This window comes from Dryobates pubescens, chromosome 1, assembly GCF_014839835.1.
Source record: "Dryobates pubescens isolate bDryPub1 chromosome 1, bDryPub1.pri, whole genome shotgun sequence".
NCBI classification, from domain to species: Eukaryota; Metazoa; Chordata; class Aves; order Piciformes; family Picidae; genus Dryobates; species Dryobates pubescens.
This window is the reverse complement of record NC_071612.1, coordinates 37,256,646-37,390,589: the sequence shown is the minus strand read 5'-3', so window position 1 is coordinate 37,390,589 and position 133,944 is coordinate 37,256,646. Positions and strand designations below refer to the sequence as shown.

The 133,944-nt window shown below is 43.1% G+C and overlaps 3 protein-coding genes across 3 annotated transcripts; 2 read left to right on the top strand and 1 right to left on the bottom strand.

Moving 5' to 3' along the window:
* Positions 1-29,405: 29,405 nt before the first annotated feature.
* C1H4orf19 (chromosome 1 C4orf19 homolog) lies at positions 29,406-51,086 on the top strand. The gene is made up of 5 exons (XM_009896552.2): positions 29,406-29,418; positions 30,454-30,526; positions 32,672-32,725; positions 49,136-49,183; positions 50,049-51,086. The coding sequence occupies exons 1-5, from the start codon at positions 29,406-29,408 to the stop codon at positions 50,998-51,000; spliced, it is 1,140 nt and encodes a 379-aa protein (XP_009894854.2). The 3' UTR covers positions 51,001-51,086.
* Positions 51,087-64,795: 13,709 nt separating this feature from the next.
* Positions 64,796-88,440, bottom strand: RELL1 (RELT like 1). Its single transcript, XM_054164148.1, has 7 exons — positions 88,319-88,440; positions 77,487-77,720; positions 75,526-75,597; positions 74,301-74,358; positions 71,126-71,377; positions 69,584-69,766; positions 64,796-65,573 (listed from the first exon to the last, which is right to left on the bottom strand). The coding sequence occupies exons 1-6, from the start codon at positions 88,404-88,406 to the stop codon at positions 69,586-69,588; spliced, it is 885 nt and encodes a 294-aa protein (XP_054020123.1). The 5' UTR covers positions 88,407-88,440; the 3' UTR covers positions 64,796-65,573; positions 69,584-69,585.
* Positions 88,441-106,682: 18,242 nt separating this feature from the next.
* PGM2 (phosphoglucomutase 2) lies at positions 106,683-127,691 on the top strand. The gene is made up of 14 exons (XM_054164132.1): positions 106,683-106,792; positions 111,814-111,981; positions 113,489-113,595; positions 113,913-113,997; positions 115,508-115,591; positions 116,541-116,734; positions 118,097-118,286; positions 118,423-118,520; positions 122,851-123,031; positions 123,146-123,239; positions 124,097-124,226; positions 125,373-125,562; positions 126,129-126,262; positions 127,225-127,691. Exons 1-14 carry the CDS (start codon positions 106,721-106,723, stop codon positions 127,325-127,327), a joined length of 1,830 nt encoding a protein of 609 aa, XP_054020107.1. The 5' UTR covers positions 106,683-106,720; the 3' UTR covers positions 127,328-127,691.
* Positions 127,692-133,944: the final 6,253 nt, after the last annotated feature.

Genomic DNA, 133,944 nt, shown 5'->3' with positions numbered 1-133,944 from the left:
CCACTGTTCTACTTTGTTGGTAAAAATAGCTATTTTAGCATAGATTCATAGATTAATAGAACAGTTTGGGTTGGAAGGGACCTGAAGATTATCTAGCTCCAACCCCTCTGCCATGGGCAGGGACACCTTCCACTAGACCAGATTGGTCAAAGCCTCATCCAGCCCAGCCTTGAACACCTCCAGGGAGGGGGCATCCACAACCACCCCTGGGATGAAATCTATTTTCATTTCTTCTAATTATAAAACCAGAGACATCACGCATTGTTTTTTATGTAACCATAAAATGAACTGTGTGGTCATTCAAACATGGGCTAAAGCCTTCTGGGTAGTTTGTGTTAACAAAAGTTTGTTATTTAGAATCATTATCAAGCATTTCTGCTGTAGATGTGACCTACCACAAAGTTCTTGTACCATGTTAAGGGGTACAAGATACCTCAATAGCTCTTCCCAGAACACCACATCACTGCAAGGAGAGCAATGAGCAATACCTTTATTCCCATGGTTCATCATTCCAGCCTAGTCACTGAGCACAATTCCTTGCATTTTGGAGGAGGTCTCCTGACATTTGATAGTCATAGTCCCAATTCTTAGTTTCAACAGGAAGGTCAAATGCTGAAGGAATAGTCATCACAACCCTTCCCAGGGTGGGATGAAGTATTTTACCATGTGCTTCTCCAGAAGAGGAAGTTTGCACCAGCATCCTTCTGTGAAAAAGGAACTTTCACTATTGAGGACCAGCTATGCAGGTCTAAATTCCCTTGAAAACACAGGCAAATAACCACAGGGAACATGTGCCCAACACATCCAGTCCAGCAGCATGTGCTTTTCAAATCACCAATGGTTCCCAAAGTGACTGTTAAAATCTGCCCTTGGCAAGCTCTTCTGCCCCATTAACCTAGGCCCATGTTGCTCCTGCTTACCAGAGTGGCTGATGCTCCCAGCACAGCACAGCACAGCCATGGTACACCTGCAGCACCTGCCCTTTTGGCAGCATGGAGTCCTAGAATCATTTTGGTTGGAAAAGACCTCTAAGATCATCTAGTCCAACCACTGACCTAACACCACCACTGCCATTAAAACACACCCCAGAGTGCCATGTCCACTGGCTCCTCCTCCAGCCTCAGCAGGGAATACAGAAAAGCAGATTCAAGATGCCTTCACATGTTCCCACTGTCACAGCTTTCACCACACATCACACTTGCTACAGGTTGTACTTTTACATAGCATGAAACAAAGAGAAATAAAATCATCTCCCCTCATTGTTGGCTCTGATTCTACAAGCACTTCAGTGTATGTGAGAAAGCTTCTAGACCAAAATAGATCTATTGAGTGGATTTAAAGTGAAATACAGAAAGTTGCAAGGCAAAAGCGGAAGTTAAAATGCAGATGTATCACAGTACCAGTCAGGGTTGGAAGGGACCACAAGGATCATCTAGTTCCAACCCCCCTGCCATGGGCAGGGACACCCCACACTAGATCACACTGGCCAGAGCCTCATCCAGCCTGGTCTTAAACACCTCTAGGGACGGGGCATCAACCACCTCCCTGGACAACCCATTCCAGGGCTTCACCACTCTCATGGTGAAGAACTTCCTCCTCATGTCCAGCCTGAATCTCCCCACCTCCAGCTTAATTCCATTCCCCCTAGTCCTATCACTACCTGAGATCCTGAGAAGTCTCTCCCAAGCCTTCTCGTAGGCCCTCTTCAGATACTGGAAGGCCACAATTAGGTCATCTTGGAGCCTTCTCTTCTCCAGACCGAACAGCCCCCACTCTTTCAGTCTGTCCTCATAGGAGAGGCGCTCCAACCCTCTGTGCTGCAGCACAGATGAAAACAGAACATCCCAAAAGCAACAGGACAGTTTGCTGCCCTTTGTCTCCATTATCCCACTGCCTGCTAGTAAATTACCTGGCATTTGCCACTGTAATATCATATTGACAACTGTAGCTGAAGTTACAGATTTGACCTTTTGTGCTGTACTTTTTCTAGGCAGACTTCTGTCACATCAGGAATGTTCTCCAAAAAAACCTCAGCCAAAACAGTTGACTAAGGTACAGGAATGAGATTAGAGGAAAAAGAGGATTTCTGCAGGCTGAATGTCTTGACTACTTTTCCTTTGAAAAAAAAACATTTGTCATGCTCATGTTTCTGAGCAAGGACAGTGGATTGGTGAGAGAAATTATCATTTCCTGCAGGACACATCTATGAAAACCTGACCAAACCATCGGCCTCAAAAGGTCTCAGCAGGTTGTACATAGTTATAGGAAACATTACAGAACCATAGCATGGTAGGGGTTGGAAGGGAACTCTGGAGATCATTAAGTCTAACCCTTCTGCTAGAGCAGGGTCACCTAGGGCAGGTCACACAGGAATGCATCCAGGCAGCTTTTGAAAGTCTTCAGAGAAGACTCCACAACCTCTCTGGGCAGCCTGTGCCAGTGCTCCAGCATCCCCAAAGTAAAAAGGTTTTCCCTCATGTTTAAGTGAAACCTCCTGTGTTGTAGCTTGTGTCTTTTGCCCCTTGTCCTATCACTAGGCACCACTGAAAAGAGTCTGGCCTCATCCTCTTGACCCATACCTATTGATAAGCATCAAGAAGATCCCCTCTCAGTCTTCTTTCCTCCAGACTAAACAGCCCCAGGTGTTTCAGCCTCTCTTCATAAAAGAGATGCTCCAGTCCCATCAGCATCTTTGTGGCCTCCATTGGACTCTCTCCAGTAGTTCCCCATCTCTCTATCGGTTACTTATGGGACAGGTTTTAGAAAGAGCACTATAGGAGCAGTGCAAGAGCTGGGGCAGAAATACCAGCTGAGGGGCTAAGGAACTGCAAGGATGAATGGCCTGTGGAATGCCAAAAACACAGGAGCTCAGAAAAAGGTCTGAGGAGGAGGAGGACATCAGGTGTCAGGAGAAAGGGTGAAGCAGTCTCCCTGAGGTCACTTCCAGTGGCCTTCTCATTCACCACATAGTTTTTCAACTGGGACATTTCTCAGCCTGTTAGCCCAACCAGCATGCGGGTAATGGCCACACACCACTAGATACAGAGCTGGCCCACTGGGGCCAGCCCCAGCTTGGCAGGGCTGTAAACTGGGCACACAGCATGGGTCTGAGCACAGCATCATGCTCCACACTGCAGAGATGGCCCCCAGCTGTTGCATCTCCCACCTTCCTCTCTTCCTCCAACAACCTGGGGATCTGGTAGCCTGACAATTCTTCCTTCACTGACCAGAGAGCCTTTGGGAGAGCTTAGCAAAGGTTTTATGAAGGTTTAGTGAAGGGTTTTTTGAGACATTTCCTGGCTTTCAAAGTCTGTTTTCAGCTGGCACTAAAAGATTGCAGGAGAAAAAAAAATATTAAAATCAGCCAAAGAGCTGCTGCAGAGCTTTGCAGTTTGCTAGCTCACAGCCTGTAAATGATATTTGGCCTTCACATGATGACATTGCTTAAAATAACCATATCCAAAGCAGCTTTTATTAATTTCTTTGCTGGCATCTGATGTTTCAACCCCCAGTGCACAGTACCACCAAGGGAGCCCTGGGGCAGGTGGTGTGGTGCAGCTCAGCCTCTGCCCCCCAGCACAGGACCCATCTGCTTGCTCTCCTCAGCACACCACTGAGTTGGATAGTCTTACCTCCCCCTCACAAAACATAACAGGACAAACTTCTGCTACTGGAATGGGATTTGAGGAGTCTACTTTGCATGAGAAAGACAAGCAGGACTCCAGTAGAAACCCACCATTCTTTAAGGTGAGAACAGCACACCTACTCCTACAGGAGCTGAACCTGGTGTAGCTGCTTCCATGAGGCTTAACATCACAAGCAAACACAAGACTTAGCAGAGCATTTCCAAACTGCTATGGAGTAGGCTCTGCCAGTGCTGCTTTGGACACACACATTTAGATTATGCTGTGACACACACATTTAGATTATGCAGTGTTAGTGCAGGTTCTTTCTGGGAGGTGTGGGGTGGGTTTTGTGTTGGGTTGTTTGTTGTTTTTTTTTAGTTTCCAGGTATCTTGATACACATTAAAGATTACAGCTGGGAAACCCCTGACCCAGCTGCTTGCAGGTATTACCTAAGTTAAATCCCAGGGAGCACCCTCCTAACTGGATTGTGACAGCAGAACATCTTTCATCCCGCTTTTGGAAACACCGCACTCAAACCAAAATGATTCCAGGAAAGTCAGCAGCAACTTTCAGAGGTAACTGCAATGCCTGCAAATCCACCTTAGAGCAGAGTTGCTCCAGGGAACATCACCCAGAACAGTGGGGATCAAATGTCAGCGGTAGACAAAAGTACCTGATGTAACCAGAGCAACTTTCTGCAGCACTGTTTGTGACCTGGGGAGATTTAATTTTAAAAAGATGAAAACAGCATCATTCACAGACTGACAGGCTCAGACCTGTGGCTCTTGCAAGTGACTATCCTGGAGGAAAAGGAATTATTTGGCACATGTCCTTCCTCCTGTCTTTTCTCAACCCCTGACCAGAAAACAGTGAGCTCTGTCAGGTTTTCAGCCAGCTTGCAGGTAAAGGGTTACAGATTCTAGGAAGTATTAAATGCAAACTTTAAAGGATTTTATTTTCATCTACAGTCACATGATGCCTTAATACCCAATGACACTAACTACAGCGTCTCATTAAGAGGTCATGCAAACTCCCCAGCTCCACAAGGCATTCTTACATATTTAACATTCAAATGCAGAAGCCCAGCTAAGCCATGGAAGATTGTAATCAGAAACAAGCTACACTTCCTGAGCCGCACAAAAGCTACAGGTAGGAAAAGTTCTTTTGCCTTTAAACTTGCAACGCTGTGCTTTACAGAGAAACTGTTTGCAGGGTGCGTTTTGTGCCCTCTTTCTTTTTATAGCTGCCAGAACAGTCTAAAGAGTTTTATCCTGAGAATATCTGACCTCACTTGTTCCACCTGTTGTAGAGTCAGTATTGTTTTTATACTTGGAAGCAGGGCTGGCTCAGGAGAGATGTAAACAAAACTAATTTTAAAGCCAAATCTATGTACAAAAAGTAGTATTTTAAAAGATTTCTTAGTTGTTGAAGTGGTTGTGATAGAGTATGTGGGGTGCAGGGGGAGTTAATGTGTCTTTGATATCTGAAACGAAGGGATTTAGAACTCTTGGCTTTACTTACCCCATGAATTGCACATTGTTTCAGTCACTTCTGTCGAAGTGAATTTTAACAGATGGGGCTTCTTCACTGAACTTACAACATTTCTGATTTCCCCTCCAATAATCTGGTGCATTAAAAGAAAAAAATCTTACAGAAGCAAATGAAAGGCAGCTGGGGAGTATTACAGTGAGAAAAACATACAAAATGGGGACTAAGAGGGAAGTCAGTTAAAACCCAGTTAATCACAAATTCAAATTACACTAAAGAGTATCCATTTTCACATGGAGTGAGAAGGTTTTGGTGACAATTGCTGGTAATATTGCAGGAGTTGGAGTGTTTTCATTGTGCTAAAGGATTTTTTTCAGGGTACAGCATTAGCATTTGTATCACAAAGATCTTTTCCTCATCACAATTTGTCTTTAAATGGTGATTATTTTCAGACAATGCTCCAAATACTCAGCATTCTAATCCCTTTTATAGGACTGTAGTTGCAGACTACATTCTATAGAGCTACAGCATCTATATTTACTAAAAGACCTCCAGTGCATCAGAAGATTTCCACCCGCTGAGGATTCCAACTGCACAGAATCAGCAAGCAGTGATTACTGTTTTACTCCTACAGTGGTTAGGTGGTGATTGCAAGCAATGCATATTTCCCTTAGTTTATTCTATAAAACCCATCTCCTTTTCTTCTTCCCACACAAGCTCTCAATTTTCTTTGGGGTAAAAGAAAGCAAACAAACAAACAAACAAAAGAGTTTTATCAGCACCAGTACTGGTACCAGTACATTAGAGATTTGAAACTAGATGATCTTGAAGGTGCCTTCCAACCCAAACCAGTCTATGATACTAAAATTTTAGCCTCAACAAGTTTAGAATCCTAGAATGGGTTGGGTTGGAAAGCACCTTCAAGATAATTTAGTTCCAACCCCCCTGCCATGGGTAGGGACACCTCATGTTAAAGTTCACCAGTAAAGATTAAAAATTTGAATGCTGCCGTTCACTTTCAGTGTGCTAATGTCAAAATACAGCAGGTCTAACATTGAGAAGGACTAAGATCCTAGTATGGCCTAGTGTATGTTCAAGCTGAGACATCAAAACATTATACCTAATTGTACCTCTAACCTCCCAGCAGCGGAGATCAGAACTGCACTGGTGGGAGCATAACAAGAAGCTACTGCATTTCTCTTCAAAATTTACTACAACTGTCCTCTGAACTTCAACTATTTACAAAATCCACACAGAAACTCTTGGAGATAAGGGGCTTATTTGCTAAGCTAAATTTAAAGCTTAAGAGAGTGAGGGGAACTCACCAGCTCCCAGATAAACAGCCATTCTATTCCCCAGGCTTTCACTGAGGAATAACCTTGCACCTGACATGCTAGGAGCAGCCTGCCGTGGCCCGAAATGTTTGTACAAATGGGGTGTGCCACAGTAAACCAGCACTTAGCAGCTCAGCAGGTAACTTTGTTCAGTATTAATTACACAACTATGTTTGTGGAGTGAAGGGCAGGACAAACACTGAGGTTTCTTTACCAGAGAGACAGGCTAGCCATGGAATGAGAGGGACCAGTAGTTCCTTTCCTCAAGAAAGGAATACAAGTGGAGCACTGGAACAGGCTGCCCAGAGAGGTTGTGGAGTTTCCCTCTTTAGAGACTTTTAAGACCCATCTGGATTCATTCCTGTGTGACCTGCTCTAGGTGATCCTGCTTTGGCAGGGAGGTTGAACTTAATGATCTCTGGAGGTCCCTTCCAATCCCTACCATTCTATGATTCTATGATTTGCTGTCTGGCTCTCCAGCGGTTCAGGTGTTCCTTATACCCACAATTTTACACTCATTACAGGAATCTGCACTGCTTTCATTATTGCATTTTTTTTCCTAATGAAATAACCCATCCTTTGTCACAGCAATAGAGTCAAAAAGAGTGTTTCAGGGGGAGGACAGATAAAACAAGTAATTCCTGCTCATAAGCAAGAAAAGAGAAGTTCTTGGAAATAGAGATTTTTAGGGTTTTTTTCATTTGGACTTTCAAGGAAGTCAAACAACTATAAAAATCAAAACACTGCCAGAAGTCTGAAGTAGTTTCCTCTTTACCCTAAAACCACAAGACAAGCATTGGTCAAAAGACTTGAAAATCTCAGGAAGCTTGTACCAGGTTTAATGCCACCGACAGGTTGGACTCGATGATCTTTGAGGTCTCTTCCAACCTTAGTGATACTGAATACTGAATACTGAACCTGATGAGTTTTGTGCAACTCTAGGTAGGTGGGAAGGCAGAACAAAGGGAAGGGAATTGTGGCTTCCTTGGAAAGCCTGACTGAGTGTGGTCACCATGCAAGGTAAACATTGTGAGTGCTGAGGCCCTTCTCTAACCACAGGGTTGTTTGTACCTGATCTCAAGGAAACAATCTTACTTCAAGTGTTTGCTCTCAGGCTTTACTGAATGAAAGCCAAAGAAAGCCTTTCTTCAGGCCTTTCAGGAAGGGATGGTCTTTTGCTGTGTTTGCTCACTATCTGGTTAAACAAGGCTTGTCTACATCTTCCACTGATGCCATTTCACAAAAGACTTGGGGTATGGGAAGTCAACACAAACAAACAAATGAAAGATGACAACATTTAGTGAAGTGATAAATATTTGTTTCAAACTAATAAACCCTCCTTCAGACCCTGTTTATCTGAGGGTTATATATGGTTGTGTTTTACATACAACAAAGGTATCATGGGTGAGACACGGCTGACACAGAGCAGAAGCCAGATCCTCACTGCTCCTTGACCAGGAGCACCTCATTTAACATCTGCTCATGCAGGAGCAGTAATGTCAAAGCTTCATGCCCAAGCAATGATGCATGGCAAGCACTGGTTTTTGCTGGCAAGCAGGGTGTAATGCAAAGGAGAATAGTTATAAAACACGATGGAGTTTCACTTATTGAAAGCTTGATATCAAAATGGGCAAAATAAATGAGTTTTGCTAGAAAGGTCAAAAGGGATTATCAGGGGGGTGGGGGGGAAAGGAAAGCAAGCAGCAATTTTTCTGTGAGCTCTCCTCTGAGTCACTTTCACTCAGACATATGGAGGAACTTCAAAATTTTATTAAGAACTGAGTACATTGTTTAGAAACTAAACATTTAATCACTTACAGCAGGAAGCAAAGAAAAAAGACCCAAGTTTTCTTTTTCTCTGTGATTTTTTTTTCTGTCTGCAGTTTTTGTACAACTTTAGCTTCCATTTTTTCCACTTTAACCACAGATGTTTGCTGCAAAACCGCAGATGCTTTCTGGTTAGAGAAAATATTACTGGTTGAATGTTCTATTATTAATTCACATAAGTTACTTTTCTTTTTAGAATAGTAAAACATCTCCAGGCTTACATTTTTTTTAATGTTACCAACTGGGCCTGGATTAAGTTGGCATAATTTCCCAACTATTAAAGAACAGTTAGCTGTGATAGAAGAGGAGGAAATGGTCTCAAGTTGCATCAGGAGTGGTTTAGGTTGGATATTAGAAGAAAATTCCTGACTGCAAGTGTTCTCGAAGACTGGAAGAGGGAGGTGGTTGAATCCCCATCCCCAGAGGTATTTAAAAGCCACACAGATGTGGTGCTGAGGGACATGGCTTATCACTAGATTTGGTAGAGTTAGATAATGATTGCACTTGATAATCACAAAGGTCTTTTCTAATTGAAACAATTCTATGATTGTCTAATTTTATATAAACAAGGTCCAGTTGATTTCTGTAGCAGGCAATGTGCTTTTTTGAAAGAGCTGAGTAACAAGGGCATAGTATCCCATGTCAAGAAGAGTATCACAGTATCACCAAGGTTGGAAAAGACCTCAAAGATCATCAAGTCCAACCTGTCACCCAAGACCTCATGACTAGACCATGGGACCAAGTGCCATGTCCAATCCCCTCTTGAACACATCCAGGGATGGCAACTCCACCACCTCCCTGGGCAGCACATTCCAATGGTGAACGACTCTCTTGGTGAAGGACTTTCTTCTCACCTCAAGCCTAAACTTCCCCTGGCACAGCTTGAGACTGTGTCCTCTTGTTCTGGTGCTGGTTGCCTGGGAAAAGAGACCAACTCCCTCCTGGCTACAACCACCCTTCAGGTAGTTATAGAGAGCAACAACCAACAACTGACAACCCTTTCAATCTGAAGTCCACCCAGGGAAGTACTCATGCTGGCTCCAGTGGGAATAGCATCAAATCCTCATGATATCAAGAGAGGCCAGGAGACCAAGAAATAGCCTGGTGCAAACTGTGCCAGTGCTACCCAGCACACTGCTGCCAGCAGAATTGATGCCACAGCAGTACAGGTTTATCTGTGTTGAACAGAATTTCTGCAAATCATATGAGAACAGATACTTCACTTCTGCCCAGTGTCCCATGCTCAGGAAAAGTGCATCTGGATGTTAAGGCAATTTGGCCAGGCATACTGGCATTCATCCCAAGAGGTGTTCCAAAAATGTGTAGACACGGCAGTTGGGAGCATGGCTGTCAGGGCAGTTGCAGGGCATGGTTGTTGGGGCAGTTGGGTGCATGGTGGTATTGGATTTATGGTATCTCTAGATGAGCTTAAAGGTCTTTTCCAACCTTAATGATTCTGTGATTCTATAATATCCATTTATGGTGAAGAGTCTCTGAAGGCAGCTTTTGGGCAGGAAGGAGAGGGAATGTCCCAGATGAACCCTATGGAGCCCCATTCCTGAGGATCTGTCTGGCTGCTCCCCCTCTGACTTCCTGTCCTCCCCACTGCATTATTGCAGTAACTGTATTTATTGACTGGGCTGTGTTTATTACGCTGCCTTCTCCTTCATCCCACTGCCATTTTGCAATAGTTTAATCAGCAGCATATTTGGGAGTGCCCAGCTTTATCTACCTTATTAAGCACCTGAGCTTTGTGCAGGAGTCTAGGATGCATAAAGCACCACCTATGTTCTGACAAAGCCACTCAGCAATTTCCTTCTCTCCATTCTGGGTGGTATGCTCACTCCTACAACACCTCCCAGCTCTGGGACTGCAGCCAGCCCCTGGGCTCCTGCACCTGCTGCTCCTCTTGCCCAGCTAGCAAACGCAAACTGCTCCACAGCACAGGCAGTTTCTTTGCCCCAAAAATAAGAATAAGTCTTGTGAGGAACAGCTGAGGAAGCTGGGATTGTTTATTCTGGAGAAAGGAGGCTGAGGGGACACTTTCTCACTGTACAACTCCTTGAAAGTGGGTTGCAGAGAGGTGAGTGTTGGCCTCTTCTCACAAGTTGCAAGGACAAGCAGAAGTGACATCAAGTTGCACCAGGTGAGGTTTAGGTTAGACATTAGGAAAAACTTCTGTACCAAAAGGATTCTCAAGCACTGGAACAGGCTGCTCAGGGAAGTGGTTGAATCCCCATCCCTGGATGTATTTAAAAGCCATCCTGATGTGATACTCGAGGATATGGTGTAGTAGCAGCCCTGGCAGAGTTAGATAAGGGTTGGCCTTGATGATCTTGGAGGCCTTTTTCAACTGTGGTGATTTTGCAATTCCATGAAAAATAATGTTAGCTGTTATTCCTCTTATGGCATGCAAGCTTGGCAGTGATTGCATTCACATTATCTTTGAACAGTATCAGCTTCCACAGAGCTTTCTTCTCATCTCTTTCTGATCTAGTCACAGTAAAAGAAGTGTCTCATGCAAATCCATGTTTCTTAAAGTAAGCTGTCAGTCTTGTTCTCTCACAGCTCAGTGGAAAACAAACAGTTACTGTAAGCCCTCGAGAACCTGAATAAGGCTTTGTTAAGGGGCCCTCTGTCTCTATTTTTGGTTTGGGTGTGGCATGGAAAGAACAATATTTACCATCTCAGTGGCTGTGCCCTTTGTGTATTTGTTTTCATATTCTCTTTCCCCACGTGAATTTAGCAGATGTTGCGCGGCATGATATCAGCTCTGCATTTCTGCCGTCAGAGAACGTGTGTGGTAGTAGCGAGCAGGCAACGGCTGTGCAGCAAAGATACAGAGGCAACTGCCAGGCACCCTTTCCCTACGTGACTAAAGACCAAAAGCACCACAAAGATTTCATTTGCAATGTAAATGAAACAAAGTTACAGTCATGAGCCCGGAACTGAAGGCCTCCAGGGGCCTGAGAATCTACAGCCATGTGCAAAGTCCAATTTCTTTCCTTAACATCTCTTTTGAAATTAGATTCCCTTGGGAATATTTTCCATTGCTGTGGATGAGTGCACACAGATTGCTAAAAGGTTAGTCCATATTTACCAATACACATTAAAAACCAATGCTCAGTGCAATTATCCAAGAGCAATTATCCAATTAATCACCTTCTATAAAAACATTTCTATTCACTTTGTGTTTATACAGAGCACAAACAGACGGCTTTGCTAATGTACAGATAATCAAAAAGCCCCAGAGACAGCTTAAGAAAACAGAGCAAAGTCAAGGACCAAGAGCTAGATGATAGAGGAAGGCCAGCTCTGTGCTTTCTCAGGTGACACCAGCAACCAGGATTCACCAAAGTTTTCTTTCATGTCTTTGCCATCCTTCCATGATGAAGCCTTATGGTGGCACCACTGAAATCAATGCAGCTGGACTTTTCTCATGGAGAGAGTGAAAGAACAGCTGTCTTACCCCTTGACTAATGTGTCCAGTTCTGGGCCCCTCAATTTACAGAAGATGTTGAGATGTTCAAACATGTCCAGAGAAGGTCAGCAAGGGTGGTGAGGGTTCTGGAGTCTAAGCCCTATGAGGAGATGCTGAGGGATCTGGGGTTGTTTAGCCTGGAGAAGAGGAGGCTCACGGGAAACCTTATTGCTCTCTACAACTACCTCAGAGGAGCTTGTAGCCAGGTGGGGGTCAGTCTCTTCTCTCTTGCACCCAGTGACAGAACAAGACGACACAGTCTCAGGCTATGACAGGGGAGGTTTAGGCTGGATGTTAGGAAGAAATTCTTCACAGAAAGAGTGAATAGCCATTGGAATGGGCTGCCCACAGAGATAGTGGAGTCACCGTCCCTGGAAGTGTTTAAAAAAAATTGGATGAGGTACTTGGTGCCATGGTTTAGTTGATTAGATGGTGTTGGGTGACAGGTTGGACTTGTTGATCTTGAAGGTCTTTTCCCACCTGGTTAACTCTGATTCAGTGATCTAGCTCAGAGCACATAGTTACCTATATTTGCTTGTGGGTTTGAGAAGCAAGACACCAAATCAATCTGATGACTCTGGGCAAGAAGCAGAATTTGAAGCTGAGTCTCGTAAACATTCTAAGAGCCAAACATAAACACCTTTTCAAAACTGCCTTGAGAGACAAACACCCTTTCAAAATCTAGCTCAGTATCAGTAACTTTCTTGTCATAGTGCAGGGTGTCAGACAGGCAAGTAGATAAAGTTCTAGCACACAGTGCTTTATGATAGAGCAACCAGGCACACCGTTTAAAGCCACAACAGAAACACTTTGCAACAAGGAGTTCTGTTTGCAATATCAGCCTGCTGTTAGCATAGAGCAAACATAGTCATCACAGAACCATAGAATAGTTTGGGTTGGAAGGGGCCTTAAAGTTCATCTAGTGCCACCCCCCCTTGCCATGGGCAGGGATGCCTTCCACTAGACCAGGTTGCTCAAGGCCTTGCCCAACCTAGCCTTTAACACTCCATCCAGCAAATCAGATGTCATAGTGCAATTATTATTGACAATTTCCATGAATAAAGGCCATTCTTTTGCACAGGATTAAAAGAAGAAGATAGATAAACATTCTCAAGCTGGCTCAATGCCAGACAACACTAAGTCTTTCAAGACAATGTAGACTTCTATAGCTTTCAATTCTTGCCCTACTGAGGTGCTGGGAAAGGTTGGGAATACAATCAAGATGAGCAATTCAATCACACAGCAGAAATGCAGCTGTATTTCAGTGCTATCTCGTCGCTACCAGATCTGAGCCACATTTGGACCTTCTTAATGTGCCTCGTTCTGAGAAATAATTACTGTACTTATAAAAACTCTTTGCTCCTGCTCACAAAAATCATTGACTAATCATTCCCTTAGCCACCCATCATCACTCAATGTCTGTGCAGGAAATTGATTTAAAATAAGCAATTGGAAGAGTTCACCTGCACTCTCAACAGCCCTAGATTGAATTATCTCCATGATTTACACATTAATTAAGTGATGTGTTCAAAAGCAAAGAAAACCCCTTTGAATCAAGAACTTGTGAAAAAGTTACACCACATGAAAGGGTCTCTATTAAGGTATTTTAGCAGAGGCTTCTCTTGAAGTCTTCTGAGTGTGACTTTTAGAGTTTTGTGTATTTTTTTCTCTTTTAAAAGGTTTGTGATCCATTTTCCCAGTACTTTTTAACTATGGCTCAAATAATTCTCTCTTTTCCTACTCTCTGCTGACCTTTTTTTATGTGAAATGTTCAGAAACAATGGAGTTAAAAAACAAAATGCATCTTAATATGTTTCCCACACTTGTTAGGTAGAAGTAGTACTGTGTACAGAGAGCATCTTGAACAATGGAACCAGGGGAAAAGCTACCCACCAACATCCCACCTCACCTCCAACCCACCCTCCCCCCCAATAAAGGGTGAAGGAAAAGAAACGCATCAGTTATGTCATCTCATTCAGGCTATGTCTGATATAACCATTAGTGTTCTGCTCACAAAATAGACAAACTCTCCTCCCACAATACAGCAAATCTTTCTGCTGAGGAAAGGATCTTCTTCATGTGTCCCAACCCAAGATATATTAGTTATCAGGACTTTGTGTTGTGATGCAATAAAAAAACTACAAGGATAAGGATCAACAGTGAAAGTGATACAATCACTTTTACCACTATTTCCATACAGGAGAACTGGGTGAGGAAAATGTGAGTTTGAAGTTTGTTTATAGAATTGGTTTAGTTGGAAAAGATCTTTAAGATCTCTGAGTTCATCTAGCATCTAACTCTACCAGGTCTGTTGCTGAACCATGTGCCTCAGCACCACATCTCTGCCGCTCTTAAACACCTCCAGGGATCAGGATTCAACCACCTCCCTGGGAAGCCTGTTCCAGTGTTTGAAAACCTTTTCATCCAAGAAGTATCTTTCAATGTCCAGCCTAAGCCTCCCCTGGTGCAACTTGGTGCCATTTCCTCTTATCCTATCACTTGTTACTAGGGAGAAGAGACCAACACCCACCTTGTTCCAACCTCTTTTCAGGAAGTTGTAGAGAGCAGTGAGGTCTCCCCTCAGCCTCCTCTTCTCCAGACTAAACAATCCCAGTTCTCTCAGCTGCTCCTCACCAGACCTGTTCTCCAGACCCTTCACCAGTTTTGTTGCCCTTGTCTGGACCTGCTCCAGCACCTCAATGTCTTTCTTGTAGCGAAGGCCCCAAAACTGAACACAAGAAATATGACTTGACAGCAGCATATTCATGGCAGGTACCCTTATGAGCAAGGCAACCAATGTCCAAAGCCATTTTTTAAGATAAGCAAAGCCAAGCTTTTCCTTCAAGCCCACCACCTCATCTGCACCCAATATATTGCTCTCTAGGCTTTACATTTACTTTTCCTACTCCATTCTCCTGGGTGTGCCTTAGCCCAAACACCATGCCCTGTGCACAGCCTTCCGATTCTCAGACCTGCTAGCAGCCATGGATTTGGGGAGGAGGCTGAGTTGTTAATTCATGCTGTTCTCTTTCAGTCTTGCCAGAAAAATACACATTTGGGCTGTGGGTCATACCTACTCCTCTGTGTAGGGTTCACTTTGGGTAGCAGTAACAAACCAAATATGTAACTCTCACAAATTCAAGCTATTTATAAACAGGTTCCAGTGTCTTTTCCTTCTGCTTACATTCCAATTTGAAGATCCAGTTATAACTTCCCAAAAGATTTTCCATTCTGACAGCCACCCAATAATCCTTTTTTTCCCCCTCCTGTATCTACCTAAATTTTCTTTGAAATAGTGAAAACAATATCAACTCTTTTCTCTGTGAGTTTTGTTTGCCCTTCAAGGATCTAGTTTCACGCTTTTCCCCAAAACCTGTTCAGTTGCTTTAGCCTGTTAAGTTGCCACTCATGTTCTAACACAAACCATTCTATGATTCCATGATTCTATGTTAAATTGCCTTTGTCACACTCAACCATTGATTCTCCTATCTTATGAAATGATTTTCCATTCTCTGTATCATTCCAGCTTGATGTAAAAAGACAAACCTGAAAAAAAACCCAAACCCAAGTTTCCCGAGGCCAGTATTTGAGCTGACCCCCAGCAATGTGACTTACTGAAATTCTGTGGCTTGCACTGCTCTAACAGCTGCAATAAATGAGTATTTGTCAGGATAAAGCCAACCTCACTGAATTTTTCTGAAACACCTTGAGGACAGGTAATCCAGCAGTGGGATGCTCTTTGTGCTACAGGGCTCGCATTGTTCAGCATCATGCCATGAAAGAGCCTAGATTTATACATTTTTTGACATGAAATAAAGTTAAGCATAGATTGAGATTCCTTTGTTCAGTAAAACAGATTTTTTTTTTCCTCATCTGTTCAATTTTATTTTACCCTCCACTCCTCCAGCCTGCAATATTCTACTGTCCACAGAGCTCACTGCACAGTGCAGTGCTGGCACAGCTGAGCAGCTCATCTAGATACTGGCACAAATTCTCTGACACAAAGACAGAGTCCACCTATTTTTCAGGCTTGGCCTTCTGTTTCCTAATCTACACAAATTTCTATGATTACCATGCAGGGTTTGCACTTTATTCAGGTTGGTTTGGTTTTCCTCATCTCCATGGCATCCCCAGTAAGGAGCATAGTATGGAAAGATACAATTAAAAAGCCTTTTGAGCTCTAGAAGATATTCAGGGTTTCTTGAGAATGAGGTTCTGGAAATTTTGCAAAAGGAATTACATATGCAAATGTACTACAGCTCAGGAAAAGCCATGCTCCCTCTCCCAAGCAAATGGAAGTTAATTCCATCAAGCCCTGCAGATTCGAGGGTCATTCATAGAACCATAGAATTGTTTGGGCTGGAAAAGGTCTCTGAGATTATCGACTCCAACCTTCAACCTAAGACCACCATGGCCATGAAACCATGTCCCAAAGTGCCATGTCTACACATTTCTTGAACACCTCCAGGGACTATGACTTCTTCACCTCCCTGGGCAGCCTGTTCCAATGCCTGACAATTCTTTTACTAAAGAAATTTCTCCTAATATCCAACCTAAAGCTTCCCTGGCACAATTTCAGGCCCTTTCCTCTTGTTCTATCACCTGATACTAGGTAGCAGAGACCAACCTCCACCTTCAAAACTTCTTCCTCACCCAGCTCTCACAGCTCATTTGACAGAAGAAAAATTGAAGCTGAAGTTGGCAGAGACCCCATTCATTTATGCCAAGAAAATCCCACACAATTTGGAATTAATCAATAGCACAGAAATCCCCTCCCACCTACCACATGGAGCCCGGTCTCCAAAAATCTGCAGTCTCTCTCTAGGCTGGTATTTGAAACAAGCCTGTTTGCAGAACTTGCTTCACCCTCCTCCCATGCCACCTTCTTACACGGAGAGATCTTTTGCTGCTTCCCTCCCATGGAAAAAAAAATAACACAACTCTGTGGAGGGGAAAAAAAAAAAAGAAAAGAAGCCTAGAGCATCATAAAGCCTGGAAAAGCCTGATGTGGGAAAATCTTCTCACTGAGCCAATACTCTTTTCTCCTGCTAAGAAGCACTGCAAAAAAGGCAACACATACAAAAAAAAGAAAAAAAGCCTTAGCACCGGTGTCAATGAGTCCCTTTGAAAGGCTTGGTAACAAAGAGAAACAGAAACAGGGCCTGGGCTTCACCTTCCTTCTTTCTCCAGGCATTTCTTTGGCTTTCCAGGAGGCCTGAAGTTCTCTTTGTGGCAGCAGAGATTGCAATCGATTGCCACAAAGCTTTCAGTGAATGATCTTTTGGAAGCACCCAGGTGAGATGCCTGGAAGACTCTCAGGTGTTTGTTATTCACAGGGAGCAATTACCCAACTTCCATTATAATTCAGGGCTTTTGTTCCCTCCTTTCCTGCAGGATTTCCTCATCTGCAGAGGCTCTGAGAGCTTTGCCTCTGAGTTTTCTTCAGGGCTTTTTTGCAGTATTCCCCTGTTTGTGTTACAGCAGCATCTACAGGTTTGTGTTACAGCAGCATCTACAGGTACCAGAAGTGGTAAAAGCCTCATTGCTCAGGCTGTAAGGCAGATGCCTACTAAAATAAAGCCTATTTATATGCTCGTCAATTACCTAGACACTTCCAGAGTGGATCCACACTTCTGCCGCCTGCTTGCTTTAGGGAGAACAAGGAAGCATAACCCAATCCCATCTTGCTTTTCAGTAAAGAATTCCTGAGCAATGGATTCTGGTGTCAGCACTATGTATGAAGAAATGGCTTCAGGTTGTGCCAGGGGAAGTTTAGATTGGATATTAGGATAAAATTCTTGTTTGAAAGGGGTGGTCAGGCATTGGAACAGGCTGCCCAGGGAGGTGGTGGAATCACTATCCCTGAAAGTGTTAAAAGATGTGTAGACATGGTATTTGGGGGCGTGGTTTAGAGGGTATGCTGGGTGAGAGTTTATGATCTGAGAGGGTTTTTTCCAATCTTAATGATTCTTTGATTCTATGAGGTGGACTCAGAGCTCACCCAGAGCATCAGGGACTCTCCAAGGTCAAGGAAACACCAGGTTTTATGAACCTTAAATTTGTTTGAACAATGTAGCTGTCAAGATGCCTTGCTCAGAAAGGGACCTGTCATGACTACTCTGCTATCAGTTCTAGTAACCTGACTTTAGACAGCTACACAGATTATGGAGGACAAAATCTTACACATAAAAGGCACTAATATCCCTCACATCTAGATGGGAACTTTGGGAACTGTTCTGCTGTGATGTGGCACTTAACCACTGCCAGAGTTGGGCTGGAGCTGTGTCCCATGGACTGTTCCTGCACTCCACCCACTGCTGGGGCAACAGGGAGCACAGGCTGGCAGTGCCATCAGGAAAGCCACAAACAGTCTGCTGGGTGTGAGCTAGGCCTCTTAATCACAGAGCTGCCCTCCCTCAATCATTGCTCCACCCAAATATTAATGGTTGCCACCTGTTTCCTCCCCTTTGCCTATGGTGACATCCTTTCCATGCTCCTTCCACACCTGTAAAACTTTCTACTATCTAAAAAAGTAACAAATAGGGGAAAAAATAAAATACAGCAAGATCTTTCCAAATAGCATAAGGTAGGCAAACTAAGTTTCTTTTTTAGATTGTGCGCCATATATTTCAGAATCACAGAATGGTAGAGGTTGGAAGGGAGCTCTGGAGATCATCTGGTCCAACACCCTTGCTGAAGCAGGATCACCTAGAGCAGGTTGCACAGGAATGCGTCCAGACAGGTTTTTAATAATTCCAGAGAAGGAAACTCCACTGCCTCTCTGGGCAGCCTGGTCCGAGCTCCAGCAACTTCAAAGTGATGAATTTTCTCCTTAAGTTCAAGTGAAACCTGCTGTGCTCTAGTTCATGCCAGTTGCTCCTTGTCCTATCACTAGCCACCACTCAAAAGAGCCCAGCGCCATCCTCATGACCTCCACCCTTTAGCTATTGATCAACACTGAGAAGATCCCCTCTCAGTCTGCTCTTTTCCAGGCTGCAGGTCCTTTCCAGAGTCAACAACAGTGAAGAGTTTCCTTATCCCTGTCCCAGCACAGGCTGCGGCAGGGCTAGTGTGTTTCAAGACCATGTCACAACAGCCCAGCCTCTGCAAATTAAACAGCAGGCTCATTTCGCAAACTCCCTGGTTGCTTTCTGACTTTTAAATGCCACCTGAATAAAGAGACTCCTTTGTTAAAGGAAGAAAGGAGAAGATCGGCAGACAGCTGCCTCTCTGTCCTCTCAGCCCTGGGGAAAATTCCTCCCTTCCATTACTGGGGGGCACCAGCTGCTGCACTCAGAGCCAATGCCCAAGGGGACACCCTCAGCTAGAGATGTGATAGGACAATGCAATGGTTTCAGCAGGTTCAGATGGTTCAGATAAAGCTCTAGCCATAGAAGACTGGGTGTTTTTTAGGACTTTTGCTCATTCTGAATCTTCAAATTCACTTCTTTTTCCCCTTGGAATACACACAGCACAGCACAAAGAATAGTTCTGGAAAGGGCCATCTCTCAGCAGCAGTTCAGCATCACAGAAATTTAGTTGTGACAGAAGTGTACACCACAAGTCACTCACATGTCACTGTTCCTGGCAGAAAGGTCTGCTACAGAGAAAATAAAAATTTAAAGGACTTCCAAGAGGTAATATGGCAGAAAGCACAGTGTGAAAAAGCCTTCTTTTCTGCAAAGGACCAAAATATCTCATTCCCTTAGAGCCCATCCTCACCTGTCACAATGAGCCCTGGAGACTGAAAGGTGATCAGGGAGCAGAAGGGTCAGGAAAGCACCAACTACATTTTTATGCAGATTTGGCAGTCCATCCTGGCTGAAATGAATCCTGGTGTCTTTTTTACTTGAACAAGGTAGGACTGGATAGAATCTAGTAGCTATTTGGGTCTCCATCAGCAGTTCAACCATTTTCACTTCACCATCCCATTTTACCAGCACTGTCATTCAAACTGGGAAAGAAGCTCTGTTCTTTGGATGTCAAACTGGCAGCCTGACAAAGAACACAAAAACTAAGCCCTGATATTTTTTTCCAAGGCTACAAGAACCTCAAAGCTCCCAGAACCAGGGAAAGGTCACCTCAAAGATCATCCTATGAAGTTAGGGGGGAAATGGTATTTTCACAGAGAATTTTAAGAAGAAACCTCAAAGAAAAATGTGTGTTTTGTGAGCCAGAACAAGGCAGCTTTTTTGACCTCTGTAAACCAGGATTACTATTCCCCACTCAATCTTATTAGTACATGTCATTTGAAAAAGAAAATATACAATAAATATGACTATGTCCAGACATCAAAATGCTGAGAAGTGTTTACAGTGAATCACCACAGCAGAAGACCTGCAACACTGCAGTGCAAGGGACAGCACAGACATTTCTGGGCTGAGGTGTCCCCCGATCCGTACAGACAGCCCTGCCTCTATAGAGGTCAGAAGAAACAAACCACTGAGGTGAAATAAGTCCTTATTATTGAGGGTAATACTCATTTTTAGATCCTCTAGATCACTTAGACCCTCAGTTAAAGGTGATTTGTAAATGAAAACCACTACAACAATATTGCCTTTGAGGGGGAATGGAACAAAACCAGAAAGGGGTAGATTCAGATTGGATGTTAGGAAGAAATTCTTCACCAGTGCTGAGACACTGGAACAGGTTGCCCAGGGAGGTGGTAGAAGCCTCATCCCTGGAAGTTTTCAAGGCCAGGCTGGATGTGGCTCTTAACAACCTGACCTAGTGTGAGGTATCCCTGCCCATGGCAGGGGGGCTAGAACCAGATGATCCTTGAGGTCCCTTCCAACCCTAACAATTCTATGATTCTATGTGTAACCAAGGCCCAAGATTTTAATTTTAACTTTTAAAAAATGGGTTTTTGTCAAAGCTGGGCTCCAACCTCCTTTCAGGGAGTTGTAGAGAGCAATGAGATCTCCCCTCAGCCTTCTTTTCTCCAGACTAAACAGCTCCAGTTCCCTCAGCTGCTCCTCTGAAGCCCTGCTTCTGCAGACATTTCAGCAGCTTTGCTGCCCTTCTCTGGACTTGCTCCAGTACTTCAATGTCATTTTTGTAGTGAAGGCCCCAAAATTGAAGCCAGTACTCAAGGAATGTCCCCACCAGTGCTGAGTCCAGGGGGACAATCACTTCCCTCGTCCTGTTGGTTATGCTATTCCTGATGCAGGCTGGAATACTGTCAACCTTTTTGATGCTTAGACTGTCAGTCTCATAGCATTAGAAATTTTAAATTGAGGAATAGGTTGCAAGAAAAAAAAAATATTATACTTGAAAAAGAACTTTTGTTCCAGAGGCCATCACGCCATAATCTTATCCAAATGTTGATGTCGTCAATGCATTTTAAAGCAGCTTAGCAGTTTTTAATTGAGTTAAATAAAGAAAACAGATGCTGCTGAAGACATGCCCAGTAAGAGTTTCTATTTTGAGATAAAAGTGCTTTAACTGCAAACCCACTTCTGCTAACTGTGGGATGTGATGCACACGAGTGAGTTTATAGGTGTTTGGTGAGAGTTTTCTGCCATTTAATATGTGACTGTGAGCAGTCAGCACAGAGATAATGATATAAATATAGAGGAGTGGGCCTATAACCTCCACTTCTGCTACTTAAAGAAGAAGCATCTGTTCTGGGCTGCAACACTGCTTCTTTTCCTTCCAAAAAGTTTCATTTGCCCAAATAAATTAAAAAAAAGTCCTTTTTCAGTTTTCCTAACTCAGGTGAGCACATGGCACAAACAAGGCAACCTTTCCAGGAACATTTCCTGTATTTAAACTCTGCCAGAGCTGAAACCCAAGTGCCACTCAGACCACAACATAATGCATCAGTGTGGAAATATGTAGCAGAAAAAGAAGCAGTAAAAATTAGGTCAGTCCAGGTAAGTCGCAGTAGCTTGTCTGAAAATGACCTTGAAGGGGTGTAGGAGACTACACTAGGGAAATGTTTCAATTTTCAAAATCTTAGAATCACAGAATCATAGAATCATTTCTGTTGGAAAAGACTTTAAAGATCTTTGAGTTCAACCAGTATCTAACTCTACCAAGTCTGGAGCTAGACCACGCCTGTCAGTACAACATCTATGCAGCTTTTAAATACCTCCAGGGATGGAGATTCAACCACTTCCCTGGGCAGCCTGTTCCAGTGTCCCCTTTCAGTCAAAAAGTTTCTTCTAATCTCAATCCTAAACCTCCCTTGGCACAACCTGAGGCCATTTTCTCTCATTCCATCACTTGTTACTAGGGAGAAGAGACCAACACTCATCCCTCTCCAACCTTTCAGAGAGTTGTAGAGAGTGAGAAGGTCTCCCTTCATTCTCCTCTAGACTAAATAGCCCCAGTTCATTCAGACACTCATTGTAAGACTCATTCTCAGACCCTGGAATTTCTTCACTGAAAATGCGGTGAAGGATTGGAACAGGCTGCCCAAGTGGGTGGTGGAGTCACAATCCCTGGAAGTATTTAAAAATCACGTGGACATGGTACTTTGGGACATGGTTTAATGACTGTGGCCATGTTGGCTTGACAGTTGAAGATGATGATCTTAGAGATCTTGTCCAACTGAGGTGATTCACAGAATGGTAGCATTCTGTGAAACCGCAGAACAAATATACGTGTCATCTTGAGCATATACTGGTGACATTGACTAGTGATGCAAGCTGAGGTGCACAAATGTATGCTAACTATAAAGTAAGGGTCCATCCATTAGTTCCACTCAATTTTGTACTTCCTAAGGAAGTAGAAACCTGGCTTCAGTCTCTCGGCAAAACCCCATTTTTCAGAAGGAGATCTGATCTACCAAAAGCAGGAGAGAGGTGCAGCAGCCACTGTGACTCACTTATCATTCCAGCTGGAGCACATCCAGAGGTCCTTGGAGGTGTTCAAGAAATGTGTGGACATGACACTTCCAGACACAGTTTAGTGGTCATGGTGGTGTTAGGTCAATAGTTGGACTCGATGATCTTAGAGGTCCTTTCCAACCAAAACAATTCAGTGATTCTGTGTGATTGAAAACTAAATGTGATAGCTTGGGGCTTTGCACACACTAACCACAGCAAGCAGGACTATGTACACACACACACACACACACATATGTATATATATATATATGGTGATGGGGAAAAGCTGATCCCAGGCCTGTGCTTTCTACCTCTGAATGTTCAAAATGTCATCTCAAGCACTTTTACTCCACATTGGCTCATTCTTTAGTTTTGTCAGTGCAATATTCATACAATTATGAACCATAACAAAGAAATCTCACTCCAAACTTGGGGCCTTAAAGGCTGCATATGTTATCCAAATCCATAAGCGAATGCTAAGCACATTGTGATTCTTTCAACCACAAATGTATGTAATGACAGTTATTTCAAACCTTGCAATACAAGAATCATGTTCAACTAATTATAGCTCAGTACATTTTGCTACTACATCTACTCAAAAATAAAAGAAATACCCTTTCTCAAAGCTCCCCAGTTTTTGTAGCCTTTAGCACAACACAATTCTTACCTCTGTGGGTACAATCTTTGCTATTAAGCCATTTATAAAAGTTAGGTTTTGACTGAATCTCTACTCTTCTGACAGGATTGTAGATATCATGTGTCTCCTAAAGAGCTTTTTCTCCTCACAGAATCACTCTGTCATGTCCTCACTCTCTAAAATTATAGTTCATAATTTAAAGTCATCCATTTCCACGTCCTCAAAAACATGACTGGAGGAAAATCCCATTTCTACGGGTCACCCCCCATGGCTCTTTGCCAACTGAAGAGCTTATGACAGTGAGTTACACTCTTCAAAAACCTTCAGAATTTTTGGAGCTAACGTAGATGTAGCTTTGTCACCACTGTCTGAAAATAGTCAGACTGGGAGGTGTATGGGTGTCTGGGAATACCACTTGCAGAGTCAGGTCCTAAGCATGATAGTTACAATCCAGATAAAGCTGGCAAAACTTGCTAATCATATGGATACATTTGCATCAGCCAGTGCATGCCACATCAGACAATTTTGAAGAAACAGGTAGTGGAAAGAGGAGACACGTCCACAGCGCACACATCTCCTCACCCCCTCCACCACTAAATACATGAGTTGTTGCAAGAATATAGACAACAGAAGCTCCCCACAAAGTGCAAGCAAGAGAAAGCAGGTCTGCAGGGAGCAGAGCATCAGGGAGGCAGTGTGAGCTCAGGCTTACAGCATGTCCTTGGCTCTGCCCAGCTCTAAGACACCTCTTTCTGTTAGGTGACACCATGGCAATGTAGCCTCGGCGTTCTCCAACAGAGCATGACAAAAAGCTGAAAAAGAGACTTTCCACCATCACCTGCCCAAGAAGCTTCTGGCACAATACAGAGACAGGACAAATAGCTAAAAGCATGATATGACTTGACCTTTAATTTGTCAGGAGCTTCAGCAATCAGAGAATAGGCGAGTTGCAAAAGATCTTTAAGATCATTGAGTCCAACCAGTATCTAACTCTACCAAGTCTGCTGCTAAACCATATCCCTCAGTACCACATCTCTGCAGCTTTTAAACACCTCCAGGGGTGGGGATTCAGCCACCTCCCTGGAAAGCCTGATCCAGACTTTGAGAACACTTTCAGTCAAGCAGTTTCTTCTGATATCCAACCTCAGCCATCCCTGGTGTTTCTTCTCATCCTATCGCTTGTTACTAGGGAGAAGAGACCAACTGGCACCTCACTCCAACCTCCTTTCAGGGAGTTGTAGAGAACAGTGAGGTCTCCCCTCAGCCTCCTTTTCTCCAGACTAAACAGCTCCAGTTCCCCCAGCCATTCCAGAATCATGCAACAAAGCAACACAGCTAAATCACAAGTGACTGACAATCCAACATTTACCAAGCTTAAAGACCACACAAGTTCCTGCCCTTCGGAGGAAGGTCCAGTGCCATGGAGAAGACAGGGTGGAACATGCACAGGAATGCACTGCCTTGGGAGGTGGTTAAATCCCCATCATTGGGACAGGTTTAAAAGCCAGCTCTGGTGCCTGGGGACATGGTGTAGTGACAGACTTGGTGGAGTGTGCAAAGTGGCTGGACTTGATGATCTCAGAGGTCCTACCTAGCCTGGATGATTCTATGCAGGAATCAAAGCTAATTGGAACAGATTTCAGTTCATATTGATATGTGCTGTGAATCTTGGTAAAAAGGAACAAAGAAATTCACCCTCTTCTACCTTCCCTACATTGAAAATGGCCTTGTCCAGTAATGAGGTGAAGACAACAGCTGGGAATGATGATTTACTTTTTCAGCCATGTCTACCTGAGACCCCAAAGTGTACAAGACAATCCTTTCATGAAGATGTGCTGGTGAAATGAGGATGATGAAGAATTTTGCATGATAAAATGCTGCCAGGCATAGCTTTAATAATAATTCAGGAAATTCTTAAAATATATTTTTAATTAAAGCACATATATGTATGTATATGTGTATATATATATATATATGAGAAAGTGAAAATATTTATTCTACAGTTCAAGGAAAAAATGTCCTCTTGTTACAAACACAAAAACCCAGCCAGTGTCTGGCATTCTTTGTGAACATCTTGCAGTGTCAGTGTCTGGCCAGCATAGGTCTGTTTAAATATTTACACTTAGAAAAGAAGGAGGCATTTGGGGGATAAAATTTATTATGAAAGTTCTTGTTTTGGCATAAGGTTTTTAAAGAACAAGTGTGGAGCTTGTCAGGATATGAGCATGACAGGGAAAGGAGGAGAGGCCTGAGGATGTCTCCTGATTAAAATGGGCAATGGTTTGCACTCTTAGCAATCACTCTTAATCATAAGTCCCAGATAAATATTCATAAAGACATTCACCACTCTGATGATGCTGTTCTGAGATTTAAAGGCCTGTTACTCCTTGAATTACCAGATAGGTCCTGCTGAAAACCTCTCTCTAAGCAACAAATAAAACAAAACCAGACTAGAACTGTCAGTACAACATCACAGGGTTAAAGCAACCATAGGAGAATGGATGCCATCTTGCACCTAATGTTTCCAGAACACTGTCACACCTGTAAGCAACACAGGGAATATGAGGCAATATTCAACCATTTTATTGATATCTTCAAGCCTGTTTTTCAGTATTTTATTAAAACATCACTGCTTTCCAACTGACTTAGAGATTAATTCTATATCTTGGAGAAATCTGTGGTAACCAAAAAGGCTTATCATAGAATCATAGAATGGTTTGTATTGGAAAGGACCTGCAAGATCCTTCCAACCCTCATCTGCCATGAAGCAGGGACACCGCCTACTAGACCAGCTTGCTCAAGGCCCCATCCAGCCCAGTTTGGACCAATTCCAGGCTTGGGGCCCCCACAACCTCTCTGGAAAACCTGTTCCAGTTCCTCACCAGCCTCATAGGGATGAATTTCTTCCTCATGTCTCATCTAAAGCCAGCTTCTTCCATTACCCCCTCAACCTGTCACTCCATGGCTTTGTCAAAAGTCCCTCCCCCTTAATGAGTCTATGATTCTCTGACAATAAGGTAGAATAAAATAAAAATAAATCAAACTGTGCAGAAATATCCCTGATGATCCACTGCAGTGACAGGAGAAAGCTATTTTTTATGTTTATTTTTTCATATTATAATTAAATTCCCAAAGGTGGAAAACAGGCAAACCCCACCCTTTTTGTCTTCCCCTAGAGTTTTCTCTAGCAGCCATTATTAATGCCTTTGTTGTGCAGCACTGGGGTGGAACCAAGAAAACAGGAGCTGACCTGCTGCTCCTTTGTGGCTCTGATCTGGGTGTCCACAGAACAAGGATTTGTTGCAGTCACCGGCTTGCCACCTGCCTGAGGCATTCGACTGTATCTAGCACAGTGTTGCTGGAAAGCCTCCATGGGTAGATAGACAATAACATTTGTGTGTTTACAGCATCTGCAAAAGGTGTGGGCAGGGCAATTTTGCTGCTTTGTGTTTCCAGAGCAAGTCAAATCCATCAATTAAATTCATGCTCTCGTCCTGCTACAAAAGGAAAACCAGAGCTGATTTATGGGTGCTGACAGCCACAGGAACCAGGAGCTAGTCCTGCTCACTCCCTCTCCTTAATTAATTCCTAAGCATCTGTGCAGGTTGATTTCTCAAATTCTGATCACAGGACAGGATGCATGTTCTCATTTTCCACAAAGAAAGAACCATAGAACTGTTGAGGTTGAAGGAGACTTTTGATACCGTCAAGTCCAACAGCTTGCCCAGAGCTCACAGTCCCACCACTGCTGCCAAGCCACTGCCACTAAACCATGTCCCTCAGCACCACATCCACACATCTTTTAAACACCTCCAAGGTGTTTCACCCTTTTTATGAAGAAATTTTTCCTAATATCCAACCTGAATCTCCCCTGGCACAACTTGAGGCTGTTTTCTCTTGTCCTGTCACTTGCTGCATGTGAGAAGACACTGACTTCCACCTTGCTCCGACTTTCTTTCAGGGAAGTGTAGAGGGCAATGAGGCCTCCCCTCAGCCTTCTCTTCTGAAGACTAAAAAATTCCAGTTCCCTCAGGTGTTACTCATAAGATTTGTGTTCAAGACCCTTCATCAGCTTCATTACCCTTCTCTGGAGATGCTGCAGCACCTCAATGAGAGGCCCAAAACTGCCCCATATACTGAGTACAGGGAAACAATCACTCCATGAAGAGGCCTGTCTGCCAGATTGTCATGGTCTTTCAGATCTGACTGAATAGTGTCTACAGCAATAGAGTCTACATCTCTGTGCCCAAGCATCTTTCAGGATAAGCTATAATAGGTCCCACTCATATGATATTTCTTGTCCAGTCATTATTTTACTTGTCCTGACAAAAAAAAAATTAAAATTATAAAGCAGTACCTGAGGTACAACATCATCTGCTGCAACCAAAATGCTCTTTTTGACAAAAAGCTCAGGGAAATTGCCACAAATCTCTTCTTCTAGAGGGAATATGAGTATCTCTGTATCTCCATAGCACACAGGGATACATGCACCTAGCACCATGCAGCATGACACCAATATGTCTTTTTCTTCTAGGTTGCTTAAACAGGAGACAGACTGCTAGCATTTTGGCTGAAGTCTGGAGGAAAGCAATGAGAACACATTTAATATCCAAGCTAAGAACAGGAAACATAGAGTGGAAAATTTTGGGTGCGGAACTTTCACCCAGGGATTCTGGGAGATTTTTACTAATAAACAACTACACAAACACAGACGGAGTATTGACACTGCATCACCTGCCCAGCAGAGCCATATGCTGCTGCTGCAGACACTGCCAACAAAGATCAAAGCTTCCTACATGTTCATGAGCTAAACGTGGGTGTTACATGTTTCATACTATGTTGTCAACCTCTACAAAGTAGAAGGTTGGACCAGATGAACTCTGGAGCTCCCTTTCAAACAATTATTTTATGATTCTGTGCAACACCTCATATAACATAAGACAAATTTATTTTGCTGTGATTCATAGTCCAGGCAGCAGAGAGCCTGATAGGAACAAGGATACTGCCATCTAAAAACACCTCATGATCACTAGCTGCCAGGAAGAAAATAAAGCAGCCAGCATGGTCTACTATAAAAGTGGTGGAACAAATAGAACATAAAAATATCTCTATCTGCTAGTGACTCAAAGGGGCTTCACTAAAAGATGTCTATAGGTAACTCATCATGGGCACATGAGGATGGCAAGATGAACTCAATGCACAACACCATCCTAAGCTGCCTTAACTAATGGAAGGGTGGCAGTACTCCAGGGATTCCTTGTACATATTTGAAAGTACCACTTCTTACAGTCCAGCACACCACCAGTTTATAAATTTACGGAGTACAGCAGCTCAGCTCACAGAGGTGGCAACTGGAAGTTCAACCCATGTTCCCAGGAACTGACAAGACCACAGGGCTGTTCCAGATGATTACTGCCTGTTTTCAGCTGTTTATCAAGTTCTCTCACAAAATCACAGAATAATAGGTGTCCAATTCCCCCGTCAGAGTGTATTTCCTAGGTACTTCTCATAAAAAGAGCTAACTGTTAACTTCTCTTCCTTCTCAATTTCCCCAGCAAACCAAGAGAGATACAGAATCATAGAATTGTTTTGGTTGGAAAAGACCTTTAAGATCATTGAATCCAACCATTCTCCAACTCTACCAAGTCTGGTGCTAAACCATGTCCCTCAGCACCACATCTCTGCAGTATTAAATACCTTCAGGGATGGGGATTCAACCATCTCCCTGTGAAGCCTGTTCCAGTGCTTAAGAAACCTTTCAGTCAATAAATTCTTTGCTTATATCCAAACTAAACCTTCCCTGGCACAACTTGAGGCAATTTCCTCTTGCCTTATCACTTGTTCCTAGGGAGAAGAGTCCAACACCTGCCTCACTCCAATCTCCTTTCAGGAAGCTGTAGAAAGTCAGAAGGTCTCCCCTCAGCCTCCTTTTCTCTAGGCTAGACAACCTCCTAGCAGTGTCAATCACAGTTTTACCATCATGTGGTGGGTTGAGATTTCTGACCCCACCCCCCAACATTAACTTTGCCAGACCAGCTCAGTTGGAAGCGAGAGGCCTGCATTTTGTACAGTAACCCTTGTCCAAAACATAACTCAGCTTGCCTTGAGCAAAGAGGACATTCATACAAACAGATGTAAACAGTTACCATGAAACACATGGACAGAAACACAAAGAATGCATGGAAATCAGAGGTTTGTTCCACTGAATTTTTAATTGAGATGAAGAGTTGGACTGATCAAAAAGACCCCAAAAAAACTATTGGACAACAGAGTTTGCAGCAGAGAAAGTATTTGAACAATACTATGCAGGCACACAAGGGGCCAGAACCAAGGCTGTTAGAGAAGGGAAGGAAACTGTGAGAGGAATGCAAACCTCAGGGCATGAATTCAAACCACTGCTGACAGTTGAACATTTTCTGCTGGGGATGGCATGGAGTTCTAATACTTTTGACCAACAAAGCAAAACATGTAAAGTCTGCTAGCACCTGATCTTTAGATCAGCTTGGAAGAACAAGTTATGTATTCTGGAAAGACAGAGTTAAACCCTGTATTGTTTGAGTAAAACAATTTTCTTTGATCCTTATGGTGAGGGAGACACTTTTCTGAAAATATGAGAAGTACTGGTTGACTTCACAGCATCACACAGAGAAACTGTGAATGGAGCTTGAACATTTCAGGGTGGGAGCTCCTAATGGAGCTGGACAGTGGGTGGATTGAATCATGGAATCATAGAATTGTTTCAGTTGGAAAAGACTTCTAAGACATCAAGTCCAACCATAAATCTAAGACCACAATGGCCATTAAACCACGTCCATGCCATGTCTACAGATTTCTTGAACACTACCACCACCTCCCAGGACAGCCTGTTCAAATGCCTGACCACTCCTTCAGTCCAGCTTGTGCAGTGCAAGCAGCACCCAAATATACTTCAAGCAGAGGACAAATAGAATTTTAAAACCACAAAAACTTAGAAAAGAGATTCAACCACAGCACCATAAAGTAAAACCAGAAATAACTGCTTGGTATCCAAAAGTTAATTTAGTCCAGCACAAAACACACCCAAGGGTCTGAAGTGTACCCACAGCCCATGCCAAATCAGGTTTAGGACACTCCACTTAAATTTTGACTATATGACTTTTTCGCAGCTAAATTAAATGAAAAATGCAAATAGGAGTTTCTGAGAGCCTAATGACTGTGTTTAAATTCCAGGTTATTTTGGAACGTGAGAACTGCTTCCTGCTTGGATCCATGACAACCACGTAGATGCTGTTCCCTCACTTGAAAGATCTACACTAACATGGTAAGCTATAATCCAAGGACTGGGTCTCAGGTCACTTGCAGTTTTGTCACACAATAAATTGGAGTGACTGGGTGTGTCAGTTTTCCTGTTTCTGTCTCAAAAAGAGTAATATAAAAAGTATTAAACGATGTAAGCGAGCAGGATGTGGCAACGTTCCTTGATTTACAAACATTGATTTACACACCAGACAAGTATTCGGTTTCCCAGAATATCTCAGAAGGAATGTTGCTAAGCAAAGATGATGGGGGGAAAAAAGACTATTTAATTAAGATGTCTAAGTGTAATTTGCAGGACTAGCAGCCATGTTCCAAACTACAACCATGCAGAAGAGGGAAAAGCTCCAAATATAATGAAAAGGGGATATTTTTAGCTCAGGTTTTACAAATATAGAATGGTTTATGCCTGATCCTGTCTGACACAGAGAAAATGAGTTGAGTTGAAATCCAGCTTCCACACATATTCTTCTGTTAAATAGCCAGCATTAGCATCTTTCAGCACTCATTTTAACATTATAGACAAACAGTTGCACTAATTAATTGCTTTTCCTTTTCATTAAAGAAGAATCACACTCTACTTTGGGGTCAAAAGCCAGTCACATGCATCAGACAGAAGTTCACAGTGATATCAGTCATCACTTGATGTGATATAATGGGTGAGCTTACAACTTACCAACAGCTATGACTCTCATCAGCTCTTCTTTTGATCATTTTCAGTTTCAGTCTCCAGGGAATTAAAGTAACACATTTCCTAGAAGATTTAAAAACAAACAAACAAAACCCAGTTATAAATGAAAATGAAACCCTGTAGCTAACCTGCTTCAAAATTTATTAAACAGATAAAAGCAATTCCAGGAGAGAAGAAAGAACTGCATTTGGTAAATAAAATCAGCAAAAGACCATGGATTTTATTTTTCATTTTACTTTCATTGTTCGCAGCAATGTTCAGGCCACGGCTTACACCAAACAAATAAGGACATCAAGACAGAATTGCACTATAAGGAAGATTAATTAGAGTTTGGAACAAAAATTAAATGGAAGAATCTATTTGGTAATTAATAATGACAGCTGTATCAAGTAGGAATAGAATTAAGGTACAAAGAGGCACAAGATGACCGCAGTAAAAGGTTGCATAAAAATAGGAACACACAATGACTCACTCTTCATAAGCTTTATCACTTATTCCATCTAAATTACTGACAGCACCTCTAACAGATGCAGAGAAATCCACCTAAATTACTGACAGCACCTCTAACAGATGCACAGAAACACTCTCAACCCTTTGCAACAATATAAAAAGATTGAAGAGGGAAATAAATCTCCAGTGTGCTGCACAAACACTGAGTTCTGAAAAGAATATGAAATGGTAGCCTACAAGACAAGTGAAGTGACTTGCTGTAGGGCAACAGAACAGCACAACTAATCAAGGTTGTGCTCAGCAGCGAGTCACATATATCTGGGCCATCTCAGTTTGCATTTAGTTTTCAGTCCTATTTCAGACTTCTAATAGAAAATCTTCTAAATATCACCTATGATGCAGACACCATGAATTGTTGGCTTCTTGACTTGGTAGGCTGACAGAAACCATGAAATCACCTGTACGGTCAAGCATACCTTCAAACCTGAAAGCTAGCAATGATATAATACCTGACAGAGCAATAGCTTTAGTGATATCTAGAATGTTACCACAATGCCAGAGGCATTTATTAAGTTTCAAAGTTTGTGAAAATCTGAAGGAGAAAGTTCTGACAAGCATACAGTAAAGGTAGAGGTTTCCTTATTACAATAAATATCCTGGCTCCCAGCAAAGAAGAAAAGGAAATCCCATAATACTGCATATTTGAAAGTTTTCTAACTTTATTGTTGTTATTTAAAGTACAAGCACTTCACATGAGTCCTAATCCATTGTAGCAGGCAAACTCATGCTCAGTTTAAGCAGGTTAGCATTCCAGTTCAGCTCAAGGGGATGAGCACACAACTCAAGTGAGCTGTTTGATCGTTGTCTAAATTAATAACTCACAATGGTGCGAAGAGGAGGTTGTTACATTGCACATTGTCTGCAGCAGACTGCCTACACCTCAGAGTATCCTCCTTACTTGTGTGAGCACACGAGAAAACCACTCATAAAGTGTTACTTTTGCTGTTGCAGGACCAAGATATTTAAAGCAAACCTTTCAAGAGTCGATGGAGTGCAATTTAAAAGGTAGGATTGTGGGGGGTTTTATTCTCCTGGCCACTCACTCTTGTAACTTCAGCACTCCGCAACAGAAAACACGATTAGATTCTTTTTCTCTCTGCAGTACTCCACTACATTTTTCAGTGATGGTGCTTTGCAGTGGTGACAGAACAGGCTCTAAATCATGTTCCTTTCCAACCCCCAATAGTTCTGGTGTAACAAAAAAAACCCTTGTCAGTTTGCACTCTGAAGTTTACAAATAGATTCTGTAAAGAAGAATCATAGAATTACTTCATTTGGAAAAGACCACTAAGATCACAGGTCTAACCATCAACCCAACAATACCATGGCCACTAAACTATGTCACCAAGTGCCATGTCTACATGTTCCTTGAACACCTCCAGGGATAGTGACTCCACCACCTCCCTGGATGGCCTGTTCCAATGCCTGACCACTCTTTCAGGAAAGAATTTTTTTCCTAATATCAAACCTAAACCTCCCCTGGCACTATTTCAGGCCATTTCCTCTTGTCCTATCATTTGTTACTAGGGAGAAGAGACTGACTCCCACCTGGCTCCAAGCTCCTTTCAGGGAATTGTAGAGAGCAGTGAGGTCTCCCCTTAGCCTCCTCTTCTCCAGTCTAAACTGTCCCAGTTCCCTCACCAGACCTGTTCTCCAGACCCTTCACCAGCTTTGTTACCTTTAAGAAATACAGGAATACAAAGTTGACTCATTGTAAATCACTTAACAGAGATGAAAAATGACAGGAGAAAATGTGGAAATGCAGGCAAATGGACAGAATAAGAACAAGCTAAGGCAAGCGGGGTAAGAAGGAGGAGGGCTGGGGAAGGACAAGAAATTGGAAGACAGAAGGATTGATTTGGCTAGAGAGGGAGAGCCCACTGATTTGCAACAGCTTCCTGCCAAAAGGCTGCAGGTTATTCCATAAAATGGCCAAATGCAATATCCTGACAATTTTAAGAAAGCTCCCTGATCCATTTGTTATTTGGTTTTGGGGTTTTGATACTGGGTTTTTTGTTTGGTTTGGGTTTTTTTAATAAAAGAAAATCATTGGCTCTTACTGCCTGCTTATGGCTTGATCCACTTTTCTCTGTATGAAGAGAGGCTGATGTAACCCCCACCACCACCACCATAACTGCCATGAGCAATATTTCAGATGATATAAACAAATCAGAAGCATTTAAAATATTCAGAGTAAGATGATTTGGGGGGACACAAAGCTACAGTTACAAATACCGCAGCTGGGATCACATATCCTACCCTGGCCTCAATCCTGCCTTAAGGGATATGCAAAAGCCTCGAGTACCTGTGTGAAGCAATCTCCATGGACATCCAAGCCTACTTGCAGAATATTGCTGCCCTAAGTAAAAATGTGAGGCATACTGAGAGGCTGAAGGCCTGCTTAACTCTAGCAGTGTCTCTTCATGCCCACTTCCAACAATTCCAACTTCTCTCTCATCTTCCTCTGCTCACAAAATGTTTCCCAAATCACCTAAATATTTCAACAGCATTCTTTTTTCCAAAGGTCTTGCTATCTAGAGCCCCCAGATTACTGCAGAATGCCAAGAAATTGCTTCCGGGGTTTTGATGCTGATCAGAACTCACAGGCAAATATAAGTGGAAACAACTTCCAGCAGATGAAAAATCAGCAAAGAGCTTGATTTCATAGACTCACAGAACCATTTCAGTCGGAAAATACCATTAAGGTCATCTAGTCCAAACATTGTCTAACTCTACCAAAGCTGGTGCTAAACCATGTCCCTCAGCACCAGATCTTGATAGGATGGGGATTTAACCACCTCCCTGGGGAGCCTGTTCTAGTCTTTGAGAACTCTTTCAGTCCAGGAGTTTCTTCTAATATCCAACATAAACCACTTCTGGTGCAACTTGAGGCCATTTCCTCTCATCATGAGACGTCTCCAGTTCCTAGCAAGAAGAGATTGACAACTGCCTCATTCCAACCTGTTCTTCAGACTCTTCACCAGCTTCACTGACCTTTTCTAGACCTGCTCCAGCACATCAATATCTTTCTTGTAGTGAGGGTCCCACAACTGAACCCAGTACTCAGGGTGTTGCCTCAACAGTACAGGGGCACAACCACTTCCCTGGTCCTGCTGGCCACACTATTGCTGATCCAGGCCAGGATACTGTTAGCCTTCTTGGCCACCTGGGCACACACTGGCTCATGTTCAGCTGGCTGTCAGTCAGCACCTCCAAGTCTTTCTCTGCTGGGCAGTTTTCAACCACTCTGCCCCAAGCCTGGAGGGTTGATGGGGTTGTTGTGAACCAAGTGTAAGACCCAGCACCTGGCCTTGCTGAATCTCATATAGCTGGCCTCAGCCCATCACGTCCAAGCCACAGAATTTTAGAATTGTTTCCTACTGTAGAGTCTTCCTTCTCTCAAGGAGAACAGCACTCCCATCTGCAGCTTACTGAGGCTGCATCAATCCCCTCATCCAAGTCATTAATAAAGACATTAAAGAGAATTGGCCTCAGTACTGAGCCCTGAGGAACACTACTTGTGACCAGCTGCCAACTGGATGTCATAGAAGTGTACACTGTGCTGCAGGCTAGTGGCAGCTGTATGAGATGGCATAATCACATAAGAGAGCTGGGAACCAGTCTGGCTCACCAAATCTTTCTCATGGACTAAGTCCTGTGGCAGTAGCCTTCATGCTCATCATCTGGTGTTTTCCATTTTCCTAATATCCCAAAGTAGAATTTCTCAATGGAATCAGCATCCATAAAACTGATACAATAAAAATGAACTTATTCCAGAAGGCTACAGAAATAGCCTTTCAATATACTCATATTATCTATATATATATAGGTATATATTAAGTCAAGAAACAATCATATCTAGAAAATACCTCTATATTTAAGAAGCCTTATAGTCTTCAGCTGACTCTGCAAATGGAAGTCTAAGAAAAAGTGACTTCTGAGACAACAGACAGAAAAATAATAGCAGTTTCATGGGCAGTTGTGCTGACATACACAATTCAAGCCAAAGGATTTCTTTGCTTTCTTGTCAGTCCTGCACAGAAAATCAAACTGTGCAGTTTCTGGCATGTTCAGCCCCAGAGTAATAAATATTCTGAAAAGCAGATTCTGTCCTTATTTGCATTCTCCCCATATCTTCTGGTGAGGGTGCAGCACACTAAGGCCACATCATGGCCAGGAGAGAATCTGCTTTGTACTCACGGTGCTGTGTGGATCCTGCGGCTTTACAGGATCTTAGAGACCAACACACTGGTGACCTGAGTGATCAGCATTGGTCCACTTTCAGCTCAATACCCAGGCTCAGTGATACTTCGTCTTTAAGTCAGACAGAAGTATTGAATCCCCCAGCTATGCCTCATTAGGTCCTCTAATTAATCACTTTGCTCAGCTCCATCTCACACACAGCCAAAAAGGGACATAGCCAAAAGTTAATCTGTCAGGGCTGGATGCAACTGCAGACCCTGGCATACTGCTGTACCTCTCAGACCTCAGCATCTGCCCTTCTTCCAATTCAGCTAAAGATTCAATCTGATTTTTCACCAGGGACAGGGACATCTTTCAACCACTGCTAACTTTAACAGATGTCTTTAACCTCTCAATTCTCAAAATTCACCAAAACCTTTAATATGTCAATGGGCCAAACAGCATGATTATGTCCTCTCTCTCTCTGTCTCTTTGAGACCTAAATGTATTGAATCCTGTAAAGTCCTTCTTCATTATCTCTTCATTCATCCAAAGGTTAAAATCTCACTTCTTCAGCTAGCCCTGTAGACAGAACTAGAAGTACCCACACAAAAGCTACCACAAGAACTTGAGTTTCTCTCATTACCTTGACATTTTAAAGATAATAATAATAATAAACCAGGTTGGAAAAGACCTTCAAGATCATCACGTCCAACCTATCATCCAACACCATCTAATCAACTAACCCATGGCACCAAGCACCCCATCAAGTCTCCTCCTGAACACCTCCAATGATGATGACTCCACCACCTCCCCAGGCAGCTCATTCCAATGGGCAATCACTCTCTCTGTATAGAACTTCTTCCTAACATCCAACCTAAACCTCCCCTGGCGCAGCCTGAGACTGCATCCTCTTGTTCTGGTACTGGCTGCCTGGGAGAAGAGACCAACATCCGTCTGTCTACAACCTCCCTTCAGGTAGTTGTAGAGAGCAATGAGGTCACCCCTGAGTCTCCTCCTCTCCAGGCTAAGCAACCCCAGCTCCCTCAGTCTCTCCTCATAGGGCTTGTGTTCCAAACCCCTCACCAACTTTGTTGCCCTTCTCTGGACTCGTTCCAGCAAGTCAACATCCTTCCTAAACTGAGGGGCCCAGAACTGGACACAGCACTCGAGGTGCGGCCTAACCAGTGCAGTGTACAGGGGCAGAATGACCTCCCTGCTCCTGCTGGCCACACTGTTCCTGATGCAGGCCAGGATGCCATTGGCCCTCTTAGCTCCCTGGGCACACAGCAAGCTCATGTTCAGCCTACCATCGACCAGTACCCCCAGGTCCCTCTCCACCTGGCTGCTCTCAGCCACTCTGACCCCAGCCTGTAGCACTGCCTGGGGTTGCTGTGGCCAATGTGCAGAACCTGGCACTTGGATGTGTTCAGTCTCATGCCGTTGGACTCTGCCCATCTGCCCAGCCTGTCGAGATCCCTCTGCAGAGCCTCTCTACCCTCCAGCAGATCAACTCCTGCCCCTGGCTTGGTGTTGTCAGCAAATTTACTGATGATGGACTCAATGCCCTCATCCAGATCATCAATAAAGATATTAAAGAGCACAGGGCCCAGTATTGATCCCTGGGGCACACCACTAGTGACTGGCTGCCAGCTGGATGTGGCACCATTCACCACCACTCTCTGGGCTCCGTCCTCCAGCCAGTTCCTAACCCAATGAAGTGTGCTCCCATCCAAGCCATGGGCTGACAGCTTGGCCAGGTGTTTGCTGTGGGGAACGGTGTCAAAGGCCTTGCTGAGGTCCAGGTAGACTACATCCACAGGCCTCCCCACACCCACCAGGCAGTCACCTGATCATAGAAGGAGATCAGGTTGGTCAGGCAGGACCTGCCCTTCCTGAATCCATGCTGGCTGGGCCTGCCTGATCCCTTGGCCATCCTCTAAGTGCTGTGTGACTGCACTCAAGATGACCTGTTCCATAATCTTGCCTGGCACTGAGGTCAGGCTGACAGGCCTATAATTCCCTGGTTCATCCAACTGACCCTTCTTGTGGATGGGTACCACGTTGGCCAGCTTCCAGTCTTCTGGGACCTCTCCAGTGAGCCAGGACTGCTGGAAAATGATGGAGAGTGGCTTGGCCAGCTCATCTGCCAGCTCCCTCAGCACCCTAGGATGGATCCCATCTGGTCCCATGGATTTGTGGGGATCCAAGTGGTTGAGGAGAGCTCCACCACCTGCTCATGGAACACAGGGAAACTATGCAGATTCCTGGCTCCTTCTGCCAGCTCTGCAGGCCAGCTGTCTGGAAGACATTCTGTCCTGCTAGTAAAAATTGGGGCAAAGAAGATGTTAAGTACCTCTGCCTTTTCCTCATCCTTTGATACAATGTTTCCCTCCATGTCAAGCAAGGAGTGGAGGTTGTCCTTGCCCTTCCTCTTGATATTAATATATTTACAGAAGGACTTTTTGTTGTCCTTCACAGCAGAGGCCAATCTAAGCTCCAAATGTGCTTTTGCCTCCCTAATTTTCTTCCTGCATGATTTGGCAACATCCTTAAACATCCCATGGGTTGCCTCACCTTTCTTCCAAAGATGATACACCCTCTTTTTTTCCCTTAGTTCTATTAAAAGTTCATTACCCATCCAGGATGGCCGTCTGCCCCGGCGGCTCATCTTCCGGCACATTGGCACAGTCTGTTCCTGCACCTTCAAGAGTTCTTCCTTGAAGCAGGTCCAGCTCTCTTGGACCCCTTTATTTTTAAGGGCTTTATCCCAAGGAACCCTCTGAGTTAGTTCCTTGAGTAACCTGAAGTCTGCTGTCCGGAAGTCCAGAGCTGAGGTCTTCTTGCTGCCCCTCTTAGCTTGACCAAACACTGAAAATTCAATTATCTCGTGGTCACTGGCCCCTAAACACCCTCTGACCACCACATCACCCACCAGCCCTTCCCTGTTGGTGAAGAGGAGGTCAAGCATAGCCTTACCCCTGGTAGGCTTGCGCAGCACCTGGGATAAGAAGCTGTCCTCCATGCACTCTAAGAACCTCCTAGACTGTCTCCTCTGCTGTGTTGAGATCCCAGCAGATGTCAGGCAGGTTGAAGTCACCCATGAGAACAAGGTCAGGCGATCTTGAGACAGCCTTACGCTGCCTATAGAATGTTTCATCAACATCTTCTTCCTGGTTGGGTGGTCTATAACAGACTCCAACCAGGATGTCTGCCCTGCCAGTCTTCCCTCTAATTCTTACCCACAAGCACTCAACCCAATCGTCCCTTGTCTCCATCTCAATGGCATCTAGTGCCTCCCTGATGTACATGGCCACCCCTCCACCCCTTCTTCCTTGCCTGTCTTCCCTGAAGAGCCTGCAGCCATCAATTGCAGTGCTCCAGTCATGTGAGTCGTCCCACCACATCTCTGTGATGGCAACTATATCATGACTTTCCTGCTGCAACAAGGCTTCCAGCTCCTCTTGTTTGTTACCCACGCTTCGTGCATTAGTGTACATGCACTGCAGCTGAGCTGCTGGTTTCACCTCTGACTCTAGCTTATCTCCCCCAGACTCTTGCCTGAGGGGACTAGTTTCAGCCCCTTCCCCCTTCGAAACTAGTTTAAAGCCCTGTCAATGAGACCTGCCAATTCCCTTCCCAGAATCTTTTTACCTTTGGGGGACAGGCCATTCTCATATACTGTGACCTTTGCCCTTCTCTGGGACAGAGGACAGATGTACTCCATCTGTTGCCAGCTGGCCTGGTGCAGTAGAAATTTTACCAAGATCAAAAAACCCAAAATTCTTATGACTGCACCAGTCAAGACTGATTTTTTAAAGGAGTTATTGCGGCGCGTTACCACCATGGCCAGCCCTGCCCACGGCACCTGCTGGACAAAGGTTTAGAAAAAGTGGGGCGGCGCGCGCGTCTGAGCGAGAAGCCGGGCTGAAACGGAAGCACCCGCCAGTACCGCCAGCTTTTAAGAGTGCTGCGGCCGGTAATGTAGCGAGCACGAGCGGTCCCGAGCAGCAGCCATGTGGAGAAACAGCAGCGCTGAATCTCACCAAGTGCCGAGGTGCTGCTCGCGGGTCACAGTATCACAGTAACTAAGGTTGGAAGAGACCCCAAGGATCATCAAGTCCAACTTGTTCCAACAGACCTCACAACTAGACCATGGCACCAAGTGCCACATCCAATCTCCCCTTGAACACCTCCAGGGACGGCGACTCCACCACCTCCCTGGGCAGCACATTCCAATGACGAATGACTCGCTCAGTGAAGAACTTTTTCCTCACCTCGAGTCTAAGCCTCCCCTGGCACAGCTTGAGACTGTGTCCCCTTGTTCTGGTGCTGGTTGCCTGGGTCCCGCTGCCCCGTAGATTGAAAAAGAGAGCAGTTAGTCCTTCTCCGAGGCTCCGGTCATGGTGTGTTCCCGAGAGAGCACCCGGGCTGAGAGACCTATTGGGGGAAATAAAATATCATCTGAATTTGAATGGTTCATAATTTTTATGCCAGGAGAAAGGGTTTAACCATTACCACAAAAAAAAGGAGTGTAAAGCACACCACCACACACAAAACCTGCAGTGAAATAGTCAGAAATCAATCAGTGGAGGGACTCCACTTCACACCCTGAATACTGGGTTGAGTTTGGGGGCCCTCACTCCAATAAAGACACTGAGGTGCTGGAGTGTGTCCTGAGGAGGGTAACAAAGCTGGTGAAGGGTCTGGAGAACAGGGCTGGTGAGGAGCAGCTGAGAGAACTGGGGTTGTTTAGTCTGCAGAAAAGGAGGCTGAGGGGAGACCTCGCTCTACAACTCCCTGAAAGGAAGTTGGAGCCAGATGGGTGTTGGTCTCTTCTCCCTAGTAACAAACGGCAAGAGGAGGGGAACTGGCCTCAAGTCTCACCAGGGAAGGTTTAGGTTGGATATCAGAAGAAATTTCTTGACTGAAGTGTTCACAAAAACTGGAACAGGCTCCCTGGGGAGCATCTGTTGCATAGATGTGGTGTTGAGGCACATGGTTTAGAACCAAACTTGGTGCAGTTAGTCCTTTCCAACCCAACCCATTCTATAAATCTATGAAACCAAAGAATCCATCCCCCAAAGTGCAAAGTCACACAATACTGCAAAGAGACACTGCTTGGAGAGATGTCAGATACAGTACTTCTTTGTTGCATCAAAATTGGCTACAACTGTTTTGAAGCTCCAGCTGTGTTCCCAAACACAGGCTGGGCCCAAGTGGGGTTCTAACACATATCCTGGATCAACTGTAGTCTCTCTGCTGATTGCTGCTTTCACACATACATGACCATCTGCTTACCATATCCATTTTTTGCCTTGTCACATGTACAGACTTCTCAGAAAGGAGCACATTTTTGTGTTTGCCTCAGCACAATATGGCCCTAAACATGAGTTAGGATTTTAGGTCCCACCTAGAGTACAAGCTATTATATTTTACAGGAATAACACGTTTAAAAGACAGGAAATATAAACTTCAGTAACTTAAACACCAGTGATGTAGGTCTGCAAAGACCAGATGTAAGGAATAAGTTGTGCTGAAGAGGAAATGAGTGATTTTTATGCTACTAGCTCTATTTGTTTTTCCTTTGTGCAAACTGGCTAATGATTGTGAGAGTTTTACCCTTTGCCCCACTCTTCCCTTTAATCACCAAAACCAAAACAAACATTTTGTATGGTAAATAATAGGAGGAGGGAAATGTTCTGCGACCTCATGCTGTGAGTGATGAGGAACTAGGCAGGGAGAATGCATTTCCTTTGAAGTAGCTTATAAATATTTAAAATCAATTGCAAGAGTGTAGCAGGGGGAAAGGGACACGTTTGGGTCACCTCTGAGTTGTAGCCAATGTGCCATCTAGGGCATCCTGCTGCAGTAAGAAGAGCCTCACAAGAAGGTCCACCTTCCCTGTGAACTGCTCTTACTTTGTCAGAGGTGTTTGCATAAACAGGCTACAGCTATCAGAGGGATTAGTCACTCAAAGAGCTCTGGTCAATGGCTTGATGAGTAAGTGGAGACCAGTGACCTCAGGGGTCTGTACTGGCACTGGTGTTGTTTAACATTTTTGACAGAGACATGAACAAGGGGAACTGAGGCGCCCTCAGCAGGTTTGCTGATGACACTAAGCTGTGTGGAGCAGACAACAACTGGAGAGAAGGGATGTCATCCAGAGAGACCATAATAAGCTTGAGAGCTGATAAAATGCCAATCCAACAAACTTCAATAAAGCCAAGTCCTGCACATGGGTTGGGGCAATCCCAAGCACAAATAGAGGCTGAGCAGAGAATGGACAGAGAGCAGCCCTCATGAGAAAGACTTGGGTGTGCAAGGTGTTGAGAAGCTCAACATGACCCAGCAATGTGCTCTTGCACCCTAGAAACCAACCATGTCCCAGGCTGTATCAAGAGCAATGTGGGCAGTAGGTCAAGGGACAAAATTCTCCCCCTCTTCTCCACTCTCATAAAATCCCACCTGGAGTCCTGTTGCCCTGCTCTGGAGCCCCAAACACAAGATCATGGACCTGTTACAGTGGGTTCAAAGGAGGACAGTTAAAAGACAATCAGAAGGCTGGAACTCCTCTGCTATGAAGACAGTCTGAGGCAGTTGCATTTATTCAGCCTGGAGAAGACAAGGTTCTGGGGCACCTTCTAGGATTTGGAGGGAGCTACAGCAGAACTGGAGAGGGACTTTTGACAAAGGCATGGAGATGGGGGGCAGTGTCTTCAAACTGGAATATCAATTTAGATTAGATATAAGGAAGAAATTCTTGTCTATAAGGGTGGTGAGGCACTGGAACGGGTTGCCCAGAGAAGGTGTGGAGGCTCCAAGCATGGAAGTTTTCCATCTTGGGGTTGGGATGAGGCCCTGAGCAACCAGGTCTTGTAGGAGGTACCCTTGCCCAAGGCAGGGGAGTTGGAACTAGATAATTTTGAAGATCTCTTCCAATCCAAACCATTCTATGATTCTATGAATTAAATACCACAAGAAGCACTTAGAAAAAAAATACATTGGCAGAGTGAAAATAGGAGTCTCTGACAAGAATAAAACATGAGAGTTCAGATACTGTCAGGAAGCTACGTGGGGTATGTGGAAGATCTGGTTGGCTTTACTGGTTTGGAAAGAATATTTTAAGGAGGAGCTAGAAGGACTTAACATAGCTATACATATTATTACATTTTTTGGAAGATCAGTCTTGGGCACTAACCAGCAGATATGACACCAAACAAAACGCTTTTTGTAAGCCTGATAGCATCTACCTTGCATTACCTTCCCCTTACACCAGCACACCTGCAAACAGCAAGTGCAGGAAACAGCCATAAAGTGAAGGAACAAGGTGGGGGAAGAAATATCATCTGATAAAAACCATGGTGAGATGCCTGAGGGCATGGGAGAGAGTGGCTGTAAAGAAGTGGAGCAGTTTCTCATGTTGCATTTGCATCAATTCAGATGCTCCTTATTCCAGCTACAGCTGGAACTACAGCTGGTACTACAGCTACAGAGAAGAGAAGACTGAGAAGGGATGTTATTGATGTTTACAAATATCTCAAGGGTGGATGTCAAGAAGAAGGGGCCAGTCTCTTTTCAGTGGTGCCCTGTGATAGGAAAAGGCAGACAGAGACAAACTGGAACACAGGAAGTTCCACCTCAACATGAGGAAATACTTTTTTACTGTGAGGGTGCCAGAGCACTGAAACATGCTGCCCAAAGAGGCTGTGGAGTCATCTTCTCCGCAGACTTTCAAAACCTGCCTGTGTAGCCTGCCCTAGGTGATTCTGCTCTGGCAGGAGAGTTGGACTAAATGATGTCCAGAGGTCCCTTCCAACCCCTATCATTCTACTATTATATGATAAAGAAGATAATTTAGCAGGCTAAACCTGACTTTTTCCTAGCTTTGTGAGTGAGAGTATGAATGCAAGCAGCTATTTCCACTACTCCAAACATCTTTCCTGCCGGAGTCCCTTCTCATCAGAGTGCAGGCAGACATCATGCTGGCAGGTTACTTTTCTACAGCACTCCCCCACAATTAGAGGACATAATTGACTCCTGCACAGTAGACACACCTCTCAGCTAGGAGTCTACACTCTCCTTTGGATGCTGTTATGACTAATCCAGAGACACAAAACACATGTTGTACTATTTCATGTACAGAGTAATTAATGTTGACTGTTAATGTTGTGATCCTGGGACAAAGAGCACAGTCTCTGCAAATTTTTGTCAATTATTACTATTGCAAATTTCTTGGATAAACCCTTCATACATGCAGACATTTTCAGATGACACTGTACACAAGTTAAAATCATGACAACACAATTTCAGTAATGTCTCACAATGTTAGTAATGGGGCAGTCAGGCTTAATTTTAATGGGTGAAGGTTTCTGACCACTGCAAAGAGACAGGTAGCTCAGGCTGGTACCCTGAGCACAAATTTCACCAAGGGATGCACAGCAGACTGATGGGAAAGATATCAGCAGGGTCTGGTCCAAAAGGTGCCTCTGCTGGCAAAAGTCGTGAGAAAGAGATGCCCCAAGCCCTTGGGTGAGGCATCATTCAGGCTCAGCAGCTCAGAAAATACACACACAACAATAGCTTCCTCACTTTGTAATCTAAAGTGGGAAAGGATGGAGGAGAGAAAAGCCAAAGACACAGCAAAATCTCATAAAGCATCAGGGTGTGGGGAAGGAAAAACTCAACCAAAAACAACCAAAAAATCCCAACTGGCTTGAAAAGAATGACCCAGATCCAAAGTCACCAAGCCAGAGTTTATCAATTTGAGACCTACTGGAAAAGCTATTTAAATATGCTGTCCCCTTAGCTTTTAACCTATGCTCTTGAGGGGTTTATTAAGACAGAAGAAAACAAAACTACCATGAACTTTATGGAAACTTCCAGGAATATTGATAAATGTTGTCAAACCATTTTTATTTCTCCTTCCCTTTTCGTGACATTATCTTTCTCTTGCCTTCTTTATAACCATAGCACAGCTGAAATTTAAACAGACAACAGAAGCTAGGCTGTGTTTCTCAAATCTCATAAATGCAAAGCAGGCTCCTCTTGAAGCACATTGCAGCTTCAAATGCAAGGTAGAATTCTTAAAGTCAGGAACTATCCTTGTTATCCTCAGCAACTAAAGGCTTGCTGAGGTGGTTGGAGAAGCACACACAGAGCTGGGCCTCTTCCATCTCTTCCACTGAATAAAAGTTACCGTAACTTTAACTGAGGGAAGCACTGACACTGAATATACAAAGCACAAGGCTATCTGACTCTCTCATACTGCAATTTTGTGGAAACTGGCAAAAACTCAACCTCTGAGACACACTGTAGAAGGTTCAGCAGCTACTCAAAGATGGAAAGTCAAAGTCCAAAATTTAGCAGAGTAAACAAAAAAATTAATTCTAGGTTCCCTTCATTCCTCTCAGCTGAAATAGCTCCATCTCTTCTTGTAAATACTTCAAGTGTTCCATTGCATGTTTAAAATCAAAGTATATATCTTTATCTGTACTTAATGTTTTAGAGGAGCTTTAACACTAGGTGATGTGTTTGTATTCGGGACTAACTGACTGCATAATAACCAGTGGCAAAAATATACAGGCTTCAGGAACGTCATGTTTGAAAGAGAATGTCTAGAATGAATGGCAGCTTGATCTGAATTCTGAGTATCTCAATGTGAAGGCCAAAGCATTTTCCTGTCACTTTCGACAGGCAGCCCTTCTGGAAGCCCCCGCTGAGTGTTCTGCAATGAAGCATCACGTACCCTACATCTGAAATGATCTAATCAATTTAACAGCACAATGTAACAGAATAAAAAGCCAAAGAAATTTGAATATAAAAGGATGCAATGCCTCTGAGCTCAGTATCAGATAACATATTATCCACTGCATAAGCTCTCTAACCTTTTTTTTCTTGCCAGGCTGTAGCATGTGCTTGATTCCAACTGCTCCAGACAGAAGCTTATTAATGCTACTTATCCATGAATGGAACTATGAACATCACACAATACACTAGTCTTTAGAGCAAGGTAGCTAAAACAAGATCAGTAGGATTAAAGCATGCCTTTCCATGCTATCAAAGCAATTTGTTCCCTAGAATTATTTTCCAGCCTGACTTGAAAGATCATTATAAAGATGGAAGAAAAGGGCAAGGGGAAAAGAAAAAAATAAAGCTGTGTTTAGACAATGATGTCATAAAACCATATTCCTATTTTAGGGACGTGAAATAATTCATAAGGTGAAACAACATAAAGTGTTTTCCATATGGAATAATTTATTCATGCCAGAGGACAGATACAGTTGTAAGTAATCAGTGGAAAAGCTTAGTGCAGTAGCTGTAGAGATAACACAAACAGCAGTTGCAATTACAAAAAAACAACCAGGAAAGTGCTTCCTCTGGAAACAGCAACAGTAATTTCCATTTCTAACTGCCTTCTATGATCATCACAAGCATCTTTACAACAGAATAAAAGACATCTAGTAGCACGTCCCAAAGGTTAAAGCCTAAGAGGAAGATTCTGTGCTCTAAAAATCACAAAAAAGTTATAAATAAAAACACTGAAGAGGAAATTTGTCAGATATAAGCTTAAACAAACACAGTCTGACCTGGAGTGTCCACACACAGCTAGAACTGGTTCTCAGAACTGGTCTACACACAAACTGGGACTGGTTTTACCAAACCCATGACCTTTAAAGCCAAGCCAAAGGCTGTCTGGGTTTTACCAAACCTCATCAACTTCAAAGTCCAGCCAAAGCCTATCTGATCCTTTGAGTGGGTTCTCACGACAAATGACACCAATTGAAGTCATCATGACTTAGCAGAGCTGAAATAATATTTGCATACTCCTAGCCCATGACAAGCATAAGGGATGGTAAAAGCCTGTCATAGAAAGAAGCTTAACACAAGCCAAGTTTTGTTGCCTTTCCCATGAACAGCGATCACATTGTGACTTACCTAACAAGTGAGAACCTGCCAACCAATGAGACTTAAAGGTTGAGTCTATCAACAGCTGGGAAACTTTCTGCAGTTGTTCAGTTCATAAGCAAGTCTAAGCTAAAAATAAAGATGTCAGTCAAACCAAAACAAGTGTCCACATAGGGCTTAGCTCAACTGAATTAATTAGCTTCAAATCAGTCTTAACCTAAAGAAGGGCTACAGTTAATCCAGTTTGGGGATGATCAAAGCAAATTGTATGAATCATTCTTCTTGTCTTGAAAAGATGGCTTTGCCATGCAGTTCAGATAAGCTTCATATCTAGCCAAACCTGCCCAAAAGCCTTCATACTGTACAACTGCACATAGGAGGGTCACTATACATGGCCACCTCACCAGTTGGTGCATCCTTTTCAGAGGAAAAACCTTGTATTGGAATTCCTGCTCTGACATTGTTGGAGCATGGGGGATGACAACACAGCACCAAATCAGCAGAGATGCAGGACAGAGAGTGCAGTTAAGGCAGAGAGAAGCAGCACCAAGACAGGGGAAACAAAGCACCTGCCTTACAAGCCATCCCAACAGGCACCAAGCTGCAGCAAGCTCCTGATAGAAGTTTCTGTTCCAGAACAGTTCACATGCAAACACAAAAAGCATAGGTAGGAGCAGCAATACCCTAGCTAAAACTAGCTGATGAGTGATTGTAGGCCCTCAGAGGCTCCAGGAATGATGGTCTTGACAATGGCCATTTTACTAGTGCTGGTACCAGAGGAAGTGAGATTTTAGAGGAAAACAGTGAAAAAATAAACCCATACAGCAGAGAGTTTTGATTATATTTTTTGCTAGCATAAATAAACTGATGTGCAGTTCTCACTCTGACTGATAAGGATAAATCAATACTACTTTGCTTTGGTGTTTTGTTAATAAACCACTCTGGAAAATACCCTGACCTTGCATCATCAGTTTCTCTTTTATGTGAAGTGAACTGCTGTCCTTAGGCAACAGCAAAAGTATGTGAGGTTGTTGAGATATATATCTGAAGAAATAGTATCTTAAAAGATAATGTCTTAAGATAAAAAGGAAGAGCCTGAACAGCAAAACATACTAACAACCTGTCCTGACTGGATGAACTTGGAAGAAGATAGCTCCAACCCATTAAGAATAATGGGGGCTTGTTTTTTTCTAGGACTTTGGGATGTTCAGATCTGTGTCTGCACTTCAGGTTCAGAACATCAAAGCTCTCAAGGGTTCAAATTAGCAAACTATTTCTTCCCATTAAAAAAAAGGAAAAGACTTTGGGTGCTCTCCCTGGGTGAGGCAATGGCACACCAACAGAGAACAAGCCTGCAACATAAGGTGTAGCAAAAGAAACTCTGCTCACTCTAGTCAAACTCAGAAGAATTTACCACAGTAAAAGACAGGTGGAACAGGGCTGTGAAAGGATGCTGTAGATGCAGTTTGCTGGGGTGCAGAAAACAAACTGTGGAAGAGAAGTCTGTAAATAGCTGCCAAATATATATATAAATACCCCCACCCACCCAAAACATAAAACCCCTACAACTCTGACTTAAGAGTCTCCAAGCTGAAAAATTGATTAGGAACAGATTCATTAGCCAGTAAACCTGGTGAAGGGTCTAGAGCATATGTCTTGTGAGGAGAAGCTGAAGGAACTGGGGTTGTTCAGTCTGGAGAAAAGGAGGCTGAGGGGAGACCTTCTGGCTCTCTGCAATCCCCTGAAAGGAGGTTGGAGTAAGATGGGGGTTGGTCTCTTCTCCCTAGCAACAAGTGATAGGATGAGACAAAATGTTCTCAGACTGTACCAGTGGAGGTTTATGTTGGATATTAGCAAAGAATTTCCTCACTGCGAGGGGTCGTCAAGCCCTGGAAGAGATTGCCCAGGAAAGTGGAGGAGTAGCCACCCCTGCAGCCATTTAAATGCCATGGAGATGTTGTGCTTATGGAAATGGTTAGTGGTGGCTTGCCTGGGTTAACAGTTGGACTTGATGATCTTAAAGGTCTATTCCAACCAAAATGATTCTATGATTCTACAATATTTTTTGAGAACACTGCTATGTGTTAAGAACTGTTAACTTGTTCCCTGGATTTTCCCCTCAACTCAAAGGCCAAGGTGAATGCAAGATAGCAACCAGAAAGACCTTGAACTGTACTGCATCCATTCTTCTGCAAACATCTTTCTTTTGAGCTAATAAACCCCTTCTAAACACGAGCATCATTTTCAGTGCAATTGCCCATGCCTTAATTTCATAATGCTTCACTCACTTCCCCTCTCCCTTGCCTTCTCTCTCTCTCTTTTCAGATTAAAGAAAATCCAGATGGGGTGCAGGTGCTGCAAAATGATACAAAGGTACAACAGAACAAGAGCTGCTCAGACTGAATCAAAGAAATGCATTAAACCATGTGTCTGTCCTCCCCCTACACTTGTTGCTTAAACTAAGCCAGTTTACAAGGTTGGAGATTTCCCCGAAGCACAGAGTTTGTCAGATCCTCCCTCTCCCCTAAGCAATGAAAAGGAACTACAGATCTTTGCTTCCATCAGTGCTTTTAAACATAGTTAGTTGTGGGAACAATTCCCACATTGATAGTCTCTCTGGAGAGAAAGGCTAGCTCATTTTAGACAGCCCGGCACCACTTCAGCCCCCTGGACACATCTCTAGAACAGGTGAAAAAGTGAGAAAGAAAATTGGTGCTATGAAAGAGGGGAGATGGAGAAATAAGTCAAAGAAAACATAGAGTGAAGGGAAAAATTAAGTATGAAAAGTAAAAAATGAGAGTATTTTACAAAAAAAAAAAAAAAAAGACAAAAAGAGACAACATGAAAGGAAGAAAATGGAAAGGGAGAGGTTTTAGCAACTACAGGAGGACATAGTATTCAACAATCTATATGATGACTACTCATTGTCTAATCAAGCCTCCAGAGAAAATAATAAATAAAGTCAGAATCATGCAAAAGCCAACCACAAAGTTCTCCAATGTCCTCCTTATGCCCCTGGTGAATCTCACTACAGAGCTTAGTTACGATGAGCCCTGGGAGACAGCAGCCTACAGCTCAGTTCAGCATTGCCACTCAGATTAGCTCATTCTCAGGACCCCAGGTGAAGCTTAGATACACCAGCTCCTTAAGATCTCCAGCTTAAAATGAATATTTTTTTCCTAATTATATTGATTCACAGCATAATTAACATTTCTTCTGCAAATTCTCCTTATTCCAGCTACATTTTTGATCCAGAAGAAGTACAATCACCTGGATGCATTCATGAAGTAAACAGCTATAAACATAATGAGCAAGGCAGCAATAACCCCAAATTCCAAGAGAACAGTGAAATTCAAGAACACAAAAGTGCACTCCAGAAGGATGAGTTAAACAGAACAGAAAATCAAAATCAGGTAAACAGCACAAATGAAACACTCTGGAACAATGGAGGCAATGATTTTCAAGAGGATGGCCTTCTGAAGTGTGTTGCAAAGCCTAATGTTGCAGTCAATGGTGGTAACTCTTGCGCTGGAGTGCACTCTGTGTTCAATCCCAACACAAATCTGGGGAAAGAAGCCAGTGATCAGGGGACCTCCACCCAGTCAGAGGCTTCCTCAGCCAGCAACAGAGACTTTTACTTCAAATCAAACAGGTCTGGCCAAGAACTTGACACAGAGACAAGCAGGCAGATGACGGCAGCTTGCGATGAGCCAAACAGTATTCAAGAGAAGAATCTGGGATCTGCAGAAGGCAGCGTTTTCCTCACAGGAAGTGCAATACTGGAAACACAAAACAATGTCATACAACTGCCAGATGTTGATTACTCCCAAAATGAGAATCAAACCAGGAATTATGTTGAAAAGGACAGCTTTTCAGTCAGTTGTGGACATTCACACCAAAACACTGGGCCTTCAGCAATACAGGACAAGGACCTTTGTGTAACCCCACCTTCACCTGTGGAGGAGAGCAGTATTGAATCTTTTAAAACTGACCCCACAAGCCTAACTGAAGGCATTACTGTTGGTACCACTGCTGCAGCTGTTAGCAAAGCAGCACAGACAACTACACACTCCAATCATAAAGACTTCAATGGAGAAACTGAGGAGGAAGATGAAGAAGTTGCAGCTGCTTTGGCTGCACTGGAAGCTGCAACTGCAGGGGAAGACCTGGAAGATGATGATGAGTACTAGATGAAGGTTTCTTTCTAATACACTGTGTAAGATCCAGACTTTATTTCTGGATCTATATGAACACATGTAAAGCAAGTGTGGACAGCTGTTATGCACAGCATAAATTTAAGGAGCTGGGACTAACCCTCTGTCCCTTCAGCTGTTTTGTACAGCCTATTAATTTCTAATGCCCAAGGTACAGGATTGCTCCACTGGCTCCAATGGTAATACTAACAGTCTTCCTCTCTGTGGGCCCAACCAGGAAGGCATCTTTTCTTCCACACAGGATATTCTGCTGTACACCCACCTCACCTGGACTCATGCAAATGTTTCTTTTGGGTTTGACCCTCAAGAGGGTCTGCAAACACTGCATGTTACAGAAAACTTCCATTATTTAAAGCAAAACTATAGAAGCCATGGAGTTAGAAACCACAGATTTTCATGTTAGCACATAAAAAATAAAATCTTACCAAAAGTTCTATGATCTAATGAAGTATGAGATAGGGAAGGCATCTTGCCTTGCACTTCACTGCAGTTAGGTTCCATTCCGGATTAAGCCGGATCTGTGCATGTACAGCTGATCTTAGGATGAGAACCTCATCTCTTCCCTTACCCGCTCCCTGGTCCCAAGTGACCTGTTTCACTTCATTGAACCAGCAGAAGCCTACAAAAATCCAAGAGAGTGAGTAACTTTTTGTTGGTTTAATGAGCTCAAGAAGTTCACCAAAGAATTGCACACATGATATCAAAGGCAATGATGAATGACCAAAATTCAGTCCTATCAGTTGTGATAGATTAAAACAGTTGTAAAGCTACAACCTCAGACATCTCAATTCTGCTTAGAATTTCCAGGCACACATCACTTGCCTTAACAATACAGTTTGCAAACAAGTTGTGCCTCAAACAACCCCAGCAAGACAGTGACAGCCAGCATGGACCCCTCCCTGGCTCCCCTGCAGTCCTTGAACTTCCAGCAGGAAAGGGATCAAGCTTCCAAGTTGAATTAAGCCTAAGACCTGAAAATATCAGCTGCATTCCTTGAATTTACCTTTCCTCTGATCTTCAGACTAGTATATTAACCTTTTTTATGGGAGGAAAAAAAAAGAAGGTAGTTCATAAAAAGCTGGGTCTTAATGCTTGAAATAGAAAGTGCTTGACATTTTATAATGAAATTCTGTGGTTTCTCAGTTTATGTTATAAACTCAATAATTTTTATTAATACAATATAAAAAATGCATCTGGTGGCTTTTGTGCTTTATGCATTTCCTTATTATATAATAGTTACATAAAAGAAGTACTCTATGCGCCTCATTAGGCACATGAAAAGCACCAGCTATGTTTTTGCCAACAGTATGTGCTGATTCCCAGACTAACCATTAACATGAATAGGCTGGAGGTTAGGAAGAAGTTCTACACAGTGAGAGTGATTGCCCGTTGGAATGGGCTGCCCAGGGAGGTGGTGGAGTCACCATCATTGGCGGTGTTCAGGAGGAGACTTGATGGGGTGCTTGGTTGCATGGTTTAGTTGATTAGATGGTGTTGGACGCAATGATCTTGAAGGTCTCTTCCAACCTGGTTTATTCTATTCTATCAGAAAATTAGGAGGTGGGCTTCAGGTAATGTGTAGTTATTTAAATTATTTCTATTTAAATACAGATACCCTCTTTTCCTCCAAATGCTGCAAGAACCAAATCAAGATTTCATTACCTCAAAATATTAATGATACCCAGAGGAGCAATTAAAAATCCCTAAAGTCTCAGCTTCAAAAGAACTATATACAGCTATAAATGACAGCCATCATATTATACCTGTAAAATAAAAAAGGCTTTATATGTTTGTAAAGTATTGTAGTACTGTTGATTTCCCTACCATTTTCCTACTTTAATAGACTCAGAATTCAAAGTCTTTTTATAAGTGCATACAAGTTTTATGCATATATTTGTGCATCAATTTGTAGAATTATATTCAGTATCTGTAGAATACTGAATGACAGTAAAAGATTATTTGCACATTGCAGGTTACTAGTTATGGTTATGGCAGGACATAGGATATGTCTGCTTTTATACTGTGAGGACCTTGAGGGCATCACCAGTTCTGACTCTTCCCACCCCACTCCCAGGGCTGCTCCAGCCCAGGACCCAGGATCCCATAGAATCATTTTAGTTGACAAAGACCTCCAAGATCATTGAGTCCAACCATCAACCTAACACCACTATGTGCACTAAACCATGTCCCAAAGTGCCATGGCTACACATTTCTTGAACGCCTCCAGGGATGGTGACTCTACCACCTCCCTGAGCAGCCTGTTCCAATGCCTGACCACTTTTGCAGTGAAGAAATTTTTCCTAACATCCAATCTAAACCTTCCCTCTTACAGTTTCAGGCCATTTCCTCTCATCTTATCATTTATTACCAGGGAGAAGACACTAACGCCCAGCTGGCTCCAAACTCCTTTCAGGGAGCTGCAGAGAACAAGAATGTCTGTCCTCAGCCCCCCAGGGCCATGAGACCCTGCCCCAGAATCACAGAATTACTGAGGCTGGAAAAGACCTCTGAGATCATCAAGTCCAGCCTATGACCTAACACCAGGAAATCAGCTAAACCATGGCACCATGTGCCACATCCAATCTTTTCTTAAAGACCTCCAGTGATGGTGACTCCCCCACCTCCCTGGGCAGCACATTCCAGTGCCTAATCAGCAATTCTGTGAGGAACTGCTTCCTAATATCTAACCTAAACCTCTCCTGGCACAGCTTCAGGCCATGCCCTCTTGTCCTGTCACTAGAATAGAATAGAATGGAATAGAATAGACCAGACCAGGTTGGAAGAGACCTTTGAGATCATCGTGTCCAACCTATCATCCAACTCTATCTAATCAACTAAACCATGGCGCCAAGCACCCCATCCAGTCTCTTCCTAAACACCTCCAGTGGAAGGTGGTTAGGAAGCCCATTCCAGTGCCTAATCAGCATTTCTGTGAGGAACTGCTTCCTAATATCTAATCTAAACCTCCCCTGACACAACTTCAGGCCATGCCCTCTTGTCCTGTCACAAGTTGCCTGTGAGAAGAACCTGATTCCCACCTGATTACAACTTCCTTTTAGGAAGCCCCAGCTCCCCCACAGCCCTGCACAGCTTGGCCATGGATCCCATCCAGTCACCTACCTGCAGGCTGACAGCCCAGCCCAGCCCAGCCTCAGCCTGGGCCCTCTAGAGATGCCTGCTGTCTGGGGCTGCCCTGTGCTCCTGAACCTGCCTGGCCCCCTGGCTGGGCCTGTGGGATAGGCCTCGGCTGTGAGGCCCAGCGTTGGGCCCACGGCAGCATCCACTGCTCCCCACCTCCCAGCCCAAGGGAGCCACCACCCCTTGATGAACCATCACATGACAAACAGAAAATTATTTAAGTAAAAGGAGGTTAAAGAAAGAAACCCAACAAACATGCCAGGAAATTTACCTGATTTCTCAGTGTCACGATTCCAAACCTCAGTTTGATTTCTTCCAGCCTGAACTCCAAGCTGAACTTTGAGTGCAAGTTTTAACCTTGCTCCCCAAGAACTGAAATACACTAGAGAAGAGCCCTTGGTCAAACCCAGCTGGTGGTCCTGGACACTCCAAACCAGGCATCTCTTCTGTGGGCAAGTGCCTGCAATCACAGGTCACCAAATTCAAATCCTCTGCAAGACATCAGCTGGGCCACAAATACCACATTTCCTGCAGCCCAAGTTTCATTGTCTTAAACAGAAGAATGGCAAAAAACAGTGCAAAGCAAGAATTTACTGCATCAGTAATAAGTGAACAATGCTTCTCCTGTGAGGGCAGGCTGAGAGAGATGGGATTGTTCAGTTTGGAGAAGATAGGGCTACAAGGGGACCTAATTGTGGCCTTCCAGTATCTGAAGAGGGCCTACAAGAAAGCTGGGGAGGGACTTTAGGGTATCAGGTAGTGATAGGATGAGGGGAAATGGATCCAAGCTAGAAGTGAGTAGATTCAGATTAGATGTTAGGAAGAAGTTCTTTCCCCATGAGGGTGGTGAGACAGTGGCACAGGTTGCCCAGAGAGGTGGTAGAAGCCCCATCCCTGGAGGTTTTTAAGGCCAGGCTGGATGTGGCTGTGAGCAACCTGCTGTAGTGTGAGGTGTCCCTGCCCATGGCAGGGGGGTTGGAACTAGATGATCCTTGAGGTCCCTTCCAACCCTAACAACTCTGTAATTCTGTGAAAATATACCAAGTCATGCATATCAATACCTCAAAAACCTGCAGGATATGGAAAGTTTCCATTAAATAAACCTATGAGGTATCACCAGCATTTAGACTGAGATTAGACATCAGGAGGAAATTCTTCAATTCTTCCCCATGAGGATGATGAGGCTCTGGAACAAGTTGCCCAGAGAAGTTGTGAAGGCTGCCCTGTGCTCCTGAACCTGCCTGGCCCCCTGGCTGGGCCTGTGGGATAGGCCTCGGCTGCCGCTCGTAGCCGGGAACCGGAGGGGACCTGCCCCAACCCATTACAGCTCCAAGGCTAGAAGTGTTCCAAGCCAGGTTGGATGGGGCTTTGAGCAGCCTGGTCTAGGAGGAAGTGCCTCTTCCCATGGCAGGGGAGTTGGAACTAGATGATCTTGAATGTCCCTTCTAACTCAACTCATGCCAAGACTCCATGAACAAAACTATGGAGGCTACACCATTTCCTGCTCTGCATCTTGGCAGAAATTATTATAAACAAGACTGAAGAGGGTTTTGCTGTACTTTGTAATTCAATTGCTGGACATTACCATCTGACAAACATTTTGTTCTGTAGCAAAACAGAAAAAAAAAAAAAAAGCCTTTCAGGAAATATAGCACCTCCATATTATGTCAGGTTGCAGATTACTTAAGTACTCACCAAACCAAATAGTGAACCAACCCCACAATAAACCCACGTTGCATGAAGACAGCAGTTTTGTTTGCTCATTGAGGTCAGTTTTATTTACCGAGCTACAGATTAGCTTGATTTTTGTGAGGGTGCAGAAGAAGAAAGGAGCAATGCACCACCCTCAGCCATTCATCTTAACCTCAAGCATGGCCAGATTTCCAGCAATCACACATGCTGTCCCCTGTTCTTACCACTTGGAGCTGTACCAACTGACAGCAAATAGCTTAGACTCATGCAAAATAAAAACAAGTGACAAAGGCAAGATGACTACAGAGCAAATTTAATGTATAAATAAGATTAAAATACCATTTAATCATGAGAGGACAAACTGTAGAGATCTGGCCAAGAAGAATAACCTAGGTTGTTCTCATCTCCTGTCTAAAGGTTGGTATCCAAAGAAAGCTTTACTTCTCTTTAGTTCATAGATTCATAAAATGGTTTGGGTTAGAAGGGACCTACAAGACCATCTATTTCTAAACCTCCTGCCATATGCAGGGACACCTTCCACTAGATCAGGTTGCTCAAGGCCTCACTCAGGCTGGCCTTAACCTCTAGGCAGGGGGCATCTACAACCTCTGGGCAACCTGTTCCAGAATCTCATCACCCTTGTACTGAAGAACTTCTTCCTAAGATCCAGTCTAAACCTACTCTCCCTCAACTTCAAAACAATACCTCTTGTCCTATCACTAGGCACCCTTACAGAAAAAAACCTCTCCAGCCTTCCTGTAGGTTCCCTTCCTGTAGGGTCCCCCCTGAGCCTTCTCTTCTCCAGGCTGAACAACCCCATCTCCCTCAGCCTATCCTCCCAGCAGAGGTGCTCCAGCCCTTGGATCTTTGTGGCCCTCCTCTGGACTCGCTCCAACAGCTCTGTGTCAGTGGTACAAGTTTCTCCAGAAACCATCTCCAGAACTGAGGAATATTACAGCTTTTAAACCCCACAAGTTTCAGTTCGGTAGAGAAAAGCAACACAGGGGTTAACCAAAGAAGGACGCGGCATGCTCAGCCAGAACAATGCTGCCTTCACTGCCTGATTTTGGTTATTGTTAATTTTTAATCATTAACCTCCTGTTTATGTAGACTTGCATACAAAACTCATCTACTTAGCATCTGGGGGGGGAAGGAGGAAAAAAAAAAAAAAAGAACTGTACTAAAGAGCCAACATTCATCAAAATCAAGACAAATTATCTGCAGCCCTACAAAATAACACACACGCTCCACCCTGACTGGGAATGACTTTTCCAGAGTCCTGCACGAGTGCTAATTGCCAGCGGACGCACACTGCTATTGTTCTGCCATACGCCACACAGATCCTCTTCCTCCTCCTCGCTTTGATTAGAAGTTTGGCTGAGGGAGAGGTTTACGTTGTTCCTTTCACTAACTGCAGCAAGTAGTCGTCCGTCTCTCTCCAACCCCCCCTCCCCCATATCTTCATCACCCCTTCCTTTCCTGGAGCAGAGGGCACTTGACCCCTCAACCCTCCAGGCAGCAGGATATTATTGCTGAGAAACAGTGAGGCACCTCAGATCTCAGATGAAATTGGGGTTTTCAGGGCTTTTGTATTTCTTTTTCACACTGACACACTCCCGCAGGTTTTGCGTGCTCCAATAAAAGCTTCAATGGCTCCCTCTGCTGACATCAAATGCACGTCTCAGCTGCTCGTTGCAAAACCTGCTCCCAGCTGACAGAAAACCTCAGGTTCTGGTCTAAGCACGCACAGGTGTGTGTTTGTGTACACACACAGGTGTGTGGAATCCTTGAGAGGAAGATCTGGAGAACTCCACAGGTAATTTTAGGTTAACACTTTCATAAGATTGCTGCTTTTAAAGGACAATTATTTTGAATGTAAACCAAACTTAGAAGGCTGGTAGTTAAATTCATATAATCATTTGAAAACACTATCTGATTCAATGCAAAATTCACAGTGTGTTAGCTGAGTATCAGCTTAGAATCCCTAAGGTTGGAAAAGACCTCTAAGATCATCAAGTCCAACTCTCAACCCAGGAGCACCATGGCCACTAAATTATGTCACCAAGGGCCACATCTACACTTTTTTTTTTTTAACACCTCCAGGGATGGTTACTCCACCACCCCTCTGAGCAGCCTTTTCCAATGTCTGACCAATCTTAGAGTGAAGAAATCTTTCCTAATATCCAAACTAAACCTCTCCTGATGCAACCTGAAACCATTTCCTCTCATCCTACCACTTGTCACTAGGAAGAAGAGACCAACACCCACCTGGCTCCAACCTCCTCTCAGGGAGCTGTAGAGAGTGAGAAGGTCTTCCCTCAGCCTCCTTTTATCCAGCTTCAACAACCCCAGTTCCTTCAGCTGCTCCTCACCAGTCCTGTTCTCCAGACCCTTGACCAGCTTTGTCATCCATCTCTGGAGCAGCTCCAGCAACTCAATGTCTCTTAGAGCAAGGGGCCCAAAGTGACACTACAAAATGGGTCACGATGGCTAATTTTTTAAAAATCTTTTTTCTTTTCTGACAATTAGGAGACAAGATCCTGTCTCAAATGGCTGCTGCCTTTTCTATCACTATTTGCTGTTTTCCCTCTTCCCAAGTCTTCATGCTTCCCTTGCTGCCTCACCTCCGTACTTCCCTCTCTGCCCCCAGTGCCAACAGGTATCACCTGGGCTTGTTTGTGCATTTGCTGCTGCTTCTGTTTTGCACCAGCAAAATGGCTGTTTTGCTGCCTGCTGACAGCTATGAGATGTTTACTGAAGCAAAAGCTCTCTCTTCCCCATCACCACCATTTCAAGACCATCAACACCTCCCCTCCACCACTGCTTCACACCTAACAAAACCCCACAGCTCAGAAGAAACAAGACTGGGATGACTAACTGCATATACACAAGGAAAGGATAGCTAACAAGGGAAGGAGGGGAATAAAACCCCAGCAACAGAGCATTCACACATAGAGGAGTGAGGGGTTACACTGACAGAAAACCACATTTGCCTCTGTATCCTCCTTTGCAGCTAAACTTGCTGCCATTGCATCCCTACAGCACTAGGGGCTGCACAGATCTAATTTAAGAAGAGATGTTTCAGTAAAGCTAAGTGACAGCTAAGATTTGACACAGATCAACACAAAGCAAGCCTGACTGCAGAACTCTGTATTAGTATGCAGCAAGTGCAAGCTCAAAGAACCATAGAATCTTTTTGGTTGGAAAAGATCTCCAAGATCCAACCATTAAACTAACACCACCATGCCCACTAAACCATGTCCCAAAGTGCCATAGCCACATGTTTCTTGAACACCTCCAGGGATGGTGATTCTACCATCTCCCTGGGCAGCCTGTTCCAATGCCTGACCACTCTTTCAGGGAAGAAATTTTGCCTAATATCCAACTCCCTGGCACATTTTCAGGCCATTTCCTCTCATTCTATCACCTGATTACTAGAGAGGAGAGACCAACATCAGCTTCACTCCAGCCTTCTTTCAGGAAATTGTAGAGAACAATGAGCTCCCTCCCCAGTCTCCTGTTCTCCAGATGAAGCTCATCAGAAAAGAATCAAACACCAAAAAACCAACCAAATAGCAAACTTCTCTGACACCCTTTTCTGTATTTTCCTACCAATCCCCCCACTTTTATGTCCTTCAGTTTGGCTCTGCTAGGCAGCATCATTCTTCAAAGCAGCTCAAGAGTCCCTCAGCTCCAGGCTGCACACTTCAGGAATACTGGAGCCTAGGTTCATCTCTACAGAACATGTACAGATGCAACATCATTGTGCCAGGGGAGGTTTATGCTGGATATTAGGAACATTTTCTTTCCTGCAAGTGTGATGAGGCATTGGACCAGGCTGCCCCCAGGGAGGAGTCACCATCCCTGGAGGTGTTCAAGAAGTGTGTGGATGTAATGTTTCAGGATATAGTTTAGCGGTCATGGTAGTTGGGTTATAGTTGGACTCGACCTTAAAGGTCTTTTCCAACCGTAATGACTTTATGATCCATCCACAGACCTGAAGCAGGTAGAAAACCATTTGTGCTTTAGCAGTGTTTTGTGTTTGGTGGGGTTTTTATGCAACCAGCTGGATGAAATAACACTGTCCTTCCACAAGTGTCACAGACACTTGAATACAGGAATCACCACCTTTTGCCAAGGTTTCTGTACCTGTGAAAAACAAGGAGACAGTTCAGAAAGAGGTTGGCAATGAGCTCTCAAGTATACTAGGAGAAGATCTGCAACTGAGGTTGTTTATAAAGATTCAGAACTAAGTGGAGGGGGGGGGGGAAGTAAATGCTTTAAACCTTACAATGTTTCAAAAACTATATTGCAATGTGCTCTGTGCTCTTCACAAGTAAAATCTAATTTTATTAAAGAGTCAAGTAGTTTCCTCACCCTTTAGCTAGAGCAGCAGGAGGCAGGATTCTGAATTTTTGAGTAATGCTCTACTACAAAGAGTAAGGATCTGTATTGGTGGGGTGGTGGGGGAAGTATTATCTGTGGAAAAAAAATAGTTCTATCTGGAAAAAGAATCTTCACATTTCTTTGAGGACTTTTCTAGGTCAAGCCAGTTATAACAGAATTTTTATGAGTTTAATAGGGCAATCCCCTTCTATTTCACTATATTCACATGTTAACTAATAAAACCTCTGTACCACACCAAGTTACCATTGTCTATCTTTACCTTTTCTGGCAGTACAGTTTGCTAGGTTGCTATATTTGCATTCACCTGAAATTGTTACTGAGAGCCAACATAGACAAGGAAAAAGGAGCATGGGGGAAACAAGCTAAGTAGCATAAAATCACAGAATTGTTTTGGCTAGAAAAGACTTTTAAGATCATCAAGTCCAACCATTATCTAACTCTTATAGAGGCTGGTGCTAAACCATGTCCCTTAGCACCACATCTCTGTGGCTTTTGAACACCCCCAGGGATGGGGATTCAACCACCTCCCTGGGGAGCTTGTTCCAGTCTTTGAGAAACCTTTCAGTCAAGAAGTTTCTTGTCATATCCAACCTAACCCTCCCCTGGTGCAACTTGAGGCCATTTCCTCGTTTCATCACTGTTTACTTGGGAGAGGAGACCAACACCCACCTCATTACCTCTTTTCAGGGAGTGATAGAGAGCCAGAAGGTCTCCCCTTAACTTCCTTCTCTCCAGACTAAACAACTCCACTTGCCTCAGTTACTCCTTACCAGACCTGTTACCCAGACCTTTCACCAGCTTCATTGCCCTCCTCTGGACTCCTTCTAACACTTCAATGTCTTTCTTCTAGTGAGGGCCCCAAAACTGAACCCAGTAATCAAGGAGGGGCCTCCCCAGTGCTGAGTACTGGGGGGCAATCATTTCCCTGGTCCTGCTGGTCACACTATTGCTGTATGGGCCAATATGCTGTGACTCTCAAGCTATTTTGTTATGTAGAAGAAAAAAGGACCAAACAAGCAAAAAAAAAATTCCCAGAGAGTGAGAATGTGTTCCATTTCCCAGAGGTTCACCCTCAGCAGTGTCTCAATTCTCTTTGAAATTTATGGCCTGAAGGTTTAAACAAAACCCCAAACCCATAAAAATTCTGAGTGTTAACTACAGCTGCAAATAAACCCCTAACATTCAAATACAAACCTCAAACTGACCTTGTGTGATGCAGTCAGCAACACAGAAATAGAGAACAAAAATGTGCAGACAGGGTACTACACTGATAATTACACCTCAGCCAGCCACAACAGTTTGCTTTGAGCCTCCTTCACACCACACTGCCAATACACAGCAAATCTCACTTCTCATGCCATTCATACACCATTGTCCTCTGCAAGGACAGAATGGAACAAATCAGTCATTGTAGTATCACAGAGGGACACAGGTTGAGAGGAAACAACTGTAAAGAGCTTCCTGTCATCTGTCACTTGGTTCCATACCTTATGAAAACATTTTGAGAATAAAGATAAGGTACATTTAAAAAATACTCCACCTCAAACACAATCAAAAGATGTGGTGCTGAGGGTCAAGGTCTAGCACCAGAAATGGCAGAGTTAGAGAATGTTTGGACCTTATGATCCTGAAAGGTCTTTTCTCCCAAGTCCAATTCTATTCTAAAAGTCTTGATACTTGAAAGGGAAAAGGCTTTTAGTGTAACCAGATACCAGCTTGGATCAAAACACAGATTTTCTTGTTTCCTATATAAAATATGGAACTAAAGTTTGCAATTGTCCTCTCTCAATAAAAAACTTCTCTGAAGTACATCACACAAGACCTTCTGGCTACCTCCATGAAGAATCACAGAACGGTCTGAGTTGGAAGGGACCTTCAAGAGCATGTAGTTCCAACCCCTCCTACCTTGGACAGGGACACCTTCTACTAGACCAGCTTGCTCAAGGCCTCATCCAACCTGGCCTTGAACACTTCCAGGCTTGGAAGCTCTGCAGCTTCTCTGGGCAACCTGTTCCACTGCCTCATCACTCTCATGGGGGAGAATTTCTTTATCATGCCTAACTCAATTGAGCTTCTGCCAGTTTGAAGCTATTAGATTTTGTCAGAAGTCCTTCTCCATCTCTATTGTACCTCCCTTCAAATATTGGAAGGCTGCTCTAAGGTCCTCCTGGAAACTTCTCTTCTCCAGGCTGCACAAACACATCTCACTCAGCCTGTCTTCATAGCAGAGGTGCTCCAACCCTCTGATCATTTTTGTCATCTCTAACAGTTCCATATCTTTATTGTGTTGGGGGCTCCCAAGCTGGATACAGGACTCCAGGTGGGGTCTCCTCATATCCAAAACAAACTCACAATCACAGAATTGTTTTGGTTGGAAAAGACCTCTAAGATCATCAAGTCCAAATGTCAACCCAACACCACCACAGCATCAAGTGCCACGTTCACATATCTTTTTGAACACCTCCAGGGACGGTGACTTCATCGCCACCTGATTCTTCCTACATCAGCTTGTCTTTTGTTAAGTATGCAGCATGCACCACTGAGTAGCCAACCTCACTGTAAAGAATTTCTTCTTAACAGTCAGTCTAAATCTTCCCTTTTCCATCTTAGAGCCATTTCCCCTCTTAAGCTGCAAAGAGACTGCATTATACACTGAGACTCTGCAAAGGCTCAATTCCACAGAATGGGTGCAGGCTTAAAGAAGTCACACACAAGTTTAAGAATCAATAGCTTTTTTTATTTACTGCTTGGTAGTACAAAAAGTTGTGTATAAACTATTTTGTTAAAAATACATCTGATATGCAAATTTAAGAAAAGCTAAGAAGGCAACATCTATAGCCCTGTAAAACAGCAGAGTGTAGTGTTAAATACAATGAAACAGGCACAGTTCCAAAACCCTTATTGAAGTAGCAAGGACCAAATAAGGTCTTGCAAGACCTTCTGTAAGTATTTCATACAGGTAAACAATGTTTTACACAGCCAACATTGGCATTTCTTTTCACCTACACAGTTCCAACAGAATCAAAATAGAAACTACTTTTAATTTAAGTTTAAAAAAAAGCAACACACCCAAACACCACCACATTTCTGTTTAAACTTTCTTCCATCCTTTTTGGCAAGTTTACTTGCAGCACTACCCCATCAGGTTTGTAGAGACAGTATTATAAAAACACATCCTCCTCCCTTTTGGTTTATTGGGTTTTTCTTTTTTAAAGCTTCTGGAACAGTCTATAACTGCATATCTCCTTTCTGAAAATTATCTGAAACTGCTTTGTTTCTGCCCAATACTCCCCTTTTCCCAGTAGCATTTTATCCTTGTAGCTCTCAGTCTCTTGGAAACTGAAAGGTAACTATTGTAACAAATACCAATTTAAACTCTCCTCCAAACATTAGCTCTTGAGACAAATCATCAAGTATGCCTGCAAGGTGAGCTTGGTGTTCATATTATACTTAAGTACTGAACAGATTGCATAAGCCAGGTTTAGGTTAATGGGAGCAGGAATGCTAAATACTCAAGTTTCAGTCCTGGCCAAACCCTTATTTTGGGTTCTCAGGTTTTTAATCTCTAAAAATACCCATTTAAAAACAGGAACAATAAAGCATTGATTCTTTTTCAGACCTTTGGTGGGTGCTGGATTGTTGGGTTTGGCTGGGTTAGTTGGTTTGTGGGTTTTTTTGCAAATATATCAATATATTGTAGGGGTGTTTTTTTGTAAATATATCAATATACTGCATTTATTTTATTTTTTGTGTGTAAATAGATCAATAAATACTTTTCACTAATGAGAAATCCAGTCAATGTTTCATGGATACAAGCAAAAGGAAAGCCATCAGCAGCACAGTCCTGATGAGATGTGGGAGTGTCTAATACATAAGCAAAAAAAAAAAGATTAATTTTTATCTTGTACACACTGATTGTTAACACTGCAAAAACTGAAAGCTGATTCTCAGACCTGAAGGAGAAACATGGTTTAGAACACTTGGGGCTAAAAGGATTGAAAGTAATAATTTAAAACAAAATTTCAAAGCCAACAGATTTTCATGGAGTTGATAAAGTAGATTAAGTTACTTTCTAGTTCCCAGAATATAGTGCAACCTCTAGTAAAAAGCATTCATTTACAGCTTATATTCTCAGGCACTCAGAACAAACGTTATTTTTTCAGTTTCTCTTACACAGCAAAGATTGCTGAAGCGTTGCAAAGGTTCCCCTCCCAAAACCAAGTTACAGGACAAAGCAAAGAGCATGATAAACAGACACAAAGAATTAACATCACAAAGCCATCGCTGGTATTTTTAGCAGTAAGTCACACTTAAAATATGAAGGGAGTGACACTGGTTTAAGATTGCAGTGCCAGGGAAAACAGCTACCCTCAGTCCAATAGAGCCACTCTGATGTACTTTGGTGGATACTCCAGAAACTTTTAATGCCAAATAGTCCATATCCTTATCTAATGCTTGAAACACGTTGCCTTAGCTAAATAAGGGACCTGCGGGCAAAGACAAGGGAAAGGCAAAACTATCAGACGCTCTTCAAACACAAATGATTAGTCACAACGAAAGGGGAGAAAAAGTGGCCTTGAGGAAAATGAGTTTCCAAGAGCTCACCCAGATGCACAGAAAAAGATGTTCCTTGGCATATGTTAAGCAGTAAAGGGGAAGTGGGGAAGACAAAGTTATTTAACACCTGCATACAGCTGAACCACTCTGTACTGTGAGGTAGCCTTCACAAAGTCCGAGCATTTATGTACTAGAGGCACACATGCAGACTTTGGCTGCCATAATTATGTCCTTGTATATTTTGCTTGGCTACTAGCAGTAAGATTAAAAGAATACTTTCATCTTCCAAAGGCTGGCTTTTTATCTTCAGCCAACACTTGTCAGTTCTGGAGGGGAAGAAGAGAGGAGAAATATCCAGATGGACCTGAGGGGTAAACACAGTTTATCTGCAGGGTAATCATGTTACTTGTAACATCGAGCTCATTACAAATGTTTCTCTAAGTACAAAATCTTTGGATTATTTGATAAGGCTTCTACCTTTCCTCTCCAAAACCTGATTTGAGTTTTATTTTCCAAGATGAAGACCAGCATTTGGTATGAGGTCCACACAGCTCAACAGTACTTGAGTGTTTACAACTTACTGATTTTACTGGTGAGAAACCATTAAGTGTTTAACCTTGCATGGAGTCCACCACAGAACTTGTAAAATGCTACACTGCCATAAATACATTTCCTTAAATAATATGCATCCCTTGGGAGCTTTCAGTTGTCTCCGAAGTGTAGCAGGCAAGTTCCTTCTACAAGTTCCACCTGCAAGAGAAGAGAACAATTCTAAAAATAAGCCTAAATAGCAAAATTTAAAGTTTTAGGATGATCACATCAATCAAAATTTAGCAGATGCTCCAAAATGAGAAAATAAATCACAATCACATGAAGTGGTTGCCATGCATTGCAAGTTTAGCAAGTGAAATCCTACAGGAGAGGGACTAAAAGTGCAACTGGTATTAATGGAAAGGATGGAGAAACACACAGACTAACTGACAAAGCGTACCACAGTGCAAAGCACACACAGCTTCCAAAAGGACATTAGGAATGGAAAACAAGAGACAGCTTCGGTGCACCAGTACCTTATGCTTACAATGGATGTGCAAGAGTTCAACTCAACATTTTGACTTCAATTGTCAGCTGTGTATCTGCTACTTTATGTGCCACTGAGCATATTTTAAATCAACTTAACTGGTCAAAGGCAGTCCGCTGAGAATGGGGACCTTGGAGGTGTGGAGAAGACTGCTACAACTTCAAATGATGCAGCCAGCAAGACACTAGGATAAGCTGAGCCACTGCAGAGGTCACCTCAGAAAATACTAAGAGCATGTCAGTTTACAGAATCACACACTCACAGACTGCATTGGGTTGGAAGGGACCCGAAAAGGTCATCTTGGCCAACCCCCTTGCATTCAGAAAGGACACCTCCAACTAGATCAGGCTGCCCAGGCCCACAGCAAGTCTGATCTTAAATGTCTCCAGGGACAAAAAGCTCTGAACTTGAGAGTAACACTGAACACAAGCAACCAGCAATATGACATCATTCAGGTACTGCCCACCTCAGCAACTGTGCCTCATGCACAAGTCTCAGTAACAACAGTGAAAGTCAGACCACAAAACTGCACAAAATCTACTACTGCCAAATGCTCTAACAAAGCTCGCCTGGCAGCAGTTAAGCACACATTTGTGTCTGCCTCCTTTCTCTGCATCTCAAGATCTGAGCCAAATTCTCCAAATCTATATGCCTTTGATCATAAATTTATGGGCTGGAGGCACAAAAGTCTTAAATGCTGCTCATCTCTTCAGTTCCAGTAAATGAAGCCATCAGAATTAATCAGAAGTCTGAAATAAGTTCTCTGAAGCAAAGGTCTAACTACCACCTGCTTAGAGGTCAACAGCTTCTCAAGGCAGTGGGCAAGATCTGCTCTAGAGGCATGCTGGAGATCAGTGGAACAGTCTCTCAAGCAAAATCTGTTTATTTTTGTAGTGCACATCAAACAGGTCTGGCTGGTTTCCCAGATGATTTACAAAACAGTTCTGTTGGACTGCAAAGACCTTTACAAGAGGTTCTGCTGAGCCATTTCTCTGCTATTAGAACATTTTTTTTAACCCTAAGGGAAGTGTTACAAGAAAAAAGCTGCCATAGATGGACATTTCAATTTTTTTATAGCTATATTATCATCTCTCTGGAGAACAGCTTATTTTTAGATTAAAGTAGCAATGGTTTAAATTTAGACACCAACTTTGAGGTAATTACAGGGAATTGCTTTATTTAGGAGAGGAAGAACAAATTAGAAAGAAAATTGGACTACAAAATGTTTTAAAGGGCTTTCAAAAGATAGGGGGTTTATCCCCCCCCCCTTTTTTTTTTTCTTTTATTTACACCCAGGTGCAGCAGAATTAACTACTCTTTTTTTCATATATGCCCTTTTCTTTCTAGTTCTAATGTTTAAAGAGAATTAGTCTGATTTTAAGTCAAAAACTGTATTAAGGACAGTCTGATCATGCTACATTCAGATATAGAACAGAAGAAAAAATTGCACAGGAATAAGAAGGTACTTAGCTGGGCACAAAAATGCCAATGTAGCCAGTGACGCCTCCACAGCTTCTCCAGACAACCTGTTCCAGTGCCTCACCATCCTCATGGGGAAGAATCCAGCCTCTTCCAGTCTGAAGGCATCACGCCTCATCCTGCCACTCCATGCCTTTGTCAAAAGTCCCTCCACAGCTCTCCTGCAGGCCCCCTCAAATACTGGAGGACTGCTAGAAGGTCTCCCCTAACTCCCTCACAGCAGAGGTGCTCCAGCCCTCTGATCATCTTCCTGTCCTCCTCTGCAGCCACTCCCAAGAGTTCCACTTCCTTCTTGCACTGAGGGCTCCAGAGTTGGATGCAAGACTGCAGGTTAGGTCCTCACCAGAGCAAAGGGGATGAAAACCTGCTCGTTACCTTCTTACCCACTAAGCAAAGAGAACAATTTACTTCATGACCCTCCATAGCTTTTTAAACACTTGGAGGCATACCAGATCCCTGTGCTTGTCCTCCTCTGTGGCAATGGTTTCAAAACATTGAGTATAATTTGATGATGAGGCAAAGACACTCTTAGTTCAACAGCCATACCTGTGCTGCCAGAAAAGGTTGGGAGGAAGTGTCCCACTGCATACCAGCTCTCTACTTTGTCTTCCTTTCTAAATGGATACAATTACAGAATGTTTTCTTAATGAATAAACAATGGATATAAAGAAGAGGCTACATCTTGCACCCTGGCCTTTTAGAACTTAACCTCAAGATGCTCAAGGGGGTTTGGGTCATTTTTACATTTTTACATACACCCAGTCTCCACTTGTGCATCTCCCTCTTGTATGTGAAGTTACAGAGAGTTTGATGGTGACCTGAGCTGATACAACATGACTTTATCCTCTCTCAGCACACTGAGAGTTTGGCACTGTGCACTTTGCTCACTCTTTTCCAATCTGGTACCCTTACTTTGTCATCTCAGAACCCCTTTTTTACCCCAAAGGTCAAGCTCTGTATTTTGCATCACACTTGTAAAGGTGATTGTAAAATCACCTTTCCCCCTAAGATTATCAACCACCGTGTCATCAGTTAGAAGCAAAGCATGTTAACTTACAGGGCTTCTTTCCCATAAGATTCTTCACTGTTAAGAGAAAAGGAATCAGGGGTGCATTCCAAGACCATGCCAGACATTTCTGACACGCTTAATGAGGTACCTCAAGGAATCTAGTGAAGTTGAATGACTCAGAAGAAAACCCCAACCTCCTGGCTTAGCAACCAACAGAGATCCCTGCGATAAGACCATGCCCATCTGTTTCCATTCACATGAGCCAAAGCTCCTCTGCTCCATCAGAGGAATTCCTAGGAAGCAGTCAGCTCAGCAGGCACAGAGTGCAGGGCAGCAAGCTCAGGAAGCAGTGCTGTAGTTATTCCAGTGAGGCAGCTGTCAGCAGCGTTTGTTTCTTTGGGGTAAGCAGCACATTGCCTCTAAATCTGAACCAGCATTCATTGCCAGAAGTTAACATACAATCATAGAATGCACTGGGTTGGAAGGGGCCTTTAAAGGTAATCTAGCCCAATCCTCCTGCAGTAAGCAGGGACATGCCTGAATAGATCAGGTTGCTCAGAACCCCAACAAGCCTGACCTTGAAGGTGATCTGTGGTGGTGGGACCTGCATGTCTGCCATTTCAAGGACATCGCTCACCTGTTCATCTCAACCCTGAAGGGGCTCCAGTACAGCACAGCTCTCCCTTTAACACAGGATCACCACTGGAGACCCCGAGTGTGACAGCACCTCTGCCAATAAAGGGTAATGATACTGGGGAGGGGGCTGCAGGCACCCCGCATAGAGCAGGGCACTACCAGAGACACATCTCATGTGCTACCACATCCCCAAGCTCCTGCAGCCTTCCCAGGAGCTGCAGGCAAAGTGGGGAGCAAAGCCACACAAACAGAGCCACCATGGAGATGCTCGTATTGTATCACTGATGGCACCTCCACAAAGCAGGTTTCATTTCAACTTCTGTTCCAACTACAAAATCTAAACAAAGGATTGGATATTCATTTGGTGGATAATTCAGCCCCTACCAATATTTCATTAATTGAGTGAGCTAGAAGAATTTTTGCAGACTTCTGTACTTGATTTTGCAATTGAAAGATGAGTTTTCACACAGAGCTGATACAGCTTTGTTTCTCTTTCTCATTACCTTCACTCATTTCATAACAGCCCACTTGCAATATGCGTTCCCACAGTTTGATACCTGCAGGTTTACTCTGAGCTTCTCCTCTCTGGCATCTCCTGTTTCTCAGGTCCAGCAGGTGCTTCACTTCCATCTTGTTTCACAGGTGTGGCAGGCATGTCCCCATTGACACTCTCCACACCAGTGACAGACATCAAGCTCTTCCGTTCTTTGGAATTCGATTTGTGCTCCACTTTAGTGACCCTAAACCTGAGGTAAGCAGAAGAAAGATGCAGCTGTATCTCCCCAGAGGTTCATTAGATCAGTCTCAGTAACCAATTTATTTCTAGAAGACATATGTGTGGGTTTTTTAGAACTCACTACAGACAGGAACACATTTTCAGGTACCAAGACCTCAGCAGACACACACATGGACCCAGCTTCACTTCAGAGCAATCTGCCTTCCATCCTATTCCCTACATGGACTTGTAGTGCTCACTGCTGCTGAATCGCTGCATCTCAGGGTTGCTGTTGGAAAGCAGAATCCACAGATTCCATACTACTACTTGGAACAGTAATTTGCTAAGACACCTACAGTGTAAGCTAGGAATCGGTACAGTCTGGGAGCTGACCTCCCACAGAGCAGCTCTAGGAGAGAGCACCTGGGATTGCTGATGTTCAACAGGATGACCATGAGCTCTCATGGCCAAGAAGGCAAATGGTATCTTGCACAAATTAAAAGAAGGGTGGCCAGCAGGTCGAGGGAGGTTCTCCTCCACCTCTGCTGAGCCCTGACAAGGCCTCACCTGGAGTACTGAGTCAAGTTCTGGACTCCACATTTAAAGAGAAACTAGGAACTACTGGAAAGAGTCCAACAGAGAGCCACTAAATACTGAGGGGTCTGTCTTACAAGAAGAAGCTGAGAGACCTGGGACTGTTTATCTTGGAGAAGAGGAGACTGAGGAGGGATCTCATTAATACTTGTAAAGATCTAAAGAGTGTCAGGAGGATTGGAGCCAGACTTCTCAGTGGTGTCCAGTGACAGGGCAAGGGGCATTGGACACAAACTGGAACACACAAAGTTCCATGTGAACAATAATGAAAAAAAATCTTCACTTTAAGGGTAGCAGAGCACTGAAACAGGCTGCCCAAAGAGGCTGTGGAGTGTCCATTTCTGGGGGCATTCCAAAGCTGCCTGGATGTGTTCCTGTGATTTACTCTGGGTGACGCTGCTCTAGCAGGGGATTGCTGCAGGCGATTTTCAGAGGTCCCTTCCAAGCCCTACCATACTAGGATTCTGCAGTTAAAAATAATGACACAGAATTAAGAGAAATTGAGAAATGTCAAATTCAGAAACAGAGGAATTTCTTAGAGTGCAATCCTTGTTTCTTTTTAACCGGTATCAACAGAGCAAGAGCTTTGGGTTTACAGCCACAGTAAATCCCCTTCTATTGACACAGTTCTAAATCACCCACATGTACTTCCAGAAATAACTTTGGTTTTATAGTAACAGTTACACAACCCAATCAGAGCTGCTAAGACCACAGTAGAATCGAGGATTCTCTGATCCAGCATGGGCCTCTGTCCTGTCCCTAAGAAAAGCACACAATAAAACGACCTAGGCCTCACCTTCCCACAGAAAGGACCGTCACTTCTCCAAGACGACTTCTCCTCTTCAGATTGGTGAGCTCTTTAGATTTGTGAGCTGGCTTTATAAGGTGCCACCGTTTGTGGCTACAACGAGTGCACACATCCTTTTCCACTACTCCTCCAACAGTATGGAAGTGGTGGCCTTTGCAGTTATGTTTGAAAGGAACGGCACCAGGTGACAAAGGAGACCCTGGACTCGTTGGACTCCCAGGAGAGGTAGGAGATAAAGGGCTGTAGGACAAAAAAACAAAAGTATAACAGAAATGGGATGTTTACTATAAAATCTGCTTTCTTATAAAGGACAAAAAAGGGATGAAATAGAACCTTCAGTTATGTCTAGTTGCTTCAGGGGCCATTTATTTGTGAGAATGTCTGGTTTAAGGCCCCCTCTGATGCCTTATTTTTGGAGTTAAAAATCACTTCCAGATATTATTCCAGATATATTCAAGATATTCCAGCTGCAGTTCTGTGTTTAAGGCAACTTATACAAAAAAAGTATGGAAATGAAAAAAATAAAACAACAAACACACACCAAACAATCAGACTAAGATAGAACAGGTTACATGAACCTATACTGATGAAGACACCTGATTAGCTGATTAAATTCACATTGAGAGCTACAGAGTATTTCTGAATTGTTACAGCATCTCTAAGAACTCACAGAAGAGCACAGTCCCACTACACTGCAGAGAGGCAAAACTAAAGCATCTACCATGAAGAGCAAAGGAACCAACGTATCACTCAGCTTAAACTTCAAGAAACCAGGGGGTTTAAAGTACCTAGAAAAAAAGAAAGTAGTACAACCACCAAAAAGCATTTATTAAGAATACCTAATCAAATTAATCTGATCTTCTTTCAACACAGAAGTACAGCTAGCATGGATGTAAAGCACAAGACAGACTTTGTTTGGACTTAAGCATCAATTTGGACACTGTCTTGCAACCCATCTGCCAAAGCAAGCTAGAGCTCAGTGCATCAAAGATGAAATTACTGTAGCATAAGCAGCACAACTTGTGTAAAAAGAAATCCACAAAAGACAAAAACATATCAGAAAGATCTGTATCAGTGGCTTACTATGAAACTGGAGAGACATCCTAAATGTGGTTATTCTGGTGCTGAGGATGCTCAGTGTGTGAAAAAGCTCCTTGAGTAATGGAATAGAAGATAATGAGGTACCCACGGACTTTGGATCATGCACAATGACTTGGAGAGGGTAAGATGAGAAATGAGGATTATTAATGGAGAGAGTGTATATGAAAGACACATTCAAACAGACATCAGTCTTATTAAAAACACTGGATGCGTTGAAGTAAGGACAACACAAATTTTAGTACTTCAGCAGAAAAATTTCACAAACCCAGAATAAAAAGCCACCAGCCAGATGATCATTCCTCAGAAAAAGAAGGTGACGATCGCATGATGAGCATGAATCATTAGGATGGTGGGACTTAAAAAGGACATATTTCACAGTGGAAATAAAAGGAGTGCAACCTGTGAACCTCAAGTTCCATTACTCAGCATTAATCATGTCTCAGCTGAATGTTCCATCCAGTTTTAGCAGTGTTATTTCAAGAAAAATATTAACAAACTGAAGAGACTCCAAAGGAGAAAAGAAAGAGCAAACGAAAGAAACACAACAAACCATCAAAGACTGGACTAACTTGGAGGCTTATTTTCAAAACAAAATTGTTGACAGGAGACACTGAATGGTTTTCAAATAATAAAATGCTTGAGGGAAATGAAGCAAAGTCTGTTCAACATCTCAGGCAAGGACAGGAGCTGATGGCTTTAGTGACAGAAAAGCAAATTTAACTTAGACATGACTATTCCTATCATTAGGAAGCATTTCACAGTGCACTGAACTCATGAAGAAAGAGTGGGTTTGCACTTGAGTTACTAAAGCTTTAGGAGCATATGTCAGAAATAATTTAAGAACACACAAGCAGTTTTCCCTTCCCCTTACCTTTTGCATTTTAATTGTATTTGAATAGTGTTAAGCTGAGGGAGAGTAAGTTTAGACTGGATCGTGGGAAGAAGTTCTTCAGTACAAAGGTGGTGAGACTCTGGAATAGGTTGCCCAGAGAGGTTATGAATGCCTCCTCCCTGGAGGTGCTCAAGGCCAGGTCAGAGAAGGCCTTGAGCAGCTGAGTCTAGTTGAGAGGCATCTCTGCCCATGGCAGGGGGGTTGGAGTAGATGATCTGTAAGGTCCCTTCCAACCTAAGCTATTCTGAGAGTCTAAGAATTCACAATAGTCACTAACTCCTAAAGTAACATCACATATCACTACACAAAAAAAATGGAGTTAAAATCCAAACAAATCTTTTTGCTGCACTACAAACATTTCCATACAAATAATTCCTAAGATTGAGAAGAAAGAAAAAAAAAAAAAACAACTGAACTGGCAAAAGGAGCTCAAAACCCAAACCTCCCACTGTTAAACCAGGAAATCAGCTGTTGTATACTCAACTATTTGTTTTGCTGCAACTACACATCCCCACTTCTTCTTTTAGTAATGACAGAACACTGCTCAAACCTTCATCGTCTTTGCCTTCAATATGGGAACAGGATTACAAATGAAAAGTATTTCAAGTAGTAAAGATATAGTTTAAGGTTACTTATGGACAGCTGTAAGTAGTTTTACACAGATGATGCATCTGCAACTTGAGGGCTGAACTACTGTCTTCTCTAGGTAATTCTCCACATGGGTGTGTAGTAAAAAACAAAAACAAAAACAAAACAGAGAGGTAGGTCAATGTTGTATTGTCACCACAATGATAAAGAAAACAGTAAACCAGGAGAGACAGACAGGGAAAGGCTATTTCAAAGTTAGCATCCACACAAATGAAATGCGTGCTGCCTCTTCTTTCAAGAGAGTAGCCAATTTGTAAGTAGCTTCACCATGAAGCAAACAAGTATTTGCAGCCCCTGTAAATCTTTAGCTCACAAAGCAATAAATCTGTTACACACCTAGAACACATAACCAGAACAGCCAGTTACTCACTCAGGGCATACATTAAAATTTAGTGACTCAGAGACATCACAAGGAAATCAAACTATTATCCTTTCAGCTGTAACACAGGAAATAAAACCCCTTTGAAAGGATCCATTTTTAATCGCCTCAGGAAGCATGCATTAAAAAGATGAGTAAGTTACCTTTCGGGTTCAAAGACACTGCTATCTGCTACCATGGCCTTTAACACATCAGCATTTGCTGCAATGAGAATAAATAGAGTTCTTCAGAAGTATACAGTGCTAACTTCAGGGAAATAAACAAACAGCAAAGTTAAAGCTCCTCAAAAAACTTCCATCTGAAAAGAAGACTGCATTATGTGTATCTCCAAGAAGGTATGACAGAGAATTACACTCAAAAAACGTTAGGATTTTAACATGAGCTACTAAAATGACAGTTCAAATGACACTCAAAGCTCTGCCACAAGCAGCCATAGCATGCAGCCATCCTCACAACAAGAGCTCTGAAAGTGTCAAAACATTCCTTTGGCCACAGAAGTGTCATAACCTCACAGGTAGAAAGCAACTTGATTAAAACCACCAGGCTAAGTGAGGCTTACAGAAAGCAATTATCAGACAAGAACTACCACACATTCCTAAAAGCACATGAGGTACCTAATCCCAGCCTCAAGGAAAAACACACAAGCTCCAAGCCCTAACACTCATCAAGGGAAAAAACAGCAAACCCAGCTCCAAAATACAACTTTTCCAGAGGACAAGCCTTCATTCAGAAGAATCTCAAAGCAAGTCCAATGCTTAGAAAACCTTTGCTTTCTACAAATGTAAAATTAGAAGTTAAAAGGTTCTTGTACTATAAAAGCATTGTCTCCTGAATTTTCTTCTACCAGGTAAGTATGTTTTGAACTGACCAAGCATTCCATGGGCTGCTTAAGTGTGATTTTGTTTGATTCAGTCAGATCTTCTTTGCCCTTTGCTTTGCACACAGCTCTAGTCTACCCTATTGTCTCAGTCAAATGACTTCCATCAGTTTTGAGACAAAAAGCTTCATCTGGTCAAAACATAAAAACTTCACACGCTTCAAACATCGCCATTAGGATAAGCAATCTGAGCTTTCGCTTCTCAGTAACACACACACAAAAAAGATAAACCACATTAAAATAAAAATCAGCCCAAAAGTTAAAATCTCAAGAAGTGCACAAACTGAACTTACCACACAAACTCATTTTCAGGTAAGCAAAAAAACCTTTCTTATTCTGTTTGAAGCTATTGCCTCCTGAAGGCAAATCTCAAAGGGTTAAGCAGATACAAAATGGCTACTAAATCAAAACACAGGAACACAGTTTTCTCAGATATTCTGAAGTATGGTGTTCTAGAACACCACCACAAAGGCACTAGTAAAATACTATACCTTCATTTTTCATAATGTAGTTAACAATTTGTCCCACAGTGTCGCTATTGTCATGTATAGTTTCATTCATTTCTGTGCAAGGAAATAAATACTTTGTCAATATCTTGGCTTTCCAAATCAAGAAGCAATTTACTTTAAAAACAAACAAACAAAAAACATCCCACACCCCCTCAAGACAGAACAAAACAAAGACAACAGGAAAAATGACATTAAAAGAAGGACACTTGGGAGAGAAAGATTAGATGAGATTTTCAAGTCCTTAAGCAGGAAAAAAATATAAACACAAGCTTAAGGAATCTACACATCAGCTCTCATATAGTCAGCTAAGACTGGCATGAACTCAGCATTTTCACAAACATACATCAAAGTTCTTTCTCTAGCTCCTAAGGAGACAAACAACAGAGCAATATTTCTAATTCTAACCACAGGGAGGGGGGAAAAAAAGCCAAAACAAAAAAAATCATTACATTTTCTCAAGTCACTGTTTTAAAAGCAAGTGTTACCTTCTAGTATAAGAGTGATTCAATTTAAGCTTTTCACCACAAGGACATCAAATTTGGTTTTTCTTCAATTAAAAATCTCCTATGACTAGAGAGAGGTTTAAGAAAGGAATCTCATGACAATACTTTTGGAACCAATTGCATCCATTACAATTCTGAAAGCTTCCTCAGAATAACCTCAGAAGGCAGAGAAAGACTGGGAAGAGAAACCTTATGAAGTCAAGCTTTGCAGTTCCCTAGTAATTGTTATGACTGCCTTGAAAAATTAATAACTAATTAGAAAATTGCTTCAGTCGGAAAAGACCTCTAAGACAACTGTCAATTAATTAAATACATAAAAATCACAAATAGATAATTAAATACTGAAAATCAGAGATTAGGGACTACAGAAAATCACAGATTGAGGCAAAATAGGTGAGGCCCCAATTTTTGATCCAAACAGTAAATTAGGTGCCTCCTTGTCAATTTACCGATCCTTGATCTTCAGCCTCATACCTAGACCTTCACAATGCAGTTTAGACATAGCTGCTTCCCCAAATGAAGACCTAAAAGTTGTCCCTCTTTAATCACCACTCTCCTTGCCGTTAGCCCTCAGATGAGCTAACAGACCAGCCAGTCCCACTCTGTACCTGCCTCAGGCAGTAACTGCTTGAGATGATCCTGATACATCCTTACTGCACTACATGGCTCTACCCTAACCACAGAGCCACTGCAATTTGATAATAATCATCCTCCTGACACAAATTAATTGAGAGCAAAGAAGAGGCTCAAAGTATTTACAAGTGACTTGGCCCTTGAATTTGCTATCCTGGGTTACTCCAGTCTTTCCCAAGTGCTAACACTCCGTTGTTCTTTCTTTGTTTGTTTAGGGAGTTGTTTAAAGCAAGAAGGCAAAATGAGGAACCATAAAAACCAAAAGCACAAAGGAAAACACATTAGAACAAAAACAGAAGTATCTGGGAACAAATTTCCAAGCAGCACACATGACATCAAACAGAATATAGACACTCAGTCCAAAGGTTCAGTTTTATAATGAGGGAGGAAATGAGGATGACACAGATGAGCACAAAAGGAACAAATGAAGATTGCTAAACATAAACCTAAGATATTTTAGGCTTTAAATGGCAGCTTTTTGTCACTCCTCAAATATCATTATGTATAATGACATTTTGTTGCTAACAACAAGTGGAATGCAGAAAAGAAATCTGGCAACTGCAGTGTCAAGCTGCAAACAGATACTCTGATCCCTCTGTGAACTCTGAATCAATGTCGGAGGATGATGAGTTGAAGTTTTGACTGGCAAAGGCCAAAACCCAAGAGATATATAAAGGAAACAAAAATATTTTCCTTCCTATTCTTTTGATGTCTAATACAGACAGCAAAATGACACAAGTCTCACAACACATTATTCCACAGCAGTAACAACAACAGAAGGAAAAAGCTGGGAATTAGACTGATTACCTATTTTTTCATCAAGTTTTTCTTCTTCTAGTTCTTCAGCCTCTGTTGTACAACGATATCCTTTTTTCTTAAGGACATGACAGATGAGGATCCCCAAGAGACCCATGATGAAGAAAACAGGAACCAATGCAAAAGCAATATACTCTGGGTGCTCAGCAGCCTTGCCATCACTGCCATCAATTTTAGTTGTCAGTGTAGTTCGTAAGTCGTAACTTGCCAAAACCTGGGCATTATCTACACAAATGAACAAACAGTTATTACTATCCACTGGAAAACACTTCAAAACATTTAGAAAATACCAAGTAGGACCAAACCCCCAGTGTCAATGTGATCAACCTTCTGTGATGACCAATAAACAGATACTCTGCTGGCTGTGAACTCAACACTTGCAGCAGGAGATATTTCCATTTCATAACGGTTTGTAGTGATAGGACAAAGGGCAATGGATTTAATCTGGAAGAGGGGAGATATAGCTCGAGGTGTTCAAAGCCAGGCTGGATGGGACCTTGAGCAGCCTGGTCTAGTGGAAGGTGTCCCTGCCCACAGCAGGGGATTGGAGCTAGATGATATTGAAGGCCCCTTCCAACCCAAACCACTCAATGATTCTATGGCAAATTACAAAACACTTAACACCAACCATCTCCCTGGGGAGCCTGTTTTAATCTTTGAGAACTCTTTCAGTTAGGAAGTTTCTTCTAATATCCAACTTAAACCTGGTGCAGCTTTAGGCCATTTCCTCTTGTCCTACTACTTGTTACTAGGGAGAAGAGACCAACACCCACAAAATAAAATAACTACAAAAATATTATTTCTCCAACATGCAAGATTATTCCTGTGTTTTTATCCTCTATTCTTCTTCTCCACTTCATCTTAAAATAGGTTGAGCAGAAAAGAATGACAACCAAAAAAAAGCCATCTGAAGGGGGCCTACAAGAAGGCTGGGGAGGGACTTCTCAGGATATCAGGTAGTGATAGGACTAGGGGGAATGGAATTAAGCTGGAGGTGGGGAGATTCAGGCTGGATGTGAGGAGGAAGTTCTTCACCATGAGAGTGGTGAAGCCCTGAAACGGGTAGTCCAGGGAGGTGGTTGAGGCCCCATCCCTGGAGGTGTTTAAGACCAGGCTGGATGAGGCTCTGGCCAGCCTGATCTAGTGTGGGGTGTCCCTGCCCATGGCAGGGGGGTTGGAACTAGATGATCCTTGTGGTCCCTTCCAACCTTGACTGATTCTATGAAACACTGGTGGCACTTGTTTGAAAGCACACTTGATAAAAATCTCAGTAGCAACGTGTTAAGCATGTCATAGATTGATAGGATCACAGAATAGTTTGGGTTGGCAGGGACTGTAAAGGTCACCTAGTTCCAAATGCCCGGCCATGGGCAGGGACGCCCTCCACTAGACCAGATTGCTCAAGGCTTTGTCCAGCCTGGCCTTGAACACCTTTCTCTACACCAATTTTCTAGACAATAGTAGAAATGCAAAGAGCAGAAAGAAATGCCAACAAACTAATGAAGCAATCACAAAGCTAAATGCAAAAAGAAAAACTCAGGATGTCTGCTGTGGACAGAGGAAAGCCAAATGGTCTAGCTTGCTCCCAAAACCAGAAGATAAAGCTGTTCACTTGTGAGAGAGGCCAGCAATCCCACAGATAACTGTATGCAAACTTTACTACATCAGTAACCTTTTGAAGGAGAACCAAATAATAAATTCAATTTAACACCTGAAAACTGCAATTGTTTTACACTCCAAGGAAACAGGCAGGGAAGGCTAAGGGGCTCCATCAGAAGGTTGATCTTAAAGACAGTTTACTTCCTGTAAGAATTTATAATTCATAGAATGGTTCAAGTTGGAAGGGACCTTAAAAATCATCTAGTTCCAAGCCCCCTGCCATGGTCTTACAGGAGCAAACAAGAAAAATTCCCTCTCTACACCTGCTGGCCCACACTTCTCTTGATGCACCCCAGTATACTCTTGGCCTTCTGGGCTGCATGAGTGCACTGCCAGTTCATGTTGAGCTTCTCAACAACCAACACCCCCAAGGTTTTTTTTTCAGGGCTACTCTCAACCCACTCCACACCCAGCCTGGATCTGTGCCTGGGGTTGGCCTGAGCGAGATGCAGGACCTTGCACTTTGACTTGTTGAACGTCATGCAGTTTGCACTGGCCAACCTCTCAAGCCTGTCAAGATCCTTCTGGACAGTATCACTTCCCTCAGCTGAGTTCACCATAGACCTTGATGTCTAAGAGTACACTCAATGCCACTGTCCACCTTGCTAACAGAAACTGACTCAAGAAGATTTGTATAGAAATTTGTTTGCTTTGGTGTTTTGCCATCCTGGCACTTCTCTCTACCTGTCATTTTATACCAGTGTACAAAGCAAAATGACTTGATGTCATCTACATAAAAGGGTTTAGGAGCAATATTCAGCACATTTAAGGTGATGTTTAAGGTGTGTTGCTTAAAAATTATTCTGCTACTCTCTGCCTTTACTTAATCCTTACCTAAAAAGTAAAAACACAAGGACTGCCAGCCTCAGACAAGTGTTTTATGGTGGATCTAACCATTATTACTGTGCCAGAAAGACAGTGTTCTTCCATCTCAGCAATGGCACCTTTAGGAAACATAGTATGAGGAAAAAAAGTTAATGAGAAAAGTATTTCATCCTTCACTAAAGTGGAAATTTAACATGGCCCAGACAGATCTATTCACATTCTAATAAAACACTGTATTCTCTCCATAGTAGTAAAATCATGTTTGATCACAAAAATATTCCAACATCACAATGTCTTGAAGGCTGTGGTAAAAATGAACCTGAAGAGGACCATGTAACTAAAGGCATTACTCTGTAGCAGACTTTCTTGCTCCTTAAAATGTTATGACATCACAGAAATGTGAGATGGGAGCAACTCAGAGAGGTCAACTCATTTCATCCCACTGTCACAAATCAGGATTAACTGTACCTAGATAACTATCTGCCCAGCATAGCTAAAGATCCTGCAAAGGTAATAGCTTGTCCTCCACACCTATTTTCTTTCTCACTGTAGAGTCAAAACAATTCCTCCTTTGTTAGTTACTATCACAAGATCAGATTCTGCTTGCACTGAGTTACAGAATTACTGTCTTTGGTTTTAGCTGGATGTACTTGAATAGACTTCATACTTAGCATGATCACTTGGGATCTCCCCAGTATGAGCCCAAATTACCTCAAAGCCTTGCCTTTAACAATGGGCATGAGACACCTCTAGAAATACGTAGTACTGCTTAAAGAGCAACTCAGATTCATGAAATATAAATCCTTTGTGTAACAAAGGCTAAACCTGTTTGACTATATATACACATACATATAGGTGCATACATACATATATGTGTGTGTATATACATACATATATATGTATATATATATATATATACACACATACCTATATATACACACACACTTCTCCAAAATAACAAATGATAGGATGAGAGGAAAAGGCTTCAAATTGTGCCTGGGAAGGTTTAGGTTGGGTATTAGAAGAAACTTCTTGCCTGAAAGGGTTCTCAAACATTGGAACAAGCTCCCCAGGGAGGTGGTTGAATCCCCATCCCTGGAGGTGTTTAAAAGCTGCAGAGATGTGGTGCTGAGGGACATGGTTTAGCAGCAGTCTTGGCAGAGTTAGAGAATGATTGGACTCAGTCTGAAACATCTTTTCCAAACAAAACAACTCTGTGATTGTAGGATTCTATAAGCAATATAAAATAATGCACTATATTCTTCTTTGCATCTTACATAAAACCTAAGCACAATCTACATCTACCTGATTGCTTCAAGCACATTCCAGTTACTTCGTAATCATTTAATTTACAGAAAGTAGCCCATGAACAATTATGTAATCGCTCTGCTCTAATACGAAAGAATCCTATTTGGTTACCCTGGATTTTAGGATCATGCTATGGCTTTTAAAGAAGTTTGTTTCTATTTTAAAATTTTAATTGTTCTAGCAATCTACCTGCTAGAAGTACATCCACATTCACTATCTTCTTCTCTTCCACAAAGTTTAAGGAGTTCCATGATCTTACTGCCTGTTTTCAGGCATGAAGCTTCAATGCGGCTCCCAATCTCACAGTGCACACAAACAAACCTTTGCTGGCCTTCATGTTAATTAATATTTAAAGAAATTACAGTCAATGTACAATCTATTTCAGTACAAATCAAATATTCAGCTGTAGCATATGATCTGCTCAAATACCTCAGCTAAGCATAGCTGGAAAACATGCCTCTGCAGCAACATCATCTTATTGTTTTCTTTCCCTGACCCTCACCATTCATGTCCCAGTTTACCTATCCAGAGAAAAAGGTTGACTTCAGGTTCAAAATAATTCAGACAGAATATGGTTTGCTTTGGGGGTTTCATGGTTATTTTTGGGTAGTGTTTCTGGTGATGGTGGTGGTTAGTTTTTTATTTCCCACCTAGATAACTTCTAATTCAATTCACCATGTGGACCTACACAATATTCCAAGGGTGTAATTGAAGGCCTCCTTAAAGCTGGCAATGCCATGAGCAGGAATAGAGAGGCAGCTGTGACCTCAGCCTACCCTGAAAGGAAAAGGCACCCAATGATCATACGTGCAGCTTCATCCTCTCCTGGCTCTATGGAAGTGCCTTGTGAACTCCATTCAACTGTTCAGCCTGGAGAAAAGAAGGCTCCAGGGAGACTTTGTAGTGGCTTTCCAGTACCTGAAAGGGGCCTGCAAGAAAGCTGGAAAGGGACTTTTTACAAGGGCTTGTAGCAACAGGACAAGAGGGAATGGATTGAAGCTTAAGGAGGGCAGAATTAGACAGGAAATTAGGAAGAAATTCTTTATATTGAGGGTGGTGAGACAATGGAAGAGATTGTCTATGTAAGTCGTGAATGCCTCCTCCCTGGACACGTTCAAGGCCAAGCTGCATGAGGCTTTGAGCAACCTGGTCTGCTGGCAAGTGTCCCTGCCAGTGGTGGAGAAGTTGGAACTGGATGATCTTTAGGGTCTCTTCCAAACCATTCCAAACCATTGTATGAATCATGACACCTTCCTATCTCCAGACCAGAAGGGTGTAATCTTTGATTTAAAGCATGCTTTTACAGTATAAAGCAAAATGGTTTTGATTTTAAAAATACTCTTAAAATCAGACACATGCACACACAAAAACCCGCCAACTTTTTATTAGCTTAATTTCACAGAACCACAGAATGTTAGGGGCTGGAAGGGACCTTGAAAGACCATCTAGTCCAATCCCCCTGCCAGAGCAGGATCACCTACATCAGATCACACAGGAATGCATCCAGGTGGGTCTTGAATATCTCCAGAGAGAGAGAGACTCCACAACCCCCTGGGCAGCCTGTTGCAGTGTTCCATCACCCTCACAGTGAAAAATGTTTTCTTCATGTTTACACGGAACTTCTTATTTCCCAAATACACACTAAACAACTCACTCTCAAGAATTTAAGAAAACTTTATTTCATAAAACTTAAAAGTAAAGGAGTTTAAATTAAATTAAACACCCAAACCAGCCAGCTCATGTCCCTCGATGTTTCAGCAGTGGTGGATGTTTTCTCAAAAGAAAGAGGCGCTAAAGCAGCTATTTATCTTTATTCAGATAGGAAATAAAGCATTCTACTTGAGCTGCAGTAGAGGATTCATTTCTGCAAATCTAATTTCCTTTTTTAGATTCTTAAGTGCTTACAGCGAGCTTGTTTAGAGCTCTGATGGTAATTACGTACTGATTTAATACAGGGGTTTAGTTATTTTAATGACAGTAAATTCAGCCAGAAAAGCTTGCTATGACTTTAAATTAAATATACTTTTCAGGAGTTCTCTGATTTAAATATTTCTCTATTCTGGACACTACAGTCAAACTGCCTCTACATAACTAAGCAGATGAAATAACACACAGTGATAGGACTAGGGGGAATGGAATGAAATGAAGCTGGAGGTAGCGAGATTAAGGCTGGACATGAGGAGGAAGTTCTTCACCATGAGAGTGGTGAAGCCCTGGAATGGGTTGTCCAGGGTGGTGGTTGAGGCCCCATCCCTGGAGGTGTTTAAGACCAGGCTGGATGAAGTTCTGGCCGGCCTGATATAGTGTGGGAGGTTGGAACTAGATGATCCTTGTGGTCCCTTCCAACCCTGACTGATACTATACTATGATACAATTTCAAGCACAAGTCCAAATATATCACTGCCCAAAAAAACCAGACACATACAAAATGTTTGGGCTTCTCTGCCTTATTAGTAAGGTGATAGCTACAGAAGAGACCAGGCAAGCAAGAAAAGGCAGCAGACAACAGGTTAAAAAAAAAACCCAAACACCAAAAATCCACAAGTTTTATTTTCTAAAGGAAAAAAAAACCAACAAACCAATGAACAACAAAAACCAAACCCTCTTAGGTGAAGAAAACCTATTGCCTACCCTTTGCTTCATCTATTGTTCAAGGAAATTGTACTTCAGGGAATATGCATGAACTGAATAACAACGGAAAGCCACCTATCATCGAAGAGGAACATTCAACAAGTTTATGAATTCCACTCAACTTCTAGCTTCCTTGAAGTCATCAGAACCTACAACCAGAAGTGAAATAAGCAGGAAGTCTGATGAGAAAAAGGAAGCTGCATGATGAAAGAACGCACTGACAACTAGCAAGAGCACTGCCAACTGCCTTAGAGGTTAAGCAAGGCTGTTTAAAGTTTGCTGTTAAGAACAGACCTCAAAACCTTCATTTAGAATCATTTCAGTTGGAAAAGACCTTTAAGATCAAATGCAACCACGAGAACAAGTCCAACCACTATATGATTTATCAAAAGCAGTACCTCAAAAAAGTGAGAAGGATCAGCCACAATTATTTAAAGCTCTTTGACAACCTAATTTGAGAACACGAATAGTAAGATGCATGCAACAAGTGTCAGGAATAAGAAGCAGCATCCTTACTACCCAAAGTTGTACTAAACCCCAAACTGCAAGTCTTCCATAGTACCTTAAGCTGGACCCTGCTGAAAGTCCTTAAATTAGAGACTGAGTCTTTGGCTTACTGAAGTCACCACAAAAAGTGTGATTGTGAGCAAACTTTGCAGTAGGTGTGGAACAAGAGCTTTCTACTCTGAGAGATAAGTCTCTGCCCTCAAGAATCCTCCCCTAATCTCTATTTATTTCTAAAATATGTGTCCTATCAACACTTCCAGAGCTGTCTGCAAAACGTTTTAGACAGGCTTCCCTGAAAGCCTGGGGGTGGGGAACCTCACGAGAGGTGACACCTTCTGTGTAAGGACAGGTCTTGTTAACAGCAAACAACCTGCAGCCAAAAGCATTACTCTACCATGCAAGTACAACAAATTTAAACCACTGCACTTTCTATCCTCCCACACAGAGCTTGCTAGGAACCAAAAGCAAGATCAAATCTAATAAATCATCTATTAAGAATTCACTGAGAAAAGCAATGAAAAGTAACCTGGGTTGAATCAAGAGAAGTATGGCCAGCAAGTTAAGAGAGATGATTCTCCCCCTCTACATCACTCTCGTGAGACCACACCTGGAGTACTTTTCTGGAACCCCTATTAGAAGAAAGATATGGACGTGCTGGAATGTGTCCAGAGAAGGGCCTCGAGGGTGATCAGAGGGCTGGAGCTCCTTGCCCATGAAGACAGACTGAAAGAGTTTGGGCTGTTCAGTCTGGAGAAGGCTCTGAGAAGGCCTTATTGTGGCCTTCCAGTACCTGAAGGGGGCCTATAAGAAAGTTGGTGAGAGACTTTTTGGGGTGTTGGGTAGTGACAGGACTAAGGGGAATGGATCCAAGCTAGAGGAGGGCAGATTTAGATTAGATGTTAGAAAGTTCTTCCCCATGAGGGTGGTGAGACACTGGAACAGGTTGCCCAGGGAGGTGGTAGAAGCCTCATCCCTGGAGGTTTTCAAGGCCAGGCTGGATGAGGCTCTGGGCAACTAGATCTTGTGGAGGGTGTCCCTGATCATTGCAGGGGGGTTGGAACTGGATGATCCTTGAAGTCCCTTACAAACCTGACAATTTGGTAATTCTGTGTAATCAGAGCAGTTTAGTTCTGTGGAGAAAGGAAAAAATTTCAGTATGGAGGGCAATAATAGGGACTGCCAGTTCCTTGGATGTGAGCACCACGCAGCTCCTACTGCAGTAATACAGAATACACTGTATTATATATACAGTGTGTACTGTATTATATATATACACTGCACTGACACTTTGCTTTTGCATTTCTGTTGGAAAACCTTTCATCGAATTTCTGCTTTCAAACAGAATATGCACTACACATAGTTACCCTATGCATTTCACAAAGCACACTTCACCAGTTGGGCTGTTAAAAAAATAAAATTAAAAAAATTAAAAACTCCTTCCTGGCCATATCAGCTATTTAAAAGCATTCTGTACCATGGATAGATTTGCAAGTAGAAAATTTGCATCTAGCAAGCAGCTTCAATCAATGCTACCAAACACATCCTATCAATGCACCTATGCAAACTAACATCTCGGTTTAGATGAGTCAAAAACCAATGTTCACCAAAGCCAGTATATTTCCTGTGTGAAGTTACAGCATTTGGTAAACTCAGAGGAAGGAGAAAATGAAATCCTATTCTTTCATAGCTTTTGTATTTCCTGCTGAACTTGGCAACTTTTGGTTCTCCTAAGGAAAGTCCTATTAATTTAGATACATCAGACTAAATTACTGCTCTCATTGTTAAGTCCTAACAATCCACATGACAGATTAAAAGTCCTCCAGTGAGGCTGCCTTCAAGCTCAGTAAAGCAATCCTGAGTATAAACATTTGTAAGAAGTCAGCAGCACAAGTCTATGTATACACATCCTTTGGTTTACTAAGCCAACTGTTTACACCCTCTTCAAGATGTCAACAACAAGTAAACTGCACAGTGTATCTCTCTGCATGTGCAAACATGCAGTGATGTGCCCACAGCAGCAGGCCATCAAAGAGCAAATTAATGATCTATTAAAACATATTGTACTAAGAAGAAAGGAGGAGGAAAAAAAAAAAGTTATCGAGAAGAAAAATCCACAATTCCTCTTATCCCTCCTCTCACCTCTGCATACAAAACCTGAAAGAAACAAGAATTAGGGCTTTGGAGAGCACCAACTATCAGTCAACACAAATCTGAAATTCAAGATGCTGAAACTCTTTCAGGGAAATAAATTCACAGATTGCATCAGGTTGGAAGGGACCCTCAAAGTTTATCTTGTCCAACCCCTGTGCAATCAGCAGGGATGCCTCCAACTAGATCAGGCTGCCTAGGGCCACATCGAATCTGATCTTGAATGTCTCGAGGAATGGGGCCTCAACCACATTCCTAGGCAACCCATTCCAGTGTTTCACCACTCTCACCGTGAAGAACTTCCTCCTTACGTCCAGCCAAAATCTACCCTGCTCCAGTATAAAACTAATGTCCTTCATCCTATCACTACAAACAGGGAAAAAATGAGAGGTCTGACCACACTAGTATGTTAAGCACCATTTTCCTGTCCCCAGGTCTGCCCAGTGGTATTTCTTCCTTCCCACTCCCATAAAGAGAAGGATGGACTGGATGACAAGCCATCAGCTCTCTGTATTTCAGGATACAAATAGCAAGTGGTAAATAGGCAAATCCTTTCTGACCAAGCTGGCCTGCAGCAAGTAATAATCACAGATGTACAAAGGTAACTACAGGAAAATTTTTCTGCCTAATTTTGTGCTAATAAGTATGCTGATGCTAACCGTTTCCACGAAGGGAAAGTTTACTCTCCAACAAGCTGGCACACCCTTATCAGTTAGGTACCACCCAAAGGTAATGAAGCTGATCAAATTCATACCAGGTAAAAATAAGCATCAGCCTGAACAGCAAACTTTGCGAAGCACAGACAACACACCAAAAAAAACCCAACACAATACCCACTTCAGACAACACAGCCACATAATCAGTTTCACTTTGAGATTATTAGAACCATAACATTTGGGGTTAGATATAAACAAAGAAAACGTCATTTTAAACTAACTTCCTCTGGCAGTTGTATGTCTTGCGAGTGTTCTTCAGCGATCTTTAAGGGTTACAGTGACATGAAAATCCAAAAGCTAAACTCTAAGCCGAGTTTAACCTCGCAACAGGCTGTGAAGGAGGCGCAATTAATTTTATACGTCGTGAGCCATCCGATTACAACCCAAAGTGTAAACAAAGCCGGAGGAGTAGCCAGACTCCCATTTATGTAGTTCGGGGGGCTGCGGCAGCTTTAAGTACAGTGTTACGGCTGAAGGTACTTGCACAGGGAGCACAGACACCACCGTCTCTCTAAGCTCTCCTCAGCGACCCAAGGCGACCTCGGGACCCATGGAAGCCCCCGCTCCCGCCCCCGCTGGAACCGCCAGGCTGGCAGGCGAGAGAATTTCGGCCGCTGCTACCGCGGAGCCCCGACCGCCTTCCACCCTTCTCGCTCCTCCCGGGCTGCCCAGGGGCCAGGGCGCAGGGGAACATGTCAGTCTCCTGCTACTCCCCTACGGGCCGCGGCGCAGGGACTAGGAGGTCAGGTGCCGCCGAGTTACCCGCTTCGCCCCCGCGAAGCTGGGGGAGAGAAGGGGGTGTGTGTGCTCCCGCGGGAGAGGCGGCGGGGGCAGCCGGGGCACCCGAGGAGCGGAAGAGCCCGGCCGGGCCCCGCGACTCGCACTGTCCACCGCGGTCACAGGCAACCGGGCAGCAACACGCAGGGAGGATCAGCAACCGCCGGTGGGGAGCAAGGGGGTCCCGGGCTGAAGCATTCCCTCTGACAGAGCTCCCACCCACGGCGAAGGACCGAGGCCGTAGCGACCCACCGAGAGCGGAGCCGTTGCCTCGCCAGACAGCCGTCGAGCCCACCGAAGGGAGAGTCGGCGGGACCCCGCCTGCCGCTGCCGGAGCCATACCCAGAGCTTAGCCCGCGCTTCCTCCGTGCTGCCACCCGGCTCTCCCTGGCCAGGCCCAGCCCAGCCCAGCCCACGGGCGCCGGGGCGCGCCCTGCCGGCACAGCGCCTGCGCGGAGCCGCCTGCCTGGGGCTGCGCTGGGCCGCCGAGGTCCGCCCTCCGCGAAGCGGGAGGTGGCGGCTGCGCTTGGGACGGGACTGGAGCCACACTCGAGGCTGTGCTGTGGGAAGCAGCTGCAGGCAGTGCGCCCCGGCCTGGCGGTGTGAGGGGGAGTGCGTTCGGTACGCACTGTCGTGACGTTATCTCCGAGGTTGTCCCCCAATACCAGAAGCAGTTTCGTATTACATAGAATTGCAGAATTATTAGGGTTGGAAAAGACCCCTAAGATCAACTGTCAACCCAGCACCACCGTGGCCATTAAACCGTGTCCCGAAATGCCACGTCCACATGTTTCTTGAGCACCTCCATGGACAGTGACTCCACCACCTCCCTGGGCCGCCTGTTCCAATGCTGGACCACTCATACCGGAAAGAACTTTTTTCCGAATACCCAATCTAAACCTTCCCCAGTGCCATTTGAGGCCATTTCCTCCTGTCCTATCACTTCTTACCAGGGAGACCAACACCCGAGTGTCTACAGCCTCCTTTCACGTAGCTTTAGAGAGCAAGAAGGTCTCTCCCCTACCCTCCTTTTCTCTAGGCTTAACAACCCCAGTTCCTTCAACTTCTCCTCACCAGACCCATTCTCCAGACCTTTAACCAGCTTCATTGTTCATCTCTGGACCTTCTCCAACACCTCAATGCCTTTCTTGTAATGAGGGTCCCAAAACTGAACCCCCAGTACTCAAGGTCTGGCCTCCCCAGTGCAGGGTACAGGGAGACAGTCACTTTCCTGGTCCTACTGGGCACACTATTGCCAGTCCAGGCCAGGATGCTGTTTGCCTTCTTGGCCATCTGTCACATGCCATTTCATCTTCAGCTGCTTCTGAGCCCCACTTGCCCCTGGTCCCCTCAGCCTGGGAACCACCATGCTGAGGTGCAGCAGGGAAGCAAGATGGAGATGGGGTGTCATGTCCTAAAGAGCCTGGGGCAAGCTGAGCTAACTCCTTGTCCCACTTGCTCAGCATTTGCTGTGTGCCACAGTGGCTTCCAAGCACCCAAGGTGCTGTGCCACCCTTATGGTTTGCCTGGGGCTTTTCATCCAGACAGGGTTATATGTGTCACCTTTAAGACAAGTGGCTTTCAGCTGTGGCCTGAGAAGGCTTGTCTGCCACTGCCACCCCATTATCTGTCCCTTAGTGTGTCCCCTAGGGGACATGGCTTACACTCGCCCTATTGCCTCCTCCCATCCATGAAGACTCAGATTCATGATCTATTCCTTAATTCTTCACAGCTAAACCCCAGCTTTGATTTACAATCTGGTAAACTAACCCCTGTGCTTAGAGTTTGACCTGTTTCGTACTTCAGCATCTGCAACAGAACTTTTCTACTGACGTGGCATGAAACAAGTTATATTCTTGTATCAGAGCAGAGGCAACTCTAGCTTCCCTGCAGTTCCAAATATATTACTCTAAATTATTCAAGTCTAAATAATTTATTTGCTTGCTTTTACTCATTTTAAATACCTAAGCAAAAACCTCATTCAAGAAACAATATTGCAAAATTATAGAGGCAGATACTTTCTTCAGTTATTTTTGTGTCTAGTACCAATAATGTGTGCAGAAATCTTACCAACCACATTTTTTTTATCAACCACTGACTAGAGCTAACCACACCAGACTGCCACCACCTGCTCTGGGACAATCAGTCCATCTGACTTCTCTTTCCCCCAGTTTCCCTCCAGCCATCTTTTTCAGCAAAGAAAATAGGGAGAAAATTATGTCCTCAAAAATCCTACAACAGTGTTGTTTCTGCACTTGAAAAATACAGTGCTCTGGAAATAGCCAAATATTTAAGCCTTTGTCTCTGTGCTTAACTGTCAGTTGTATTCTTAGTACAAATTCTAGCCATTAATTTTTGTAAAAGTATTTTTCCCCCAGAGATATACATATGAAGAGAGGGATGATTTAGCATCTGAGATAACAAGAAAAAAAAATTTAAAAGCCATTTTTTATCCTTTTGGGCTCAAGGGGAAAAAGGCCTTTCCAGAGAATAAGCATTTTGTGAGTCTATTGACAGAGCACTATTGATTGTTTAGAATTTGTTTACATTTCCATTTTTAGCATCAATTAGTACTGTGATTTTACAATTCCTTTCACAATTGAAAGTTCAGGCTTGATGGGAGCTAATTCTGAGACATTTAGCTGCTCAGCTAAAATGGGGGTCCCTAGTAACAAGTGATAGGAAGACAGTAAATGGCCTCAAGCTCCAGCAGGGGAGGTTTAGAGTGCATATTAGAAGAATTTCTTTGGCTGAAAGGGTTTTCAAACACTGAAACAAGCTGCCCAGGGAAGAGGTTGAATCCCCATCCCTGGAGGTATTTAAAAGCCTCAGAGGTGTGGTGCTGAGGGACATGGTTTAATACCAGACTTGGTAGAGTTAGAGAATGGTTGGACTTGATGATCTTAGAGGCCTTTTCCAACCAAAATGATTCTATGATTCTAAGGTTATAGGCACTGTCCCAAAGACAGAGCCTAGCACATTACTCCAGGATGCCAGCCCTTAAGACTGTAGCAGTTGTGGTAGGGAATGAAGAGGCAAATGGTGCAATTAGCTTTAATTCCTAAAACTGTTGTGGTTGCCATTCCATTTCCTGAGACGCCAGATTCTGTTGATACTCTGTAGGTATTCCCTGAGAAAGCCTGGTAGACAGAGCTCTCCTCAGGGGACTACAGCAGAGGAATGTTGATGTTCTGGATTCTGATCGGGTTTAGGCATGATTTGGTATTAGCTAGATCCTAAGCATCAAAACAGATGTGCCTTCAGTGCCCAGGAATCTTTAAAGTCTGTGCTATGGCTCTTGGGAAGCTCATCTGCCTCCTACTAAATGATTGAAGAGGTTTGGTGGAATATGAGGAGTTCCATGGTATTAGATCAGCTTCTTGGAACACAGGGAAAACAGGTGATCTTGAGCAAGTACCAAAGCAGCTTCTGAGCTTGACATGAGGACTACAGAAAAGCAACAAAGTCCATCCTCCACTGAAGGGAGTTGTGAATGGAGACGAGTGGTTTTGAATGCTGTGGAGAACTCTTAACATGCATATACAATGTCTAGGGTGGCTTGTTTGGTGTGTGGTAGAGGCAGAAAGCAAAGTAGCACAAAGCAGACCAAGTCCCTGCAGGTGGCAGCTTTTTCCTGGGTTTTATGCCAGCACAGTTAAAGAACTTATCATACAAAAATTAGTAAATAAAAATTAACATGTAAATACTATATGAAGGGTTTGCATTGTAATGTTGATTTTAAGTAAATTAAAAGTGAAGCAAAGATGTACAGTAACAGAGGACTACAGAGGTGCTGGGGGGACTGGAACACTGCTCTCCAGCTCTCCTGTAGGCCCCTTCAAATACTGGAGGGCTACAAGAATGTCTCCTTGGAGCCTTCTCTTTTTCAGGCTGAACAACCCCAACTCTCTCAGCCTATGAGGTTGCTCAGACACCAAGCCTGGAAGTGTTTATGGCCAGGGTGGATGGGGCCTTGAGGAAGCTGATCTATTAAGAGGCATCCTGCCTATGGTAGGGAGGTTGAAACCAGACGATCTTTGTGTTCCCTTCCAATTCAAACCATCCTATGATTCTATGATTTATGGTTCTGGCCTATTAGCCACACTTACACTTTGCTGCACACTGCCTAGTCTCTTTTGAGGATTTCTCAATTCTCAGCTCAGAAGCTGCTTTCTCAGCTCTTAGTCACTCATTAGTAACATCCTCTAGAAAATTTAGAATCAAATTTAAGGAATTACAAACAATTTCCTGGAAGAAAAAAGGATATAGACCACCAAGAGACACGGTGATGGAGATCAAAGTGCTTCAATGCTTAGCTTAGCTGCTCACTTCCTCCTAAAAAGGCCAACTTTAATCTGAGTATGCTGCCTGTGCAAGTGCAGTGTCACATTCCTTCAAAATGCTGCTCACACCACAGTGGTAACAGTTCCTTGTGCCTTTCCATTGGGTGAAAATCTGCAAAGTGGTCTGCTAGCTTGCTATGGTTAGACATCTCACATTGGTTAACCAAACTATCAGCTACCACATTTAATCTCCTGAAGCATGAATATATCCTGTGGGTAAAAGCCCAGAGGCAAGCAACTAATCACTACACTACAATTTAAAGTCTTAGTATGTAGAGGACAGTCTTTGTTTCCTCCAAGGTTTCAGACACTCACTCTGCTGTACGCAAATATGACTCGCTAAGTTTGCTTACAAAGAGTTTGGTGTAAACCTCAGGCAGGAACAGATCTGTTGAGATAAACTTCAGATCTTGTTAGACCTGTTTATTGCCACCACCTTTTATGCTCAACTCTTCATGTAGGAGGCCACACACAGACTGAAAATCTGGTAGCGAAAGGGAAGAGATTTGATTTGAATTCCAGCCCTTTGTATTCAGTCTGGTATGTCACCAATCAATTAGAGACAGAGAACATTTAAAAGCAGTTGTACACAAATAAAGTTAAAAAAATATAGAAGCTTGAATCCAGCAAAACTTTGTCTGGATTTTTTTAATCTAAAGAAAAAGAGGATGAGGGGAGACCACCTGTCTCACTACAACTCCCTGAAAGGAGGTTGGAGTGAGGTGGATGTTGGCTGGGGAGACACAGAGTATGTTGCCCAGGAAGGCTGCCTTAAAGGTATTCAAGGCCAAGTTGGATGAGGCCTTGAGCACCCTGGTCTACTGGAAGGTGTCCCTGCCTATGGGAGGGAGGTTGGAACTAGGTGATCTTTAAGGTTTCTTCCAGCCCAAACCATTCTGTGAATCTATGAATTAAATTAATATGAAAAGTATTCTTGTAGTTAAGTTGATTTTTTGGTCAGGACATGCCCACATATATGAAGTCTTAGCAGTCTAGTTTCTTCTGGATAGGGTGATAGGGAGAGGGCCAGAGTGAAGAGTAAATGCATTAAAATACATGGAATTGTAGACTCACAGAATCAGTTTGGCTGTAAAAGACCTTTAAGATCATTGAGTCCAACTGTTACCTAACTCTGCCAAGGCTGGTGCTAAACCATGTCCCTCACCAGCACATCTATCCAGCTTTAAACTCCTCCAAGGATGGTGATTCAACACAATTAAGATATTTCCAAGGTGTTTATTAAGTGCAGGCAAACTTGCTAAAGTATGACAGAGAAAACATACTGCAAAGGAGGATCACAGATTTGCAAGGGGAAGAGACAGTTTTTAATCCAAAAGCCCAGAGTGCTGGCTTTTCTTCCAGATGTGGACAAGTTGTTTAATTTCCTTCTGAATCTGAAATTACTTTAATCCATAAATTCTGCCTTATTAATATGAGCCATCAAAAGGTTGTGGCTGGGGCTAATTGCTCTTTTTCTCAGTTGAGGATGCTGGTCTGCTTCATACAGCTAGCCAGATCTTAGAATCATAGACCTGTTTTGCTTGGAAAATACCTTTAAGATCATCTAGTCCAACCATTATTTAACTCTACCAGGTCTGGTGCTAAACCATGCCCCTCAACACCACACATCACTCTTCAGAAAGTAGGCAGCAATGTCTTGTGTTCTAATAAGCAACCTAAAGAGGAATTGTCTTTTTTTTTTTTACTTAAACCAGTGTCTGTGATTTCACAAACTGCCAAAATACATACTTCAAGTATTCAGACAGAATATAGCAAATGCTGAACTACTGGGAAGGAAGAAAAGAAACTCCTCCACATCCTCTCATTCATTTGTCCTTAGTAATAGTTTCAGAGAAACAGTTAGCTTTAGGTTAAGTCATATGTTGCTGACAAAATGTTTTGGCTTTTTTTTTCTTCCTGGAAACCCCCAGCTTTGGTATAAAACAACTCAATTTCTTCCTACCAGAGTATTTTCTAATGGAAAAGGGGGCAAGGAGGAAACCATACAGGTAAAACTGCTTAAAACCAGCCTAGACTTGCAAAGGATTATCTCAGGACAGTGCACATAATATGAATGCATTACGATTGGAACAGAATTATAAAGGATATTTTTTGCATGAATCACTATATGCACCAAACACTCATCTGCAATAGTCCTATCTTTAATTGTCATTATTGCAAGAACACTACTTAAGCCAGCCTTCCTCAGGAAAGTTGTTGCCTGAAGTTATTTCAGTGCTGAGACAGATACAATATATAACACCTCTCTATAATAGCTGTATGATTTATCGCTCTATCATATGTATAATGTAGAATATATTCCTGAGAAACAGTGTCACTTACAATTATATTAGGTAAAAATCCTAGAAATCACTACACAAGGAACATAGAAGTTGTGTAGGGGACTAGAGTTTTGTTTTTCCTAAGGATTAATTTGACCTTTATTCAGCCTCCTAAAGGAAAGATCCAGATTACTCCATAGAATCCCTCAAGAGTGTTAAGTGAACAAAAGGCCTCCTATATCCAAGTGTTTGCTTCTGGTGATAGCACACTACAAATAGAAGCCATAATCAAGATTTCCCCCCAGTGTTTATAAAATGTAATCTTGTCTCAACTGCTTAGGTCCTGTGGTAAAGGTAAGAAGGTCTTGCTGAATATTTTCACATTCCTTTAGTTTAAAATATTTTGACTGAAAAAAGGGCAAAGGCATTTTTTTCCCAGTGGTGGTTAGACCACAGTCACAACAGAGTGCAAGCCAAATCAAAACAGCAGTGCTGTAGATGGTCAGGTCCTTCACCTAATTCTCCTCTGCAAGGAACTATGACAAGAGGATTATTTTATTTGTTTAAAATACAAAATGCCCTTTTTCAAAAGAAAAATCCAACTCCCATAGAATCTTGGAACAGTTTGGCTTGGAAGGGACCTTAAAGATCATCGAGTTCCAACTCCCTTGGCACTGGCAGGGACACCTTCCACTAGCCCAGGTTGCTCAAGGCCTCATCCTACCTGGCCTTGAACACTTCCAGGGACAGGGCTGAGATCTGCTGAGAAAAGATATCATCAGGGACTAAGTTTACCACTCTGGAAGTCAGCATCAGTTCTTTATGCTGCTTCCCTCTCAGCCCCTCATCCTGCCTTTTTACCAGACTGGTTGGCATGAGTTGCAGGAAGGTTTGGAAGCAGGAGAAGGACCAGCCCCTTGGGCAGCTGAGAGTAACTGATGTATGAGTCCAAGAGATGCCAGTGACATTGGCATTTGCTGTAGATTCACATCTGTGGTTAAAACCAACACAGCTTTTTACTCTGCCTTTTGTGCAATTCATAGTCAAAAAAAAAAGGCAGCTGAAATCTAGCAGAAAAGTAAGGAATAGCTTGAATTACATTTTGCTGTCAAGAGATAAATTATGCAGATAAATTCTGCTGATTCTTGTGGGGCTACTGATAGAGCTAGGGAAAAAAGAGAGATGTGATCAGAGAAACAGGGAGGGGAGCAGGAGCTGATTAATTGGCACACTGACACTGGTCATCATTGCTAAAGCTGACGTGGAAATACATTACAGTGTTTGAGGGAACCCAGGAGAATGAGTGAGAGCAAAACTGAGTGAAGTCAGGAAGTTTCTGAAGCAAGACATTCTGCTCCATCTCTGGAGGCATTCAAAACCTGCCTGGACATGTTCCTGTGTGATTTACTCTAGATGATCCTGCTATAGCAGAGGGTTGGACTAGATGATCTTCAGAGGTCTCTTCCAACCCCTGCCATGCTGAGATTCTGTGAAAGTAGGGGAGATGCTAACTACATGTTTGTCTCTTCATAAAATTAGTAACTGTTTTAGGCTGTGACTTTTGAGCAAGCCTGACAAAGCTTTGACTCTTGCAAAGGACATCTGACTGAGGCACTTTCTAGTCACAAAGTCCACAGCTGCTTCCTTAGCAAAGCAATACATAAACAAGGGAAGGCATCATGATCAGTTCAGCTGAGAATAGCAGAGCAAGGATCTCTGCACCTTAAAATAGGAGCACAGCTATAATTTAGCAGCTGAAAAGGTTACCAGCTCCCATATAGCCACACCAAGAGCCTGGGTTTCATCAGCTGAGACAACACTGGCATATTATTCTTGCCTGTCACAGCTAGCTGCTTACAAGCCTTTTCAAGTAGGGGAGAGTAATGTTTTCTAGCTAATTTAGGGTGGTGAGAGGTAAAACTTTTGATTTTTTGTGCATTCTTGGGGTTTTCCCCCCAACTGTACAAATAAGCAAAGCTTCTGATGGCATTTCTTGCTGTTTTCAAAAGGCTGTAATACTTCCAGTGGATGACTAACAAAACTCTCATCTGTAGTAAACAGTTCTGTGGAGAACTGCCCTATTAACACCTGGGATGTTGTCTCATTCAGTCCTTCTCTCTTTCTTCCAACTCTGTGTTTTATGAACTTTGTAGGGGTTTATATTTGTCTGGTCAAATGGTTACACCTGTAAATATTCCAAATAATGATGGAGAGGACTGGGTTGGTTTGTTTGTGCTCTGGTTGCTACATCTTCCTTTTTTTGAGACTTAACACTCATTTCACCATGATGTTGACATTGTATACGGTGCCTCAGTGCTGGCTGACCTACTGGGATCCTCCAAGCCATCACAGCAATGCAGAAGGATCCTAAAATAGCTTGTAAGACTTCCAGTGAATGTGAAATTGAAATCATGTCTCCTCCTTCCTTTGGGGAGCTTTTGTCAGCTAAAAATGAATCACTTCATTAGAATTCAGTTGTCAAACTTTAATTTCCTAGAAGTATGGGCAACATAAGTCAAAATTTAAGTCACTTCTGACTCCGGCAGGAAAGAAGTAATCCACTGCCACCCTACAAACTTAGTTCATTTTCATTGTACTGCTCACAGCATTTCAAATACAGGTGCTTTGCTATCTTCAATGTTGGCATCAGGGTGACAACAGAGTAAGTTCTAAGCCAAGAGAATCAGAGGTGCTGCAGTAACAGAAGGCGGGGAAACAATAATGTTAGTAGTTACTAGATGCTTTTGCTACAAGTGTGCTCTGAAGAATGTCTAAACCTCTCTTTCTGCTTGAGTTAGAACAGAGAATGGTCTCAGTGAGAAGCATCCTGAGACTCAAGAAACAGAAATGTGTACATCAGATCCACTGATGTTTAGACTCCTGGGTGGAAATAAGCAGTGTGAGGAACAGTGTGACCTCAGCATCTACTCTGAAATGCTCCATTTCGTGCAGTAACTATTTTTACAGTGCATCAACTTTGAGAGATAAGAAGCAGCAGAATAAACCTGAGCATGCAGATCTCTAAGGAAGGAAGAAGTGATTGACAAAACCAACAAGTGATTTAGTCATGCTGTGGTTAGAACAACTGCTGCCATCCAGCATGCATTTCAATTGCTTTTTTGAGGGGGAAAATTTACTTCTATATGAATTAAAAAGGGGTTTGCTTAAATACATTTCTGTCTACAGGATGGTTGAGAGACTATGAGACAAGGTGCTCCAGCTGATTGCACAACCTCTAACAACCTATGGGAACAGGCTGTGAAAGTCAGGGCTGTTCAGCCTGGAGAAGGCTCCTGAAAGACCTTATAGCAGCCTTATAGTATCTGAAAGGGGGCTACAATAAAACTGGGAAGGGACTGTTTACAAGGGCTTGTGGTGATAGGATGAGGAGGAATGGATTAGAGTTTGTGGAGGGTAGATTTACACTGGAGATTAGGAAGAAATTCTTTACAGTTTGTAGTGTGGGGAACCAAGTGACTTGTGTCTGTGTGCATTTACCTACTCTAGGCCATAAGCTGCTGCATGTTGTGTTTAATATTTCAGCTGAGAATGCAGAAGTGTTTGTTCAGCAAATCTTCTTGCTTACACTTTATCTGGTATCATGTACTACTGCATCCTGGAAAGAAAGATGTGAATGATTGTCTGTGCCTGCCTGGCATGCATGACCACACTGAGAATGAGTTGATATGTGTTGGCTATTTAGGGGATTTATTCTTCCAGTTTACCTCATACTTACTAACCTTTTCATTTATAAGACAGACTATTGCCACACATTGAGTATTTGGTCCAGTTTTGGGAGCCTTAATACAAGGGAGGGGCCTTCATGACCTCCAGGGCAACCTGTTCCAGTGTCTCACCACACTCAGTGTAAAGAACTTCTTCTTAATCTCTAGTCTAAATCTCCACTCTTCCAGCTTCAATCTATTCCCTCTCATCCTGTCACTACAAGCCCTTGTAAAAAGTCCTTTTCCATCTTTCTTGTAGGCCCCTTTCAATTACTGGAAGGCTGCTATGAGGTCTCTCCAGAGTCTTCTCTTCTCCAGCTTGAACAACCCAACTCTCTCAGCCTCTCCCTATAGGGCAGGTGCTCCAGCCCTCTGATCACCTTCGTGGCCTCCTCTGGACCTGCTCCAGCAGCTCAGTGTCCTTCTTATGCTAATGGTCATACATTTCTGGACAAGGCAGAAATCTCTCTTAACTGGTGTCAGATAACTGTGCTGCAGGGATCAAAAAATATTAATCATTTAGAGCATATTTGCAAAGAGTTCATGACTATTTGGGATGTGATGAAGGCATTGTTGTGTAAGAAAGAAACTAGTTTAAATCAAACCTTTTCAGTGCGTTCCCATTCTAGGATGTGAGATGATTGCAAGACATTATAATGCTGGCTCTTTTGATCATGTATCATTGCAACCTTGCCAAGAAAAATAAGCATTTTGTAGCCTATTGCCTACAAAATATGAATAGGCAGGAAGGAGCTTTGAGTCTAAGAACCTGGCAAATAAACCAGGAACAAAAATGAGCATAATTATGCTAATGAGAAAGCCAATCTCCAGATAATTTCTCAAGCAGTGAAGGCATGGTGCCAAATGCCTAGGGAGAGATTTGCATTTACTCAGCAAGCACATGACACCAGAATAAAAATAATCTATTGACACAGGAAAGGTTACAGAAGCAAATTGTTCTCAGAGGTGGCAACAATCATTCCTTTCAACAATTTGGTCATAAAAGATAGAAAGCTAAACAAACTCCCTAGGCCCATAGTCAGATTCTATAGTCTTTACTAAAGTTTACTACTATGATAGTTCAGAGAGTCATAGATTCATAGAATGGTTTGGGTTGGAAAGGACCCTGAAGATCATCTAGTTCCAACCACCCTGCCATGGACAGGGACACTTCCACTAGACCAGATTGATCAAGGCCTCATCTAACCTGGCCTTGAACACCTCCAGGGAGAGGGCATCCACAGATTCCCTGGCCAACCTGTTCCAGTGTCTCACCACCCTCACTGTAAAGAATGTCTTTCTTTTTTACCTTCATTTACCTAATTTTTTTTTTATATATTAACAGCAGGACTTCAGAAAGTAAAACTTAGGTCAATATAACTTCAACCTAGAAGCTGCAATGAAATATTGGAAAGATGGAATTTTTCCAAATGCATGGAGCTGCTGTAGTGGTCTCGGTGTTTTCATTCCCTGATAATGGAACATCATGGAAGCAGGAAATTTTGTAGCAGCCGGAGGAACAGTGCAGGTATTTTTAATTCCCTGGCATTTGTTTCTGTTCTAAAGACAAGCAGAGCAAACTCCTGCCCCCAGATCATAGGAAAAACCAGCACCAAATTGTCAAACAATTGCTATCTGGCAGAGGTGTGAGCATTTTTTTACACGGCAGGACACTGGGAATGCAGCTCTGACTCAACTACTGAAGCTAGAGATGATCTGCTGCTGCCACCAAGAGAGGGCAACCTTTGCCTAGGAAAGCAGGACATGTCATGACTGTTGAGAAGAACAGCCTCTGAAGAACCTCATTATTTTTTTAAACTCTTTTGTTACAGTTTAATGAAACTTTTAGCAGTTTAAAAAGACGGCTGTTTAAAAAGCAGACTCTAGTTCAATCTCCAAGTTGTTTGAAGCCATTTTAAGGCCTATACAAATCTCTAAATGTAGCCTTTTATTTAGTGCTTGTATGGTTTCCGTGGGATATGTTTTATTTGCTCTACCAATAGTAAATAGTCTGCATTAGGAAGAGCCTGCCTCTTTCAAATCACAGAACCCAGGAGTTGTTTGGGTTGGAAGGGAACTTCATGATCATCTAGTTCCAATGCCCTGCCATGGGCAGGGACACCTACTAGGCCAGCTTGCTCAAGGCCTCATCCAACCTGGCTTGCAACACTTCCAGGCTTGAAACCTCCACAGCTTTTCTGGGCAACCTGTCCCAGTGCCTCACCACCCTCATGGGGAAGAATTGCTTCCTAATGTCTCATCTCAGTCCAGCTTCTTCCAGTTTGAAGCTATTACCCCCCATCCTTTGACTCCATGCCTTTGACTAAAGTCCCTCTCCAGCTCTCCTGTAGCACAGTTCAAATACTGGAAGACTGATAGAAGGTCTCCCTGGTGCCTTCTCTTCTCCAGGCTGAACTGAAATCAGTTCCTATATTGCAGATATTTTTTATTTATTCATGAAAAGCAATGTAGGATATTTAGTGCTACCTTCTTCTCACAGCAGCTTTCCAACACAAATGTGAAGCTTTCCCTATTTTAGGTACTATTTCCTCCATCACTGGGACATCAGATGCCCATGAGCTCAGTGGTGCTAGCTGTAAACCCCATCTTTGAGCCCTGGGGGGGGTGTGCTGTGGTGTGTAGCTGTGTATTACAAAAGCACACCGTGCCAGTTGTTTTAAAGCAACCACCCTTCCACTTTGATATCTCTGCCATGCCTCAGTCATGCATTTGCAAGCCTGAGCATTCAATGGGAACTGCTGCAGGTTCAGCACTTTTGAGAAACAGCTTACTTAGAAGTCTAAAGTTGGATTTAGAAGCTTAACATTTTTGGGAAACTTGTCTATAATCCTCATAACTGATTGTTGTTAAGGCAAATATCCATCCAGTGTATTTTTGCTGTGACCACTTTGGATACCTGGCTACACTTTATAAGCCTACAACTGGATTTGGATAAGACAGTGCTGTCTGTTACAGAAATGGGGTTGAAAGTGATTCTGACAATTCTCTTGCCCTAAATTGTAGGAAGTTTCCTTAGCTACTATTAGTTATCCAGAGTAGAAGTAAAATCTACCTATAATAAGGGAAGAAAGTTTAATTGTGGTGACAGTGGAACTGAAGAACATACAGAAAATAAGTGTACCCCACTCACCATGGGCAGCCTGTTCCAATGCCTGACCACTCTTTCAGTAAAGAATTTTTTTCCTAATATCCAACCTAAACCTCCCCTGGCACAATTTCAGGCCATTTCCTCTTGTTCTATCACCTGATACCAGGGAGGAGAGACCAGGACATTTTTAAGACTCAGCTTGACAGGGTGCTGGGCCATCTCGTTTCAACTACGCTATCACCTAGAAAGGTTGGACCAGATGATCCTTGGGGTCCCTTCCAACCTGGAATTCTGTGATTAATTTTTGCCTCAGCATAATTTGGATCATTTGCATAAGAGGTAAGTCCAGGATCATGTATTTATTAGCAGACTAGTTTTGTTTTTCACTTAAACTTGCATTTTAGAGCTTTTAAAGTGAAGCAACATCTAAGAGAAGGGCAGCAATCCAAAATATACTTGAAAAGAACTGGCATTTGCTCTAACTTTGTCCTGTCTGGTGAACAATCGCAAGTTAGCTCACCCTTGAACCTCGGAACTGGGCGCTGTCTGGAACAAGACAGAAAAAGCATGTTCCAGTGGTTCTGCTGCCACAGGATCTGAGATCTGCTGCCTGATAGAGCTTGGGAATTTATGCCAAGCAGTGGAAATTGGAAAAGACTTTCAGCTATGAAAATGCAGCTTACAATAAACAAAAGAGAAAATGTCTCCAAGGGGAAATGTCGAATACCCTGACACATCCTTGGGTTAGCTGGTAGACAGCAGAAGTGGAGAACAAATGATAAAATTCATTCAAGCCAGGAATATATTCGAGACTACATCCCCTGCTTCCTTCCCCTGCTTCCCCCTTCCCTCTCCTGAGGTTACAAGAGCAGGGCTTTATTTAGCACAACATCCTCTTCTGAGGGCTAGATGAGCTTTTGGAAACCTGCAATATGCTCCACAGTTTGCCACCCAGTCTGTGCTACAGAATCAAAGCTCATTCACTCCTGCCTCCTGCTGGTATTTCAACCAAGTGATGAAAGTGGAAACTAATAAAATACCTTGAAATGTTCAGACTGCACAAAGTAGTAGATCTGTGATGTGTATCCACTTTAGGATCTGAGGACCTAACTTTAACTTTTTAGCAGCAATATCCTATAATTCTCAGTCCTTTATTTCTGTAGGTACCACATCTGTTGCCATGTCTCAACCAGCTCAAGGAGAGCCACCAAGAGCCATGTCCAGATGGCTTTTGCATATATCCAGTCTAAATCTGCCCTCCTCAAGCTTCAATCCATTTCATCAGCCAGAAAAGTAACATCAATTATATCATTTATCTAAACACCAAGTGTATGGACAATCTAAGACATCAGATGCTGTTTTGACTTGTGAATGTCATTTCTTTCCTTTAGACAGCAGGTATGTTCACAGACTGCCATGCTTTGAGAAGAAATTATGCCCTTTTTAAACCACCACACACAGAGATTTGGTTCTCTCAAAGCTGGACCAAGCCCTTAAAAAACACAAACGCATAACATAATATTCCAAGCTTGCCAGAAAATATTGATGAGCACCACTGTGATCATTTTACTCATTCCCACCCCCCACCCCCCCACCCCCATCTACAAGTTCAGTAAAGCAGTTCACTGCTGTGGTGTTACAGCTAAAGAAATACCACAGCTAACAAGCTAAAGCCATTCAGTGCCTACATGCTGTGAAGGCTGCAACCACACTGAGCCTGAGCTGCAAGATCAGATGTTATAGAATCAGAGAATTACTGAACCTCTTAGTTGGAAAATACCTTTAAGATCATTGAGTCCAACCATTATCTAACTCTACCAAGGATGATGCTAAATCATGGCCCTCAACATAATATCTCTGCCTCTCTTAAACACCTCCAGGGATGGGGATTTAACACCTCCCTGCAGAGCATATTCCTTGTCTTTGAGAACCCTTTCAGTCAAGAAGTTCCTTCCAATATCCAAACTAATCCTCCCCTGATACAACTTGAGGCCATTTCCTCTCCTCCTATAACTTGTGCCTAGAGAGAAGACATCAACGTACACCTAACTCCAACTTCCTTTCAGGGAGCTGTGGAGAGCCAGGTCTCCCCTCAGCCTCCTTTTCTCCAGGCCAAACAACCCCAGTTCCCTCGGCTGCTCCTCACCAGACCTGTTCTCCAGACCCTTCACCGGCTTCATTGTCCTTCTCCAGACTTGCTCCAGCACCTCAATTTCTTTCTTGGAGTGAGGGCCCCAAACCTGAACCCAGTACTCAAGGTGTTGCCTCACTAGTGATGAGCACAGGGGCTGGCCACACGATCCCTGCTCCAGGCCAGGATGCTGTTGGCCTTCTTGGCCACCTGGGCACACACTGGCTCATGTTCATCTGGCTGTCAACCAACACCCCCAAGTCTTCCTCTGCTGGGCAGTTTTCAACCACTCTGCCCCAAGCCTCAAGCACTCATGGGGTTGTTGTGGCCCAAGTGCAGGACCCAGCACTTGACCTTGTTGAATGTCATACAGTTAGCTTCAGCCCATCAATCCAGCCTGGCCAGGTCCCTCTGCAGAGCCTGCTCATCTGCAGCTCTTTGCTTCAGTACATATAGCTGAAGATGGATATTTTAAGTACCTCACAAAGTACCCTGCTCTGAAATTCTAGCATTAATTTGAATGTAGTGAAGAAGATACAAGACAAAATAGCCACAGTGTATGAAGTTCCCAGAAAAGAAAAGTATGGAATTAAACAAATTTGCTTGTTCTGTTGGTTGTTTCTTTTTTTGTTTGTTTGGGGTTCTTTGGCTAACTTCCATTGGATTTGGTACCAGCTAGAGAAAATAAATTAAAATGTCTCCATCCTTTATGACTGAGTTTTATCTGGTTTATGATCTGTGGTCAAACAAGATGATGTGGCTAGGAAGATGATCAGAGGTTTGGAGCACCTCTGCTATGAGGATAGGCTGAGAGAGTTGGGGTTGTCCAGCCTGGAGAAAAGAAGGCTCCAGCGAGACCTTATAGCAGCCTTACAGTAGTTGAAGGGAGTTCCAGGAGAACTGGAGAGGGACTTTGGCAATGGCATGGAGTGACAGAACTGAGATGAAACATTAGGAAGCAATTCTTCCCCATGGGGGTGGTGAGGCACTGGAAGAGATTGCCCAGAGAAGCTGTGGAAGTTCCAAGCCTAGAAGTGTTGAAATCCAGGTTGGATAGGGCTTTAAGCAAGCTAGTCTAGTAGGAGGTGTCCCTGCACATGTCAGGGAGATTAGAACTAGATGCTCTTGAAGGTCCCTTTAACTCAAATCATTCTGTGATTCTGTGATTCTATTACTTTCAAACAGGTTTTCAATGACATAGCTGAGCCTATGCTGTGATGGATCCTGATGACCATCTCTCTTCATCTTTAAAGAAATCTGTTTGTATTTATAGTCAAGGAGCTCAGGAGAAAGAGGAGATGCTCCATCTACTGTTCTGTCTGCCACCATTCCCTCAGTTGAGTCAGTGGGAATCCTTTGCCAGGGTGCTTTGAAAAGTCAGTGTCTTAGTGGCTGTATTGTTCTTCATTTAACACAAATGCTTTTCTTTTTTTTCTGTTGCTGCTTCTCTCCTGCCTTTGAGAAGCATGGCAGAAGTTCAATGACTGTCAACTCCTTCCTTGCTTGCCTCAACCTTTAAACATGGGACAATGCTCAGATTGTTCCCATTGAAACATTCTTGCAAAGTGCCTGGATAGCTATATCCCTCTGGGAGTTCTGATTCAGGAGTTGGCAACACCAGGAAGTTCCTCTGCAGGCTCCAGGGCGTCTGCTGCTCCTCCGGCAGGCCACCTTCACAGTGACCTGGTATTGCTCAGCTGCCTCAGAAGGGCTGGGATAAGTGCTCTGTGTGCACACCACACCCTGGGATCTCCCCGCTACTGCAGAGCTAAGGAAATCCTAGTCCCTCCCTACAGATCTCTGCATCTGCCCGGCACCTGGTCTAGCTCAGCTTCAGGCAGGTGACACAAGGTAGGAAAAAGCTCTTCAACAAGCAAATGCCTTGCTCCTGAAGCTCCAGAGCAATCAGACTACTTTTTCTCTTAGTGCTTTGGGAACTGATGCCAGATAACTCATTATGTAAGAAAGTTCAGTGTTCTCTGGACTGGACTTCTGCCCAAAAAGTTGTAAGAAATCAAACTGGCCCAATGAAAAGAGAAATACGAGCCACAGAATCATAGAATCATTTTGGCTGGAAAAGACCTTTAGTATCATTGAATCCAACCATTCTCTATATCTACTAAGTCTGGGGCTAAACCATGTCCCTCAGCACCACATCTCTGAGGCTTTTAAATGCCTCCAGGGATAAGGATTCAACCACATCCCTGGGAAGTCTGTTACTCTTTGAGTAACTTTTCAGACAAGAAGTTTCTTCTGATGTCCAACCTGAACTTCCCCTGGTGCAACTCGAAGCCATTTCCTCTCCTCCTGTCAACTGTTTCTCTGGAGAAGAGACCAACACCCACCTCACTCCAGCCTCCTTCCAGGGAGTTGCAGATAATCTTTATCCCAAGTTAGAACTCTTCCAAGACCATCCATATTGCCTTTAAAAATAAATCTAAGCAGCCTTAGTCCAACACCCATGAACAGTTACACTTACAGCGTTAGTTTTTTCGCCTGCCAGTCCTGAGGAGAAGGAGGCAGCAACTCGGTGAGTGCAGACAAGTGGTGTTCATAGAATCACAGAACGATTTGGGTTGGAAGGGGACCTTAAAGATCTTTTAGATTCAACCCCCTGCCATGGGCAGGGACACTAAACCAATGGAATGACCACGTTTCTGTCCTTAGCAGTGCGAATCGCGCTCCTCTTCCTCCTCTTCAGCCCGGGACGGCGTTCTCAGGGCTCCTCCCTCCGCCTCCGGGTGCGCCGAGGCTAGGCAGCGATAACAAACCAGGTCGAAGCCCCACTTGTGCAGCGCTGGGCGGGCGGGACCGACGTAAGAAGGCCACGGCCCTGGCCCTGAACCGAGCGCGGGCCCTGGTGGGTGGGCGGCCCGGAGGTGAGGCGGCCCCGGCTCAGCCATAGCCCCGGCCCTGACCCCGGCCCCGGGCAGGCGGGCGGGGCGGAGGTGGGGCGGCCCGGCCCCGGCGGGCGGAGCGGAGCCGAGCGGGCGTGCTCCGGAAGAGGGAAGGAGCGGGTGGCGGAGGCGGTGGTTGGTGGCCGGTGGTCGGGACAGAGGCAGGCATGGCAGCGCGGAGCTCCGCCGGGGAAGCCGCCCTGCGCCGCGCAGCTGAGCAGTGGCTGCAGTGGGATAAGGTGAGGGGCGGTCAGCGGGAGCCCTCCGGGACCCTTCGTCTCCACGCGGGTGACAGGACGTGAGGGGCCTCCCGGTCACGCAGGGACGTGGTCGGGGCGGCGATGGGGGCGCGGAGCCGTGGAGCCGGGCTGGGCTCGGCTTGCCGTTGCCGTTGTGCCGACGGTAGGTGCGGTTGAAGTCGCTTGCTGGCTCTTCTCGCTGCTCTCCCGCCCTTCAGCCGTCCGCTGCCCGGCCACCTGTCACTGCAGCCCCCTCGCTGACTCGGGAACCCCTCTGCTAGGTCTCCAGGTATCGCCAGTTTCTCTGGCTGTCAGCTTCATGGGATTTATTTTGTAAAAGAGCCTGTATTAAACACCCTGGCGGTTTTTAAAAGCTGCAGAGACGCGGTCCTGAGGGAGATGGTTGGACTCAATGATCTTAAAGGTCTTTCCCAACCAAAGTCATTCCATGATTCTATTATTCCTAACCACTTCTGTTGTAGGGGCAGCTGATAGACTTAAGTTATTAAAGCCAAGAGTGCATTGCTGTGTTGTGTTTCTCAGTGTTACAAACCTCTGGGTACCTCCATAATCTTGTTTAGTAAAATATTGTTTCCAAAAGACATGTAGGCTTGGTTCAAAACCACTGGGAAATGTAGAATCACAGCATAATAGGGATTGGAAGGGACCTCTGAACATCATCCAACTCCCCTGCTAGAGCTGGGTCACCCAGATTAAGTCACACTGGAACACATCCAGGTGGGGTTTGAATGTCTCCAGAGATGGAAACTTCACTGCCTCTCTGGGAAGCCTGTTCCAGTGCACTGGCACCCTCAAAGTGTTGTTTGCTATCTTTAGGTGGAGCTTCCTGTGTTCCAGTTCGTGTCTATTGCCCCTTCTGTTGCTGGGCACCACTGCAAACTGTCCGGCTCCATCCTTCTGACACTCACCCTTTAGATTTTCATAAGCATTAATGTGATCCCCTCTGTCTGCCTTCTCCAGGCTAAACAGCCCCAGCTCTCTCAACCTTTCCTCATAAGGCAAGTGCTCTAGTCCCTCACCACCTTAATGGCTCTCCACCGGAATTTCTTCAGTGGTTCCTTGTAATTTTTGAACTGGAGAGCCCAGCACAGGATACAGTATTCTAGATGAGGCTTGCATTTTTTAAGTTTGGGGTTTTTTTGTCCCAATACATGAAATGTATTCATTTGGCTGTGTTGGAACTCGCTGGCCATTGTCCGTCTTTGGTCACTTCAGTGACTGCTGGGCTTAGCACCACGCGATGATCTGAGTTTTCTGTTACCTAGATATTAGTTTGGTAAGGGATCTTCTTATTTCAAGATTATCAGTGAAAACATAGAATAGTTAGTTATTTTAGTGTGGGTTTTTTTTTTCAGGTTCTAAAGGATGTAATTAGAATCCCTTAAGTTTGATTCTTCATTAAAGCTCCTTTGACAGGTTCACTGACAAGTTAGCCATCTCTGATTTTATTACTCATAATGCAGTGTCAAAGCAGCCCTTCTTTCAAAAAGCTTATTGTACCACACCAATTTGCAATCAGGTTTTGTGTCTTCCCCCCTCCCTTTGCTTGATTTTGAGAAAACAGTCTGGTTTTAATGGACCTTGCATTACAATCCCCCCTGCCATGGGCAGTGTCACCTTCAGCTATGCCATGTGGCTCAAGTCCTCATCCAACCTGGTCTTGAATACTTCTGGGAGGAGGCAACCACGACCTGCCTGGGCAATGTGTTCCAGCATCTCACCACCCTCACTGTAAAGAACTTCTTTTGTGAAACCCTCTGGAAGTGTGATGCAGTATCCCTGGTAACATTTCACTTTTGCAGGGTCAGCTCTCCGTTAGCAGTTGTGTCTTTGACCAGTATGCAATACACAGATCTGATTGCTCAAAAATTGTGAAGTATTTTCATTTCTCGGGGAGCTCTTGTATGTTGCTATTGAGTAACAGAAGAATCCAATATAACCCTTGTCCCTTTGCTGTGATATTAAAAGGTGTAGAGATGAGTTAATATTTAATGATGATAAGCTGGGCATTTCTTAGAAAATAATAGTTTGCAAGAGCAAGCCTGGAGGCCTAAAAAGGCCCTACTGACCTAACAGGAAGTTTCTACCTGGTTGACAATTACTGAGCTCATTACCAGGCTGTTTTTATGACTGTGTCCTTCACGGTAGTATCCTAGTTTTCTTTCTGTTCTCATATGATCATGGAATGGTAGGCTTTAGAAAGGACCTCTGGAGATCAAGTTCAGCACCCTGTCATGGGATCACCTAGGGCAGGTCACATAGGAATGCATCCAGATGGGTTTTGAAAGTCTCCAGAGGAGGAGACTCCACAGCCTCTCTGGGCAGCCTGCTCCAGGGCTTCAGCACCCTCACAATAAAGAAGTTTTTCCTCATGTTGAGGTGGAACTTCTGTGTTTGTTTGTATCCACTGCCCCCTGTCCTGTCACAGGACACCACAGAAAAGAGCCTGGCCTCTTTTTCTTGACACCCACCCTTCAGATGTTTGTAAACACTAATAAGATTTCCTCTGAATTTTTTCTGACTTGAAGGTAGCTTCTGGTTTTGTTAACAATACAACCTGTTTAGGCAATAGCTGTCCCTCTAATCTAAAACCTTGAGGGGACTCCAGCACAATGAGACCTCTTTGAGGCCTTCTTGCAGTGTAGACTGAAGTAAATAACCTGTTACAGGTGATGTTCAAGCAGACTGCGTTACTGGATATTAACTCTATAGTGAATCACCTGCCACTGTATTCATAACTATATTCATAGATTGGTTTGAGTTGGAAGGGGCCTTCAGGATCATCTAGTTCCAACCCCCCTGCCATGGGCAGTGACACCTCCTACAAGGCCAGGTTGCTCGAGGCTTCATCCAGCCTGGCCTTGAACACATCTGGGCATCCACAACCTCCCCGGTCAACCTGTTCCAGTGTCTCACCATGCTCAGTGTAAAGATTCTGTAATACAGAAATCAGTGTTCTCATACTCACATCTAGTTTTATTTGAGAGTAGATGAGTTCAACCTGAGAGAACCAACAAGGATGGACAAAACCAGCACTTCCTCCTGCAGACGCTGTTGGTTCCTTCTTCAGTAGAGATGCTAGGAAGATTTGAGTTTGGCTTTTTCTTCTGCTTTAAAAATACCTGTATACAACAGCATCATAACATTCCTAGAGCTGAAATATAATGGGAACAGATGTCTGTACAGTAAAAAAGAAAGAGCAGATTCTTAGGAGAATAGAGCCATAAATTCTCACAGACACTGGAGAAATCCTTCTCTATTAAACTGACATGGGCATGGCTTTTACCTTTACTTTTGGGTTTCTTTGTCTTGGTTTTGTTTTTTATTTTGTAGGAGGACAGGAGGGAACAACCCAAACAACAAAATTCATGACAAGGTGGCTAGGGAGTGTACAAAGCCTGGTGCAAAAGGTGTCATTCAGGTTTTACCTCCAAGATAGAGGTCTGATATTGCAGCAAAAAAAGTTCAGGTTGGCTTTTAAACAGCTTTAACTCAGAATAGTTGTGCTGACCTCTTCTGTAATAACATAGGATGGCATTTATTCTTATAATTACTGGATATAATTACTCTGTAGCAATACAGAATTATCATCGTCCTCCTATGAGGACATGTCAGTTACAACATTCCTGGACTGGTGAACTGGTAATTCTTAAGCTGGAAATCATTCTGGGGTATCTAAATACGTATTGCACCTAGGAAACCTGGATGGTTTAGGGTTTTTTCCCCCTTATTTAGCTTATTCTGCATTACAGCACTGGAAGCTATTTGGGGTTTTTGAGTATTTACTCAAACTGGGGTGTTTGTCCTGCAGCAACAGGCAATATTTAGGACATCTAGCCCCTGGTCTCAGTTTGGGGTGCAGAATGCTCACACCTTGGTATGCAGGCTCACTCCTGTGTCTGTTGCTGTGTGTGTTCTGCCTAGGATACAATCACAGCATTGTTTTGGTTGCAAAAGGCATCCAAGATCATCAAGTCCAACCAGTATCTAACTCTACCAAGTCTGGTGCTAAACCATGTTCCTCAGCACCACATCTTCGCATCTTTTAAATCCCTCCAGGGATGGGGATTCAACCACCACCCTGGGCAGCTCATTCCAGTCTTTGAGAACCCTTTTAGTCAAGAACTTTCTTCTAATATACAACCTAAACTTTCCCTGGTGTAACTTGAAGCCATTTCCTCTCTTCCTCCTGTCACTTGTTACTAGGCAGAAGAGACCAGCCCTCACTTCATTCCAACCTTCTTTCATGTTGGGGCCTACTGGACTACTCTAATTCCTAAGTTTGGAAGCAGAGAAAGTTGATAACTACAGAGCTGGTAGAAGCAGCTGGGACTTGGGTGCTCCTCTCTGTTCTCATGCAGTCTGATGTGGCCTTTCCATCACCACTCTGCACTGTCCTTTTATGTAAGAATTGAGGTCTCATTGCTCAGCTTTCATCCTCAGGGTTGTGCTTAGTTTTACCTGCAATTACCTTGCAAATTATCATATTTTTTTTTAAGTCCTCTGACTGGTCCTTTTAGCTTTGCTGCTGCCCTTAGTGTTAGCCACTCTTGGGACAAGGTTAGGAATCTATTATTTTAGAACTCTACTTCTAGCACTATGGAAGTAACAAATATTTCTTAGCCATCAGCTTACCTTGCTTTTTTATGTGTTTAGGGTAGTTGTCGTGATGACAAAAAGACTGAATTGCAAAGATGCTTTTTGTGATTTGTTGTTAAAAACAGAAAATCAACATCTTGGGAAATATTTTCATTTCCCAAAATGTGATATATACACTGCTGTTAAGGCAGTACTTAAGGAAATCAAGCTGAAGTAAGTAATATTTGAGGTATTACTGACTTAAAATTAGGGAGATGTAGCAGGAGTTGTGTTGTTCTTGAATTGGGGTGTGATGTTTTGATACAGAGAATGGCTGAGAATCAGCTCTGTTAAGAGGCTTTGTTGTATGCAGACTAAACCAACCAACCCTTTCTTAGACCATCTGAATTTTGTGTCTACAGAATCCCAAGACTTCTGCCACAGTAAAGCAACTGCTGGCTGAAGAAAATGCAGCTGAACTGCAGAAATACTTTGGCTCGCGGATGGAGTTTGGCACGGCTGGGCTCAGAGCTGCCATGGGAGCAGGGATTTCCCACATGAATGACTTGACCATTATCCAGACAACACAGGTACCCACCTTCAGCACTTTATCTCACTCAACTGGATGTAGCCATGGATGGAAAAGCCTCTTTTATGACAAGCAAAACTCTGTCTGTCAGAAGTAATTTAAATTATAATTATTAGCCAAGTGTTGATCTTTAAATACAAGCAGAAAGAAGCTATGAAGCTGTTAACATGTAAATTATTTTCCATAATTGATTGACAATTGAATTTATACAGAGATACAATTAAGCTGACATGGATCAGTTCATCCTGATGCAGTAACTAGAGAACACCCCAAAAAGGGGCTGAATATTTAGGCAGCATTTGGCTAAGCTTTGTGTATGCTGGATATAAACTTCAGTAAATGTAGTGAAGCTACATCACAGAATCACAGACTGGTTTGGGTTGGGAGGTACCTCTAAATGTCATCTAGTTCAACCCCTCTGCAATAAACAGAGACATCCCCAACTAGATCAGGTTGCTCAGAGCTCCATCAAGCCTGACCTTGAATGTCCCCAGGGGTGAGGCCTTCACCACCTCCCTGGGCAACATGTTCCAGTGTTCCTCCACCATCATAATAAAGAAAGAGTTAGGAGTTGGAATGGATTTCTGGAGATCATCTAGTCCAACCCTGCTGCCAAAGCAGGATCACCCAGAGCAGGTCACACAGGAATGCATCCAGGCAGGTTTTGAATGTCTCCAGAGAAAGAGACTCACAACTTCTCTGGGCAGCCTGTTCCAAAGCTCTGTCACCCTCACAGTGAAAAAGTTTTTCCTTATATTCATATGGGAACCTCCTGTGCTCCAGTTTATACCCATTGCCCCTTGCCCTGTCACTGGACATCACTGAGCAGAGCCTGACTCTGTCCTGCTGACACTTACCCTTCACATATTTATAAACATGAATGAGGTCTCCCCTCAGCTTCCTCTTCTCCAACCAAAAGAGACCCAGCTCCCTCAGCCTTTCCTCATAAGGGAGATGTTCCACTGGCTTGCCATGTCCAATATAAATCTACCCTTCACTAGTTCCAAACCTTGTCCTACAGATCCTAAAGCAGATTGACTTGGAGAGAGCTTAAAACAACCAACCAACCCAAAACTTCAAACTACTGCAGCCTGGAGCAGTGGTGGATCATCTCTTAAACAGGTGTCACTATTAAGGGTGACTTAAACTGAGACATTTCAGTTAAAAAACTGAAACACTGGGCAGTTGTTCTCTTCCTCACCTGAGACCCAGCACAGCTAAATCAGTTCTCAGGTTCCACAGTTCAGACTAACTGTGTTAACTGCTTCTTTCAGGAGCTGGTTCTGATTTTTGGCCAAGTACTTCAATGCTGTCCTAGTTCACTATATTGATTTGAAGGTTTCTGCTGTTTCTTGGTGTTTGTTGGTCCCAGACAAACTGAATCCTAGCCCAGTTCAGTGAGACGTTAGTGTGCTAACTTGTCTGAAGTGTCAGCATCTTAGCCTTAATGCAATGATAATGTAAATCTTAGGGATTGGATAATGAGGTGGATTTTTTGTTGTCTTCAGGGATTTTGCAGATACCTGGAGAAGAATTTCAGTGACCTGAAAAAGAGAGGAGTTGTGATTGGATTTGATGCTCGTGCCCATCTTTCCAGCGGAGGGAGCAGCAAAAGGTACCTCTTAGGTTTTAAGTGTTTTATAGATGCCTTGTATTATCTGCTTCAACAGGATCTTCTCCTTCTGTAGATTAAATTAAGGTGAGGGATTTACAGTATTTTTATATTCTGTTAGTGCCAAAGCAGTTCTTAGAGTTGTACTTTGTCTATTGGGAGGAGTGAGGGAGCACACTTAAATTTGGTTTGTATAATAATTTGGAGTTCTTTTAGGTGGGGTTTTGGTTTTAAGTTGAAGTGGAGAAGCTGTGAAATCTAGAAAATTAATTGGTCAGAAAAGTAATTTTGTTTCCCTGGCATCTTTTCTTCCCATTTAGGTTTGCAAGACTTGCTGCTAATACCTTCATCAGTCAAGGAGTTCCAGTTTATCTGTTTTCTGATATAACACCAACTCCTTTTGTGGCAAGTTTCTCTATTATATCTTCTTATATACATACAAATGCTGTCAGAATTTATATACCCACAAACTAAAAGGCACTTGCAGCTTTTTAAGCTCTACCTGCAGTTTAGGTTTTGCTTCTTTAGCTATATTTAGTTTACAACATCCACAGCAAGAGAAGGAAGACGCATAGTGGAGTATCAGTGACAGTGGGATGTGTTTCCATTCAATTCCTGCTTTCAGGCAGGCTTCTAGATTGCTGTGGAATCTCAAGTCAGAAACTTGCAGACACATTTAGTTTTGTTGGTTTGGTTGGGGGAGGAATTAGATTATTTTCTTTTCTTTTTGGGGTCTTGAATCCAAAGGAATATTTTAAAAATAGCAGCTGGAGTGCAGTGATGTTGTGCTGGGTGGCTTATTGAAGGTGTCTGTATCTTGACCATCAGATCACTAGCTGACAGCTCTCTAGAGCAATAAAGGAACCCTCCACCTTTCCACTAAAAGCAACAGTTTTTCCCCCTTGCCACTTCTCCAGTGAGTGCTGCAAACAAAATATAGTAGAATTAAGGCTTGACAATCATATAGCCATTCTAATTTGAAAAGACCTCTACAATCATGGAGTCCAACCATTTTATAACCCTACCAAGTCTGATGCTGAACCACATCCCTCAGCACCACATCTCTGCTGCTTTTAGACACCCCCAGGGATGGGGATTCAACCACCTCCCTGGGCAGCCTGTTTCTGTCTTTCAGAACCCTCTCAGTGAAGAAGATTCTTCTAATGTCCAACGTAAACCTCCTCTAGTGCAACTTGAGGCCATTTCCTCTCATCCTGTCACTATTTACTAGGGAGAAAAGACCAACACCCACCTGGGTCCAACCTCCTTTGAGGGAGTTGTAGAGAACCAGGAGGTCTCCCCTCAGCCACCATTTGCATGAAGCATTCTTGTACTGACAAAAATTTTGGTAGATTTAGTGTCAGATTCTTCATGATGCAGCTTGAAGCAGTGTTGCAAGAACTGCAGTTGATGGCATTTGCTTTTAAGTAACAAAGCAAGAGTAAACTCAGACTGGACCTGTGGTCACAAATAATGCTTTATTTTATTTTTTGAATAATTTATAAGAGCTCTCTCCACAACAATTCTTTACTAAACCACGCTGGAGCAGTTGCTACGTGGACTGCTTCAAAAGATAGTATGGATGAGACTGCTCCATTTGTAATTCTCCATGCAGGCTTCTGTCACTATCCCTCCAGATTTTGCACCCTTAAAGTCATTCTGCTGCAGGCAACCTCTGTTCAGTTTCCTTCTATAAACCCACTATCGAGATCCACAAAGCATCTGAAACAGCATTAACAATATCTACCTGGGGAAAATGCATAAGAAAAAGAAAGGGCTGAAATTGTGCCATATGAGGTGTAGTGGAGCAAGTGCTAGACAGCTGGTAGGAATCATATCTGAGCTTGCTTTTTGAAGTATTGCATCTGCATGAGAATAAAGAATATCTACTTCAGATCATTTTCTCTTGTTACAGCCCTACACAGTAACTCATCTGAAGCTCTGTGCTGGAATTATGGTTACAGCTTCACATAACCCAAAACAGGATAATGGGTACAAGGTATTCCTATATCATCCTGCCTTTGTTCAAACTCTTTTTTCCCATGTAGAGACACTAATGCTATTGTGTGTAGTTTCCAAAACACAAAAATGGAAGTTGGGGGATCTTTTTTGTCCTCTAAATAGAAAACTAAGGGATGATCTCATGCTGTCTCTGCCTCCAGAACTTCCTATCTGTGTAAAACTGCTTTGTTTTTTTATTTCATGTATTGGTTTTGATAGCTTGTTTGGATATTTTATCAATTAAGGGTTTTTAATTAAGTTTTTTTGGGGGGGGGTTTCCTTAACATTTTTGGGTTTGGGCTTCATTATGAACGTGACCTGGTATCTTTCCTTAAACTTGTGGTCTGTAAACCATCAGTAGAAGGAAGTGTATAAAAAAACCTGTCAAAAAATAAAGTACACCTCTTCCTGGATGTGTGCACCACAAAAAGAAGACCACAAGTGAAAAAACATCTGGAAACTTACTTGAGCGTGTGCTTGCTTGTTGTGGCAACACTGCTGCTGTAGGCAGCTGCCAGGTTCTTGTGCCTTTCTCATTCTTTTTGGTGGTAAACATGTTTCACTCTGCACACTCTCCTCCCAGCTATAATTGTAAGACCTGTAATGGAATTAAAAATCTGGAAGAAAGTATATGAGATAGTGTGGGCAAGTTATCAACCCCAAGGCTGACAGATGGGCTGATACTTAAATCTTCTCAGTAAATGGTCTGGCTCTTCTTTTGTGCTTCATTTATGTATTTCAGTATCTTCTGATAAGATTGAACAGCTTTTTTTATAGAACAAAAATGGGATGTGGGAAGAAACACTGAGAATATAAACAAGGGAATACTGTGGGTGTACTTTAATTTACTGTAATAACTCTACCAAATGTTGTATCAAAAAAACAAAACAGTAAGAAAACTAAGCTATAAAATTATTGCCCAAATGCTCACCCTGCTTATTGTTTAGGTTTACTGGGAAAATGGTGCTCAGATCATTTCCCCTCATGACAAAGGAATTGCTCGGGCTATTGAGGAGAACCAAGAGCCATGGCCTCAGGCTTGGAACGACAAGCTGATTGATGGCAGCCCACTCCTTCATGATCCATATGCCACAGTCAATAAGGAGTATTTCAAAGACATCCAGAAACAATGCTTTCACAGGTAACTGGGGGTGACTCTGCTAAGATTGTCCATCTGGTATGTCAGCAAGGCAGTTTAAATTGGTGCAAGTCAGGGCAGCCATGATCCAGTTCTGTCTGTGCCTTCTGGTCACCTGTGGTGTGGCTCTGGCAGCTGTGTGGTGAAGCAGTAAGCCAGTTCACAAAGCTGGCCTGGCAGAATCTAACCCAGCGAAGTGAGCCATCAGTTCATGGATAGGTCATTTCCCTGTGTTTGTCTGACCTTACACATCAACCAAATGCCACAGCAACTCTGGGGCTGCTTTGTGCAGCTTGGGGTGAGTTGTCTGGTGGTCCAGCAGCTTTAAAATGGGCTTCTAAGAGAAGGTGAACCAGGTTGTTAAGCCAGTTCTGCAAGAAGGAGGTTGTGATCTGTTGTTCTAACCTTTTATGTTCTCCTGGTGGCCCTGGGTGCCTTGCACAAGTCTATTGCTCTCCCTTGCTCAGTAAAAACAACTGGCTGTTTGTCATTGTGATTAACAAGTAGATTTGGTTTAAGGATTAGATGAGCAGCAAACTATCTGCTTATTTACATCAAAACTTTAACCACCAGTAATCATGCCCTTGCTAAAAATGAAGTTAGGTTTAGTAGAAAGTTGGGGTCATGTGAGAAATTAGGCTGAGTAGGAGTTCTAGGCTGCTTTTTCAAAGTAGGAGTTAAATGTCTCCTTAGGACTTTGTTTGCTGTTAGGTATGTTCTGCACTCTGGGTGGTGTACTGCATAAGAATGAGTGTGCTCAAAGGAGGTCACTGTGCTCACAGGCTTTGGAGCTGGTCAAAGTGACAGAGCTGGGGATGAAGAGTCTTATTAATCAGTTGTGTTTGTTGTCTCCTTTGGGGTGCACAGAGTCTACTGTTTTATTCTACAGATTTGCACATAGGAGGACATTAGCCATCAGGAACAGCCCATGTTGCTGAAAAGTGAGGCTAAAACAGTTTTCAGGCAATTACCTTCAAAATCTGGCCTCCTTTAATTTATCATTTTAGTGGTGTAGAATGGCGAGTCCTATCTGTTTCTGCATGTAGCCAGTTTTTATAGTCTCATAGAATGGCTTGAGTTGGAAGGGACCTTCAAGATATCTAGTTCAAGACACATCTAATGTCCATTGGGCAGGGACACCTCCTACTAGACCAGATTGTTCAAGGGCCCTTCCAACCTGGATTTGAACACTTCCAGGCTTGCAGCCTGCACAGCTTCTCTGGACAACCTGTGCCAGTGCTTCACCACCCTCATGGGGAAGAATTTCTGCCTCATGTGTCATCTAAACCCAGCTTCTTCCAGTTTGAAATCTTGTACAGACTATTCTTTCATATCCCAGTTTACTGTTGATCTGTTTTATTTCAGGAATATAAACAAGGCAACAAACCTGAAATTTGTTCACACTTCTGTGCATGGTGTGGGTCATAAATTTGTGCAGTTGGCCTTCAAGGCATTTGACCTTAGCCCTCCTTTTGCTGTCCCAGAGCAGAAGGATCCTGATCCAGAATTTCCCACAGTGAAATATCCAAATCCTGAGGAAGGCAAAGGTGTTCTGGTAAGTACTTGAATTTTTTTTGGGGGTGGTTTAGATTAAATAAATTGGGAAAATTATTTTAAAACTGTAAGGGGGGGTGGGAAAAGCTATTATTTGGGAGCATTAACACTTACCTGTTTGCTTACCACTTTTCCAGACATTGTCTTTTGCTTTGGCTGAAAAAGATGGGGCAAAAATAATTTTAGCAAATGATCCTGATGCTGATCGACTTGCAGTGGCAGAGAAACAAGAGAGGTATGGTAATGACAAATGATAATAAAATAATAGCTGTGGTAATGATCACAATGAATAATAATAGTAACAAATAGAGGAAATGCAAACTATTTCTATTTTCTACTGGAAGGCCAGGCTTGGCTGGGGGGCGTCCCTGCTACCTCTGTTGCAAAATAAGACAAAATAATCACAGTAGTTGTTTTTGTTCTGAAAATACATAGAAATATGAGAGGACTGCACTGGGGCAGTGAGTGAGATGTGTGTGTACATATATATATATATATATATATATATATATATATGAATACATGTTTTTTAAAATGGAGGAACAAAATGTTAAGAAAGGAACAACTCTCAAGTGAATTTCACCTCAGAAGTGGTAACTGAGAAACATGAATACTCAGAATAAAGAGTTGTCTTTCTATTCACATTTCAGCAATTAGTACAGAATCACACAATTGTTTTGGCTGGAAAAGACTTCCAAGGTCATTGAGTCCAACCATCAACCGAACACCACCCTGGCCATTAAACCATGTCCCAAAGTGCCATGTCCACACACTTCTTGAACACCTCCAGGGATGGTGACTCCACCACCTTCCTGGGCAGCCTGTTCCAATTTCAGGAAAGAAATGTTTCCTAATATTTAAACTAAGTCTGCCCTGGCACAATCTCAGGCTATTTCCTCTCATTTTATCACCCATATTAGGGAGAAGAGACCAACCCCCACCTCACTCCAACCTCCTTTCAAAGAGTTGGAAAGAGTGAGAAGGTCTCCCCTCAGCCCTCTCTTCTCCACACCAAACAACTTCAATTCCCTCAGCCTCTCCTCACAAGACCTGCTTGTGAGACCCTTCACCAGCTTTGCTGCCCTTCTCTGCACACACTCCAGCACCTCAATGTCCTTGTAGTGAGGGGCCCAAGACTGAACCCAGTATTTGAGGTGCAGTTTCACCAGTGCTGATTACAGGAGCAATAATCACTTCCTGATCCTTCTGGTTATACTGTTGCTGATCCAGGCCAGGATGCTGTTGGCCTTCTGGGCCACCTGGGCACATACGGGCTCATATTCAGCCAGCTGTCAACCATAATCCCAAGTCCTTTTCCCCCAGACAGCTTTTCCAGGCACTCTGCCCCAAGCCTGGGGGTTGCATGGGGTCATTGTGACCCAAGTGCAGGACCTGGTACTTGTGCTATGAAAAGAAAAATTAACGTATGAATTACAGGTCTCAGAAAGGTGTTGTGGTGCATGGAGCATTAAGAGATGGCCATCAGGTACTTTGGATGCAATAGTCCCTGAATTACCTTACAGTGAGTGAATGTAGTAGAGCTATGTTCTTTCACAGATACAGCCTCTAGGCACACAGGAAAAACCACCTGATTTGATCTGACTTTATTTCAGAAGTTACTGCACAAGCCAGAGTGCAAACACCATCAACAAGAAGGCCAACAAGTGGTTAACCTGCTCACTGCAGGATGGTTGGACTAGATGACCTTTAAAGGTCCCTTCCAACCCAATGCATTCTATGATTAGACACTATGGAGAAGCCTGAATAAATAAATACTTGACACTTGCTCTACTTGAGGCATGCACAGAAGCATGTGAATTGTTGTGGCTGTGCTTTACCTCTTTAAAGGTAGGCTTTCAGTTAGAAATTGTTGATGGCAGGCTGATAAGCATCATATCATACTATGTTTATTAAATAATAGCTTTATGGTTCCCTGATAATCTCAGGAAGAGGGAACATCCCTGTTCTTTGAGTTCTCAAATACTGTTAGACCATGCATTTTATAACCATTAGATGATTTGAGACTTTCTCATTTCCTCACTTCCATGCCCAGTGTTACAAACCTGCACTTCACCTGAAGCTTTGTCAGTGTTTGTTACTTCTCAGTAAAGTTATTTTCACTCTCCCCTTCAAGGACTAGCTATCCATGCATTATTTATCTATGTATATCCCATCAAAGAGCAGGATCACAAAAGCTAAACTTGCTCAAACAGGCGCTTCTCATATTTATTTTTTCCATGTATGGAAAGTGTAACCTCTAGTTCTGACCCAATATTGCCCTGCTTTTGTTGCATGCCCTTAAGTATCCTATCCTTCTGCATTTCTATGCTTGGTTATGTTTGATGAATGAAAACAAGCCCTGAAGTATTGTGCTTGGAGTCATATCTACAAAGAGTGGTGCTTCTCTTTTTATGTATCTTGTCAAAGCAGAAACTAATCCAAGCAGTTAGAAACCATAAATGTTTAATGAAAGTGAGCTTCAAGGGTTTCAGCTCAGGGAGGAGCAGAACAAAAATCTGCTGCTGGGCCAGGAGCAGAAACAGCATAAACTAATTCCCTGTGCATGAGAGCGAGAAGAGGGATATAACACCACAGCTACAGCCCTTCATACTGAGATGGGCACCTGATGGATGTCCTCAGTGATTGTGGATGATGCAGATATTTGAACCTGTAAATGCAAATTCCAAAAATCCAGGAAAGTGAGACAGTGCAGACATCCATTTTGCTTACCAGGTCTCTAGTTTGGTCTTGTAGCAGCATGAAAGATGGAAGTGGTTTTTTGGAGCTTTTTTAAAACTCCTTAGCCTCACAGCCTGACCTAAGGAGGCTTCTCTGCCTTCAGAACAGGCACTGTCTGCTGTACCTTTGCAGTGTTAGCCGGAATGTCCTTATTGTAATGGTTTGGGCCTGTACCAGCCTCATTTGGTAATTCAGCATTGAGGAAAACCAGGAAAAGCTGCATTTCATGCTAGTTATGATGGGTTAAAAGAAGAATTCCAAAAGCACTGGTGTTTTTTGTCTAAAAACTTACAGCTATCTGAGCCTTGAAGAGGAGGTGACAGTTCATTGTGTTTAGCACCACTGAGAGCATGGTGCTTTCATGCTGCTGCCTCTTTGCTAACTGTTTAGACAGTTTGAGTTGTGTCCCTAATTTCCAGTCCTGTGTCCTCCTCTCAGATTCGTGCTGTAGCTGCTCAGACACTACTCCCACATTCATGTGGCCTCTACAGTCTCTGTCCTTCTTCTTTGACAGAAGCTCCTGCTCGAGCGCGCTCTCTCTGCGCTCTTGCACATTGCTTTGTGCCTGTTGGCAGCAATAAATGCAGGACACTGAGTCTGCTTCTCTTTCACCACAGGTACTGTTTCTGGAGGTCTTGATTTTTGTCATTTTGGCAGTGTCTTTGTGCCCTTTTGTGACTGGGAACTTTGGGGAAATTTTTATATCTGTCATTTTCCCTTTTCCCTTCATTTTTTTCATGTTCTAGCAACACATCCATGTTAATATTGCTTTATTTCTTTTTACCTGTTAGAGACTTTTCCTCAGTCTTCCTCAGTGAACAATTTGGTGTATTTGGGATTAAATGAAAGGTATTTGTCACTGAATCAACTAAAAATGCTGATTGCTTGAGGATTGTCTTTTTGTGTGTCTGTGCTTGTCTTAATCACAGATTGTTATCGTTTATCTGCTGAATATTGTTGTTTTACTTAAAATATGTTGGAAAAGTCATTGTTCCATCTTTGGATAAACTCAAAAGCTGGTATGTGTGATGGAAGAGGACTGTAAGCACTTCAGAATTCTTTGGGGGAGAAAACTTGGAATCACAGAATATACCTGGTTAGAAGAGACCTCAAAGATCATCCGGTCCAACCCTTGACCCAGCACTGAAGGGTCACCACTAAACTATGTCCATAAGTCCAAGGTCTTCATAGGGATTGAACACTCCCAGGGATGGTGACTCCACCATTGCCCTGGGCAGACCATTCCAATGTTTGATAACCCTCTCTGTGAAGAAATATTTCCTAACATCCAGCCTAAGCCTCCCTTGGCACAGCTTGTAACCATTTCCTCTAGTCTTGTTGCTTGATACCAAGGAGAAGAACTTGGCCTATTCCTCACCCCAACCTCCCTTCAGGCAGTTGTAGAGAGCAATGATGTCTGCTCTCAGCCTCCTCCAGACTGAACAACCCCAGCTCCCTCAGATGCTCCTCATAATCCGTGTGCTCCAGGCCCTTCACAAGCCTCCTTGCCCTTCTCTCTTTGTTCCTAGTGAACACAGGACAACTTGTTACTTGGAACTCAGATGCCCTGGTTTTATGTACTAGTATTCATTTATGGGAGAACCAGCAGTTGCTTTTTCTGTTTCTTTTCTTTCTAATTCGGCCCCCCCCCCCCCCCCAGTATTATCCTTTGAATTCATGTATTTTATGTTATTTCTATGTTTTCTCTTGTGCTTTCTGTTATTTCTGTGTTTTCTCACATTCTTTCTGTTATTTCTGTGCTTTCTGTTATTCCTATTTTATTTCTCATGTGCTTTCTGCTATTCCTAATTTTTTCTCCCATGCAGTGGTGAATGGAAGGTGTTTTCTGGAAACGAGCTGGGAGCCCTTTTAGGTTGGTGGATCTTCACTTGCTGGAAAAATCACAACAGGGATAATTGTGCCATTAAAGATGTCTACATGTTATCCAGCACTGTTTCTTCCAAAATCCTGAGAGCTATTGCACTAAAGGAAGGCTTTCACTTTGAGGTGAGGTGCTGCATGTTACTTTATGTTCTTCTATTTGCTTACCTACATGGTGTTGTGTCATAAAACATTGCTTTGCTTTTTAATGCTTTTTCCCCCCTCTGCTCACTGCTGTAGGAAACACTGACAGGTTTCAAGTGGATGGGCAACCGTGCCAAACAGCTGATGGACCAGGGAAAAGCTGTTCTTTTTGCATTTGAAGAGGCTATAGGTAAGAAAGAACATTATGGTCTGGTATCCTGCAAAATAGTGACAAAAAATGGGAATGTGAAGGTGCTCCTAACACAGTGGTTGTATTTCCAGTGAGTAATTGATATCATCCATTTGAACAGTTCATATTTCTGGTTTTAATCCCTTATATCTCCACTTAGCACAGAGTATGGTGATGTGGGCTAAGTGGATATATCTTCAGTAGCATGGCTACATAGACTTGGACTGCAGATTTTGCACAAGGTATTTAAAAAAAAAACAACAAACCCCCATGTTTTTCAGACTTAAGGTTGAGAATGTTTAGCTGGCAGTTTGAAGCTAAGTTTAAATATGAATAAAAGACAGTTAAAACTCCCCACCAACTTGTAAACTGGAAGGCCATGAATAAAAGCTGTGAATTTGTGGTTGGGGTTGTAAGGGACCTTCAATATTGTCTGGTTCCAAATCCCATGTCATGGGCAGGGACACCACCTACTAGACCAGCTTGATCAAGGCCCTATCTAACCTGGTTTTCAACACTTCAAGGCTCAGAACTTCCACACCTTCTCTGGGCAGCCTGTTCCAGTGCCTCACCACCCTTGTGGGGAAGAATTTTCTCATAATGTCTCATCTCAATCGAGCTTCTTCAGTTTGAAGCCATTACCCCTTGTCTTGTTACTCCACACCTTTGACAAATGTCCCTCTCCAGCTCTCCTGTAACCCACTTCAAATACTTGGATGGCTGCTGGAAGGTCTCACTGGAGCCTTCTCTTCTCCAGTACAGACAAGCCCAACTTCCCACTTCCTTCCATTTTCTTATTTCTTCATAAGAATGTGTTAGATATAGCATGTCAAATATATCTGATTTTCTTCCTTTAGGGTATATGTGCTGTCCTGCTGTTCTGGACAAGGATGGTGTCAGTGCCGCTGTTATAACTGCAGAGATGGCGAGCTTTTTGGCCACCAGGAACTTGACTCTGTCTCAGCAGCTGAAAGCTGTCTATGATGAGTGAGTTCAGCTTTCGGGTTTTCTCTGTTCCACATGCCAGGGTTACAGATTTGCAGATTGCATCAGGTTGGAAGGGACCCTCAGAGATCATCCTGTCCAACCCCACTGCAGTGAGCAGGGACACCTCCAACTACACCAGGCTGGACGACAGCCTGTAGTATATGAAGTAATAAATTTGGCTGTTTTACTACTAACACAATTCTGTGTCAGTAGTAATCCTCTAGAAAGTGCTCCTGCCTTATGAGCATGAAAATATTTGTGACTTCATTTTGTATAGTTTTAAGGTATTTAAAAAATAATCATGTTACCTTACTAATTCCTTATTAGTTCATAGAATCATTTTGGTTGGAAAAGACCTTTAAGATCAACAAGTTCAACCATTATGTAACTCTGCCAAGTCTAGTGTTAAGCCATCAGACAATCACAGAATGCCAGACTGGAAGGGACCACAAGAATCATCTGTTCCAACCTCTCTAGGTGATAGTGTAGTTGAAATGAGATGGCCTAGCACCCTGTCAAGCTGAGTCTTAAGATTGTCCAAAGTAGGGGAATCCATTACTTCTCTTGGGAGATGATTCCAATGTCTGACTGTTTTCATAGTGAAACAGTTCCCTCTGGATCTCAATCAGAATCTGCCCAGAAGTAACTTGTACCCATGTCCCTCAGTATCACATCTTTGTAGCTTTTAACCACCTCCAGGGATGGGAACTCAGCCACCTCTCTGGGGAGCCTGTTCCAGTGTTTGAGAACATTTTCCATTCAAGATGTTTCTTCTAATGGCCAATCTAAACCTCCCCTGGTGCATCCTGAGGCCATTTCTTCTTTTCATATTACTCATTACTAGAGAGAAGAGACTAACACCCACCAGGCTCCAACCTCCTTTCAGGCAGTTGTAGAGAGGTTGAAGGTCTCCCCTCAGCCTTCTTTTCTCCAAACAACCCCAGTTCCCTCAGCTGCTCCTTACAAGACCTTCTTAAAAGTATGTAAAATAGGACAGTTTAGCTGTTGAGGCTTTCTAAAACTGTAAGAGGGTGAAGTGATGCTACAAGTCAGTGACCATGTATAGATTCTTGCTTTGGAGAAAGTTTTGTAACATGCATGGTATGCACCCCTAAGAACACTGCTTCTTCATTTGTCTCTTCACAGATACGGCTTCCATATTACCAAAGCTTCTTATTTCATCTGCCATGATCCTAAAGTTATTCAACAGCTTTTTGACAACCTTAGAAATTTTGATGGGAAAAACACATACCCCAAATCTTGTGGTAGATTTAAAGTTTCTGGAATAAGGGATCTCACTACTGGGTATGACAGCAGCCAGCCAGATCAAAAGGCTGTGAGTATATGTTCTTTTAAACGATCTGCAAGACATCTAAGTATGTATATACACATATATAAACCCCTCTATACTTTATCATGTTACATCCTGAGTCTTCAAATAAGTTAGATGGAGGGTAATTGGTTTTGCCTTGGTGGGAGGAAACGGAGACTGGGGAATAGTTAAGGTTTCTTATTTGGTTTTATGGTGTTTTTCCTCTCAAAAATGACAGTCTGCAAAGACAAGTAGGAGGATTTTCCTCTGTTGTTTAAGCAGTCTTACATTGTTTTCTTGTAAATTAAACTGTCTGCTGAGATGTGGCTTTGAGGTTTTTTTTTTAGTTTTTCAGAATCTGTGTTTCTTTTCCTCCTGGGAAATGCCATCAGAGCAATTTCTGTTTGCAGGAAAAATGTTGGCTACCTATCACATTCTAGGTGTACAGTAGAGCTGTCATTTTCCTGTTGTGGTCTCCACAGAACAAAGAAAACAATGAAGCTTAATTTTAACTGATCATGGGTTTTGTCTTGAGCTCATCTTGTATAGTCAATTTCCAAGCTTCCAAAAAATCATTCTCCTATTTCCAGATACTTCCCACCAGTAAAAGCAGCCAAATGATAACGTTCACTTTTGCTAATGGAGGAGTGGCCACCATGAGAACCAGTGGGACAGAACCAAAGATCAAATACTATTCTGAACTTTGTGCACCTCCTGGAAACAGGTATTGTCACTTAGAGCACTAAATCCTGTGTGGTAGTGGTTTGGTGGGGAAGGGGTTCTCTATGGTCAAATAATATTCCTACGGTCCCTATTTTAGTGAATGTATTTGCATAAAACATCAGCTGTGCAAAACTTTGTTGATGCACTCCTGTTGTCATTGAAATTCCTTTGAATTTGGTTTCACATTCAGTAAAAACAGTATCAAGAAAAACATTCTGCCTTAAATGAAAGTAGATCTATCCACTCTTTCTACATACATAGTTGCTTTAAGCTTCTATAACTACATATGAAGTGTTCTAATATCTTTTGAGCTCTCATTTTTAGCAGTTATGTCCTTGACTGAGAGCCTTAGGAAACAAGCAGTCTCAAAGATAAGCAATTATTAATTCATGTAATGAAAGTTAATGCTTTCTCACAGATGAAATTTGTCTGCAAATACCATTGCAAGCATAAAAAATACATTTCTAGTGACATGTATTCAGTAATAGAAGACCCTCTGGATTCCAGCTGGCTGTTTACTTTAGTTTCTGTTGTGTGTTTGTGTTTCTCCATAAGTTTATGTGCCCTCATGCACTTCAGTTGAAGTGAACATCAGCACATTACCATCTTAGGAAGAAGTTCTTCAGTATGAGTGTGGGGACTTCGGAATAGGCTGCCTAGGGATATTGTGGATGCCTCCTCCCTGAAGGTGTTCAAGGCCAGGTTGGATGAGGCCTTGAGCAGCCAAGGGTAGTTGAGAAGCATCATTACTCGTGGCAGGGAGATTGGAGTAGATGATCTCTAAGGTCCCCTCCAGCCTAAGCCATTCTATGATCATTAATCAAGTATATAAACTTCTGGCATGGGAAGAAAATGTTTGTCTAAGACAGTAAACAGACTTAAAATTTCCTCAGACTGGCAATGTGCTTCTCTCCTTCCCCTTGTGACCCCGTTTTCTGGTTTTGTGTGTGTTTTGTTTCTCAGTGATGTTGAGCAGCTGAAGAAGGAACTCGACGAATTGGTCAATGCTCTTGAAAAACACTTCTTCCAACCAGATAAAAACAATCTTCAACGAAAGACTGAGTGAAATAGCAAAATTGTGAGCTTTAATTGGGTTTTGCAGCATTATAAGTGTATTATTTAAGAAGTAAGGATCTTTAGGACCAAATATCTGAGAACTCAGACTAAAAAGACTCCTGCTTTTATTACGAGTTACTCTGGGTACTCTTGAATCTAGTATCTTACTTTGGAAGGAAAGAGCCTTTACCCTTAAAGGACCAAAAAACCCCAGTCAGTTGAACTAAAAGCTTTATGAACTGAAAATCAACTGCAAATGTATTTCAATCAAAACTTGTTTTAATTAAATATTGTAAGTAATATCCTAATTTTTGAAATGCAGCTTGTTTTGTGGGGACTCTTCTCTCTTCTATGTGCATGCAGTCTGATAACACCATGAAGCTTTATCCAGGTTTAGATTGGCAAAGCAAGTTCTTCTGTTAGCAAGAAGTACTGGAAGCCTGTGATGAGACCTCGACAAACTTGGGGTAAATGTTTTAGAAGCATTGTTTTTTCTTGGGGATGGTGGCCCAAATGAATCAGAAAGTCATAGTGAATTTGTTGAAGAGCTATTTCCCATGGGATTATACACAATATTCCAGGTTTGAGAGGCTAAGTGTACTAATCTTTCTTTTATTACCCTGAAAATATTAAGACGATTAAGCAGAAACTTCCATTTTCCATTGCCTGCTGTTGTCTGCACTCACAGATCCTGAGAGGGTTATTTAGAGGTTACCAGCTGACTTGAATACAAGAGGTTTCTGCATTTTCAATGCTTGCTTTGGCTATCACTGTATCTCTAACAGCTCCAGTACTTCTTCAGTAATGAAACCTCTTTACCAGAACAGCTTCTGGTGTCTTATGGAGAACTGAGTGGTTGCCAGATCAAGCACAACTTAAATTAAGCAAATTACTAATAAAAGAACAAACTTGCCTTTCCACCCCCAGGAAATGCCAGTTTACCTTGTTGGCTGAGATGGTAAGTAAAGGACACTGGGTGACTGCTTTTAGAGTTACCATCAGAGGACATAAGGAAAGGAGCAGCCTCTGCATTCTGTGGCTGTCACACCAGTTGTTCTTGGCTATGAAGAGTCAAAGGTATTATCTGAATCATTCACACTGAGGTCCAGCACTGTGGCCTAGAAGGCTGGTATTAAAGTCATAGCATGGTTTTAGTTGGAAAAGACCTTTAAGAACATGGAGTCCAACCATTCCCTTACTCTACCAAGTCTGGTGCTAAACCATGTCCCTCAGCACCCTATTTTTACAGCTTTTGAACACCTCCAGGGATGGGGATTAAACCACCTCCCTGGGCAGCCTTTTCCAGTCTTGCAGAACCCAAAATAAAGTAATGAGAAGGATAATGAGGAAACGGTATGCTGTTCCTCAAATCCTAGGAAAGCCAAAAAGCTAGGTTATTAGTTTGTGCAGAAAGCAATTGTTCATGCCCTCCACTTTTCTGTTTCTATTTCTTTTATATAAAACCAAAGCTGAGCCAGGTTTTTATTGATTAATGTTTATTTGGTGCCTTGACCAATGCAGCCCATCGTCCTAAACAGGACCCTAAGGGCTACTCAATACAGTCATAACTGTGAAGGGAATCTCAGTGTTGGTTTCAGTGCCATCAGCTTTGTCACACTGCATGAAATTTCTGCACACATCAACTCTTACTGCCCTTTCCCCATGAAAATAAAAGCTAAGGACAAAGCAAAATGTTAAATACATTTTATTTTAGACTATTTTTTAAATTATTTTTTTAATGCATGCTCAATGTGCTAAAACAACACATGTGGTATGTTGTCCATCTGAACTGAGTCTCAAAAGGAATGTAAGACTTCTTAAGACAATGAGGCATTGACCACCCCCCCCTTTCCACCTGACCTTCTGGCAGAAAAGTCTGTTTGTTTGGGTTTTTTTCTAATTCAAGAGACGTTTTGTTGATGAAATCTGAAGGCAATGTGACCAGTGTTTTAAATTTTTTATAGTTTTCCATCTTAGTTTTGTTTCTGGAAGTATTTTGAAAGTTCCAAGTCCCAGCTCGTGGTTTATTGTGTAGGACTGAGATGGGGAGGGATGTCAGGACCATACACAGGATGGGGCCCATGAAAACAAAGCTCTGCTATTAAGGAATTAAAATGTTCTTTGTTTCATTTCCTGTACTTCTCAGTAGCTGGCTGGCTGAGACCTGGAATAACAGGAGTGTGGTAAACGTTTGGGAGACCCAAGTATGTAGTGGTGCTGACCCATCACAGCAGACAGAGACCACCCAGGTCTCTGAGGCTTCTGTGATAGATAGGCTGATATGTGGCAAGAGCTGAGAAGATAAATTAAACAGGAACCCTGTCCACTGCTCCTTAACCCTACTATTGCAAAAGTTCCTCTTTTATTCTTTCCCTGCCCCTCAGCACGTGAGGACCTGCTTCTCTTCATTTGAACAGGCTGCTCAGGGAGGTGGTGAAGTCACCGTCCATGGAGGTGTTCAAAAAATGTGTAGAGATGGCACTTTAGGACATGGTTTAATTGGCATGGTGGTGTTGGGTTGATGGTTGGTCTTGATGATCTTAGAGGTCTTTCCCAACCTTAATGATTCTATGATTTATGAAGAAGGTTAAGGGGGAAGATTGAGAGCATGAGGAGACTGTGTATTCCAGACTCATGTAGAACAAAGCTGAAAGTAAACAGCTCTCACATGCAAATGTTATGTCTTTTCTGTGTTGACTAAAAGAAAGGAGCAGGAGGAGGAGCAGGAGAATAGAAAACTGGGGCACCTGATTCTCCTAACTTACCCTTAACTTGTTGCCTCTGCTGTTCCCAGTAAGACCTTGACTATTGTGGAACATCCTTCCTTGCAGGAATGTTGTAAGCCATAGCTACAGCTTGGTATAAAGGCAAAGCTTCAAAGCTTTGTTATCTCCTAGATGTCAAGTTCTCTGTGCTTGTTGCTTTCAATACAATTTGAAGATTGCAACAGTTGTGCAGCTGAGTACAGAAGAAGAACCTCTTCCTGTGAGAGGCTGAGTTTCACTGAGCTGTTGTTATCTGTGGGTGATCTCCAGGAAGGGGGAATCCACAACCTCTCTGAGCAACCTGTTTCAGAATCTGACCACCCTCATTCCGAAAAACTTCTTCCTAAGATCCAGTCCAAACCTACTCTCCCTCAGCTTAAAACCATTCCCTTTTGTCCTATTGGTAGACACCCATATGAAAAGTCCCTCTCCAGCCTTCCTGTTGGTTCCATTCTGGTATTGGAAGGCAGTGGTAAGGTCCTCCCAGAGTCTTCTCTTCTCCAGGCTGAACAACCCCAGCTCCCTCAGTCCATTCTCTTAGCAGAGGTGTTCCAGCCCTTGGATCATCTTTGTGGCCCTCCTCTGGACTCACTCCAACTGTTCTTAGTTCTTCTTATGATGGTGACACCAGAACTGGAAGCCGTATTGGAGGTGGAGTGTCACAATAACAGAGTAAAGGGACAGAATCACCTCTCTTGACCCACTGACCACACTCCTCTTGATTCAGCCTAGGATATGTTTGGTATTATGGGCTGCAAGAGCATGATGCTGGCAAGAGTCTTAGAAGTCCAGCAGTGGGGCCAGGAATATGCTGACAATGCTTAAGATGGCTTTAGAGCACTTTAAAGAGTAGAGATGTGGTCAAGATGATGGCCAAATCTGTATTGTTCTGTGTTCTTAAAGGAACTCACTTGCTCCATCCCTTGCTCTGCTCTAAGGAGAAGTTCACAGCCTAGGGTGGGGAAAACATAAAAACCTCACAGTGGTTCATCAAGTTGATTGAACAATTATGACAAGCCAAGATGAAACCTATTGTTGATAGAGTCTTTACTAACCTTGTCTTGTATCAGAGAAAGAGGATCTAGAACTGAAATGAAGAACTGAAACAAAGGCACTAGAATTATTGCAAAGTGGAGAGAAGTTAGTATGGTGAGATGGAAGGGGTGCTACCCCTTCTTCACAGCTGGTCTAATTCTTCCACCCAAGCATTGTGTAAGATAATGAAGCCAATTTAGAGATGATTAGTCCCAGGACAGACATTAAATAGAAGAAATAGATACAATTTTTGAGTAACTAGCCTTGCACTGGGAGTACAGGCATTAATATTTTATCTAGAAAGACCAATGCCACAACTGGAATAAAGAACATTTTCAGGCCAGACTGAACAGAAGTGCAAGAGAATCCCTGATCTACTCTTAGAGAAAGACACATCCCCACGTTACAATAACCATTGAGAATCACAGAATGAATCATAGAATGGTTTGGGTTTGAAAAGATCTCTCAGGTCATCTACTCCAACCATTATTGAACTCTACCAATTCAGGTGCTAAACCATGGCAGAGTTTTATTACTATGGTAGTTTCTTCTCAGTCTAGAGGCATTTCCCTGCCTGCCCCATAGGCAGGATTTCCTGTAGGATCAAATATCTCATCAACTAGACCTTTAAGATCCATGAGTTCAACAATTACCTAACTATACCAGCTCTGGTGCTGAACCATTCATAGATTCATAAAATAGTTTGGGTTGCAAGGGACCTTAAAGATCATCTAGTTCCAACCCTCGGCCAGGGACACCTTCCTCTGGACCAGATTGATCGAGGCCTTGTCCAATCTGGCCTTGAACACCTCTAGGGAGGGGGCATCCACAACCTCCCTGGGCAACCTGTTCCAGTGTCTCACTGCCCTTATTGTAAAAATTTCTTCCTAATACCCAGTCTGTATCTGCCCTCCTCAAGTTTAAAGCCATTCCTTCTCATCCTGTCACTACAAATCCTTGTATAAAGTCTTTTCCCAGCTTTCTTGCAGGCTCCCTCCGGAAGGTTGATATAAGGTCTCCCCAGAGCCTTCTCTTCTCCAGGCTAAAAAGCCCCAACTCTCTCAAACCTGTGTGCATAGAGGAGGTGCTCCAGCCCTCTGATCATCTTTGTGGCCCTTCTCTGGACCTGCTCCAGCAGTCTGATATCCTTCTTATGCACCACATCCCTTAGCACCACATCTCTGAGTCAATGATTTTTATATTGTACAAGAATGTGTTCTAAACCTGTAACTAGTTCACCTACAAAGTTTCTAGAAATGAAGTTTCCTCCTTAATTTTGCTTTTCAAAGTTCTCACAGTCAGGTGTTTGACACACCACCAACATGCAAACCCAATACCCTTGTTTCACAGTTACTGTGACTAGCAACATTAAAATGATATTAAATTAACATTTGATAGCTAAGCACCAGCAAAAGTCTTTACAATATTGAGGACTTCTAGGATTCCATGGATGAAGGCACCTTTTGGCCATAAGGAAAACCTAAACATTAATTGTAAGTAAAAAAAAGGGCCAACAAAACTGTTCTCTGCCCACAAGTACCAAAGTGATCAAAGGTAATTAAAGCGAGCAGAATCACTTTCCTTCACATTTCATTGCACTATGCAAGCACACAGAGTCATCAAGGGCAGCGTTTCTGCTCAGCTTCCAAGTGGCAGCTAACACTTGTAGAGCGATTGCCAGGTAACTAAAAGGAGGTTGTGCACCATCCAAACACTGAGCATAATGTGATGAGCCTGTTAAAAAGTCCAATCCCAGTCTAAATAAAATGGGATATAAACTATGGCATAGCAACAGCAGCTTCCAAACAGACAGAAAAGCTTAAAATACTCACACAAGCACTGCTAAGTAATTTTCAAATGTGTTTATGGGAATGAAGGGAAGGGTGGATTAAGCAAAACATCTGAAATGCACAAAACCCACGGAGGCAGCAGGCAGGAGCTGGAACAGTAGCTCAGCTCATTCTTGACCTCTCAATCACAATCGATGATAGTGGAAAGCTTGGCTCTGGAGATAATGGCTAACTGATGTCACTGACACGCATTCCTACAGCACATAAAATAAGCAGATGTGCTGTAATCACAGTTAGCATTCAGATTTTGTTTAGGGAATGTCTGGATCTATGTATAAATAGCATCTGGAGATGGAGCGTCATTGGGTAAGAATGTAGTACACTTCATCCGGAGCTCCCTAAAGTCAAAGGGCTGCAAACCAGTATCGTGTCTTAATAAGGTACTAAACAGATTCCTATTAGACATCACAAATAAAGCCTTAGACTGTTGATGTAACAGCAACTGAAATCCCTCATGAGGGGTAATCAGAGGGAAAAGCACAGAGGCTTTATAATACAGATGAAGCACAATGTAGCTGCTCACATTCAAATTCATAGTCCAAAATATTACTGCTCAACTGCTACCCAGCTGTGGGGCAACTTGACCACTGAAGTACCTTGTGTGGAAACTTCTGACTTCCCCTTTGCCTTGTGGTACTTCAGATGGTGAATCCAGAGTCACAGCAGCCCCAAGTTGTGTCCTTACCCACAGCTAGCCACATTCACCTAAATTTGTCCTGATCTACTACCTCAACTGAGATCAAAGTAAGTAGATGCTTCTCCTCCATAGCCTACCAGAAAGGCTTCATTGCCTGCATGTTCTCACAGCATGCCTAATGCATGAAGTCTCTATATTAAGACCCCATACAAAAAGGCAGTGGTGGGATTTCCTTTGGTCTTCCTTAAAGTGTGACTGGACAAAGAGATAATGGTTCAAGTGGTCTTCTTCTACAGACCATCTGCAGGATGCAGTAAGCCCAGGCTGATTTTTCTCCTCA

What these genes read in the sequence shown, in the direction of transcription:
- RELL1 (XM_054164148.1), bottom strand. Translation starts at nt 88,406, where the DNA reads ATGGCTCCGGCAGCGGCAGGCGGGGTCCCGCCGACTCTCCCTTCGGTG. An exon ending in AGTGTCTTTGAACCCGAAAG is followed by an intron (nt 71,378 to 74,300) that starts GTAACTTACTCA and finishes TTTGTCCTACAG; the next exon opens with CCCTTTATCTCCTACCTCTC. An exon ending in ACGGTCCTTTCTGTGGGAAG is followed by an intron (nt 69,767 to 71,125) that starts GTGAGGCCTAGG and finishes TGCTTACCTCAG; the next exon opens with GTTTAGGGTCACTAAAGTGG.
- C1H4orf19 (XM_009896552.2), top strand. An exon ending in GAAAGATCTACACTAACATG is followed by an intron (nt 30,527 to 32,671) that starts GTAAGCTATAAT and finishes TTGCTGTTGCAG; the next exon opens with GACCAAGATATTTAAAGCAA. An exon ending in GATGGAGTGCAATTTAAAAG is followed by an intron (nt 32,726 to 49,135) that starts GTAGGATTGTGG and finishes CTCTCTTTTCAG; the next exon opens with ATTAAAGAAAATCCAGATGG.
- PGM2 (XM_054164132.1), top strand. Translation starts at nt 106,721, where the DNA reads ATGGCAGCGCGGAGCTCCGCCGGGGAAGCCGCCCTGCGCCGCGCAGCT. An exon ending in TGCATTTGAAGAGGCTATAG is followed by an intron (nt 123,240 to 124,096) that starts GTAAGAAAGAAC and finishes TTCTTCCTTTAG; the next exon opens with GGTATATGTGCTGTCCTGCT. An exon ending in GCCAGCCAGATCAAAAGGCT is followed by an intron (nt 125,563 to 126,128) that starts GTGAGTATATGT and finishes TCCTATTTCCAG; the next exon opens with ATACTTCCCACCAGTAAAAG.